This window comes from Hemibagrus wyckioides, linkage group LG16 (genome assembly GCF_019097595.1).
Source record: "Hemibagrus wyckioides isolate EC202008001 linkage group LG16, SWU_Hwy_1.0, whole genome shotgun sequence".
Lineage (NCBI taxonomy): Eukaryota > Metazoa > Chordata > Actinopteri > Siluriformes > Bagridae > Hemibagrus > Hemibagrus wyckioides.
In genome coordinates, this window is record NC_080725.1 from 13,116,918 (window position 1) to 13,246,719 (window position 129,802).

At 39.4% G+C, this 129,802-nt stretch overlaps 3 protein-coding genes across 5 annotated transcripts; 1 reads left to right on the top strand and 2 right to left on the bottom strand.

Annotated features, from left to right (window-relative positions):
* The first annotated feature begins 463 nt into the window (after positions 1-463).
* On the top strand, positions 464-69,982 carry dscama (Down syndrome cell adhesion molecule a). The gene is made up of 33 exons (XM_058411389.1): positions 464-1,152; positions 11,810-12,127; positions 12,290-12,436; positions 36,398-36,544; positions 37,007-37,285; positions 37,860-38,135; positions 38,705-39,001; positions 39,769-40,044; positions 42,553-42,831; positions 42,977-43,096; positions 43,800-43,979; positions 53,523-53,737; positions 53,901-53,997; positions 54,187-54,315; positions 54,422-54,589; positions 55,380-55,450; positions 55,528-55,768; positions 57,456-57,602; positions 59,064-59,219; positions 59,583-59,716; positions 59,932-60,085; positions 60,297-60,414; positions 60,537-60,697; positions 60,774-60,872; positions 61,242-61,430; positions 61,514-61,804; positions 65,534-65,710; positions 65,802-65,832; positions 65,993-66,108; positions 66,190-66,357; positions 66,447-66,644; positions 67,288-67,590; positions 68,187-69,982. Exons 1-33 carry the CDS (start codon positions 1,110-1,112, stop codon positions 68,501-68,503), a joined length of 6,042 nt encoding a protein of 2,013 aa, XP_058267372.1. The 5' UTR covers positions 464-1,109; the 3' UTR covers positions 68,504-69,982.
* A 16,113-nt stretch (positions 69,983-86,095) lies between these two features.
* pcp4a (Purkinje cell protein 4a) lies at positions 86,096-104,026 on the bottom strand. Its single transcript, XM_058411417.1, has 3 exons — positions 103,892-104,026; positions 87,342-87,393; positions 86,096-86,790 (listed from the first exon to the last, which is right to left on the bottom strand). The coding sequence occupies exons 1-3, from the start codon at positions 104,009-104,011 to the stop codon at positions 86,657-86,659; spliced, it is 306 nt and encodes a 101-aa protein (XP_058267400.1). The 5' UTR covers positions 104,012-104,026; the 3' UTR covers positions 86,096-86,656.
* A 12,610-nt stretch (positions 104,027-116,636) lies between these two features.
* On the bottom strand, positions 116,637-129,064 carry igsf5a (immunoglobulin superfamily, member 5a). 3 transcript variants are annotated; one of them, XM_058411399.1, is made up of 10 exons: positions 128,889-129,061; positions 128,463-128,531; positions 127,622-127,702; positions 124,145-124,456; positions 120,688-120,978; positions 118,716-118,847; positions 117,785-117,809; positions 117,493-117,584; positions 116,830-116,897; positions 116,637-116,749 (listed from the first exon to the last, which is right to left on the bottom strand). In XM_058411399.1, the coding sequence occupies exons 3-10, from the start codon at positions 127,665-127,667 to the stop codon at positions 116,651-116,653; spliced, it is 1,065 nt and encodes a 354-aa protein (XP_058267382.1). In that variant the 5' UTR covers positions 127,668-127,702; positions 128,463-128,531; positions 128,889-129,061; the 3' UTR covers positions 116,637-116,650. The 3 variants fall into 3 exon arrangements, with proteins under 3 accessions (XP_058267382.1, XP_058267381.1, XP_058267383.1); XM_058411398.1 differs by lacking the exon at positions 128,463-128,531 and having other exon boundaries at positions 128,889-129,060; XM_058411400.1 differs by lacking the exons at positions 120,688-120,978; positions 128,463-128,531 and having other exon boundaries at positions 128,889-129,064.
* Between the last annotated feature and the right edge of the window lie 738 nt (positions 129,065-129,802).

Genomic DNA, 129,802 nt, shown 5'->3' on the forward strand with positions numbered 1-129,802 from the left:
AATTAAAACGGGGTTAATATGGAGCACTTTGGCTTAATGGCTGCACCGCATGCGATGCAGGAGCTGAGATTTGTCAAGGTCAATTAATGAATGCAACTTAATGCCGGCATGTAAACGTCCCCCTCTCACTACTAACCCCACCACTCCAACCCCCACCCGTGCACAAAATGCACCCCCCCTCCTCCTCATACCCCCCCTCGGGGCTCATGAATTATAAAGCAAACACGCCAAAGGACACGGGTCCATCTCGTCCAATTAAGACGGCATGAGGGAGCTGCTGTACCTGTCCCTGTTCTCTCTCTCACGTTGTGTGTCTGTGTGTGTGTATGTGTGTGTGTGTGTGTGCGCGTGTGTGTATTGGAAATAATTGTAAATATCAGAGAAGGGGAGTGATGCTGGAGGTGATGAGGGAGTTGAGTGGTTGGAGTCAGGGTGGAGTGGCCCTGCACCTTTAAGGAGAGAGAGAGAGAGAGAGAGAGAGAGAGGGAGAGAGAGAGAGAGAGAGAGAGAGAGAGGGGGTTATTCCGCAGTGCTCGGAGCCGAGCGGACGTGTGTGAGCGCGAGGAGCAGCACGGGAAGATGTGTGTGTGTGTTTCCTCCTGGATGGAGCGACATGGTGAAGAGGGACTCACTTCTGACTACAGCTAACAGCCGATAAAGCCGACTCTCTGTCTGGATCTCATACTTTATGTTTCATTTATTATTCAACCTGTTATTTTTTTTGCACTTTTTCTTTTTTTTGAGGTCCGAGGGAAACTTTGGCCGTGATTTCAAACACATGACCAATCAGAGAGGATTAACTTTTTGTTTTTTGGACGCGTGCTGTTCCTGTTACTCGCGGATGAGGGTCCACCTGTGTGAGGGGCTTTAGGGACGACAATCAGCAGAGATAGAGTGAGAGAGAGAGAGAGAGAGAGAGAGAGAGAGGAGAGAAAGAGAGAGAGAGAGAGAGAGAGAGAGAGGTTATAGAGCTTATATTGATATATGTCACACTGACAGCCATAAATTAAAGATTTATGAAGTGAAATATTCCAGAGTGAAGGAAAACATAGCAAAAGTGAGGAGAAGAGGATAGAAAATCTGAGCTTGGGGATTGAAAGGAGCGGGGCATGAGGATATTGGCCATCATCTTTTTCCAGTGCATCTTGAATGGTGAGTTGTTGTTTTTATAATAATAATAATAATAATAATAATAATAATAACAATAATAATAACAATAATAATAATAATAATAATAATAATAATAATAAACCTGAATCTGATAACTGAACAAATTCTTTAAAATCCATTAAAATCATTCTCCTAGGTTTTACAAAACTATGAGCGCCATAAAGATTTATATTCTTATAAAACCATAAAGATTTATATTCTTAAAAAAACCCTCGATTGGTAATTCAATATGCAAATTGTGGATTCGATTTTTTTAAAACTCCACAGTGTGCAACAGAATCTGGTGCATTTGCATGCTTTTCAGATCTCTCTATGAAAACTGCAGCATTTTCCCTCCAGTTTTACAAAATAAAAAGACTCCAGCTTTTAAATGATCATAAAATTAATTATTTATTTAATTGTTTTGATTTATTTATTTATTTGGGTTTTATAATTATGATTTAAATTATGAATATTTTTTCTGCAAACTGCATCTGCAAGTGTACACAGTTTCAATGAAATAAACACATCCTACCATTCATGCTTTCATTCGATCTAAAAGTAAACATGCAACATTTAATTTCTAATGATTTTCCCGGTTAATGTTAGAAACGATGCTGAAGAAATTTTGAATATGAAAAATAAACAGCAGACATCGACTGCTGGGTTGAAATAAATTGTATGATTGTATCAGGTAATGTCCTGTATTAGACTGAAATATAAATATATTGAAAGAAACAAAATCAGCTTGTGTATTTCTGTTTTTATGGCGTCACATGCGCCATGTTGGAAACGGCATTAAAGCAGGAGAAAAAAAAATCCCAAATTCATCAGTTTATCAATGCTGTGTGCGTGTGAGTGTGTGTATATGTGTTTTTTTCTTCTTTTTGAATTCTGTTTTATTCCAAGTTGTGCAAATAAAGTGAAATGTGAATGACCTCTAAAAAAAACCTTCTTGACGCAAAGAAAAAAAAAAAACGTGGCCGCGGATCTAAAATGGAGAGGCGTAAAATGAGAGGGGCTGCCGGTTGCTGGGCTAAATCAAGAAGGGTGTGTATAGAGGGAGGTGGGGGGTGGGGTTTTGGTAGGGTGGGTGGGTTTGCTTGGTGGATGTAGGGGTGGTGGTCGTGAGAGGGGTAAGAAGGGAGTGGATTCAGGGAAAATGGGGGCATTTAGGTGGATTTTTATAGAAGATGGACGAAGGTTCGTTGGTGTGCGATGGTGGAATGTCAAGCCAAGATGAGGGGAAAAACAAGAATGAAAAGAAAAAAAACGTTGCATAGCAGAGCTTTAACACAAAGCACATAGCCTTGCGATGATGGACACTTGCAGAGAAGCGTGTGGACCTGCGTTTTTCTTTTATTGCACTCTCATGCATCCAGGAGAGAGATTGTATAACCGCCTTAAATCCTACTGATGCTCTCACATTGAGTCTTAGTTATTTATTTATTTATTTATTTATTCTAACGAGTGTTGCCGTTCGATCAATACAGCCCCATTTGCGGCAGTGTGTTTGTGCACTCAAGCCACGTTCACAGAGTATCGATCTCTATCAGGATTGCGTGGTTTTTTTTTCGGGTCAGCGTCAGACCCGGAGGCTGTGGATGGGCTGTGGTGCAAGACTGAGATATCTTACAGTATGCAGCATTCAGGCTGCTCCCTAGACGGTCACTATGGAAACCCTTGTCATGGACAACGGCGCTTGTGTCGCGCAGGTGACCCCGGAAGTCCGAGTGCACAACAACTGGCAACCTGCTGTTTATACGCCAACGCATTCAAGGTTTCAGGGAGGAGGAAGAGGAGGAGGAGGAAGAAGAGCAGAAGGAGGAGGAGGAGGAGGAAGAAGGACATGCTGCTGCAGCTCCTGCTTAAACTTGTTTAAGAAGCCTTTAGGAACTCAGAAATTTTGTTTATCCTTAAAATTATACCGTTATACACTGTTAAAATCTTCAGCAGCACATTCAATCAATGTGATATGATCTTTTAGGTCACTCACTCGTAAAAATAAGGTTCTTTTAGGTTCTGAAATCAGTTCTGAAAAGAAAAAGACATTTTCCACCAAGAATAAAGAAAAGAAAAAAGATCCCTGAGTGTTCTAGAAAGAACCTTTTCATTTTTGAAAAAAATTAAGGATTCTCCCAGAAAGAAATTTTAAGTAATTATCCTACCATGAAAATGTGGAACTCAGAAAAAACATGGTTCTTTATGGGTTTGTTGTGTTTTCCTGTAACACTTAAATTTTTCTAAAGTGCTCCAATTTGGAGAAATAAAATAGAATGCCTTGGATTCTGAATAGTACCTTCAGAAACCAAAAGCCATAAAGAACCCTGTTTTCTAAGAGTTCTTCTAAACTTCTAGCTAGAGCTTTAAAAAATTAAATATTTCTTTATTAGAAATGGTTCCAAATAGAACCCATCAAAGAGTCCTTAATTAGCTTCTTTCTCTTCAAAAAACAAAGTAAACACTTCCACACTGAGATCAATCCTTAAGCTTTCTTTACATGTATAGAAAAAACTTACAGGTCCTACAAGGAACCTCACTATTGCATATCTTGCCATTACAACAGACTCAATTTCATTGTTACTTTTATGCTGCTGTTTGCACAATTACTTAGGTATTTGAACAAATATTACCATTTGCACTGTCACTTGTAACATAAAATTGCACATCAAGGCTGCACTGCAATTAACCTCATTTCTCTTTTTCGTGTTCCCCCCTCCCTTTTTTAAATTGTGATTTATATTCTGTACTTATTTGCTGCTTATATATCTTGTAGTTTTTGTTCTTAACATGCGCTAGTAACATCTGGTCAGTTATCACATCACCCTGTGTATACTGACTATTTGTAAGATATACAGTGTGCAATTTACAACCTGTCTTTGTGTTACTGTCTCTATTGCTGCTTGATATTTGGAATTTCCTCCGTGATCAATAAAATATCTATCTATCTATCTATCTATCTATCTATCTATCTATCTATCTATCTATCTATTAGTAGAATATATTCTATTAGTAGAATATATATATATATATATATATATATATATATATATATATATATATATATATATATATATATATATATATTCTACTAACATTTATGTACAACATTTTACATTTAGATGATTACCTGATACAGCCAAAGAAAATTTTAAAATCTCTAACACCTTTTGTTTGAATCTAGAACCCAGTTTGTTCTGCAACATGTTTCTCTGTGAGACAAGCTTTCCAGCAAAACCCGTTAGAAGAGAACCATACAGCATGATTAAAAGCAAAATCATAAGAATTTCCATGAGACTTGTACTTTATAGGGTATGCATCAAAGTGGAAGAAGAAAAATCTAAAGAACCCAGGAGGAACCTAATTAGAGTGTATCTAAACTCTGCCTCCTCTTCCTTGAACCTTTAGAGCATTTCTGTAGAACTTAAAGCTTTTATTTAAATCTAGAACCTGAGATGTTGCTTGCTTGATGCGTTCCCCCAGTAGAACCAACCTAGAAGAGCTAACCAAGGAACCCTTGAAGAACGTTTTTTTTCCTCCTCAGACTGTATGCACTGTTCAGTTCTTGAGTTGATGTCAGAATGTTGAAGATTTCTTTACACTTTTATATAAAAAAGGAATATCTTGAACTCTTGTTTAGTCGTTTCTTTAGTTTGGGTTTCTGAAAGAACCTTTAAATCTTGTATATAAACCGTTAGATTCATTTTTTATGAAATAAAGACTGCAGTGTTGGCAAACATGTCCTAAATCCTTCTGAAAATATGAAATAAAATTCCAGAGACGGACATCTGAAGTATCCACAATATTAACATTCCAATAAAAAATCCTTGGTTATCAGATTTGTAAGGAAATGTGATTTTTTTCTGCATTTAACTCACGGTTCTCAGCTCTGATGCGTGTCGAAAGCATTTGCATGTAAAATAGAGCTGCTTTCGAGAGCTCTTCTGGCTCTGGAGTGCTCTCTTGCATGTCGCGTCTCCATTAAAACACAGCCATAATTGGGACAACAAACCCGTCCTCCGGAGAGACGACAACGGCTAATAAGGAAAAACAACCGAGGAGCCACAACAGGCCGAATCCCATACACACCTGACTGGACACTAATGAGCAGCGCAAATACTGGACAAGGCTCGAGAACCTGAACACAACTGTCTGATATGCAAGAGAAGGCGAGAAATATAAAATCCAATCTCAATGGCGTGAGGATTGCGGGACACCAGAAACACCATGTTGGATGATTTCATCGCTAATGACATCAAGATTTCTTCAAGAGTTTTATTAACACCTTTGTTTGAAATACATTACTTAAAATACAGTAATTTATTTTTAGCAAGAAAATGCTATTTTGAAAGCTATATCCCTCACAGAACCCACAAAGAACACTGTTTTTTTTTTTTTTGTTTGTTTATATTTATTTATTTGTTTTTTATCTTTACTTTTTTTGAACACAAAAAACAAATAAAATTTTAAAATAATTCCCGGTAACATTTAAGGTTAAAATCCAGAACCTGGATCTCTGAAATTTATGTAGAACTTATGCGTAGGTTTAGAAGTAGAACCCTTTCAGAAAGAACACTAATGTGAACACAATGAACCCTTGAGGAAGATTTTGTAAGCAATATAGAAAATAATAAAGATGGCATTGATACAACGTGAGGGCAACGAGGAACTGACAGGAAGTTTACATCAAAATTATAAAGATTTCCACAAAGTATTTTAAGCACAACAAGGCTATGGTTTTTGGTTCCAAGTTGAAGAACCTTTAAAGAAAAAGAAAAAGAAAAACATACTAATGAACCCACAATGAACCCTAATTCCAAATCCATCAGGTTCGATCTTCTGCAAGAACCTTTTAAAGTATTTATGTATAACTCAAGTAGAACTATAACTCGTATAGAAAGTTCTGACCAAAGATCCCAAAAGAAACCTGTTTTCGAAAGCAGTTTAAACCTGAAATCCATTGACAACAGGCTCAAATTCATTAGAACAGAATGAAAATAATCAATTTCAATTATGCTGTCATATAACAAAAATAACAAAATCACTTTTACCTCGTTCAGATTTTTAGACATTTTTTGTTAGATTCCAGTTTTAGGTTGTGCTCTTACCTTTGTTGCAAAATGTTTGCATCTTCTAAAATTCTACAAAATTATTATTTTTTATTTTTAGATATTTTATATTTTGGATTTTTTAAAAGATATTTTTAGATATTCTTTTATATTTTCTTTTTTGTTTTCCCCTTATTTAGTTATTTTAAATCACATTTTATTTTACTTATTAAAATGAATTGAAAATAGAAATAAAATAAAAAATATAATTTTACTTAATTTTTCTCTTCTATTACTCTTCTATTTTTATTCCTTTTCACTTCATGTGGTTCTGTGTGTAATCATGTGTGTGACAGATTGATTTGTATAAAACTTGGAAGTTGTGCTACACTGGACATAGCTCGATTTCAAGATCGAAATCCTACTTTTTTCATTTAAATTCATCAGATATGACCTTGACCTGGCAAGAAAAAAACTCCCTGAGATGACATGAGGAGGAAATCGATATATATTTATATAAACTTACACAGTTTAGTGTAGTGTGTGTGTGTGTGTGTGAGAGAGAGAGAGAGAGAGAGAGAGAGAGAGAGAGAGTGAGTGTGTGTGTGTGTGTGAGTGTGAGTGTGCACTACTGGAAAAAGTTAGTTTTTTTTTGAAAGCAACTTTTCCAACTTTTTGCCATTTTTATATGAAAATCTGACAGACTTTTCATCCATTTATAATTACATTTATTAAAAAAAAAACTAGCACAAGGATTAAGATGCATCTTATGACTAGCAATAACTGTTATTCAGCTAAGCTAAAACTTTTCATGTTCCAAATGTTTTTTTCTTTTCCTTTATAGTGAGTGATGAGGTTACAGTCACAGTCATAGGTCTGGATACAAAACCACTTTGGTTTATTGTAATCCCTGAGAAATTCTGGCCTTGTGTGGTTACAGTCACTAACAAGCTTCAGGTGCTAGTACAAATATTTGCTAACGAACGGCATGTACGCTGTCGTCTCTATTATTTTTTTTTTCAAACGACGCTCTCATCTTCTTTCCCGGCCGTCCCGCTCCGTCTGCTTGTCTACACGGCGAGCTGTCGCTTCAGCCGAGGAAATCTGAAGGACGTAAGGAGCAGCAGACAGAGCGGCGAGATAACGGCGAGAGCTTCAGGTGCACTTATTACTCTGCAGATCTGATGACTTGGCATAACGAGTGTGTGTGTGTCTGTGAGCCTGGACGGCACATGCAGTCCACTAATGAGCGTTCTTCTGTCATCCTGCAGAGAAGTGGGTTGGTGCTGATGCTTGTCTCTTATGTAAACTGTTATGTCTTTTTTTTTTTTTGCACAGCGCCTGAGGATGAATGCAGGTTTTGTTAAATTAAACACTGCTGTCAGGTTCCACTGAGTGCAAGTAGGACAGACATCCTTGTGTCTTAGCATTAGTGATATCTGCATACACTAACGGAGTGATTAGCAGGACTAGGACTGGGTCACAATACAAATTGGCATGAGACGAAAAAACAATCTGAGAGAGCTGATGTAAAGTTTATTTTAAACAAATCCTGCCTCATCCAGAAATAAGAAAGAAGTTTTAAACAACAGGAAACAATGACCATATAAGGAAGACAGACTGAGTGTGCAAAGCCAAAAGGGTCAGAATCAAGCTAAAAGGGTAGCATTGACACATGCACCACAGCTCTGCTGGATTCTCCATTTTGATTGGACTAAAGACGCCGGCTAATTTTTTTTAAAACTAATAGCAGCTCTGATGTTATTGAAGCTGCAAAACACAGGTTTATATTATACTTTGTCGTTGCTATAGCGACATCTAAATCACAGGGAATTGAACCACTTTTCCGGAAACAAATTAAAATGTTGATTTTTTATTTTTATTTTTTAAAAAAGGGCATGATTTCAGCCCCTAGAAATGTGTTAAAGAAGAACCACACATTAAAGAAAGCGCCGCTAGCCCCAGGCCTATTCTGTTCCCTTTTCTATTCTATTCTATTTTATTCTATTCTAATCTATCAGCCAGTCCCCAGAAGTGATTATGCTAATTGTTGTTTGATCAGATGATTAAATTATAATTTGATTAATCCTGAGCACTAAACGTTCAGAATACATTTACATACGCTTGGCTGCCTCGGCGCATGGAGTGAATTTTCCCTCTGTCACGAACCCAACATGAGCCATTAGCGGCATGACGAGGAGGAAAACGCCTTGGCTTAAACATAGACTATAAGGAGGATTATTTAAATTATCCTCTCTCTCTCTGTCTCTCTCTGTCTGTCTTTCTGAAAATAGCTTTTTCTTATTGGTATGCGTACGGCATCAATTTGCCAAGTGTCCATCAGGAAGATTTATGCACATGTCAGACCGAGAATCCCAGAGGTAACACATCAGAGAGATGAAAACAGGGTCCGAGCTGTCCTCATGCCTGAGCGGACATTGTGGTGGAAATTTTTATTTATTTTTTGTAATGTTTATTTTTGCGGTTGTGTGATTTTAGATGCCGGTTTTTGTGAAATCGGGGGATTTTTAAGGGGGATGGAGATCATGCAGCACTGCAGAGCTGATCTCAAGATGGAGTAGGGTGGGAAGGGGACAAGGGGGAGAGAGAGAATGGCCTTGAGCAAAGGGCGGTGGTGTCTCATCTGGTCACATGACCCAGGCTTGCACAGAGCCCCTATATTATTTGGTCATTTCCCATTTTCCACTCGAGTTACGCAAACACTGATGCGGATTCGGGGATGGGTTCATGGTTGGTGTTTATGAGCATCACATTGGGCATTTGGTTTTCTCCATGATAAAAAAAACATGACTTCCACACACAGCATTAGAAACACATGACAATCTTTCAAGGATCTGTTTGCACCAATATATAGATTTTTTTTCAATTTCTAATAAGATGAAAATAAGATATTGTGGATTGTAAAAAAAATTGCTGCGGTAATTTATTTGACAACACGAGGGTTAAAATGCAATTTGCCTCCACAGCGAGAAGCCACTTGTTATTCCTCCAAATGTTTTCATTCAGGGATTAAAAAAAAATCAGACTACGTGGTGCAATCATGTTGCAAAGCGATTTTTTCCCTGAGCCGAGTGGAGAAATCAAGCGTGTATGTGTTTACATATTCATAGCATGCATTGTGCTGATGGGACATTAGGGAGCTCAGCTGCACCGCAGCAGCAGAGGGAGCTCATTTAGTCCCCAACCCCAGCGCTTTCTCATCTCAGCCCGATTCAGACGTCAACATCTCGCGCCACTGTAATTGATTTGGACCTACCAAGGCCGTTTGATCTCGTTACCGCGAGCGGCGAGGCTGTAAATGAGCATTTGCTCCGGCGCCGTTTAGATGATACTCAGATTATCTCACTTAAGAGACGAGGAAGAGGAGGAAGAGGAAGGGGGGGAGTTGATTTTCTGGCAGTTGCTTGGCTGTGTTCTCTCTCTCCGAGTATCAAAGGGGACGTCTGTGTTTTTACATATTGGACACGAGCGGGGGGTAAATGAACTGAGCTTTGCTTAATATTCATGAGAGCAAATTGGAAAAGGGCTGGTGTGTGTTGGGGTTTGCACAAGCCTGAGGGCAGGAGCGGGAACTCCAACGCTTCCTCTGGTGGCTTGTTCTGCTGTCCTCGTCTCCTGCTCTCTCTGAACAAGCTCCGCTTTAATTACCTTCAGACGGCGACAGGGCTGCTGTGCGGGGTGGAAATGTTCTACCTTGTGACATCGTTTGCTTGTACCATGACCCATCCACAGGCAAGGTGACGACGGGTGGATGGCTGTCCTGGCTCTGTCAACTCGACTCTTTATATAGACGAAACTAGTGTGAATAATCTTTAATAGAAATGCGTTTAAGCTCAAGATCTGGTGCTGCCACAGCCATTACATCAATCATGGTGGTGCTAGCCAATTGGTGTTATATGTGAGCTCATGTATGAGGAAGAGGGCAGACTGCGGTATGCTGCTGTGTGATGCACATGTCTCTGAGGAAACACGTGTCATCCTTCGCACTCCTGTAACCTTGTGGACAATAACACAGGCTTGACTGGTGGGCGGGAATTGACAGGAAATGAACTATAATCCATATCCGATTATTCAGCATTAACAACTCTTTTATGATTAATCAGGTTTGAACCCAAGCACAGCAGGACTTGCAAGAAAAATAAGAAAACCGAATGCTAGGAAAACCTGTGAAGCAAGGCCAGGCTGATTTCTTTCTACACCAGATTGTTGATGCAGACTATTAGTTAAAGTCATGTCAGGTGATTAGAGTGACATGCCTCCAGAACCACAGGAAATATTCCACCTGACACTGGGAGAAAATTCCTGCAAGTCTCTCTGCCACGTCGACTGGTTTCTCTCCCCATCACATCACCATGGCTGTATATTTCTGCCCTTGAGACATCACCCTCATGGTTCCGGAGACATTCGAAGTGCACGTTAGAGCCAAGTTTTACGTCAAGCTTTAATAGGAATTAAAAAGCCTTGTCTGTTATACATTTCATCAGCATTCATGTTTTAAAGTAGCACAAGTGACTGATGCTTGCCGTCAGTGATGTCGACTGCATACATGGAGAAAAACATCAAGGTTCTACTAGGAACAACTTTTTCGAGTTTTCTTTGTTACAAAAATTTTCACATCCAGAGAGAGTGAAAACAAGAATGCAATGTAATGTAGCTATAAACAGATAAAAAAAAGGCATGTTTTGTTATTTAATAAATAATAATTTATAATTGTTGGTACATTTTTGTGGAGTAAGAGAAATGAAACACTTCAGGATGTGCTGTTATGGGCAAATAATCAATTCCACTTTGTCACATCACCTTATCACTGATTAATTTTCTTGTTACAGCATGACACCCAATGTGTAATTCCTGGGTTACTTACAGATTATAAATTTTTTATAAAATTATATTTTATATTTTCTTATTCTATCGATTGAACCAAAAAGCTTCATACAAGATGCTAAAAGTCGATCATTGTGTTGTTTTTTTCCAGGACTTTCTTTATGGAAGAAATTCTTAAATTCTTTCTAAATTCTTTTAGAAAAACACCCCTGTCTGTAAAGCATATGTCACCATCACTGACTAATGGAGTTATACGACACTGAAACTTCTTTTGTCTCAAAACACATTTAAAGAAACATAAAAAATTCAGACGCTTTTTCCAGGCTCGCTGTTTCCTCTGCGCTCCAACGAACACCATGGTCTGGGTAGTGGAGATTTTTTTGGTTTTATTTGTTTTTAGTGCTTTTTGAGGGATGGGATGGAGAAAGATGATGTGAAAGTAAATAACGCAGAGGTTCTGGGGAGATTTTTTCGGAATGTTTACATTTAATTGGAATTTGTTTATTTTACGTTGTGGCTGTAAACTGAACACAAGACACTGTGTAACTGTAAACGGATAAAAAGTGCTACATGTCAGACTGTATGAAGCAATCGTTGGTGTGGTATAGAAATATTATTTAGAAAGATATTAGTTATTCATGCAAGCAGCTCTGGATTTCATTTATTATTTATTACATGTGGTTTGTGGTGTTTGTGCTAAAGAGGTCTGGATTTATTTGAATCCAAACCAAACTTGACTTTTCTCCCTCATCTCACTTCTCTTGCAGTTCTCGGTGAAGATCTACATTCCAGCTTGTATTTTGTCAATGCATCTCTGCAAGAGGTAGTGTTCGCCAGCACCACAGGGACGCTGGTGCCCTGTCCCGCAGCCGCTGTGCCTCCAGCCACGCTGCGCTGGTACCTGGCCACCGGCGAAGAGAGCTACAACGTGCCAGGGATCCGCCACGTGCACCCCAACGGCACGCTCCAGATCTTCCACTTCTCTCCCTCCAGCTATAGCAAAGTGATCCACGACAACACGTACTATTGCACCGCCGAAAATCCTTCAGGGAAAATTAGAAGCCAAGATGTTCACATTAAGGCCGGTGAGTACCAGGAGTAGGTTTGTGTCCAAATTCATTAAAAAAAGCTAGTTTCTGCTAGCTTTGTCCCTCTTTTAGAAGATTAGGGCTCTAATCATATCTTGAAGTTCTTGATGTCTGAGTCAGGTTCTTGATGTCTGTGTTTGTGTTTCTCCCTGTGTGCAGTCTTACGAGAGCCTTATACGGTTCGAGTGGCGGACCAGACAGCCATGAGAGGCAGTGTAGCGGTCTTCAAGTGCATTATTCCTTCCTCAGTGGAGAAATACGTAACTGTTGTGGCATGGGAGAGAGACACCGTCCCCCTCGTCTCAGGTAAGACCCGGGTCTGCACTGGCCGAGCTGCTGTGAGGGATTCTCACACCTGAGACCTGCTTGCTGGGTTTAATCCTGGGTATGAATGAAATGCAAGAGGAGGTGATGTTGTGTACTGGAGAGTGTAAATAACTATTATGACTGATTTATTTATTTATCTTTTGTTTATTTATTAATAAATTTATTTTTATTTATTTTTTCAAAACACCTTTTTAAATCTGAACTCTCTGGTCTGAGCTACTAGGAATTAACATTTTTGGGTCAAATGCGATGTGTTACTTCCTGTTTCGAATTTTACATCAACTACAGAAAGGCATTCTGGATAAAATGCATCTGACTACCAGAATTATTCCTCTATCTGCTTCAACCTACAATAAAAGTTTTTCATGACCTCAAAAAATTCAATGTGGCACCGATATGATAATGATGATAATGATGATGATGAGGAGGAGGAGAAGGATTTGTAGAATTCCAGTAAAATCATAAAAAAACCTTTTATTTATTTATTTGTTTATTATTATTATTATTATTATTATTATTATTATTATTATTATTATTATTAATATAATACATTCAATATTATATTCAACCTCAGACAGTCCACCCAGTGTCTACTGAACGTCTCATGACTCATGAAGTTTATATGGCTACAAGTTCCAGAATCCTCCGAGATTGAATCTGATCGGCTAATTGCTCTTCCGAGTCTAAGCGCTTTCCTGCAGCAGAATAACAAACTTGTGAACACGGTAAACTTGCATAAGCCATGTGCAGGAAATAAACTAAAAATAAATCTGTTTATTAGAGTTTGTAGCAGTTAAAGGTGATTAAATGACATCTTCTGAGCCATGAGCTCACAAATCCTTGTGATTGGCTCTTGTTAGTTTGTTCAACAAGAGAGAGAGAGAGTATGCCCCGCCCACCCAGTGAGCACAGACATTTTCAGGGTTTTTTAGAAATCTGACACATCAATACAAACAACTCATTACCAGATGGGCATGGCTTGTGTAATACAGCGATCGTGAGTAATTTTGCGTGCCATGTTTACATTTTAATTAGTGGTTGGTCCCTCGATTATTGGGATTTCTCTGACCTGTTCCTGTTTTTGACCCAGTCTAGACTCCCTGTCACAATCTGATCCTCAAATGTAAGAGCTGATATGCCAGTTGTGTCACTTTGCTTTACTGTTTTGACCCACTTCTCACCTGACTTAAGGCACAAAGAGAGAGAGAGAGAGAGAGAGAGAGAGATTTGAAAATTCACCTCGGTTAAATGGTACATGACCGTGTCCTTGCCTTGGGGCGGACGGCTCTCTCTGTGGCATGTTTAGCAAACTCAACTGAGAGGCTAACAATTTTCGATTTTGAATGTACCAGCAGCTTCCAAACAGTTTGAAAACATTAATAACTAGAACATATTTATATATTTATATATTAACTGTGATATCCTACAATCATATCACCTAGAGCTGATTGTTTGGAACAAAAAAAGTTCAGAAATAGACGTCTGTTCTGTGGAAGTGTTCTTCAGCCAGCACTCAGTTGTTCTGTTTAAATATTTGATGAACAAAGGCAATATTTCACAAAACAAATAGATTTTAGATACAATTCAGTGCATGTGTCATAGCGAGGCACGGAGCAACTCTTCACTTACACTGACACAGGGCTCTTACAGGGACTTTGGAGTGCTGTGTGTGTGTGTGTGTGTGTGTGTGTGTGTGTGTTTCAGACTACATTACTTTTTGGTTTCTTTAAATGTTCATGAATAAAGCAGCTTTGTATGAGGAGGTTAATATAAAAAAATATTTTTTTAAATTTTTTTGAAGAAAGTTTTTATGGCCTCAAAAAATTCAGTGTGGCACAGAGATAAAACCTTTTAAATTTAAAATTAAAGTTTTAAATAAAACCTGACATTTAATTAATTAGAATGTAATTCTTAGATAATTAATAATTATTATTATTAATAATTAATTATATTATTAAATAATTAAAAATAAGTCGTGAATAAATAATAACATAAAGTATGTGCCAATAAAAGTAATACGCATGAATAAAGGTAGATATTACTCAAGCGTTGTCTTTTTTTAATGTTAATATTTCTGAAAATACTAATGCATGTTAATGGAACATATTATTTTGATAAACTGTGGCTCATTAATGATTAATTAGTTTATGACTAAAGAGTCTTTTAGAACGAAAAATCGCTGGAGGAAAAGAAATTCAGTGCTTCTTCCCTTTCAGCAAGTTAATGATGGTGTGTAGAGTCTGTGAAATAAGGTTCAAGAGAATTCGTTTCAGGGTTTTGAAGTCGCTAATATGCAGAACCTCATCTGTTTAGCGTGCTGCGTCCTGACATTTTGCAAACCGTTGAGCAGCTAGTTGACCGTTCTTGCCCCTGAATAACTAATAATCACTGCACCAAACAAGGAGGAGGAGCCCAGTTCATTCCCCACCCACTTAATGAGGCAGATCTAACAAGGTTTCAGTGTAATTAGCATTTTTACTGCCCTTTTCATGGGACATGCTTCCTGAAAATCATTTTTATACCATGGATAATGATGATGAAATCAACACAGCATTAATAAATATATTTAAAATGGCAGTGTGTTAGTTATACAAGCTAATCTATAAAGAAAACGCCTATTTCAGCCTAGCTAATGGAGTCAGAAGAGGTGGAGGGTTGAGGAGCACCAACAACATGGCTGTCATTTTACTAAGAAAGCCAGGAAAGAAAGGGATATTAAGGATTAGAAAGGCGGAGCTCTCTAGGCAGATATCAGAGGCTTTACTCTTCCAATTTTATCACTGCATATTTTATTGTTATAATGTTTGGTGTATTGAGCTTATCAAGATAAATCACAGAGCTAAACAGAAATAAAAGAAGAGAGTCTTTCCAGAATGGGTAAAAACCATTTTCGCTCAGAAAACCTCTGGAAATTTCCATTTAAAAAAAAAAAAAAAAAAAAAATGAGCCTTAGTGTGATGAAGAAAAGGATTCATGGAAGTGGAGAGGGGAGAGAGAAAAAAATCAATACCTGTGTGCATTAATCATGCTGTGAGTGCCGACGGGAATTATGGGTACACTGAGGGATAGAGAAATGCATTTGTACATTCACACACTAGCTAACCTGCATCAGATGCACTCAGCACACTTTTAGCAACTGCTCGAATCTCGTCCCTAAGGAGGTGGAGATGTGTGTTGCTAATAACGCTAATCCTACTCCAGAACATAGCTGGTTCTCACTGCAGCATGTCTTTAGGGCTGTTGGTGTCATAGCGAGGCTTTGGTGCAATATAGGAAGTAGAGATATACACACTTGTTGTTAAAGGAAAATAGTTTATAACTACTTTTAATTGTGTATAGTTCCTGTCATAGCAGCGATGAGCAGTCGTCCCCTCATCAGCCTCACTTTTTTCTCTTTCTTCAAGTTACTAAAAGGAAAAAATCTTTTTTGAATCTTTTCTTGAATCCGAATTTTTAAATCCTTTACCATATCCTTTAAATCCTTTAGTGTATCAACTGAATCCTTTACCATATTATTTGAATAATTTTAATCCTTTGCTCTACGATTTGAATCCTTTAAAACCTTTACAGTATCGTTTGAATCCTTTACTGCATTGTTTGTATCTTTGAAATCCTTTACCATATCATTTGAATCCTTTACTGTATCATTTGATTTCATTAACTGTATCATTTGAATCCCTTAGTGTATGCTCTGAATCCTTTGAATCCTTTACTGGATCATTTGAATAAATGATTTGAACAAAGCGGTGAATTTAAACAGACAACTTCACCATATCATTGATTCTGCATAATTCTAGTTAAATATCATGATGTTTTGTTTATCGTTAGCTTTATTTTATGTAGAGCAACTGCCATAAAAGTCCCTCTGTATGAGCTGTTACGATGGCAACGATAGCGTATTACAATGAAACATTTCAGAAGCGATCTTAGACAAACTGTCTGACCAATCAGAATCGAGAACTCAACAGTGCTGTGATATAAAGCAGTCTGATTAGCATACACTGGCCCAGATGGAACATAAAAACGATCGTAAAATGATTAGTTTGATCGTGCGTTACAAGAGGCACGTCTGCACGGCTCATAAACGGCTACATTGTTAACCATTAAGCCAGGAAACGATTAGCGAGGACATCGGGACTAATCTTCTATAAACACGGCCGGGCTCGCGCTGCCGTCTCGCTGCTCTCAGAGCTTGCAGTGCTGGATCATCGCCAGGTCACTACGCATGGCCAAGATCCAAAACGGGGCTCAGCGATAAGCGCAGTGGAGGCTAATTAAGGCAGCAGAGAGCCATTTGCGTCCACTTATGAACACTTGCATGACGCCTCATGAAGATGCCTAAAAAAACAATGTGTTTAGTCAGATTAAACGGTGTGCAAGGGGAAAGAAAATAAAGGTGCAAGAAAATGACGTCATCACGAGCATTTGATTTGATTTGGGCGAGATGTAGAATGGCTGTCTAAGCTATTTTCTGTGTCTGTGTGTGTGTGTGTGTGTGTGTGCATGCATGTGTGTGTCCAGGCCACATTAGCCAATTAGAGTTGATGGCCGTGTCTGCGAGCGCTTATCATCAGCAGGCAGCTGCTGCCATGCATTTGAGTGCATGAAGGATGGAATGTGTGTCCATGTTATTATTATTACTTTTTTTTTACGTGTGTCCTTGTTTGTGCGAAGCAGAACGGAGGCTGCTGCCGAAAAGAAGAATCATAGGACACTTTGCTGTCTGAAAGATGGCTTCGGTTATCCTTCGAATTTCATTTAAGAAGCAGTACACACGCACAACGTTTTGCATAAGCCATTATTTTGACTGTGAATCTCAGGGTGAACACCAGGCATAAGGAGACTGAGGAGGAAAAATCCACTCGTGTAAACGCTTTTAAACACCAGTGAAAATAAATCTTGTTTGCATTTCCACATATATGAATAATAAAATTCTAATCTATATTACTAATAACTATCAAGTCCTTCCTTTCCTGAAAAGCCGACGTGTTGTTGCTAGGACGTTGCAGTCACCAAACCACATGACTCAAACCTCCTCAGCCAATAAGAGCCGACTCAGTACTTGCTGAGTGTCATTTTTTCTCCTTTAATCAGCTGCCTGAAGAAAGCGAACAAAAACAAGCTCGAAGCCTGCGTATTAGCTGCGGTGAAAAGATAAGGCGCTAAACATCTGATATTCAGCAAAAGCCCTCCGTCTTTTTCACCACTTTGGGAGATTAGCGTCTAAAATCGTTCGGATGCTCGAGCTCCAAGATGGATGCTGGATCAAGTGAACACAGACGGCCATTTTCTCTACAAGATTCAGTTCAGGATGTGATTGGAAATGTTTCACTTAGACAGTTGTATAGTGGTTAAGGTTTTATTTTTAAAAACCCTCAGCTTGTTTTGCAAATAATATGTTATTTTTTATTTTACAAAATTGTGTCAAAAAATCCCCTTATTTTTAATAAAGTAAAGGCAATTTTCACAAGTTATAAAAGGTAACGGGATTTTTTAAAATTTGTATAAAAATACCTTTATAATTATAATACCTATATAATTTTTAACTTTGTGTCATTACATACTTTTTTATTATAATAGAATTCATTTATTTATTATAGAAAAAAATGATGTGCATTTTCTTTATTTTGCCCTTAGGCTTTATACATTTGTTATTAACCTACAGACAATGTTTTTTTAAAAGCTAATTACTAAAATAAATTATTTTAAAGCAATTTCTGATTCTGAGCTAGTATAGTTTTTTAATTTCACAATTTCATACTTTCTCATGTAAGAGACATTTTCTAATTTTAATTTATTTATAAAAACATAATTAATAAAGATTAATAAACAAAAAGATTAATTTTTAGATTTTTTTTAAATAAAATCTACATATTAAAACAGGAAATTGTGTATTTTACATTAAAGAAATAGAATAGATAACAGAATTATGTTTTTTTTTTCCTGCAGCGTGACTCCATTGGTATGGAAATTGATGGATAATAAATAAAAATGCCCAAAATAAATAATACCTAATTAATTTTAAAAATTGATTGATACCTACAATAATTGAATTGAATTAAAAAACAGTGAATTTTCCATTGTGTGGTTTGTGTTTTTTCCCACTCAAGCTTTTTTTGAGTCTGTTTGGGAGTGCAGGCATCACTGCAGCTGTATGCTCCATATCTCCAGTTCCTCATGTTAAACAGCTATTATCAAGTCCTCAGTTTGAAAAGCTCACACTGTGGGACTGTATAATCAGCATCTTCCGGATGCGTTTGCTTGCCTTATTCTGCATCCAGCATATGGCTCCTGGAGGATTAAACCACATGGACTAGTGCCATCGGTGGCCCAGAGACCCGACAAGATGAGCCAAGAGTTGGGATCACGTACAGCTGAGGGGGAAATCAACATAATAACAGAAACCTTTTCTGAAAGACAACCAGATTCCCCTTAAGAAATGAACTGGATTTAGAAGTAGACAGTTTGCAGCATATGCTCATGAATTCTTATCATATGCAGGGAGGAAAAGATGACTGTAGAGTTTTGGAAGTGTATTGGTGGCCCACGTGAGACAAACAGGAAGTCGGATTGAACCCTGAGTCGCCTCAACAACGAACCATCTGTAATCAAAGAGGCAGCACAAAGACAGCTTTCACTAGCATGTGCTAATCTGTGTGGCATATGGGCATGAAGTGGAATTAACATGGAGGAGGAAAATAAGGCAGAACGAATGAATCAGAGCGCTGCAAGGAGAAATGTCTTTAATTCTTTGGAACTTAAAGCAAGTGAGCTTAAAGCAACTTAGAACTGGGACTGTAAAGTCTGTTAGCACTCTTAGCTGTTTGTAAACTTTTCAAACAAAATTGAAAAAAAAATTCATACAGGAAAATCGTTCTGATATTCAGCTGAATCTTTATATAATTCTTGACTAAGTCTGACTCGTAAAACAAAATGGTCAAAGAATTGAAAATCCGTGGACAAGAGGAGCCCTGCAAACCCCCTACCAAAAACAAACAATCAAAAACGCTATGATAAAAATTAATTTTTTACATTACTTACATTATAGAAGCTATAAACAGTCCTAACCCACCACAGATCGTCATTCATAAAGTGTAAGGTCCTCTTTCTTGAAGACCTTCCAATGGTGGAAAACCTAAATTTGAACTTAAACTTGAAGTTGGATCTGGATGATATCATTTGAATCCTTTACTGTGTCATTTAAATCTTTTGAATCCAATACTATAACATTTGAATCTTTTGATTAATTTACTGCATTATTCGAATCCTTTACAATATCATATGAATCTTCTGAATACTTTACAGCATCATTTGACTCCTTTGAATCCTTTGCTGTATTGTTTGAATCCTTTGAATTCTTTACAGTATCATTTCAGTCCTTTGAATTCTTTACAGTATCATTTCAGTCCTGTGAATTCTTTACAGTATCATTTCTGTCCTGTGAATCCTTTACAGTATCATTTGAATCCCCTGAATCTTTTAGAGTAGCATTGAATCCTTTGGTGTATTGTTTGAATCATTTTAATCCTTTACAGTATCATTTGAATCCTCTGAATCATTTGTAGCACTGTTTGAATCCTTTCAATTCTTTGAATTTTTTATGGTATCAATTGAATTCTTAACTTTTTTTGTTTGTATAAATCCTTTATCTTTACAGAATTATTTGAATCTTTTGAATCGATTACTGTATTTTTGAATCCTTCAGATCCTTTACAGCGTCATTCATATCTTCAAATCCTTTACTGTATCCTGTGAATCCATTACTGTATCACTGGAATCCTCATTTGACTCTTTTGAATCCATTGCCAAATCATTTGACACATAAAAGTTTTTTTACTGTATTACTTAAATCCTTTATATTTTTAACTTTAAATGTATTCAGAAGTCCACTAAAAGTGGCAAATTAACAAATTTTCACAAGAACATCAACCAGTCTTGCTCCATTTTGAAGAAAATGTTGAATCTTGAAAAAGGCTGAATCTTTGAATAATTAATGACTCAAATCAGATTTTGAAACTTCAATCACTATCATAGCAAAAAACCCAAACAAACAGAAATGTATAATGTTCCCCTGATGTTCCTCGTGTTCATTACTGAAGGTAAGCCACATATGCTGATCATCTCTCTCTCCAGCCAGCAGTTAGTGAACCATTTAACGTTTGATTGTACTTTAATGAGTGCCCTCTGGCTCCCAGATTCAAACCGATGAACCCCTCTTCAACACTTTTCCTAGATGCTTGTTAAAATGGCTTCCATCTTATTTGATCTTTTCCCCATAAAATATTGTAAATATTTGCTGCAAACCTTGAATACTCACTCAATCACTCATTCTGAAAATCTGCATTCAAATTAAAGTACATTATTTCCAATCAAATTAAGTTAAGCCCCGCCTCCCAACATCTGACACTGAAATTCTCCAGAAAGGTGTTATGCAGATGGGACCATTTTTTCTTATTTTTATACAAAAATCTGCTGAGGTTCAGATCAATTTGGATTACAACATGACTCTGTCTGCATGTATCAGCAGATCTGGGTTTTTTTTTTTTGTTTTTTTTTTAAAAACAGCAATTCTTAACGCCGTCTCATCCACCGACATATCCACCGGGTTTTCTGAAATACTATGGTATTTTTCCCTTTTTCTTCTTGTTCCCTGTAGGGTTTATCATATTAGCACTGTTGGCACCTCAGGACTTTAGTGAGCTCTTAATGTCAATGCAGCATTTATGAAGGCATTAAACTTTGCAAACTGAATTGCAAACTGAAACAGAATATTTTGGGGGAAATTAAACAGGTCAATAAAAAGAGGAAAACTGTTCAGCTTTAATTGAGTAAAAATTGTTCCCAGTAAAAATCTACTAAAACTTAATCCAGATTATGCATTCAAATTGTCAGTTGAGTCAACTGATTAAAAATGAATGTTTGAGAACATTTGTAGCACAGGCATGGCGAAGAAAAAACGATGGTATAAAATAATTAAACTGATATTCTATATTTTCTGTAGCTGATTTCATAATTTAAACAGTCCTAACAGTGAGCCCTGACTCATTCGCCACACAAAGGTGTTTTTGCAATTTAATGGTTTTGTGTTTTTTCTCTTCCGTCTAACTGAAAACTAAAATCCTGCATTTTATGTTTTGTTTTGTTTTTATTTATATTTCTTTTTCATTGAGTCCTGATGTGTCGTCATTAGATATAAGAGTGGTACTAAATGAAAATATATGTTTTGACTTAATGACCCAATTAAATTAAATTAAATAACTAAGTTTATTTTAATATCTAATTTTAATTGCCATCTTAATTAAGAAATTGCTACAGATTTTTTTCTCTTTTTTTAGTGCTTGTAGTTGTTCTTCATTGGTTTATTCTGAAATCCAATTAATTGGCTCTTAATAGAATCCCATAAATGGAAAATGTTTTTGGAAAGTATCTGTTTAGTATTTGTGGTAATTAATCCAGACTTTAACAATAAACGAAAAAGATTCTTTTGAATGCTTTACAATTCAATAGAATACAATACATTAACAATTTTGTTGAATTTTATATCCCTGTAACTAAACTATGAATCTTTGAATCTTCTCCATGCTGTGTCTTGAAGATTCCATGTGTCGTTTGTGTTATTTTTGTGTCATGTAAACGTACCTGTCGTTGGTTTTGTCGGTGTGAGTCAGAGCCAGAGTCGGTGCAGGTGAAGCGTCTGGGGAAGTGAACAGATGGAGGTGTTTAGTGAGCATGCCGACTCGAACCTGTCACTCGTCATGCCGGCTTGGAGGAAGCACCATATGCCTGGCATGCTGAAAGCCCTCCACCGTGACATGAAAGTCAGTGCATCCTGGGACAGAATGAGTGCTTTTGTGCGTGTGTGTGTGTGTGTGTAGTCTTGTCACTAGACAAGAGATGTGAGAATAGTTGTCACTATTAGAAGCATGTTCGTTGCCATCACCGTCACTGTCACTCCAAGTCTGTTTTGCGTCACAACTTCATTAGCAGTTTGTGTGACACCATTTACATTTATGCCATTTGGCAGACGCCTTATCCACTTATATTCATCTCTTTTTTTAATACAGCTAAATAATTGAAGGGTAAGGGCCTTGCAGTGGGTTCAGGGGCGTGGCCTTAACCACTGAGCTACCACTTCCAAGCTACACCAGGGTTCATTATTTAGCAACTGTCTGATTTTTTTTCTGCTTGGTCAAAATATGAACATAAACGATATGAGATCTGGTGCAGGATTATTATTCAACTGTAATTAATTCCTGGAACAAAGTCATGAAAAGTAAAGGACCCTGTGGTGTTTTTTTTACCCTGTGTCCTTGCACAGAGGGCACCGTGTGGTGGAGTTTGTCAGGCAGACATGTTGGCGCTCTGTAAGCTCATCTGCTCGGTGGGAAGCCGTGGCATCTCTCACCACCACCCTGCTGTGAAGGTTTTGTTGGCCATCTGCTTGTCCCTGGACTCCCATGGACCCTAAAGGTTAGCCGGGTAGCTCCTGTGTGTGTGTGTGACATCACGTCATAATGCTGACGCTTCATGCTGAGGTGGAGGAATGATTTATCATCGTATTTTTCCCCAAACACAGTCCTTCAGGGAGACAGGGTTGGTGTTTTGCTTTTTTTTTTTTTCAGAACATTTTTAAAGCTGCTATAACAGCGTGTGTTTATTACCAAGGAAAAACTTTACTTTTTATCATTTTATGGTTACATCAGATATTGTGGAACATCCTATCACTTACAGCAGCTAGAAACTGCTGTTCCTTCACCAGGCTTTCTTTCAAGACAAAAATACGCATCTTGTCATGTTTTCGAGAAACTCCTCTGTCCTGAAAATGTCGGAAAACTTCAAGACACGGCTTTACCTCCGACTGACACCAGAGACTCCTTCCATTAGTGATAACTACATTACTGTCCAAGCTGCTGGTATAGAAAACGAATTGACGGCGTCTGACCAATCAGATTTGCAAAGCTGCAGTTTTAGTTTTACTTTATCAGTTATAGTTTGTTTTTTATGTTTTTAAATTGTTTTTTTTATATAATTTGAATCTGATTAGAGTGTCTTCTAGAATAATTTTTTATCGTTTTTTATTTTTATTTTACTGTATTACTCAGTGCAGATCTACGTTTCACAAATAGATTAATAATTGATATTTAACATGATAAACCCTTATGTAGATCTAGCATTTAGTATTTAAGCTTTTTTTTCTTTCATGTAAGCAGGTTTTCTCAGAAAATATCTTCTCCAGCCTCTTTTATCTGCTAACACACCTGACAGCATGGCGTGGAAAGCAGCTGTGTCTCCAGCAGGCAGGATGCTGTTTTGTTATCAGGAACCTGTCGTTCTCTCTAAGAGCCTCTTTTGTGTGAGCGTGGCCGAGAGAGAGAGAGAGAGAGAGAGAGAGCATGGCTCACACAGCACACTGACACCGCTTTAATCCCCCCTCCTACTACCACCGCCACCATCATCATCATTGCCCTTCCTCCCCACCTCTAATGTCAGAGCGGAGCCATAGAGTCACACGGCCAGTTGCCACAGTAACCAACTCACCTTCCTCCTCCCTGTCACATCATCACACCTAAATGAGAGAGAGAGAGAGATGTCTCTACAAAAGCTGTATCTTTTTCCTTTTGCTTGTTGGTTTTTTCAAGGTTTCAAGGAGGAGGAGAGATAAAGAACGATATATCTAGGAGGGGAAATAAACGCCCCAGAAGGATAGAAATATATGAAATATCTGATAGGTTTCACTTTGACAGGAAGAGAAAAAAAATCTGTAAAAAAAAAAAAAAAAAAAATGCAGCACACGGTTTGATTTGGTTTAGTGAGATGAAGATGAGAGTTCAATTTAGGTGTCACTGTGACTGTAGGAGGTCCCCAGAAGGAAACGAAGACGCGCGCGCGTCTGTGCGTGTGTGTGCGCGCGCGTGCGCGTGCGTGTGAGTCTTTCTTTCTTTTCTGGTCTGTCTTTTCTGTGTAGAGGGAAGCTTGTCCGCCCCACGAGCACACAAAGAAAACGCCGGCTTTTTGGCACCTGGGCGTTTAACCTGCATTTTGCCGCTCGTGCTGACAGGCAATTATGCTAAAGCTAAGCGCTAATTACAGCGGACAGCCGCGCGTTCTGGGACCGAGATTAAAGACAACGTTTTTACTGTCGGAAGAAGAAGAAAAAAATCAAGAGTTATTCTAATATATAAGTGGAAGAGAAAAAATAGAATTTTCCGACTCTGCACGTAAATATTAGCCTCGTGTGGTGTGCAGGAGAAGCGTCCAAAATAACTCACTGAGAAGATCTTTTTTTTTCCTTGCAAAAATAGTCAGTCTGTTCTCTTTACTAGAGAAAAAGGGCTGAACGCAGGACGGGGAAGCATCCAGGCTACAGAAAGAGAAACAAACGGCGTAATTGTCTGTCACCACGGTAACATCTGATTCACATTGTTCAGAGAGAGCAGCTGCTGGAGAGAGAGAGAGAGAGAGAGAGATATGCACAGAGAGAGAGAGAGGAAGAGAGAGAGAGAGAGAGAGAGCGAGGAAGAGAGAGAGCGAGGGAGAGATAGAGAGAGATGCACAGAGAGAGAGAGAGAGAGAGAGAGATGCACAGAGAGAGAGAGAGCGAGGAAGAGAGAGAGAGAGAGGAAGAGAGAGAGAGAGCGAGGGAGAGATAGAGAGAGATGCACAGAGAGAGAGAGAGAGAGAGAGAGCGAGGAAGAGAGAGAGAGAGAGGAAGAGAGAGAGAGAGCGAGGGAGAGATAGAGAGAGATGCACAGAGAGAGAGATAGAGATGCACAGAGAGAGAGAGAGTTCGCGTGTGTTTAGTACATTAAAGGCTGATACCATAAACTCATTAAACTCTACACAAGTGGAGATCACACACCTAATCATTTTTTCCTTCCTAAAAATCTGCATTTTTTTTCAATCTTCCAAGTGAATCACAATTAAAGTTCACAAATGAGAAAAAAAAAATACACAATATATATTAAAATAGACTTTTTTAACGGACCGCAGCTATAGTGTTTGTTCAGCTCAGAGTAAATAGCAGTCAGAGATGGAGACTGAAGAAGAAGCTAATTACAGACGTCTCTTTCCTGTGCAGGTTCGATGGTAGACACAGTGACAGCTGGCACGCTTTGTCTTTGCTGGAGGATTTACTGTGCGTTAAATGTGCTTGAGTGGCACAGCGAGCAGCTTGTTGACATGGCGAAGTGCTGTCCCGTGATCCCAAAGCAAACACCACCGTCTGCTTGCTCTCAGGCTGATGGAGATGGGAAGCACCTCAACCTCACGCCGGGGGAATAGACAGCACCGCTGGTGCAATTAAAACGTTAGCATAATTGACAGGGCGTCATTGCACTCCAGCTCTCGGAGGAGTCGTGATGAGAGGGGGGTTATTATTAGCGAACGTGGCTGGCTGTTAAAAGCTGTTTCAGAGATATGCTTCGTGCTGCTGACGCCGCAGCTGGAACTGGAGATGCTGGGATAATGCAGACGCAAGCTATACCGCTCTGTTTTCTTTTTAAAAAGAAAGAATTTTACTTATTCTTTATCTATATTATATAAATTTACTTTATCTATAGTGGACTTGTGACCGAGTTGTGTGCAAAACAAACCACAACAACAACAAAAAAACATGATAAAATTGTGTCATGTTTCAAGCTAACTGTCGTGTTTAGTTTGTTCTGATTTGCTGTTGCGTTGGACCCCGAGGCTCGGGTCATTCCTGCTTTTTACACATTGACTGCTGCATGGATCCTGCAACAATTGTTGGTTTGTATACGTCCTAAAACATTGACGTGACTCGTAGACGTGGTGTAGTACTGATGTGAGTAGATGGAGGCGATGTAGAGCAAAAACGAACAAAAATAAAATGAACAAATCCTGGCTGTGATCCAAATCACACACTTGTGCACCATTGTAGTCAAGATTTAACAAAGATTCTCCTTCCACTATGTCACTCGAATGACTTAATTTCCTGGTCAATATATCCTACTGAATTTTCCAATATAACACATGATTTTTGTTATTCACACTCTCGCGTAATCTACAAAGCTCCTGAAATATGTCACATGCCGCCTAGCCCTCAGCCTTGCCCCCTCCTCCCCTGTTTGTTGAATTTGCGCAAACTTGCAGTTGTTCCTCTGTGTCAGTTCTGTTGTTTCTTAATGTCAACCTTAATGTCTGACAATTAGCTTCATAAAAGATTCAACAGATCTAATTTAGCAGATGAGCTCACGTTACACGCCGCTGCTCGCATCACCTCTGCTTTCAGCTCGACCCGAGAGGATGAGCAACGAAAACGCTTGATCTTCAGCACTCCCTCCCTTTCCGTCTCTCTCTCTCTCTATCTGAATATTTAATAATGTTGAATTATGCAGCCCCTCGACCATAATGAAGGCAAATCAGACAATTAAAGTCGAGCGCCTCTGCCTTAAATCCTCCAGCTCTTAGCCGAGGGCCAAAACGATTTCAAGTGCTGCATTTGTTTGATTATCTAATCCTCCCGTCACTCCTCAACCCCCGTTACCAGCTGCTTCTTAAATCTGCATGAAATGAAATAATCAAGTGTCACATCTGTACTATCAGTTTGCATTCCTGGAGTTTGGCTTGAACTTGCTGAGGAGATTTTTGGCTTTTTTTCCCCTTTTGCATCAACTAAAGAGATTTCTATAGATGCTTGAGAATAAACTACTTGATTGATCAAAAATCAGGATTAAACGGTGCATAATGGACTTGGTGAGTAATTAGCTGGAAAACTTTTCCTTGTATGTATAGAGTCTTGTTCTTGTAGCACATCCCCTTCAAAATCGGGGATGTTGTGCATTCTGAGATGCTTTTCTACTCAACACGGTTGTACGGAGTTGTTGCTTGGTGTAGTTTCCTCTCCAATCAATCTGGCTGTTCTTCTCTATTCTGTCTGTCTGACTGTGTCTGTCTGTCTGATTGTCTGTCTTCCTTTCTGACTGCCTGCCTGTCTGTCACCTAAAAAGATTCAATACAGTATTTTGTACATGTGAACAGCAGCCATTATAACAGATATTCACATTCATAAGAATCGTGTGTGTGTGTGCGTGTATGTGCCTGCACGTGTATGCGCGGGCGTACATACAGTAGCTAGTTGCCGTGCCAACTGCAGCAGCTGTCAACATCTCACTCTGTAATGGTGACAAATGGTACTTATTACATCAGTGTTAATTCGGTGGCGTTGGCGTGGAGATGGAGATGCTGATCCCACCCCGATGGAGCTCAGGCAGAGTAATTACAGCACGCAGAGCTCATTTAAACCACTTATCCTGCTCGTTCTGTCACTTCCTTACAGGACGTGTGCACAGGGGAGGGGTCGGTATGTCAGAAATGTCATATCACGATACACAAAAATGTATCACAATACTCAAATTCACAAAAAAATAAATAAAACTGTAGTGCAAAAGGAACCCTTTGGTGAAAATATGAATCTTGAATAAAATCTTGTAGGTATTTATCTTAACTCATATCTCTGCCCTAACTGTTTGAAGTAATTGATTCAAAAGGAATAGAGTCCAGATAGTAATGAATAGTAATGAAGAGTTGGTCAGTCTTCGAAAAAAAAAAACAAAGCAAACACCAGAAATGTGACATTATTTATCACAATATCATATGTCATCATACTGTCATATGACATTTTGTCATATATGTCGTTTCAGGTCATTATGTCATGCCATATATCATCATGTACATTTTGGCATGCTATGTCATTAAGTTATTTATCATATCATGTTGCCATGTGATGTCATCAAGTCATTTGGCATATCATACATCGTGTTAGCTCATATGATCCCAAATGATCTCATATGTCATCAAGTCATATGCCTTTTATCATGTTGTGTCATTATGTCATGCTGTAGTCCACCACATATAGTTTGTCATGTTGTTCATCAAGTCATATATTGTGTCATGTCATGCCAAATGACATCATGTCATCAAGTTTGTGGCATATATACATCATTATGTATCATATTATACATCATATTTCATGTCATGTCATCAAGTCATATGGCATATCATATGTCATGTTAGGTCATGTGATGCTAAATGATATCATATGCCATCATGTCATATATCATATATTTTATGATGTGTCATTATGTCATATCATGCCATCGTAGATGTGCTATATATACATCATTATGCATCATCATCATTATACATCATAGTTATTTCATATTATACATCATATATCATGTCATGTCATCAGGTTTTATATTTCATATCTTATGTGATGTTGAGTTATATCTTTTATCATGTCTGTCATTATGTCATGCCTTAGATCACCAAATATATTTTGTCGTCAAGTCATATAACATATCATATCATATCATATCATATCATATCATATCATATCATATCATATCATATCATATCATATCATATCATATGTCATGCCAAGTCATATGGTATATCATATGTCATGTTAGACCATGTAATGACAAATAACATGTCATTAAGTCATATATATCAGATGGTGTCACACCATCATGTCATGCCATACATTTTTATATAATGTTGAGTCATGCTGCATATCACATGACACGAAACATGACAATGTTAGATAGATAGATAGATAGATAGATAGATAGATAGATAGATAGATAGATAGATAGATAGATAGATAGATAGATAGATAGATAAAACTATTCCACTGAAGCACAGCTGAGGGACGAGAGGGCAGAAAGCAGATTCACAACTGAGGAATCTATATTTAATGCCACTGTAATCTCTCGGGAGAGGCGCCAAACGCTCATGCTGCTTAAGGTAAGTGAGCTTGGGGGTGTGGGTGCTGTGTGATTACAGATGAGTGGAGAGAGAATATAAAGAAGAGTGAATATGTGTGTGTGTGTGAGAGAGATAGAGAGAGGGTGCTAATTTCAGCCTCTGTTCCAGTGCGTGGAGAGAAAATGTGATTTAGTGTGTGGAGAGTGTGTGTGGAGAGTGTGTGTGGGCGGACAAGACCCGCTCTAATGAGCTTGAGATAGAGGAGCTGACGTTACACACCGCTGTAGTACTGCAGCTGGTATTTACGCTGCTGCTGATGCTGCCGCTTCCACGGAGAGCTCTACAAAAAACAAATATGTTTTTTTTTTAAATGCCACGGCTCTGTGGCAAACATCTGCGTGCGCTGACTGAGCTGATAAAACTGCAGTTTGTAACTATTCAAAATGTTTCTATAGCCATGATAACAGCTATAAATAATTCGATAAATCAGATACCTTGGAAATATATCAGGTGCCATATTTCTGTATATCGGATATCAAAAATATATTCACTTCAGGCTCCTGTATGACATTTTTCTGGCCCGGAAATTAGTCTCTCATCCCCCAGCTGAAACAAATCCCAGCTTATCGCTGTCTCAGTTGATCAAAAATGAAACTCAGAGGGGATATGGTCAGTTAAGAAAGAAAAAAAAGGTGGCAGAGGAAGCTAAAATGACATACCGGCACTCTAAAGGAGCTTTTTAATCAATCCACAGCAGTTAAGAAGTTAAAACATGAATGAGGAGTTGGAATTATAATATAATATATTATAATGCAGTTTTACACTAAAATACGGACTGTTCTGGATAATGGAGTCTCACTTACAGTATCTTTAACTCTCATATATTAAGACTTTGAGATGTTATTGTATGTATTAAGCATTTTGAAGCTGTGATGCTAATGATGCACCCGGGGAGAGCTAGCATCAGGTCAGAATACCTGGTACACAGGGAGGGAATGAAGCTCGAGGGTCAGAGCAGCCATTAAATATTCACATACTGTCACTACAGGTGGCCTGGGGTCAGTGTTACAGCCAAGGTCACACCATCGTCCTGATCTTCTATTCCTAAAAATAAAGCAGACTGTGAACTGTGCTGTTTCAGTCTTCTGTTTTTATTCCTTGATGCTGGTATTATGGCTGAGCAATATGATCATGATATCGATATACATCACAATACACATTTACTGTGATATTGCAGTCTCTTAATGGCTTTTTTTTTTTAGCAACTTAGCAACTCAGATGAACTTGGATGAAATTAGCAACTCAGATGAACTTGAAAGCTAATTTGAAATTATAAACATGTACAGTATAACCATAAATAAAATAAAATTATGTACACAGGTTCTTCTTTTATGGATATAGATATTGTCGTGTATCATGATATGATATTTTGGCTTTGTAATACAGAACAGTGGAGAAGAAAGACACAATAGTGTATTTTTAAAACCCACTTCTGCCATTGATTATGATGCCTTTATTGATGCCTTTCTTCATGAGCTTGCATGCTGTGGGCGACTTGTCAGGTCTGGCAGTAGTGTAGTAAGACTGAAAAAATGTAACCAAGTAAAAATACAAATAAAGAGGGAAAGAAGATATAAAATGTTTCAAGTTGTAAGCCCTCAACAGTAATCAGCAAGCTAGTAAGCTAACTAAGTTAATTAGCGCAAAGCTAAACTAGTGCTTAGCTCAGCATTAAAGGAGCCATAAATATTAAAGATGCTTCAGTAATTATAATGCTGCCCATGATATTAAAATGAATCATAAATGTATCTATTTTGGTTTTGTAAAAAAAAATGCTAGGCTACAGCAGAAAAGTGGTAATATTAGCACGTAGCTTAGCTTTACTGAACCCTTTGAGATGTTTCCAAATACTTTCATTAAGCAGCTTTAAATAAATATTTGAGTCCATTCATATTTTGTATGTGCTAGTAAAAGCATTTCACATTAGCCATGCTGAAAAGATGTCAAATAGCTAATTGGGGAAAAGAGCATAAGCACACATGAGCAAAGGCTGTAACATGTTATCTGAAATGGGACAAATCTGAGTTGAGAAAATAAAGGAAATATCTTAGGAAGTTTCAGTATAATTTGAAAAAACAACAACATTGTGATCTTTTTAAATATTTGAAGCTAAAGTTTTTAAAGGAGCTTTTAATTTATTTTAAAGCACTTTTCCTAGCAAGAGTTGTTTACATGTAGCTGGGAGATCTTTCAAGTATATTCCTTCAAGAAAGTGATATAAAAGATGCTGGGTTATATTTTTCCTCATTCTAAAGAGAGAGAGAGAGAGATACTAGGTGTGTTTGGAGGATGGTGGAAGAATGGTGACTGGGTTTTGAAGTGAAAGTCCCAGGAGGTCAGGGAGGAACAGCACAGGGTGGGAATGCTGAATTATTTACCAGAGGACAGAAAAGGAGAGAAGAGGAAAGGAGAAGTGGGTTGTTGTGTTGCTCGGTAGGAAAACCGCAGAGCGTCAAGCAATAACCTGCCGCTTGGACACGCTCGGAGCACTTCAGAGCTTCCTGATATCAGATTAGCAAAACTGGGGCAGGTGGATCCTCCATGGCCTCGTCTGTGAATGGCAGTCATATCCCGCAGCACACTTTTCATTTCACGCTTTCTCACAGACGAGGCGCTCTAAAAGCTAGCGATTAATAGCCTGCGAAATAAATGTGAACGTGCCCTAGCCTCTAGACAAGGTGACGTACTTTGTTTTAACAGACTTCGAGCTAGTCCTGATAAAGAAATGCCGGATTAATCGGTTTACCTTGTCGTCATATACCCTTAGAGTACTGTATGTAAGGAACAAAACACTCGGAGTGTGCTTTTTAAGGAAAATAATCAAAGATGACATGAAGCATCAGGTGTGATGGCATGACGTTCATTATTTTCTTGTCTTTCGCTCCATGAAGTGTTTTATTTGTCTTGTACTACAGCAAATTGCCAACAAGTATGTCTTAAACAATAACATGTCATATTTTTATCTATTTCTGGAATGTTCTGGAACGTCTATGAAACAAATTCGTCCGATCTCTCTCTCTCGCTCTCTCTCTCTCTCTCTCTCATGTTAAACACACACACACAGAGCAGTGTGTCATGTTACAGAAAAAACACCCCAAAACCTAAACTCCTCTGTCCTGAAGATGTCAGAAAGCATAACATTACACTTTACCTCAGACTGGTACAAAGCGCTGAGACTGGAGACTCCTTCCATCAATATGGTGTATAAAATTTCACTATATAATCCATCATAATCATGGTTATAACTGCTGCTCTTATAGAAATGATGACCTAGCGCAATGTAATATAAACCTCAGGAGTCTGTATTTATAGAATCGTTGCCCAAGAAGCCCTCGTTTATTACTTAACCCTCTGGTAAATGTGTATGTGTGAGCGAGAGAGAGAGAGAGAGAGAGAGGGGACGCGGCGTCTCCGGAGTCTCTGATGTGCACTTATCCTCTCTGTCGCAGACTTTTCCTTCCCCTTTTACTCACACATGACAAGCTGTCTGCTCTAATGAAGCCACTCCTCGTTCAGACGCACCAGGAACAAAAATGTTCTTTAAACTTCGGCCGCTTAGAAGGGGTGCCTCGCAGGGATGCGGCGAACAAAAAAAAAGGATCAGGAATAATTCTTTCTGTCACTTTAATCTCTTGTATATAATAACATAGTTTAATAGAGGGAAAAAATCTATACATTTTGAAATAAGGATCTGATAATATATCAGTATTACGGCTTGAGCTGGTGATGATATCAGGTATCGCCATGGCTACAGCTATGAAACTTGACGAGCCAAAATGCAGGAAAATGTGTTAAGGGATTTAGCAACAAATATTCTCTTCACTTCATGATCAGCACAGGCTATGATATGACAGGTGGTAACTATAGCAACAACAACAATGCTAAGCTTATTTCTTGTGGTAACCATAGCAACAGCAAAGCACAGCTACTTGTCTAATGACCCATGAGGTTTGGATTTCCTCAAACCTCCCAGGATGTGGACTAGGTACTCTAAATTACCCCTAGATGTGACTGAGTGTTAATGTGAGTGTACCTTCTGATGGACAACATCCCATTTATGATGTATTTCCATCTCGCACATAGGCGTGTGTTCCCCAACTCCAAATTCACTAGAGAAAATCTACTGCGGATGAATGAATAAATAAATAGACATCTTCATCCAAATCCAAATACTCTCCCAGATCTCCCAAATATTCAGAGACAACCTCTAATTTTCAGGATCTAGGAATTCTAGTCTTGTGGTTATGTTTTTGAATAAGTTTTGATTCATTTAAACCCTTAATTTTATTGTTATTGCCTCTGAAAATGAATTAAACATCACAAGTGTCTGAAAGTACGTATTTCACATGTCCATGAAATCTGTTCTTCAGCATCTGGTTGTCAGTTATATAGATTCAAAGTGTAAAATGTATTAATTTGGTAGTTTTCTTTGTAAGTTATACAGCTCTGGAAAAAAAATAAGAGACCACTGCTCAATCTCCAGATTTGAACCCTACTGAAAACCTCTGGAAGTTCATCAAGAGGAAGATGGATGGTCACAAACCATCACAAACCTGAGCTGTTTGCTTTTTGCAAAAAGAGTGGTATAAAGTTCCCCAACAGCAATGTGTAAAAGTGGTGGAGAGCATGGAGCCAAAACGGATGCAAATCGGGGTTATTCCACCAAATACTGATTTCTTAATGTTATTAAGCCAAAGCATTAACATAATTTGTTTACAAATTATTTGCATTTTGTTTGAATTATTTGAATTATTATTATACTACATGATCTTGGGTTATTTTGATGTGTTGTCATTTCCTTTAAATATACACTCTAAATAACAATAGTTATATTTTGAATTTAGGAGAAATATTGTCAGCAGTTCACAAAAAAATGAAACAAAACTGTTCATCTCACCAATACATGAACCTGTAAGAAAAAAACATAAGAAACTGATAATTTTGCAGTGGTCTCTTATTTTTTTCCAGAGCTGTATATATATATATATATATATATATAATATCATTTTGGAGCAGGAGTATTCATCTCATATCTCATTGTTTTCACGCAAACATACAGATATTTTCTCATAAATATTCATTCATATTCTCCCTCTCTCTCTCTCTCTCTCTCTCTCTTACACACACACACACACACAGCGCATTTAGATCACAATCTAAAAATGCCTTAAAGACATTTAGTCCATGCTCGCTCTCTCTCTCTGTCTCTCTCTCTCTCTCTCTCTCTCTCTTTTCCAACTGGGTCAGAGCTCACAATAGCAGCGTCCTCACTTTCTGGCTCGCCTCGGTCTGATTTTTTTCTCATTCAGCTCTAAACTGTTTACTTATGCTGTTTGAGCACATACACAAACACATTTAGGGTGAGATTTACATCACGAGGCACAGCTCAACATGCAGCTTCATGCAGATATGCAACACTCACACAAACTCAACACAAACTTCATGTTAATGTTACATATGTGGCTTTTAGACATTATAAATATTATGTTTGGTGCATTTTTTTCATAAGTGATTTTTACACAATTCAGTAATCACGTGATTTTTTTAACACGATTCATTTATATGTATTTTTATGTGATTATTATTTATTTTCATGTGATTTGTTTTAGACAAAATAAATTTAAGTTTGCCATGTGATTTTTAACTTTTATTTACATTTTTGTAGTACAGTAGTGGCCCGTTTTACATCATTTCGACTTACGTCGCTCATCCTTAAATATTACATTGAAAAATTTAATCCAATTTATGGTGCTTTACACAACCTTACGTCGGTCCCTCCATCGCATAGTAACAATGAAAAATGGCTAATAAAACCAAACTAAACAAAATTCTTTTTATAAAATAAGAAAATACATATATTCAATATAGAAATAGTACTGATACCACACAGAAAATATTAGAAATAAAGTCATAGTGTCATAGGGAACATATACAGCACTTTATAGGGGCTTTTCCGCAGGGGCGGACTTAGGGCCCTAAGTGTTTCCAGGTATGGTAATCTCACGCACGTGCAGTACGTTAGGAACGTTCCACTATTCATGAATCATGGGGGGGCCCTGCATTTGAAAAGATGTAATAATAATGTTAAAATCTTGATGGTTATAGACAGACCATACAATATATGAAACGTAATAAGTACTATATGATTTACATAGGCTTCTTGGTATTGGTCGGGGCCCCCTAATTTCCCGGGGCCCTAAGCGGCTGCTTACCTCACTTATTGGTCAAGTCCGCCCCTTACTTTACAAGTCCGTCCGACTTATGGCAAAAATCGACTTATTTTGAGTTATATAAAACATGGTGATTTTGTGGAAAGCTCACACACTTGGCAACACACATGGCGTTGATTCACACCTGTTTGTTTGTTTCTTTCTTTCTTTCTTTCATTTTTCGGTTCAATCACAAATGTTTTTTCGTACATCGCAATAAGTATGAAAATATTAGATTAAATACTTTTTTTGAAAGTGAATTTCTCATTCTTACACGTCCTCCCTTTACAATAAACTCGTAATAAACTGCTGGTCTGAAACCCACTTTATCTGCAAAAACTGGTCTTTGTAGGGTTTCAGTCAGAGGCTCTCAAACCAGGGAGCTTAAAATGTGAAATAAATCCTCTGAGTCTTGCTTCAGTCCAGTTTATTTGCACACATTAAACTCATGATTTCAGGGTGTAAAATAATGTCTTGGGTATTTTTTGGAGTCACAGAGGACGACGCTGAGATCATCTGAGGTTTAGATGAAACTTTAAACAAATTTATTACTGTTTCATTGAAATTAATGTAATCACATCAGCCATAATGAATGAAAAGTAAACATTTCTATGATATTCATGAATTTGAAATTTCTTATTACATAGGATATCTAAATTTTCACTTGAGGTGGAATGTATGGACATGGAAAATGGAAATAATAAAATAAAATATATTTGATTGATACAAAATTAAATATATCATGCCTCTTTGCAGTTTATTGACACACCCCAGATTTTGCAGCTCCACCCTCGAGAATTAATTATGAGACAATCTCGTCTTAATTCTCAATCATCCCTGACATGGATCTCCCCTGTGGAGGTTGGCTGAAAGGTGCAACGGTTTCAAGCCATTTTAGAAATCTGTCGCTGCTGCTTAAAAAGTAATGTGTGTGTTTTAGGACCTCGATTTCTCATAACGTCTACGGGAGCCTTGTACATCCTGGATGTGCAGAAGGAGGACGAGTTGTTTAACTACCGCTGCATGACGAGGCATCGCTACACCTCCGAGACGAGGCAGAGCAACAGTGCACGTCTCTTTGTGCCAGGTGAGAGGAACTCAGGGAATCTTTGTTGCTTGCTAGTGAGAACGCAAGTTAAGGGTAGAGCAGAAATCTATTTCACACAATCTAAAGTTTCTATGAGGTATCCGTGATGTTTGAAACAAACAAGTAATAAAAGTCTGTGTTTTCAAATATTTTCTATAAATATCTACCAATTTAATGTAGCATCATTATAGGAGCAAGTTCTTTTGTGTAATTTCATTTAAAAGTTTAAAGGTGTAATGTCAATACAGTGTGTCTCTGCCATTTTATTTACAAATTATATAAATAATGAACTGACAAACCTTCTTGCTTGTCTTAATGAAAAATAGTTGAGAAAATGACAGATTTCTCAGTTAACCAAGTACATACAGGATAGACAGTCCCCTCATTCCTCCTCAAATGTCCTTATTATCTCCCACATCCTCCATTTTATTCTGAATATTTATGCCATTTTCCTCCTTCAAGACCCCACCAACTCGGCTCCTGCCATCCTCGATGGATTCGAGAAGCGAGAGGTCATGGCCTCGCACAGGGTGGAGCTCCCGTGCAAAGCTTCAGGTCATCCGGCACCAAAATACCGCTGGCTGAAGGACAACAGGCCACTGGAGCCGGACACACGCTTCAGGCAGAGTGTGACCGGTCTGCTGATCGAAAGAGCACAGCCAAGCGACTCGGGCAGCTACGTGTGCGAGGTGTGGAACAGCTACGGAAATGCTGAGGTCATTGGGCGCCTTCTGGTCAAAGGTACGCTCTGTTTGGTGAATCTGAAGCTTTTCTATTCCTGACCCCTCTATATGCTAATTGAATACAACGTTTTACTGGTGTGAAATGTGTCTGGAACAGTGAGAGATCATGTGATTGCTGGCTACAAGTACATGAGATGTTTAGTCTCAAAAAGTTACAGCAATATTTACACAGGGAAAGTTTTCCGAGTATTTATTTCCGGTTACATTCCTGCTGTCAAGTTGATCACTTTAAAATCACTTTACAGCTCAAACGTTGCCAGATTTTTTATACCAGGATCACGACCATGGGCTTTAAAACTGTGCACTTTCCTTTTCCTTAAAAAAAGGGAAAGAAAACAAGGACTAAAAGAGTGTTATTTTCTTCACGGTGAAAGGCAGTTTGATTGAACCAAAAACAGCTTGCACTATAATTATGATATAGTGTATGAATGTGATGATGGTGAGAATTGAAATAAATAACTGACATGTTGTAGCTCATTTTGTACATAAAGAGCATGATTATGATCTAGCACATCCTATTATTTTGCATTTTATACTCTATCGATGATGCTCAGTGTGACGGTTTTTTTCAGAGCCGCTGCGAGTGGTGGTCAGTCCCAGGAAGGTGAAAGGCAGCGTGGGTAGCCAGGTTTCCCTGGCCTGCAGCGTCACCGGGTCGGATGAGTACGAGCTCTCTTGGTACCGCAATGGCGACAAGATCAACGCCGGTGGCAGCGTCCACATGAACGGGATCAACAAAGAGAACCTCGTGATGGATGGCATGGCCAAGAGTGATGGAGGAGCTTACCAGTGCTTTGCCAGGAAGGGCAAGATCTCAGCTCAGGACTTTGTGCAGGTCATTTTAGAAGGTAAAGGTCAATGAAACTAGGTGCAAGTGTGTGGATTCACTATTAAAGATTACGTTATTTCCAGTTAGATATTTGAAATCTGCAAAAATTGACATCGTAGCAAACATGTAATCAGTTTATGAGATTACACTAAATCAAATCTAAGATCATTAAGCCAGTTCCTAGCAATATTTTACTATTTGTAAGTTTCACTCACCCAAAATCTTCTCTGTACGTACGCTCAAAGATCTTCTTATGCTTTCAACAAACCAACATGTAAGATTATGTAAATTCATTTTCCAATACAATTGACTTTGGGGGGAGGAGTCTAGAGAGGGAAGTGATACCAAATTGGAATAAAGTGAGATGAGATTTCTGCATCGTAACATTCCAGCATCCACCAATTAGGTGAAGTTTTGCTTGCGTTTGTAGATGACAGGAAGACTGTATGACATCACTATAGGACTGGATGTGGTTATTTAAGATTTTGGGTGATAGACACTGTTTTTGCGCTACATTATTTGGTCAAGTCAAAGCCAGTTAGACACAAGCTTTACACCAGTCCTGCATATTTCCTAATTTCTCGACAGACGGCACCCCCAAGATCCTGTCTGCCTTCAGCGAGAAAGTGGTGAGCCCAAACGAGTTCGTCTCCTTGATGTGTCATGTAAAAGGGACGCCGCAGCCGGTGGTGACGTGGACACTGGATGACGACGTGGTGGTAAAGGACAGCCGGCACCGCATGGGCCACAGCATCACGGCTGAGGGCAACGTGGTCAGCTACCTGAACATCTCTCACACACAGGTCCGGGACAGCGGCGTCTACCGGTGCACATGCAACAACTCGGCGGGCACGGTCTCCTACCAGGCTCGAATAAACGTAAGAGGTGCTTGTCAGATCAGCTCCTCCGAAAACACACACACAAGTCACATAAGATATTAAATATTAACAATACCATGCTTCTTCTTTTTTTTTTTAATTAATTTTCTGTTAGGGAACTAATTTCCATCAGACTTAATGTTTCTATCCACTGTCTTTCCTACAGGTCTGTGAAACATCAGCATCTGTAACAATTCATATCACATTTGCTGTTTATTTCTACTATTTGTTTTTTCATTTGCTTGTTACTTCGTTCTCTGCTGCCTTTAATTTAATGCCTTAGAATTCTCTCTCTCTCTCTCTCTCTCTCTCTCTCTCACGTCTCTCTCTCTTAATCCACAGCAATGTTAAAATCTCAATTCTGATTGGTCAGAAGCTGTTGTGTATCAGCACCTCACAGATTTATATGAATGCTCAAAATTTCTGTAGAAATGCAGGGGCTCATACACTAGATAGATTTATAAAAGTGTATAAAAGAGCATGTGTGAAAGGAGTCTCCAGCATCAGAGCTTTTTGGATTTTGTAAGTAGTTTGACAAGCTTCAGGTTTGAATGATTTGAATAAAACATTGAGCTGCTATAACAAAGTAACTCATTTCACAGATATTCCGTTACATGGAAGAAAAGTGGCAAATTTTGTGACATCATTTTAACTTTAATCAAACATTTTTTTCCCCCTTTTTCTAAAATCTAGTTCTTTTATTTTGCAGTTCACCCAAATCATTCTAAACAAGTTTCTCTCTCCTTCTCTTTTTTTCTTCCTCCTTCTCTCCAGGTCCTGCTGACATACGCCCCATGAAGAACCTCACTGCCATCGCCGGCCGGGACACGTACATCCACTGCCACGTCATCGGGTACCCGTACTACTCCATCAAGTGGTACAAGAACTCCAACCTGCTGCCCTTCAATGACAGACAGCGAGCATTCGAGAACAACGGCACTCTGAAGCTGCTGAACGTGCAGAAGGAGCTGGACGAGGGCGAGTACGCCTGCCACGTCCTGGTCCAGCCACAGGTCTTTAAAAACCAGAGTGTCCACGTCACTGTGAAAGGTAAACGGCTGGAGCTGGAGATCGACAGTGAAAATATACAGTGAAAAGAGTGAAAATATGATCTAACTGTCTAATTATTAAATATTCAATGAGCTCAGCACTTAAATAAGTGTTATTTAAAAATTTAGGAATTCTTTAAATGATTATCTTTTTATTGCCTTTGTTTTGCTGTAAATAAGGTACTTTTTGATCTTTGTATTGGCTTTTAATAAATAAATAAATAAATAAATAAACAAACAAACATTAAAATAAATAATTGAAATAGGTTGCTAATAATTGAATCATTTTTGTATATGTATTTAATTTTATTATTAATATTTATTTATTTATTTGTGCAGTAGTTCTTATACCTTTGGACAATAAATATATAAAATTATTTTCATTTATAATTATTTAGATATCTAATAATATTTATATATAAATATATCATAATAAATATTATTTGCATACTTATTTATTCATGTTAATTACACACACATCTGGCACCAAGATGTTAGCAGTAAGTTGCGAGGTGGGGCCTACATGGATTGGACTTGTTTGTCCAGCACATCCCACAGACGTTTGATTAGATTGAGATCTGGGGAATTTGGAGCCCAAGTCAACACCTCAAACTCGTTGTGCTCATCAAACCATTCCTTTTTGTGGCACAGCGCATTATCCTGCTAAAAGAGACCACAACCATCAGAGAATACCACTTCCATGAAACGGTGTACATGGTCTGCAACATTGCTTAGGTTGGTGGTAAAAGGAACATCCACATGGATGGCAAAACCTAAGGTTTCCCAGCAGAACATTGCCTATGCATGACACTGCCTATGCTAGCTTGCCCTCTTCCCATAGTGCATCCTGGTGCCATGTGTTCCCCTGGTAAGCAATCCACACACACCCCGCCATCCAGGTGCAAAAAAAATGATTCATCAGACCAGGCTACCTTCTTTCATTGCTCTCTGGTCCAGTTGTGATGCTCACATGCCAATTGTTGGCACTTTCGGCAGCGCACAGGGGTCAGCATGGGCACCCTGACTGATCTGCAGCTATGCAGCCCCATATGCAACAAACTGTGATGCACTGTGTATTCTGACACCTTTCTATCAGAACCAGCATTAACTTCTTCAACAATTTGAGCAACAGTAGCTCGTCTGTTGGATCGGATCACACGGGCCACCCTTCGCTCCCCACATGCATCAATGAGCCTTGGCCACCCATGAGCCTGTTGCCAGTTCACCACTGTTCCTTCCTTGGACCACTAGATACTGACCACTGCAGACCGGGAACACCCCACAAGAGCTGCAGTTTTGGAGATGCTCTGATCCAGTCGTCTAGCCATCACAATTTGGCCCTTGTCAAATTCGCTCAAATCCTTACGCTTGCCCATTTTTCCTGCTTCTAACACAACATTGAGGACAAAATGTTCACTTGCTGCCTGATATATACCACCCACTATATGTATGAAGAGTTTATTTGCAAAAACTCTGTATTTATAAATATCCGTTTTTATAAAATTTCAGAATTTTTTTTTCAGAAAAATTTTTTATTGTGCATTTCAAGTAAGATCTATCAAACTGCAGTTGGATTGTTTTGATTAATTAATAATAACTCAAAAAAATACAGGTAACGTACAAAATTAAAGTTCATTGAAAGTATGTTTTTTATTTATTAAAAGTCTGTTTTTGAGCAAAAACAGATAACTCCACATTTCATCTTTCAGAGTACCAAGTAATTGCTTTGTAATTGCATTTAAGTGCAATATTTAACATTGTTTAACTTAAAACAAATGGTCTAGGTAAAGAGCAGTAAAAATAATAATCTTTGTAATCTCCTCAGCTGACTATATAGATGCCCGACAAACTTTGTTGTTGTGATTACATGCAATACAGGGAGCTTTTCCCTCACCATGATAACGTGCTGCTTAATTTTTAGCTTTTATTGTCCTTTTACGCCATGAAGAAGATGTCACAGGTTCAACAAATCATCAAAATTATCCATACTTGATCACTTAATCCAGTTCGATGAAACTCCTCTCAGCAAGCGCGTCTTTTCTAAGTGACTAGCAACCTGGTCAGCTGACCAGAATACTGTGCGCTGATTCACTAAAATGGATATATCATTTTTTGCTCACAAACGACACGGGCGCTTGTCGGCTTTTGCAGTAAAACGTGAAATCGTGATGCCTTGAAAGTGGACAATACCGTTTTTTTTTTTGTCAAAACGTGTTTAGGGTACAGATCGTGCTATATATGGAGAATAACAAACGACAATCAGTTCATTTTTGTAAATATGGCATTTATCGGTTTTTGCAAATAAACTAGCTGTAATTTAATGTTTTATTTTGTTTTTTTGTATTTTGAATTCTACATTACTCCACATCATGCTAGCTCCTGTGTGTTTTTATTATTAATTGCATGTCTTAAACAGATATAGTGAATAATTGAGTGTGAGTGCAGCTCAATAAAGTTTTATGTACTATGTTATTCTGATCTTCCTCCTCCTCCTCCTCCTCCTCCTCAGTCCCTCCCTTCATCCAGCCCTTTGAGTTCCCACGTTACTCCATTGGTCACAGGGTCTTCGTCCCCTGCGTGGTGCGTTCAGGTGATCTGCCCATCTCTATCAACTGGGAGAAGGACGGAAAGCCCATTAATGCCAGCCTGGGTGTCACCATTGATAACATTGACTTCACCAGCTCACTGCGTATCTCCAACCTGCAACGCGTTCACAACGGCACATACACATGCATCGCCCGTAATGACGCTGCTGTCGTCAAATACCAGAGCCAGCTCATCGTCAGGGGTGAGCAGGACATGCTGTATTCATCTCAAAACTCTTTTAGTCCTCAAACTCCATCAATGTTCCATGTATTTTGGAAACCATTGGATAAGGTGTTTCGGTGATGTAGCATTTGTTTGAGGAATGTTTTTGATCTTTTTCTGTGTAGTTCCACCAAGATTCACCGTACAGCCCAAAGATCAGGATGGGATCTATGGGAAAGCTGTGATCCTCAACTGTTCTGCTGACGGAGAACCTCGTCCAACTATAGAATGGAAATACTCTAAAGGTAAAGTTTACTTACCAGAACTCATCTATGATTAAAGCAGCAGTGAGACTCTTTTCTGATTAAAGCAACAGTGAGGTTCTTCTCTGATTAAAGCATTGGTAAGGTTTTTCTCTGATTAAATCAGAGGTGAGGTTCTTCTCTGATTAAAGCAGCAGTAGGGTTCTTCTCTGATTAAAGCAGCAGTGAGGTTCTTCTCTGATTAAAGCAGCCTTGAGGTTCCTCTGTGATTAAAGCAGTGGTGAGGTTCTTCTCTGATTAAAGCAGCAATGAGGTTCTTCTCTGATTAAAGCAGCAGGGAGATTCTTCTCTGATTAAAGCAGCCTTAAGGTTCTTCTCTGAGTAAAGCAACAGTGAGGTTCTTCTCTGATTAAAGCAGCAGTAAGTTTCTTCTTTGATTAAAGCAGCGGTGAGGTTCCTCTCTGATGAAAGCAGCGGTGAGGTTCTTCTCTGATTTAAGCAGCAGTGAGGTTCTTCTTTGATTAAAGCAGTGGTAAGGTTCTTCTCTGATTAAAGCAGCAGTAAGGTTCTTTTCTGATTAAAGCACAGATGAGGTTCTTCTCTGATTAAAGCACAGATGAGGTTCTTGTCTGTTTAAAGCAGCGGTAAGGTTCTTCTCACATTAAAGCAGCAGTGAGGTTCTTCTCTGATTAAAGCAGCAGTGCAGATGACATTCTCTAATTTGAGTTCTTGATTGTTCTTGCAGGTGCTGGTGTTCCTCAGTTTCACCCGATTGCACTAAACTCGGGCTACAGGGTTCAGCTACTGAGCAATGGTTCTCTGCTCATAAAGCATGTGCTGGAGGAAGACGCTGGTTACTACCTCTGTAAGGTCAGCAATGACGTGGGAGCTGACGTCAGCAAGTCCATGTACCTCAACGTCAAGAGTAAGTCACATAGCTACATCTGTCGAATTATTGACCTCTTTCACCTACACAAGTTTAAATAATAAAGATTTTCATCTTCTTATATGCTCCATATTGATTTTCTTTCATCGGCTATAAACACAAATAAAAATATATTTACATTAATTCATATTAAGGACTTGCATATGAACTACTTGTTTATTTATGTTTCTTCCTTTCTTTTTATACTTATTGTTACACATCAAAATCATACAAAAATTTAAATTTCCTCTAAAAAAAAAAGTCATTATATACACTCACATTTCCAGTATAATAGGAACACCTGCACATGTGGCAGCAACACAATGCATAAACTTCAAAACACACATCAGGTTCCACATCTTCCAGGCAAGAAGCTCTTCACATGTCCAGCTGCATAAATGATTAGGTGTACAGGTGTCCCTATTAAAGTGGCCGTTCAGTGTATACTTACAATGGTATAATAATACTAGATCAGCAAGACTGATGATTGTGCTGATTTTAGGGCCAGAAGTTTGTGTAGAGTGTGTGTGTGTGTGTGTGAAAGAGAGATTCTGTAGTGGTATTTTTACAGCTAGAGGTTGAACAAGGTCACTGGGGCGTAAAGGAGAGAGGCAGCAGTTTGTAGCCTGGTGCTGTAAAGCTTCAGCCATACTGTACCCTTCTAGCACTGTGTGTGTGTGTGTGTGTGTGTGCGCTGTATCTCTGTGCTCAGTAGCCAAAGACTTATATTCCCTCCATTAAGCCTTGAACTGAAGCAAAGTCAGCCATGTAGAAAAGCGAGCTCTGAGAAAGCAGTGTGTGTGTGTGTGTGTGTGTGTATCCTTTCTCTCTCTCTTTCTCTCACTCCTTATCTTATTCAGTCTTTATTTCTCTCACCTCTCTCCCTCTCCTCCTCTCTGTTTTCCTCATTTTCTTTGACTTTCTTTCTCACCATCTCTTCATGCTAATGTTCCATGTTTCTCTTTTGCCCTTCCTTCCTCTGTCTGTCTATCTTGATCTCCCTCTTAATCCCTCTCTGTTAGTCTCTTCCTCTTTTTCAGTCTGTCTCTTCAATCCTCCTTTTCTCCAAGTATTCATCTGTCCCCGTTTTCTCTTCTCTCTTTTGCTTTTCCGCCTCAGTGCTCCTCTTTTCCTCACCTCGTCCTTTCTTTTTCTCCTCTCTCTCCTTCTCTCTAATCTTCCTCTTTCTTTTTCTGGTCAGTTTGATATTAAGATGATGTAAAAGCATTTCTAAGACTAATGCAGATCTATAATTTGACATATTATTTCTAGAAGTTCCATCACACACACACACACACACACACACACACAATCAGTGTGTACTTGATGTAACTTATGACACAGTGGAATAATCTATCGTGTGCATGTCCTCGTGCCATGTCGCCATGCTCACCGCAGGTCCCTGAGGTTGTTGTTTTGATTCTCAGCGTCGGTGTTACTGTAACCCAAACCTCCCTCAGAGTCCTGACCTGCTCTGCTCTGTTCTGCTGTCTGCTCCATATGAGGTCCTCATTAAGCTTGATGTTTATATCAGGACTCGCTTCTTCCCAGAGGGAGGCACAGGAAGTCCCCTTATATACAGAAAACACACAGAATCATATTTGTATTTGTAAGTTATATCTGTACTTTGGGGTCACTTAAAATGCATTTGAGTCTTTGAGATGATCTTTATTACAATCTATACTTTGTAACAGAATGAGCTACAAGGCTGCATTACTTAGATCTAACTAGCAACGTTTGACAAGCGAACCATTCCCAAGAAGTTAGCAAACAAAAGGTCACACTGTGTGTTAAAGGTAATAAAATGTTATATAATACATTATATAATACCTTCTAAATATATTCTATCCCTCCTTTAACTAGTGCTTTAGCTAGCATGAAACATGAGTTTTAGCAAGCTACTTGGACACTTTTTGAGGCCTGGATTTGTTTGAATCCGTAGTAAACACCTGCAAACACACCACAATAAGCGGTAAAGTTTTTTAAAATCTCATTTATATAATTTATCTGTATTTAGGGCTGAAGATGAGGTGTAAGATTTAGCTGTGCTCTAAACGCTATATACAGCTTAGGGTCAATTTAGAAAGGAATAACTGGATCATATTAGTGTCTGATTTATTTGCGATTATCCAGTAATCTTTGCCATAATCCTTAATCATGCCAGAATAAGCTAGTAGGTAAAAATACTACGCATGAACTAGCAATGATTAGCTCACTACTTCTAGCTAACACCTAGAAGATAAGCTACAACATGTCTCACACACATACACACACTGTGCTGTGAGATAATTTTGTTGAATTTTGAGACCTGGCAAAGCATTTGTTAGATGTGACTGATTCATGTTTTTATATTTTTCACCCTAAAAAGTATGTAGCTAATTAGACTTTCCAGATTGGGTTTTCAGATAAGATCCTCAAAGCTCCAGGGTTCCAGGTTCGATCCTGAGCTCAGTTCTGTCAGAGGTGCAGGTCATCCCGTTGTGTATGTACTAGGGATGCAACAATACAGTTAACCCACGGTTCAATACGTACCTCGATTCTTTAACCACAGTTTTCGGTTCGGTTATGATGGCTTGCCAAATTGCAGTGTTTTTTTCATTATTCTTTGCTTAGGTGACAGGAACCGTAAGAGGTTAAGAAGAAAAAAAACTGGTTTTAGTTGCAATTCTCTTTATTTTACTTAAATGCAAAAATCAACTTGTACACATTCATAGTGTATTGAAAATAGTGAGATAGAAAAAATAAAGATATATAAAAGATGAACACTGGCAGCTCACAGCACATCAGCTTCACATTGCATGCACAATATTGGCAGCATTATCTGTGGCTACTGGGAATAACATGTTTGGCCTCCTCAACTTCCACATATTCACTGCATTTGTCAACTCTTCTGCCAAATTAGCGTTTGTATGATTTTCTTACAGGGGACGGATTTGGAGTACAGCACTCTTTATTTCCTATACTGACATGTATTGAACAGTCACCGTGAGATAACTCTCTGTTGCCCGCGAGGTTCAACTATCTGTTGTTAGAGAAAGGCTTTGTGCATTAGCCAATTCGCTTTCAATTTTGTTGCGCGTCTTTTCGTAGAGGTCAGGAATTACCTGGGTGCTAAAAAAAAAGTATGTGACAGTAGTGTGTAACGCAGGTAGAGCACTTTTATAAGGTGTCGAAATCTCACATCACCAATCACTGAAAACAGCTGCAAATCTTTAGCAATGAACACCCCTTTTGCATTTGTTATTTTTTGTGTCTTTCGGAACCAGTTGGGTATGAATGCTGGAAGGAATCAGCTAGGGACTGTTGCTTTTTGGATGCCTGTGTTACCCGCTCTGCCATCCTGCTTCCAGACAGTGATATCGCTGGATGATGGCGCCGCAGATGTGCAGTCATGTTGGAAGTATTTCCATTTGCCTATGTAAATCATGTGTAACAGTGCTTGCACACAGGCACACAGTCCCACGCCCATAACTTTAGCGCTCACTGATTGGATATTTTCTCGCTGGGAGGCATTTATCAGTCTCAGTGCACATGAAGTACAGCCAAACACAAACGGGCAGTTCAGAGAGTAATAAAACACATGGAAAGTATTTAAACAAAAAACCGCGATTCACATACACATATTGAATTCGTACCGAATGGTTCAATATTATATTGAGTATTGTGGCATCCCTAGTATGTACAGTACAGTAGGTTCTCATCTGAAGGTGAAATGGAGACACTAAATTGCCCCTAGGTGTGTGTGTGTGTGTGTGTGTGTGATGATCTGGAGGCTCATACAGAGTATTCTATATGTATATACCAACCTCAGTTCCACATGAGACCGAGGATAAAGGATAAACTGGTTACTGTAGAAGAATGAACAAATTAAATATCTGTCATGTGCCATCTAGTGACCACTTGGTGAAACAACACCACTGTACATGTTCACCAGGTATGTAAAACATGGCTGCTTGAATGTTTATCTACAATGAAAACATGTCTGTCTACATGGCTTTGGTAAAAATGCCTTCATATTTGCATGCAACCCTTCCTGTCACGTTCCTGAACAGGAAATGGGTAAATAACATTAATAAGGATTTTGTATGCAGCTGGACTGGACTCTCTGGACTCAGTTACTTCACAAATCTTGATTTTATCCGTAACACTTTTATGCACAGATTGGACTCAATTAGCTCACAGCATTAGTCGGGCCTTCTAAATCACTTACTTCCCCATCTCATTATGCTAAACGCCAGACTAAATGACACTGGTAATGGCGATTCTTCAATGAACTACCTTTTAAATCTGGCGAATGATGTTCTTCTCTCCTGCTTTAAACACACTTGTCTAAAACCCACTGACAAGCAATCATTGTTTACTGGAGTCAGTTAGGACCAATTAGAGTGATTGGGGCTTTTACGGAAGCCTCATGAAGCTAAAACATTTACATAATGGAGCAGCAGATGAGTGGACTTGCCTCTTTCTTTGCACGCTTGCTCTTATTATGTATTGTGTTCATTCATTTCATGGCAGATGCTTTTATTCCAAGCAGCGTTTGAGCAGAGTATAACGAGTGGTGAAGAATAAAAACCACAGGGGTCCTGAGGTCACTTTAATTAGGAGTATATACTTTTTTTTTTAACTATGTGAAGGTCTAGATGTTCAGAATTGTTTAATTGAATTGTGTTCTGAGTGAAAAAGCTCAATTGTGCAGTAAAGTGCATAAGCAGAGGATAGCGAGCTCTTTCACGTAAGCAGTCATCTCCGTGTTTACTGACAGTGAGCAGAGAGAAAGCCCCTGTACAACTCCATCTTGTCTCCCAAAACAACCCAATGAGGCACAACAGCATGGCCCACATTCCCAGCCTGCAGAGAGCCCAGCTTCCTTAAGTTTATCATGGTCTTCCTCACCGCTACGTTGTTCTGTACCTCAAACCGAGCATAGAAGTCATTCAGCGCTAGCACCAGGCAGGTGATGTGGTCTTGTAGTTTGTGATTGCCTGAAAGTGGCCGTGGATTCTCTGGGTGTGTGCGCACTTCACTTCTTTGATGGTTCAGGACAGTTTGGCCCTTGCTGTTTTAAAGGCCGTCTTGTCCCCCGCTGTGAAGGCGGAGACTCTTGACTTCAGCAGAGCACGCACTTTTGCGGTCTTCTATGGCTTCCATGGTGATGGTCTTGGAGACGGTCAATAAAATGGCCTGCATCTAACAGTCACAAACTCCACTAGCAATGAACAGTAGCTTGAAACAAGCACAGAGTTCTTGCACCATTCCGTGTTGATGTAAACACACACACTCCGCCACCATGAGTCTTACTGCACAGAGCTGCATTTCTGTTGTCATGAAACAAGGTGAGCCCGGCTAGCTGAATGGCGGCGTCTGGAACTCTGTCGCTGAGCCATGTCTCCGTGAAAACAAAGATGCATCCATCTCTGAACTCTCGCCGTGTGATTTGCTGGAGTTGTATGTAGTCCAGTTTATTGTCCAGTTTGCAAACATTGGACAGAATAATGGATGGGAGAGACGGCCGGCTAGGGATTGTTTCCATTTTGTTGTCATCTCTTCCCTAGGTAAGAACCATGACGGAAAAGAACCACGTTCTTCCATTGATCCATGCTCCAGTTCTGGTGCTCATATGCTCGTTGTAGGTTCTGTCAGTGGTATACAGGGTTCAGCATAGGCACTCTAACTACTCTGCAGCTACACAACAAGCTGTGGTGCTCTGTGTGTTCTGACTCCTTTTTATCTAAGCCTGCATTAACCTTTTTGTGCTACAGTAGCTCTTCTGTGGGATTTTGATCTGATGTGCTTGCTTTCACTCCCAACATGCATCAGTGAGCCATGAGCACCCATGTCTCCAGTTCACCAGTTGTCCTAACCACTGCACACCAGGAACACCCCACAAGAGTTTTAATGCTCTGACCCAGTCACCTAGCCATGACAGTTTGGCTCATCAAAGTCGCTCATCAAAGATCCTTACACTTGCACATTTGCCAAGCGTAAGTTCTTCACTGCCAGTGAAGAACTGACACTTCCCTTGTAGCCTAACATATCCCACACCACTGACAGGAGATATGCAATGTTCTTCACTTCACCTATCAGTGGTTTTAATTCTGTGCTGCTTTTTGGGTCTTGGAGAATGAATGAAAACTTCATAGCCGTATTTTCTCCACTATATGAACGTGAGCAGCAGCTGCTGTGAGCATCTGAAAATCAATTCTGTATGTTTGTTCTATTCTTGGTCTCCATTGACAAGAGCAAAAAGAGAGAGAGAGAGAGAGAGAGAGAAAGAGAGGGGCTGGTTGGCATGGTAACATGTCCAGGTGAAAGGGGGATGAGGGTGGAGGAGGGGAGCCTGGCTCATGGGGAAGACGGCTGAAGAAAAACAGGCAGGATTCCCTGAGGGGCAAATGCTAAGTAGAGACCACAAACTTCATCGCACCCCTGCTAGCATAGGGTCTTTGGGGCTTCTTTCTCCATTGGAGAACGGTACCTAAGGTTCCAGTTAGATGATTTTCAGTACTTCTTTAAGAATGGAACTGACTGAGGAGGTAATGAATTATTGTTTATGATGTGCTTAGCATAAGAATGAAAGTTGAAGCGCTGCAAGATGATCTGTTTGGACATACTAGAGAAATAAAGTGCTGCTGCATTCACTCTTTATGTAAAGAGGAAGAGAGGCTGAAATTCTGCTGCACCTCTATCAGAATTAACATCATTTTAGAATTTCAGTGGAATAACTTTTAATTTTCGAATTATTATTGCCAATTTTAAAACCCTTTATTAACATTTTTTGCTGTAGTCAGAATTAACCAGATGACCAATCAGACAGAAGATTAATGTTAGCCTGAGCACTTCTTCTTCAGCCGTGAATGCCGTTAGGCAGCATTTTCTTGGTTTATTGTTTTCTAGAGATTTTGCAGTTAAGACTTTCCCCTTTTAACACTGTTTATTAATTCAGATGATGGTCCAGGAAACAAACAAACAAAAAATTCCCAGCATGCATTGCTGAGTTAATTCCTGTCCTCTTACGTTCTTAGTGATTTTGAATGAAGGGTCATTGTATTTTTGCCTAAATCAGGCTAAATGATTCCACTCAGAAGTAGAAAAAGACTTCGCCTTTTTAGCTGACAATCCCAATGTAGGAGGTGAGGTCTCTGTGCCTGTCAGTATCTGAAAAGAAGGTGTGGTCTCTGTGCCAGTCAATCCCAGTGGCCTCTGTGTATCAGTACCTAAAAGGGAGGTGTGGCCTCTGTGCCTGTCAGTCTTACTGGAGGAGTTATGGCCTCTATTTCATTTCATAAGCAATTCAACCTCGATCACCGATAACTTAAAAAAAGTCAGATGTTAGTATTAAAAGTTAGCATTGTCAAAGCAGCTGGAAAGTAGCAGTAAATTTTCCAGAATCCATGTTCACTCATCACAAAGAAATACTCGTCACATATATAATTTATACTTTTTCCACAGCTTAGTGATTATTTTTGTTGTTGTTGCTTTGGTCGTCTTTTGCCAGAGGCGAGTACAGATCGATCCGTGCTACATTGATGTCTGTGATGCCGATGATGCAGATTAACAGATAAACCACCAGGTTATATTAAGAAATCTCTTCAAGTGATGTTTATAATCAAAAAGAGGCTCACGTGACTTGCAGCTTAAATGCCTGGCAACCAAATGCCTTTACCAAAGCGAAATAAAGGCTAAATATAACTATTGAGAATGATAAATAGAGGAAAGTGATTAAGCATGCATATCCATTTGTGTCTAATGGCTTCTTTCTCTGAGCTATAGATTCTGTACCCTTCTGTTTCATTACAACTCGTCGATATTTCCATTAGACTCCCATTCCAGTGCCTCGAGAGCATTTTAAACTAGACTGTCAAAAGTCCATCTGCAGTCTGCAGTGTTTAGTCGGTATCACCTGCTATAATATGCTTGGATGTGCTGCTTCACAAAACCAACAAGCACCAGAAGATACCTCTAATGTTTTAACTGTTCTCTTTGTTGCCCAATTTGTAAAAATTCTTTGTCTGAATGTTGTCAGCACTGTGAGTTCTACAAAGAATTCCTGTAAAATTACAGTAAAACTCTTGCAGCTAAGAGTAAACTCTTGCAGCTACTCTTGCAGCCAGTATTTTATTCTATTTTTTTTACAGTGGCACTACTGTAATTTATTTCAACAGTTACTTACTGTAAATTTATTACAGTACTCTACTGTAAAAGGTTTACAGTAAAATCCTGGTGACTATAGCTGCCAGAACTTTAACAACTGTAATTAATTTCAACAGTTTACTGTAAAATGTACTAAAGTATTTTACAGGACAATATAAGGTGTAACACAATGTATACATATAGATAACATTTTCTAATTAGGGTACTACACCACCACTTCAGACGTATTGTAAACAATTTCTGTGACTGACAATTAAGAGTTTAAATGATCAGTTCTACTGTTTTAAAAATGCATAGCAACTAAAACAACAAAAGAGAATAAGGTAAGTGACATTTTTACGAAAGGGAACATTATTTAAAGGCATCACTGTACAATAAATAGCAGTCGATTAATGTTTTTAGAAAAAAAAATTAACTTAATATGTGAAAATGCCAGATGCTTAATTAATGCCAGTGCTGGGAGCTTAGTTAAACTGTTCAGTAGCTTAAAACTTGCTTTGGTAGTAATGGTATAATGTGACCAAACTTAGCTACTTTAAAAAAAACTCGATTTACTTTCCATAAAGAAATCAAACATTTAAAACCGTGACTGTCTACCTCTGCTCAAAACACATATATTCCCTCATTACCTACAACCAGATCTCTGGGTGTTGATATCCTTTTTGTGTGACATTACTTAGTAAAAAAAATAGCAAAAAGTTATTTTAATTTTTTAGTATGATGTTATTTACCTTTATGTTGCAATCAGGAATGGAGGATGGATGGTGATTGTTAAAGGCAATAGGTCACTTGTCTACACTGCAAAAAGAAAATACTGTATATTACTTTAAAAAATTTTACGGCAGCCTGCTGTTCGTGATCAATTTTGATTTTGACATGAGAAAAGCATAAGATTTTACAATATGTTACAAAGACACTTAGAAACAAAGACACTTAGGACTGTAATTAATAAATGCAGAGTCATCATTAAGTCTGTAGTTTTCATTGATTATGAATATATACACTGTGTATGGGAACTAGTTCCAGCTTTAGACTGCAGTGTAGAAATAAAAAATGGCCACTTCAGATGATTTTTCTGCATGTCTTCATCTAAAAAAGCTCGAGTTGAATAAAAGATGAGCTGTAATTGACTGCAAGCCTAGACCTGTCACACTGAATAACTTCACACATGCAGCGGTGCATTAACCGAATTCCCACCATAAAATGCCTGTTTTAGAGGCAAGGAATGGGAGTGTTTGTGTGTGTGTATGTGGTGGTGGTGGGGGGTGTTAAAGGGTTCCCTTGTGTATATAGTAGAAAGCTAGGTATAAATTCCAGTATCAGAGACAAATTTACAGTCTAACATTCAGATTTGGTACTAATCTGATTCCCTCCCACTTCTTGTGTCTCCAGTACCAGCCATGATCACATCGTACCCCAACAACACGCTGGCCACCAAAGGCGAGAAGATCGAGATGAGCTGCAAGGCTCACGGTGAGAAGCCTATCATGGTGCGCTGGGAGAAGGAGGTGGAGAAGGAGAAGCAGTCGCACATCATCAACCCGGACATGTGGAGGCACACGGTCACGGTCAAGAAGGTCGGCGAGGAAGTCATCTCCACTCTGGAGGTATCAGTTTGTTCTTGGTGGTTTGTCCTAAAACCTGGGAAATATTAGCAAGGAATGTGAGGCAAGGCTGACAACTAGTGGCTGAAAATGGAATTACAGGAATATCAAGTAAATCCTAAATAGAAAAATCAACAGTGCTCCATGCTCCTTATCTGTCCATCAGATCTACCCAACCCTGAGGGAGGACTCTGGCTTTTTTTCCTGCCATGCAATCAACTCTTACGGTGAAGACAGAGGCATCATTCAGCTTACAGTCCAAGGTAAAGACCTGAGAATTTGCTTGATTGAATATAAATGTTTTCAAATGCATGTAATCAACTAAAATTATTTTCCTTATGACGTTTGCTTTTCCACTGCTGCCTCAAGGCTATTGTGGCTAACAGAAGTCTATCTAAGCCTTGCTGATGTAGTTTTGGACACTAGTTTCTTTATCATCCCTCTGTTCTCAGAGCCACCAGAGCCTCCTAAAGTGGAGATTCGGGAGGTGAAGGAGAGGACCATTGCTCTCCGCTGGACTATGGGATTTGACGGGAACAGCCCCATCACTGGCTATGACATTGAGTGCAAGAATAAAACAGGTACAATATATAAACAGAGAGGTTTTGCATACACAGCAAAAATAAGCAGACATGTTGGATATCACCAATACATTCTATACAAGATCATTTTAATATTTTATATTAGCTACTTGGGAAAGAGCTCGGAGAACCAGAGACGTCTCCCCAACACTGAATCTGGCCACCATCATCGAGCTCCACCCTTCATCCACCTACAATATCCGCATGTTTGCCAAGAACCACATCGGGGACAGCGAGCCCAGCAACGAGCTGATGGTCACCACAGACGAAGCAGGTAAATCCACTGTCAGGGAATCTCTTCCTGAAGTGTAGTATGCAATGACTAGTGACTAGTCCAGATGAACTAGAGGTATGTGTGGAAATGTTTTAAATCCCTCTTCCACCTGCTCCTAAAAAATTCTGACAAATCCCACTTGTTCCTGAGGGACTTTTGACAGATCCTGCTTGTTTCCTAAAGGAAATTCTGACCAATTCCACTTGCTCTTTATGGGATTTTGACTAATCCTGTTTGCTTCCCAAAGTCTGACCAATTCTGCCGATCCCAGTGGGAATTCTGTCCAATCTTGCTCATTCCATAAGAAATGCAGAGCAATCCTTGAGGAATTTTGACCAATCCCTTCTGCTCCAAAAAGAATTCTGTCTAATCTTGCCCATTCCATAAGGAATACTAAAGCAAACACACCCTTAATTGACTTCTAATCAATTCCTGCTCACTCCAAAAGGAATTGCGCCCAATCGAACTACTCTAAGAAGGAATTTTGACAAATTGCATTCCTTCCAGCAGAAGTTAAAACCAATTTTACCCACTAGCACAACAACCCCATCTGTTCCTCGAGGAATTCTGATTAATCCCACTTTTCCAGCTTTTCTTTCATAAAACTTTTTAGCCAGGTACCTGATTTTAATTCTTGTTTTCTGTGAATTAAGCATGTTCCTTATTCATTTTTACCTAAACTGGAGAATAGTAGTGGCACCTCGTTTTACTATTACAGGATGATTGGTGTACATTATTTGAATCAAAATGTTTATTACTCTGAAACTCACAAGATGTTTACCTGTTTTAGATCCTGAAGGTCCACCTCAAGATGTGACTCTGGAAGCTATATCTTCTCAAAGCATCAAGGTCACATGGAAGGTACACAACCCTGTTACCACCCGATAGATTACAGCTTCACAGAAACAGAATATTTATGCTTCATGGTTTCCCCCCAGGCTCCTCAGAAACACCTCCAGAACGGCATGATCAGAGGCTATCAGGTGTGCCACAGGGAGCACTCGGTGAATGGGAGCCACCAGTTCATCTGCCTGAGCGTGGAGAGCACAGGCGAGACGGAGACGCTCACCCTGAACAACCTGAAGAAATTCACGCAGTATGAGGTGGTGGTGCAGGCAAGCAACAGCGCGGGACCAGGACCTGCCTCCAGTGAAGTGCGAGTCACCACCATGGAGGACGGTAGGGCATGAGCTGGGTGATTTCCAAGTTTCCTCAGGTATCACTGAAGCTCCTGCACTGCTGTTGGTGGTGTAGACACAGTGGGGATGTGCTGCCATCTTGTGGATGTGTCTTGTAATTTCTCTGCTTCAAACGTAGACTTGAAATGTCAATATGTTCATCCTTTAATCAGCAAGTAAACACGGGAAACATGGATTTGTCTATATTGTTTATACTTTCTGTGATTCCAGGTCTGAGGTTACATTAAACAAACTCCTTTATTTGTTTCCACTCCTGTTGAGATTATTGTGTCTATCTACACTATATTGCCAAAAGTATTCACTCACCCATCCAAATAATCAGAATCAGGTGTTCCAATCACTTCCATGGCCACAGGTGTATAAAATCAAGCACCTAGGCATGCAGACTGTTTTTACAAACATTTGTGAAAGAATGGGTCGCTCTCAGGAGCTCAGTGAATTCCAGCGTGGAACTGTGATAGGATGCCACCTGTGCAACAAATTATATTCCACAGTCAACTGTCAGCTGTATTATAAGAACGTGGAAGTGTTTGGGAACGACAGCAACTCAGCCACGAAGTGGTAGGCCACGTAAACTGACGGAGCGGGGTCAGCGGATGCTGAGGCGCATAGTGCGAAGAGGTCGCCAACTTTCTGCAGAGTCAATCGCTACAGACCTCCAAACTTCATGTGGCCTTCAGATTAGCTCAAGAACAGTGCGCAGAGAGCTTCATGGAATGGGTTTCCATGGCCGAGCAGCTGCATCCAAGCCATACATCACCAAGTGCAATGCAAAGCGTCGGATGCAGTGGTGTAAAGCACGCCGCCACTGGACTCTAGAGCAGTGGAGACGCGTTCTCTGGAGTGACGAATCGCGCTTCTCCATCTGGCAATCTGATGGACGAGTCTGGGTTTGGCAGTTGCCAGGAGAACGGTACTTGTCTGACTGCATTGTGCCAAGTGTAAAGTTTGGTGGAGGGGGGATTATGGTGTGGGGTTGTTTTTCAGGAGCTGGGCTTGGCCCCTTAGTTCCAGTGAAAGGAACTCTGAATGCTTCAGCATACCAAGACATTTTGGACAATTCCATGCTCCCAACTTTGTGGGAACAGTTTGGAGCTGGCCCCTTCCTCTTCCAACATGACTGTGCACCAGTGCACAAAGCAAGGTCCATAAAGACATGGATGACAGAGTCTGGTGTGGATGAACTTGACTGGCCTGCACAGAGTCCTGACCTCAACCCGATAGAACACCTTTGGGATGAATTAGAGCAGAGACTGAGAGCCAGGCCTTCTCGTCCAACATCAGTGTATGACCTCACAAATGCGCTTCTGGAAGAATGGTCAAAAATTCCCATAAACACACTCCTAAACCTTGTGGACAGCCTTCCCAGAAGAGTTGAAGCTGTTATAACTGCAGAGGGTGGACCGACGTCATATTGAACCCTATGGATTAGGAATGGGATGTCACTTAAGTTCATATGCGAGTCAAGGCAGGTGAGCGAATACTTTTGGCAATATAGTGTATCTATCTATCTATCTATCTATCTATCTATCTATCTGTCTGTCTGTCTGTCTGTCTGTCTGTCTATCCATCCATCTCCCCATCTTCTTCTGTATATTTATGATTCTGTAACAAATATGATGCATATGTCCTGATTCTGTTTTTGTTCCCCCCCTCACTCCACTCAGTTCCCAGCAGAGCTCCAGAGAAGGTCACAGCCACAGCTACGTCTCCCGAGACCATTTCTCTGTCGTGGTCGACCCCTGCTCGTGAAGCTTTGAACGGTGTTCTGCAGGGCTTTCGCATTATCTATTGGGCCAATCTACCTGATGGAGGTAGGGAACAGGGGCTGATGTGCTTGCAGCAAGCTGTTCTTTCACAGGGTTGTACTTTAGAAATGTTTAGAAATGAGGTAATATTAATACTTGAGTTAGTGCTAACAAAGCAAAAACCTCAGCTAACCTCAGTAAGGTATTGCTTATTTATTGATGCTTGATTAAGTGTTAAAAATTAAGTATGTACATATGAATTACAGCATGTTACTATTGTTAGTAATTGACTGAACGCTGCTCTCCGCAGACCTGCAAGTATTAAAACTCATCTTTCGGTGCAGTTCTTAGGTCATTAATGTCTTAATTTGGGTAGAGGGGGCATACACTGTCTCCTCTGTCAATCACAGTGATCATTAGCCTATTCTATTAGTCTATTAGTCTAAAGAATTCTTCAGTTTTTCTCTCTGGGTTCTGACAAAACGGTTACTGCTAGAAACATTTTCATCTAAAGATGAAAGCATACAAAGAAGCTCTTCTTCTGCAGAGGAGGCAATGACCTGATTAACAAGCCTTCAGTGTAGATTAAATTTGCACCAGAACTGAAATTGAGTAACACAGGACACATATAATATTAATGCAAATGATTCACCACAAGGTGGCAGCACTTCCTCTTCTCTCATACATAATAATCAGTAGCAGTGTATGTTAATTAACATACACTACATTATAGCACGTTAATATAGTCACTTTGTCAGTCCTGATTATGTCTGTATGGATAAATGGATTGAACATTAATCACTGACTTCTTCAGCACTGTGCAACTTTTCTTATGTCACACTGACTCCGCTTATTCTCCACCTCTTAAAATACTGAACCACAGCCCCAGATAGATTTGCAAACACATAGCAGAAATATCCCTTAATCTGCTGCCCTAGACTAAGCAATTTGTTTTTAGATTGCCTCATTATAAGACCCAAGGCTGTAACACGAGCAGAGAGTGAATGATAGGAAAGGAAAGACTTTGGATTGCTCCAGGAAGAGGAAAAAAGTGGAGCAGGGAAAAGGAATCTGATAGATAGATGTCAATTATTTAAAGGCTTCATGCCTCACGTCCAGAATAAGATGGAAGGAAAGGGCATGCTGGATTTGAACTGGATTCCAACCATTCAGACTCTAATGGGTTTTTTTTTAATAAAACAATGTACAATCTACTACCATTTGTAAATCCACATCCTTTCCTAATCTGTAAATTGTATTTTCCACCGAGCAAATTTTATCCATGTTTTTTTGGACTGCTGATTTAACTAAGAAAACAAAAAGTGTTCTCATATAAGCTACAGCTAAACAGTAAATGTTGGTACCAAGTACTGTGCCAAAAATGTACACCCATGTATGCAGCCTTCTCCTGAACAGGAAGTGAAATGATATTTAAGTGCCAATGATATCCAGAATCGTACATGCAGACCGCATGGTTTATTTGTGATTTGTACGTGTTGTGCTTAGTATAATTGTTAAATCCTTCAGAACTGGGTGAGATCAGAAACATCACCACCCTCCTGCCTCCTCTCGAGCTGGATGGTTTGGAGAAATTCACCAACTACAGCATTCAGGTGTTGGCATTCACCCGGGCCGGAGACGGTGTACGATCTGAGCAGATCTACATCCGTACCAAAGAGGACGGTAAATCCACAATTTCTTTCTGATTAAGACTGACACCAGTACTTTTTTTACTGTTTCCAGTATAACAGTAAGAATAAGAATAATAAGGTATTTGAAAATCTGGAGGATTGAGGCAACTTCTATCTACTATCATTCTCTCCATCTCTTATTTGTTCTTATAAATGCACAGAATAAGTATAAGAAACGTGCTATGATAAACTAGAAGCAACAATCGGTGCTTGGACCCCTAAATCTTGCTGCAAGCTGCAAGAACATAGGGGTCCAAGAACCACTTGCAATATCTGCTGATTTTAGATATGTTAGTGAACATTTTTTCACTAAAAATTTCTTTTGCTTCATCATGGTTTCTCTTCTCTCTTCCAGTTCCAGGTCCACCAGGTGGCGTGAAGGCAGCAGCAGCATCCAACTCGGTGGTGTATGTTTCCTGGCTCCCGCCACTCAAACTTAATGGTGTGATCAGGAAATACACAGTGTTCTGCTCCAGCTCATACCCCACGGTAAGTTGCCACTCCCCATACACACACACACATATATACACACACGCACAATATATAGCATTATAAGCAAACACATTGTCAAGCCATTTCTTAATTTAATTTCTGAATGTACAGAACATATTTCTACATCTTAACCACACCTTTCCAGTCTCACTACTTTCTGGTTGGAGGTGTGTTAAAGTAATAAACCTCACCTGCGTTTTTTACTTCTGAAGGTGGTGAGTGAGTTTGATGCTGCTCCTGACGAATTCCTCCACAAGGTGCAGAATCTGAGTCGGAACAGAAAGTACAGCATCTGGGTGATGGCAGTGACTGCAGCGGGCCGCGGGAACAGCAGCGAGGTCATCACAGTCGAACCACTTGCTAAAGGTGTGTGAGGGTGGTCCAGGGAGATATTAAGGATTATCTTTGCTAGATTTTATGCAAACACTTCTCAACCTGAGAACATCCTCCTTACAGAGAAGCATGGTGGTGGTAGCGTTGTGTTGATTATTCACCAATTAACCCTTTATAATTGATTTAATCTTAAACACTTTTGAATTATATTGAAATGGTTTTATATTGAAATGGTGTTGTGCAGCTCCTGCCAGGATCCTCACCTTTAGTGGTACAGTGACAACGCCATGGATGCGAGACATTGTCCTGCCCTGCAGAGCTGTGGGAGATCCACCACCCACAGTCAAATGGATGAAAGAGAGGTAAACAGATAAACCCTCGATTCGAACTGCATTCCTTCTGTTAAAAAATGTCCATGTCTTCTCATTGTCTGAGTTTGTATATACTGTAACTTAGGAAATGTCATACCTGTGTGTCTTGTCAGTGGGAGCCCGGGCCCGGCCATCATCGACGGAAGGCGAGGCATCCACGGAAATGGCAGCTTTGTCATCAAGACCGTGAAAGCTGAGGATTCTGGCTACTACACATGTGTCGCCAGCAATAACTGGGGCACTGATGAAATAACGCTGAACCTGCAGGTGCAAGGTAAGATGGGGGAAAACAGGGAGGAGAGAATTATCCAGAGCTGTATTATGGGTTTCTCACCATGCCACACGTTCAGTCCCTCCAGATCAGCCTCGTCTCACAGTGACCAAAACAACAACCACGTCCATCACGCTGTCCTGGATACCAGGCGACAATGGCGGGAGTTCCATCAGAGGTGCGTGGGAATAAAACCTTTGAGAATAGCTGATTTTAAAAGTTGTGCAGTTTATCAGAACAAATTTCTTGTCCCAAATAACAATTTAAAAGTATATTCAAGTGTAATCTGATCTAATTTGTTCTGATTTTCAGAATAATAATGTAATTAAATTGTTTTGTGCAAAGACATTGTGGTCAGACCTAGCATGACATGATAAATGTTAGCTAGTTTCTACCATAAAAATTCATCTGCTCCAAATAAAAGAATACATTTAAAATAATGTATTTGTAAAATGATGCCATCAGTGAGTAAAATGTCAATACCTTTTAATACCTTGGACCAGCACTGTCTTTATATAGCCTTTTTTCTTTCTGTCTCTGTGTTCAGGTTACATTCTGCAGTATTCAGAGGACAACAGTGAACAGTGGGGCAACTTTCCCATCAGCCCCAGTGAGCGTTCGTACCGTCTGGAGACTCTGAAGTGTGGCACCTGGTATAAGTTCACTCTTACAGCCCAGAATGCCGTGGGGCCAGGCCGGATCAGTGAGATCATAGAAGCAAAGACTCATGGGAAAGGTGCTTCATGTATACACACACATACACACACAATTTGGATAAAGCTAATATATTAAACACATTTCGTTTACTTTTTCCTCCAGAACCTCAGTTCTCAAAAGAGCATGAGCTGTTCACAAGCATTAATGCGACCTGCGTGCGACTCAACCTGATTGGTTGGAATGATGGTGGCTGTCCGATCACATCCTTCACCCTGGAGTATAGACCTCTGGACAGTCCAGTGTGGACCAAAGCCCAGCGCACATCACTGACCAAAAGCTACACACTGATGGACCTGCAGGAGGCCACGTGGTATGAGCTGCAGATGAAGGTGTACAACAGCGCAGGGCTGGCTGAGAAACGGGTCAAGTTCGCCACGCTCAACTATGACGGCAGTAAGTAGAGTTTACAACCAGCAGGAGAGCATTGTTACAAACAAAAAATTCACAAAAACTAAAAACATTAATTAAAAAATAAACTATAAAATCTAAACACTGCAAAGTACACTTAGAATGCTTTGTGAAGTGAACTGCATTAAAATTTTGTTCAAAAAAGTAAATAAACCCTGTTAAAAAAAAATTAGACATTACATGGTTTGAGTTGGATAAATTTGGTAGATTAAACCTATGTTATTATGTGTTATTATTGTATATATGTAACAATTGGGATGCAGGATCCATGTGTGAATTAAACAAGCCATTCAATAAAATCAAATGGTATAATTTGACAGAACTAGGGCTGGTAAAACAGGCAAAACCAGAAGATACAGTCTGTGTGGTAAAGAAATGCAAAAGTGCAAGGCAAGAAGCAAAAACCAATGAAACAGGCAAAACAGATATAGATGGGAAAACACTATAGCAAAATAACATGTATGTAGTTACATCTTATGTTACTTTGCAGAGAATGTTTGGCGTGAGCGTGATATAAATGTCGGCTAAACAGGAAGTGTATCAACACAACCTGGAAGTGTTGTGGTGAGGGTTCCATCTGCCAAGGGTTCCCTAGTTGGCAGTAGGGGGATTTGCGGGTGTGGTTGTAACAGAATCTCCCCCTAAGAACACGTCTAAGTGTTATGCTTGGTCATCATGTGCTGCGAGGAGCTCTGTGGTAAGGGAAACAAAGGTGATTGGTAACCCAGAACGCACTGGAACATCGTGTGGCCAGATGCTGTCCATGTTGGTGAGTTTTGGGCATACTCACAGGGTGTACTTATGCCCACAGGATAAACTTACTTCTAGCATTAGGGTTAGTTTTCTGTTGCTCTTGGCTACAGTAGTTGTCAGGGTATCAGCCTAGTTCCTGGTTGTAGCATTCTACCTGGCCATTCGTTTGGGGGTGGTTGCTGGACATGTGGCTCAAGTTTATCCCCAGGCTTTTGCAGAAGGCTCCCCAGACCTGGGAAGTGAACTGTATGCCTCTGTATGTCTTCAGGGATACTGGAGTTTCAGAAAACATGTTCAAATAATGCAGTAGCGGTTTCCATATCCGTGGATAATGGAATTGGTGATGAAATCGACTGATATATGTGACCACGGGGTTGTGGCACTGGGAGCGGCTCCAGACGGGGTGGGAGAACTTGGGCACAAACAGTGCAGCCATTCACATAGGTTTTGACCTTAGTTCCTAAGGAGTTGTACAGCTCTTCTGATGCCCTGGTGTCCCGATGGAGGTAAGCCCCCAGTAATCTATGCATGGTCCTAGTCCACTGTTTTTTTCAAGAAGAAGAACCCTGATGCTGCTGGTGATGTAGACGGTCAAATAAAGCCAGTAAGTAAGGGCCTCCACGATATATTCTTCTATAGCTTGTGTCTCCGGGTATTGTGGGTATATGCTACTCTTGGGGGTGGGGGGTGTTATTGGGTAATAGGTCAATGTGGAATTCCCAGGGGCATGGGGGGGTAACTAAGTGGCATGTTCTTTACTGAAGACCTCCTTTAGATAATGATATTCCCTGGGAATAATCATGCTCCTGGTGGTGTTTGGAATTTCCACTGTAGTAGTGTAGCAGGGCATGTGCAGCACCCGTTTGAAACAATTAATTTGGCAGTGGGAGGACCAGTGACTGATTCTTTCTTGGACCAGGAAATTATGGTCTCTTAGCCAGGGAAAGCCTAGGATGATTTGGTTAGCTGGGGAGGTGATAATAAGGGTGATTTTCTCAGAGTTCCTTGGCAAGCTCCGTTTCAAGAGAGGGGTGAATCCATCTCAAAAAATGGCCTTACGGGTGGCATTGTAGACACTTTGGGCCTTCAAGGATACATCATATTCGTCCACGGAGCTGGAATAATTGATCAGGAACATCGAAGACCCAGCAAGGTATTCAAAAACCTTGCGAGCTAATTGGGCGAAATGAGCATAAGATTTTTTCACCTGTGTGTCGCTAGTAACTTCCACAAGAATGCACATTTGCTGGGCTTGCAGCAAATGGGTGTTGGTAGCTTGGAGGTTAACTAGTTGCTCCTGGTAAGCCACAATGACGTGGCCTTGTTGAGCTACCATGGGCTGTAGCTCTTGTATATCCGCTGGATACAACAGAGGCAAAGTGTCCTGTAACAATTGGGTAGCAGGATCCATGTGCAGATTAAACAAGCCCTTTAAACAGTATAAACACAAACAGTATAAATCCAATATTGTGACAGAACGAAGTTCGGTAAAACATGCACAAACTTCAGGAAACTAGAAGATAGTCCTACGAGGCAAACAAATCCAAAAGGGCAAGGCAAGAAGCAAAAACCAATGAAACACATCATACAAGGGAAAAGTCTATAGCAAAAAGAAAACGCCTTGGTATGCAGACAAACTGATGATACTTTGCAGAAAATGTTTGGAGTGAGCTTGGTATAGATGTCTGCTAAACAGGAAATGTATCATCACAACCCAGAAGTGTCAGTACTCGGGCAAGGGTTCCATCTGGTGGGCAATAGGGGGATTTGCGGGTGTGGTTTTAACAGTATAAAAATTCAATAGTGTGTGATGTAACCTGACATTATGAAAAACTCTAGACAGCTTTCAGGTTCAGGATTTTCTGTTTTTGCTGGTATCACTCACATACATGTAGAGAAAAGCACATGCAAGGCAACATATACACCCCTCCGGCAACGTTACAAATATAAAACAAAATTACATGAAATGAAGAGTAAATGAAAAAGAACTCAGAGGCAGAGCGACCATCTCTCTATACCCACACTCTCTTCACAGACAGCTCTCCAATGCACATGCGCGCTCACTCCACACAAACATACACACACACACATACACACACACACACACTCCTGTCAGGAGTGGTCGTCTTAAAAGCACAACCACATTAAAAGAAGCAAAATTTTAGGTGGCCATTACATGACACAAGGTTGTGTAAAGCGCCGTAAACTGGATATAATTTTTCAATTTAATATTTAAGGATGAGCGACGTAAAGTCGGAATCGAAACGACATAAAACGGGGCACTACTTAACAATAATAATTCTTAATAGCATTTTGTTATATAATTCCATAACATACAAACCAGCCTATTTTCTATAGTATAGAATAAATAAATGAAATATAAAGTTAAAAATTTGTTATAAACTATGTTGTTGTTGTTGTTGTTGTTATTATTATTATTGCTTAGTGGCTGAAGGGGAAAAGACTCAATAGCTGTGTAGTATGTCCTCCTGCACTTTACGGTGCGGTTTTATGAGTTCCACTCAGACCTTAACCCTGAGCTCTGCAGCCAGAATTAATTTCTCAGCAGTGTGAATGATCCCCTCACTGGGGGTCGGCGTGTAATCACCAAGCCGGGCTATCTCTCAGAGGTCAAGCCCTCGGCCGTACTCCGTCTTTAACCCTGGAAAAATGGTTCAACGTGAGTTCATGTACTCACACAAGAGCGATGAGTTAATCTGTTTTCGGTGCCACCTCGGTCCGCTGGGTCTTAATGCCCATGTCTGCAGAAGGTCATATACCTTAGTGATGTAAACGAGTTGTTAAATTATTTATTTAATATTTATATCCTTTTTTCAAAGCACACAAACATTAAACTGTGGTCCTAATTTTCCACCAAAGCCAGAATTTTCACCTTTACCTTCAGCTTTCTTTTAATAAAGTTCATTAACCTCACCTGTCTTTTCTTACCTAACCTTCTAGGCACCATCCCACCCCTGGTGAAGACTGCAGTAAAGAACCCAGTGAAGAAGAGCAACAACGAGGGCGTGAAGATGATGGTGACCATCTCGTGTATCCTGGTGGGCATGGTCCTACTTTTCATCCTGCTGATGGTGCTGAGGAGGAGGAGAAGGGAGCAGAGGCTGAAGAGGCTCAGGGGTAAGAACTAATGCACTAATGTTTTGTTGTGAGAATGTGGTGTTTAATAAAATGGAAGATGATAAAACATTGCTTTTTGTTTATTTTCTAGATGCCAAAAGCTTGGCAGAGATGCTCATGAGGTAAGGAAGTGTGTGTGTGTGTGAGAGAGAGAGAAAGAGAGAGATTGAGAGAGAGAGAGACTGGCAAAGAATAATGATTTAGCACAGGCCTTAACAGAAGTGAGAACCGGAACTTATCTCTTATCTATAAACTGACGTGTATGTGCTCCATTCCTCTCAGCAAAAACACACGTCCATCAGACACGCTGAACAAGCAGCAGCAGACGCTCCGCATGCACATCGACATCCCCAGAGCTCAGCTCCTCATTGAGGAGAGAGACACGATGGAGACCGTGGGTGAGTCTTCTGCTCCTCAGCATCTCTGCCACTGTAATCTTACTAACAGTGAAATCTCTAACACTGAGGATTTTTTGATAGACGACAGATCGACCGTGCTGCTCACGGAGAATGATTTTGGGGAAACCGCCAAGCAGAAAACAACCACAGCCACACACACTGTCCATTACCAGTCGCTGACTCAGGCCACAGGGCCGCTGGTGGATGTCTCAGACGTCCGGCCTGGGACCAGCAAAAGCAGCCTCTCGAGTAAGAATAAAAAAATTCTCACCAATCTTTCTACACTGCACATGTGTGAGCTGTACTGTGACTGAACTAAACTATTGTTACACCATCAGATCCCACAGCACGGCGAGCAGCTAAACCGGGGCCTGCTGCACGAAGCCGCTATGCTAGCCAGTGGACGCTGAACCGTCCTCACCCGCAGGTCTCCACACACACGCTCAGCACCGACTGGAGGCTGGGAACGCCCAGAGTGCCTGGCTCCGTGGACAAAGAGAGTGACAGCTACAGCGTCAGTCCATCTCAGGACACAGGTAAAACACACTGACAGATGCTCCATACTCAGTATCCTCGCTAACCGTTAGCTAAATTAACTGTACCTAAAAATTCATTGATCAGAGCTAAGAATTCACTGTTAATAAGAAACCATGTTGAAAGTCAATACGAGTAAAAAAGTCAGTAATTTACTCGCAGGATTTACAAATGTATGACTTCATCAATACTATACCAGTCACTACTCACTGACTGAAAAAAAAAAACAATCCTATGCTGAACATGAGGTGATGTGACTTCAGCCAAAGCTAACACTAGCTGTTTAGCTACGATGAGCTAACCTGACAGGATTTCTAAAAGAATATTGAATCATATTTTAAACATCAGTAATTAATTGCTAGTTAATGTTACAACATCTAAGAGGATTTTAAGTGATGCTAAAAATGTTTGCAGTCTTCTGTGCTAAAAATTCATGCTAACACGAGCTAGCTGTCTAGAACGATGTAAACTGACAGGATATCTGAGAGGATTTTTTTAAAATGTTAAAGCTAGCTAGCTAACTCAAGTTAACAAATTTTAAGTCAGGAAATAACCAGGAATAATTCACAGACTTTGGTGCTAACCCAGAACTACTGAAACATCTAGCCATGAAAGGAAGCTTAGAGTGTTGTGTGTTGTGTCTAGACCGTGCAAGGAGCAGCATGGTGTCCACAGAGAGTGCCTCGTCCACCTACGAGGAGCTGGCGCGAGCTTACGAGCATGCCAAGATGGAGGAGCAGCTCCGGCACGCCAAGTTCACCATCACCGAGTGCTTCATCTCAGACACGTCCTCGGAGCAGATGACGGCGGGAACTAATGACTATACAGACAGTTTGACGTCCAGCACACCGTCCGAGTCGGGCATATGCAGGTTCACGGCCTCGCCTCCCAAACCTCAGGACGCATGCAGGGTCGCGAACATGGCCGTGCCAAAAGCCCACAGGCCAGGTGAGCAGAACTACTCTCTCTCTCTCTCTCTCTCTCTATGTCTGTTACTCTCTTTCTCTCTCTCTCTCTCTCTCTACATCTTTCTCTCTACTGAAGACCTTTAAAATGAAGAAATCACAAAACGCTAGAAATTCAACTGTACTGTGCTTTACTGCTCTTTCACTGCCACAATCATGAAATATCATCACTCAGCTAAAAATGGAGCCAAACAGCTTAATAAATTATTGTTATTATTATGCATCAATTTATTTCCTCAATCTACATCCACACAGTAAATTGCACATGGTGGTGTATACACTTACTGTCCACTTTATTAGGAACAATAAATTCCTTCAGCCAATCACGCAGCAGCAGTGTGATACAGAAAAACTCATGCATACTCAGGTCAGAGCTTCAAGTGATCTCTGTGACTTTAATCTGTGGTGTGGTCATTTGTGTCAGATGGGCTGGTATGAGTATTTATAAGTATCTTCACACACAATAGAATGGTGTTGAGAGAGGTAAAGAATCAGACCATCATGAGCTTTCCATGAAGTGATCTTTACCTATAGCTCCATAGCACTCAGCCTCACCTATGTTTTTGTGTCATCCTGCAGGGGGCGAGCTGGTGCACCTGCCGCCGTACTTGCGCATGGACTTCCTGCTGAACCGGGCTGCATCGGGCCTGGAGCCACAGAAGAGCCGGTCCCTTAAGCGGCCAAGCTTGGTGCCAGTGCCAGTAGAGGTTCCTGCGGCCCGGGAGGCACAGCAGTGGCAGCCCGGCTCTGGCGCCTCCACACTGCCGCAGAGAGAAGCCAGCTCGGACTTGGCTCAGGCCGCCAAGCTCAGCACGTCGCAGGAGTCCCTCTTAGACTCTCGGGGACACTTAAAACAGAGCAGCAATCCCTACGCCAAGTCCTACACACTGGTATAACCCAGAAGACATGAACTGGACACACAAACACACACACAAACACACACACACAGCAAAAAAAAAAACTCATCACACAGTTGTACATAGAGGCCTTTCCTCATGGGAGGGCCACTGCCGATTCTTTACTTTCTTTTACGCTTTTTTAAACACACGGATTCACTTTTTCAAAAAACAAGAAGAAAAAGAAACACCCTCCAGCTGGGAGATTGCCAACTTATTAATTTGAATTATTATTCTTATTATTCTTCTTCTTCTTATTATTATTATTATTATATGTTAGCATTTAGTGTGCACTATGATGACTGGGAGCCCATTTTTTTCTACCGAACTTTATTTGTGTAATTAAATTAATATCAATACATGGAATGAGGGAGAGCGTGAGAGAGCGAGCGTGTGATCACCATCGGTTCCAAAGTTGTCACTGTTTTCAGATTTTTAACGTTTAAAAGTTTCACATTTTCTTATGGGTGCATGGGGAGTGACCGGTAAAAACGATGACGATGAAGATAAAGAGAAATCTGAAATAGAGAACCGCCGGGAGTTGGTCCGGCTTTTTTCCTTGTTTTTTTTCCACTATAAAATGATCAAATGTAAAGATTTAGTATTCTTATGATTATAAATTAATATATGAATAATATATATTAAATGAGAAAAAAATCACCTTTATTTGTGGGTATTACAGGGAAAAGTTTGAATTTTGATCGATTATTGAAAGTCCTTTAGTCACGTTTGCACATATATCGTTTTAGGAAAACGTTTGAACTCTCAGTTGCTGAATATTTGTGTCCCACTTTCTGATGGTGCAATATGGGTAATAGAGAAGAAATAACGGAAATGCTTTTTGCTTTCTGCTGTACTGTAATCGAAACCCTATGTTGTGTACGAGTTGAAGGGGCAGGTCGAGCTGATCCTGTTTATTCAGGTGTAAATTTCCACCGGGTGTTTACAAGGTAACTGTTCACCACATGTCCTGGGGGGGTGGGGTTACACCCCGCCTCCTGCTGCACTAGGCAAAGTCTGCTTATTAACCCCACCTCTCTTTCCTTTCCCCACCCCTGTACAGAGCACTAGGTTGTGTCTGCAGGGCACTGCACTCTCTCGTCTTCGCTAGATTTATTTTTGCTGCATTGCAGTGAGGCTCCTCTACAGGGAAAAGAAACACTGAGACAATCCGAAGAGATTCCCCTTAAAGATGCGCGAAGGCGAGGCTGTGAGAAGGCGTGGCTCTGTGCGATGCGCTGTGGCTCTGCATCAGACTCGCAGCTTGGTCTCGCAGAGCACCAGGGATGACTGAAGATGCCGGTATATTTGCTGAGATGAATCTATTCCCCCTCCTCTCCCTCGTCTTGGTTTTGCTTGTTATACGGATGGTTTTGTTGGACTGTTTTGTTTTGGACAGGGTGTGTTCACAGCTGTGTCACTCCAGTAAAGATTTCCCATGCACTTCCAATTGATTAATAAAAGGCTGTTCCCCAATGAGCGCTCTCCGTCTGCTGTGGATAATGAGTTTTGCAAATAATGGAAGAAAAAAACAAAACACGTGCCATACATTCACAATCGAGGATTGTGGTGATGAAGGAAAAGGGTGGATTTTAATCCTCATTAACTTGGGCACACATTTATCTAATCTAGCATGGGGTTACATCATTACTACATTACTGCAGGAGGTGTAATAATGAGTTAAATATGATTTCAGGTGAAAAAAAGAGGGGGAAAACACATTTCTAGACTGTTCTGATAAGGTTAGCCTCATGACACTTTTTCCTGAGCAGACAGTCAGATTTCCTCCCTAATTAACATTAATTAACATTATTATGCAATAATTTCCTTTAAATATTATTTTGTCCAGAAATAGCAGGGTTCTTTTTAAATAAATAATGACGTAAGACAACACTAAAGGTATCACACTAAATGTACAGTAACTCATTGCTAGGTTCCTTTTTATAGGAAATAATTTCCACAAACGTAGAACATAGAGATCTCCCATTTTACATGCTGCTTAAGTAATGTGTAATTAACTGATTGCTTAAGAAATGAAGTTTGACTAAATGTGTGTCCGAAAACGCTGCACTGAGCTACACGAAACATTGCACTGAAAAACTGGATGAGTTCGGACAAGGATATTTACCAAACAAATGAGATGGTAAGAGCTTTTTCTGATTTTTTTGCTTCATGCTACGTTGATTTCTTCCTATCAAGACCCTTGGTTGCCATGGTAATCACTAGTCACACTTGACTGGTATGACACAACCACAAAAACTACACAGCTAGTACAAAAAAAATATACAAATTTTATTACTATGTATAAACTGCATCTATGCTGTGTTTTGGTGATAGACAATGTTTTTTACTTTGCAAATTTTTGTGGTATTTGTAGCATAAACTTCGATTCTGTCTTCAAGCTTCCAGTGATAGATCCAGCATTGCGAATTAGCTTGTTGATCCAGCTGGCATCCCTGGCGCTAATGCTGCCCCCCAGCAGACCACAACCCAGTAAATGGCACTGGATCCAGACTTCCGGAGAGGAAGATAAATAATAGTTTAGAAAAATAATAGATTATTTTATGCAAATGAGTTGAAGCAGGAATAAGAGTGAGCGAGTAAGTGTGTGAGTGAGTGAGCCTGTGAGTAAGTGGGTTAGTGTGTGAGTAAGTGAGTGAGTGAATATCTGGTGTATAAAAATTTTAAATGTTTCACAATAGGGTTAAATACATTCACTCACTCATTCACTCCCTCATTCTCTCACTTGCTCACTCATGCATTCATTCACTCTCTCATTCACTCACTGACTCACACACTCACTTACATGTTCACCCACTCACTCAAACACTCACTTACTCACTCTTATTCTGGCTAAAACTCATTTGCATTAAAAGAATCTATTATTTTTCCAAAGTTTAATTTATTATCCTCCTTTCTGGAAGACCGTCAGCAGAGATATGTTTCCAGGTTCACTCTGTGAATTCGTTTATTCTCTCCTAAATTGATCCTCACCGATGTGCTGAATCTGCAGCTCAATCAGACTGGAGCGTGTCGGTGTGATGGGGTCAGCAAAGGTAGACACTAACAAACCAAGAGCGGGAAAATGGAAAGGTCAGTGGCGTGGTAATTTAGAGAAAGGTGCAGCTTGTGTCCCTGGAGAATGAAGCTTTCTTTCTCTCTGCCTTTCTGCCTATTGGCTTATTGACTGGGAAGCTTTCAGCAGCACCGCCGGTCACCTTTCGCCATCAAACATGGTTTTGTGCTTCTAAATCACACACGTCAACATAATGAGGAAACATATAACTCTGTGTGACAAGTGCATCTCCATCGCCCTCCTCGGAAGAGCGCGGCAAATTAAGCAGGTCGGCAGCGATTTACACACTGTCACTCCTCTCCGCTATTAACTGCCGCTGTAAATAACGGCTGATGTGCCACATCAGGGACTTCGGATGTTCCGAGAAGTGCCAAGCTGTCAGGACCGGAACAGTGATTGCATCAGGGGAATTTTACGCCTGCTTTATTTCTTTTAATCGCACCATGTTCCAAAGTTACACAGAAGAGTCTGTTGATAAACGGGGGAAATGTTACTTTAGCCTACAATTGTAAAGGTCCAAAAATGTAGCTCACTAACCTGACTAAACAGCTATGGCTATCACTTTTTTAAAATTTTTAACTAGGCTTGTATTTCATTATGATATTTTTTATACAATTTACCATAAACACAAGCATTTCCAATATAACAAGTTTAATAGTCAGGAACTGCTTGCTGGCAGAGGCAGTCACAAAAACTCAGCTGGATAATGGATTTTATGCTGATTTCACATTAAACAGAAATAAATCCGATAAAAATATAGCAGTACATTTAAAAATCATTATCCTTAAAATGATAATTTGCTGCTCAAATGTGTTGAAAAGTGTGATATTTCAACAAAGCTACTGAATCTTTTGAGGTCATGTTTTTTTTGTAAGCTAATTAATAAATTCTCTCCCAAAAACAAAACCACTCCACGTTTCAAGGCATACGTAATAAACATATTAAACTTAGGTTAACAATAGAATTTTCTAATGTTAGTGTGGCGTAAGCAAGGGGTAAGAAAAAAAGAGGTTGGAAAAACTATACTGGCATATTACACACAGATTTATCAGAGAAACAACTTCACACTATTCGACTATGCTACCTTAGGAATTTCACTCAAGGAATTAACAGTGCACAGGTTCAAATCACCGATATTGGTCAGAGTCATTAGCCACAATTCAACAATAGGTTGTTTATTGACAATTCTTTAATAAAACAGCATTAAATAAATACAATTGCATTTATTTGTTCATCAGTAGACCACAAAGGGTCAACAACAGAGGCAGAGGGTTAGGCTAACCTCTCCACAAACGCACACACACACACACTCGTGAAGATGATCACAACACACAATTAGGAAAACACCACCACCAAGGAAGGACCAGTCCTCTACCCCAAGTGCCCAGGTCCTTCTAAGACAAAGAAGATACACGTCAACGGATAGAACAATGAAATAACCTTTAGCTGGGTCTATCAGACTCAGCTAACCAGATTTACAACAAATACAAAGAAAAAAACAATAATGATAAATATAAAAGTACAAACTAATAAGCCCACTCGAATAATCCACAAAAACCCAAACATAAAACAAAAATGCAAAAGAAAATAAAAAAAACCCAAAAGGTTTCCAACCTTGAAAACAATTCAATAAATCAAAATATGTTCAACCAAACCGAAACAGAATCCACACAAAAATACAGGAAAAAAATATAAAAAGTAAAGGTTAGCTGAAGCCCCATATTAGAAACAGTACAGCACGGCTGACCAGAGCGGACTAGAGTAAAATTACAGGCCTTCCTGGGAAACCAATCGTCGAATATGTTAAAAGGAAGCTTTTCGTAGGGAATTAAAGCAGGAAAATCCCAACCCAGTGGCTGCATCAGGCTCTCATGATTGCTCTGATGTCCAAATCCAGTTCGTACAATAATGACAATGACCCTGTAAGCAAAGGATAAGGCCGGCAATAGCAATCGAAAGCGAATCACACTCGGAAATCGCAGTCTCGACACCGGTATCCACATTCGGTTCCTACGACAACAGCGTGTTAATGACGCAACAGTCTAGTACAAATGACATATCACAGGTGGCATGCATGCTTCTGTTTTTTTTTATATGCTACTGAGTGCCTCTGATTGGCTAAAGTACCAAACAATTAACCATAGAGGCAATTTCCCCTCCTGCCACATTCTACCCCTTCCATTTGCATCGACGCCCCGACTATGGACTAAAATCGGTTATACCAAAAACACTCTTCCCACATGTTAATTCCAAGGCCTAAATAAAGCAGAAATAGAATTAGATGTCAACTCAGAATCACTAGTTGGTCTACCCCTCATCTCCCCTACAGCTCGAGGAAGATGATGTAAATTCGAATGCTGACCTGCTGTAGCTCAACTTGATCACAGACGAGTGGCCACCATCTCTTCTTGAGAACTAGGAGCTAGTGTAGTTTTCCTTGCTGCGTTCTGTTCCTCTGATTCCACCAAAAAGGCACCCTCAGAAGATAGAACTGCAGATGGCAACTCTTCTCGGACCTCAGCTGCCTAGCTGCTCAGCACCTTGAGGTCCCATTCCTTGAGCAATTTTAGAAGTGTCTTGCATCAACACCATCAAGTTAACATCATCTACTTCCTCGTACACCTGGGGGTCCTCCTGACCTACGACACCAGTGGGTGAATCACATGAACAACCCTCCTTCCCAACACAAGCATTCAGCAAAGAACAATGCACTCGCCGCACCTTGCCCAAGTCTGTAACTGGCGCAATAGCATACACCACACCTCCCTCCTCAGGGGACTGAACAACCTGGTAGATCACTGGACTCCACAAGTCCAGAATCTTATGACGACCCTGCACTACATGGTCCCTCAAGTAGACCAACTGACCTTTTGCCAAATGAACATCCCGAAACCACTGGTCATGCTGCCCCTTTCGTCGATCCACTGCAGCTTGCAGGCATTCATGTGCTCCCTCGAAGGCAACTTGCAATCGCCTATGATGTTCCCAACTATGAACATTCCCTGCCACTGGCTCCAACACCCTATCAAACAAGAACTCTACTGGCAACCAAGGTTCTTGACAAAACATTAAATAGTGTGGAGACTCTCCTGTCACCTGATGAGGGCTGGTGTTATAACAGAATAGTACCTGTGGCAAGCAAGATGCCCAGTCCGCAACAAGTTATACAAAGTGCGATTAAATCACTCACAGTGCCCAGCCGGATGGTATGGAGTGGTCTGGGACTTTCCTTACCTGATAGAGTTCATAAAGCTGCCGGAGAAAAGAGCGGATTCAAAGTTGCGACCCTGGTCCGAATGAATATGGCCTGAAACCCCAAACTTATAAAACCACTCATCAAGCAAAACTTGAACTACAGTCTCGGCTCTTTGATGCTGTGTAGGCACTGCCATAGCAAACTTACTAAACATATCAGTCATTACCAATATATTTTTCTGTCCAGAGAATTTGGCCTTGAGGCTAAAAGATGGCCCATAAAGCCCTGTACTGTTGGACCATTATGTTTGGCAAGTTGATAACGTTCACAACGTTCACATTCTTGACACCATCGGGTAATATCTGCCATCATATTTGGCCAATAGCAACGCTGCTGGACTCACTAGCAACTCACTGGTGCGCTCAACCCCTTGATGGCCATGCTGTTGATGCAGCTGCGTTAAAACCTCATCCCTTAAAACATCAGGCAGTACTAATTGATAGCAAGGCTCACCTCCATCGGGACAAAATATCCTCTGATACATTACCCCTTCTTTCACTACTAGTCAACTCCACTGCTGGAGGACTGTCAAAACTGGTTGGGCCAACTGGCACCGCTCCTCAGGGCCTGGATGTTATCTCATTCCCTAAACTTTAGCACTGGCCCAATAATGGGATCCCTCTCCTCCATAGAATGCAATTAAGAAGCAGAATAACATGGCAAAGCACTCACTGCCATGACATCTATCTGGCCAATGGATTTAGTTCTAATGGCCTGTTGCAATACCTCTGGAACCACAACACCAGCAGCTGAACTCTTCATCTCACCTCTATCAACTGGGTTTTGGCAGGAAAAAGCATCTGCATTACCATTACTTTTTCCTGACCTGTACTTTACCCTGGAATGTCAAAAGCAGCCAACTCGGCAGCCAAATGCTGTTCAATAGCTCCCAGCTTCATTGTGGTAAAGTGACTTAAGGGATTGTTATCAGTGTACACGATACATTTATGCCCCAAAAGATATTCCCGGAATTTTTCAATCATGGCCCAGTTCAGCTCTAAAAACTCCAACTTTAGAGCTATAGTTGGTCATATTACGCTCTGTGGGCCTTAGACTACGGCTGGCATATGCTACGAGTCGAATCTTCCCTGCAAATTCCTGAGAGAGAACGGCAGCCAAGTCAAAAACTAGCGGGCCCAGTTAAAATATAAATAAAGTAAGGTTTTTGTATTGTGTATTGTGTGCCACAGTCCTGTAATGTGCAAATGTATGGTGTGGTTGGTTTTGGTGTTTTCCAACACGTGTGTAGGAAGCATAGCAAGTCCATTCAGTTGAGTCCTATGTGAAGTTCTGGTTGAGAGACCGTATAGCCTGCGGGAAGAAGATTCTCCTCAGTCTCTCTGTGTTGGTGTTCAGAGAGCGGAAGTGCTTCCCTGACCTCAACAGAGAGAAAAGTCCATTGTTGGGGTGGCTGAGGTCCTTCACGATCTTCCTGGCCTTGGTCCAGCACCGCTTGTTGTAGATTGAGTGCAGGTCAGGGAGCTTGGTATGGATGATGTGCTCAGCTGATCGCACCACACTCTGAAGTGCTCATCTGCCCTGCATGGTGCTGTTCCCAAACCAGGTTGTGATATTTCCCATCAGGATGCTCTCTATGGTGCAGGAGTAAAAGTTCCTTAGCACCTTAGCGGGCAGTCTAAAGTCTCTCAAGAGTCTGAGGTGGAAGAGACGCTGCTGAGCCTTTTCACCATGGTGGTTATGTGACAGGACCATGACAGGTCCTGCGTGATGTGAACACTGAGGTATCTGAAGCTGTCCACTCTCTCCACTGGGCTCTTGTTGATCACAGGAGTCTGGTAGTTCCTCTCTTGCTTTTTGCTGAAGTCCACTATCAGCTCCTTAGTCTTGCTGACATTAAGGTGGAAGGAAGTTCTCCAGAGTCTTAATCTCCTCCAGGTAGGCCATCTCATTGCTGTTGGAGATCAATCCAACCACAACGGTGTTGTCAGCAAACTTGATGATGTTGGTGGAGTTGGTAGTGGCCATGCAGTCATACGTGTACAAAGAGTACAGCAGAGGGCTCAGAACACAACCCTGGGGGGCTCCAGTGCTGAGGGTGAGTGAGGCTGAGACATGTCTGCCCATCCTTACTACCTGTGGTCTGCCAGTTAGGAAATTGGAGAGCCACTGACAAAGAGATAGACTGAGTCCAGGTGCTCCAGCTCGGTGGTGAGTTTGGAGGGGATTATAGTGTTAAATGCTGATTTGTAGTTGATAAACAGCATTCTAACATAATTCCCCTTTCTAGGGTCCAGGTGAGTGAGTGATGTGTGAAGGAGGTGAGAAATGGCATAATCAGTTGAGCAGTTCAGGTGGTAGGCGAACTGTAGTGGATCCAGTGTGTCTGGTAGTGAAGTGATGATGAAGTCTCTGACCAGCTGCTCAAAGCACTTCATCACTACTGAGGTCAGGGCTACAGGGCGGTAGTCGTTGAAGGGAAGCAGGATGAGGTTTCTTCGGGACAGGAACAATTATGGACTCTTTGAAGCATATGGGGATTGCCAACTGGGTTAAGGTGAGGTTGAATATGTCTGTGAACTAGCTGGTCAGCACAGGCTTTGAAGACTTGGCCTGAGATTCCGTCTGGTCCTGCTGCTTTCCTGGTGTTCACTCTCCTGAAGGCTCTCCTCACATCATGCTCGGAGATGATGAATGCATTTCTGGTGTTGGCAGTCTCTTCCTGTCTGCAGCCATTAGCATTAGCTGTAGAATTAACTTTAGCATTAGCATTGTTAGCTGCAGCCTCAAAGCGAGCGTAGATGGTGTTCAGCTCGTCTGCCAGAAACGCTTCCGTATTCGTCATACTGGATGTTGGTGCTTTATAGTCCGTTATTGTCCATAGTCCCTGCCACAGGCTCCTAGAGTAACTCTGTAGAGCTGTGACTCTAGTTTCCTCCCGTAGCGCTGCTTCACCTCCTTCACCGCTTTCTGCACGTATGACGCAGCCTTGTATGAGTTCATGTCACCCGTGTTGTAGCAGCGCGAGATCTCAGAGCATAGCGGATGGTCTTATCCACCCATGGCTTCTGATTGGGAAATGTTCTGATGGTGCTTTTCTGCACAGTATCATCTGCTAGTTTCCCGATGAATCCCACAACTGCTTCCATAAACACATTGATGTCATCAGAGCTGCGCCGGAATATGTTCCAGTCTGCGTCATCCAGAGCATCCTGTAGAGCAGCCACCGATTGGTCCGTCCAGTGTGCGACCTCCCTCTTAGCCGGAACTTCCTGCTTGAGCCTTTGTTTATATTTTGGCATGAGGAAGATGGCAGCGTGGTCGGATTTCCCAAGCAGGGGGCGAGATTGTGCCTTGTAGCCATCTTTAACTGTTGTGTAGCAGTGGTCCAGTGTCCTTTCACCCCTGGTGGGGCAGGTGATTTGCTGATAAAAGTTTGGCACTGCGCGTTTGAGGTTGGCGCTGTTAAAGTCCCCCGCCACAATAAGCACAGTGTCCTGGTGTTGAATCTGATGCTGTGTGAGTGCCTCATGCTGCAGTGTCCGTGTCCGTCTGTGGTGGAATATAAATGGCGCTGATTATGACCGATGTAAACTCCTGAAGTAGGTAAAAAGGATGACATTTGATGGTCAGTAGTTCCAGGTTGGGTAAGCAGAGCGTGTGAGAGGAACAATGTTCGCACTGTTGCACCAGCTACTGTTCACCATTAAACACACCCCGCCTCCCCGTGACTTCCCCGATTCCAGTGTTCTGTCCATGCGGTGAACCCATAAGAACTCAGCCGGCTGGATGGCGTGGTCCAGCACCGCTGGGTTCAGCCATGTCTCAGTGACGCAGAGGAGATTGCAGTCCCAAATGTCTCTCTGGAACTTTACCCTGTTTACCCTGGCCCTGAGGTCATCAAGCTTGTTCTCCAGCGACTGGACGTTGGCGAGCAGGATGCTAGGCAGAGGTGTGTGGTGTGCATGGGCTCTCAGCCTGTTCCTGACACCGGCTCGTTTCCCCCGGGTCTGCCACTTCAGGTCACGTCCTCTGTTCTCTGTCAGGATCTCAATCGGCCAGCTTGGATCCGGGGTTAAAAAGATTGAATTGTGAGTACATTGTATGCCAATAGAAATAAGAGTATCACTATTGTACCTAATGCACTCCATTGTGAAGAATTTGCCAGTTTTACTGTACTGAAAGTTAACATAAAAAACAAAAACAAAGAAAAAGGGGTCAGAGCAGTCGTAACGGCAGCCAAACTCACCGGCGCCATCTTGGAATCCAAAGACTCTTCGATACGAGGTTGGGGAAATGCATCCTTCCTAGTCTTGGCATTCAGGTGCCGATAGTCAACGCACATGCACAGACTACTGTCCTTCTTCTTAACAAGCACAATTGGTGACGCGTAAGGGCTACTACTTTCACGAACTATGCCAGCTTCCAACTGATTGATATGAGTTTTTACCACCTCATATTCAGAAGGAGGGATCCGTCAATATCGCTGATGCACTGTGACATGATCTTACAAGGGGATATTATGAGAAATAAGGCGCATGCAACCTAGATCATTCTCATGATCTGAAAACACTGCCTGATTTTTCTGCAGTAGGGCTCTAACCTGACCCTGCTCTGAACTCGACAAAATGGACAGATTGAGAGACTTTATCTGCTGGGACAAAGATGAAAGGCCCCCCACACTATGGGATTGAACGGTGGCCACTACTGGCTTTTCTTCAATGATGCCTGCTGGTAAACTAACAACATAAACCTCCCTCAAATTACTCACTACAGTGGTAGGGCAAAGCATCACATCCACAGTGCTGACATTCACACATAAACTGTTCCTCAAACTACCCTCACCAAAGTAGGTGATGCTAAATGCCCAGCTGGGAGATCCAACACAGGAGGCTCAAACAAAACAGTACATCCAATGTACTGGGCAGAACAGGTTGCGGCCACCAACTTAATCGTGCCACCTGGGATGCAACACACTCTTTGTCCCCACACCTGCACACATCCCACTTGATCGGAATGTTTAACACTTACTTGCTGACAATATTGCATCACTCTCGACACACCTGGTATTTGTGTAACTACAGGTAGGTGAAAGAGGGCAGTGCCTTGCTGGCCATAGAGCTCCTGCTAGCACTGGCTAAGGATGTTCATCCCCAACACCCCAGGAACACTTGATCTCAAGCCAGCAGGAGGATCTCGAACACCAGGACACCACACCCAGTGACCAACCAGCCACGAAGTTCTACATCCAGCACCAAATACCCAGTATAAGGAATTGTAAGCCCATTAGCTGCCCAAGGCTGTAGCCATTGACAATTCTGGAGACAATCTTGACCTCAGGGCTCAAAGTGTTGTCGAAAATTACTTTCAGTAATTGTGGACACCATAGAGCCTGTATCCACTAAACAGGGCACTGGAACACCCCCTATCAGCACAACCACATGTGGAAAAGCAGAGATCAAATGGGAAACTAAGCTGTATACACCTATCCTGCTTGAGTCATTTACTTCCCCACCCAGGCTGTGACTCTGCAGCCTGGTGGGAACTAGTTTCCTGAAGGTTGGGGAGAACCTAACTGTCCTCTCTCTGCTGTAGAGGGACCTGCAGCAGGCTGGGAAGTGTGTGGGAAACTGCATTCCCTGTCACATTCTCTGGCAAAATGACCTGGTCATTGACACCATCCACATATAACTGGAACAGAGCGAGGGGACAGACTACAGGTTCTGAAAACAGGCAAAGGTTTGAGTTAGCTGATTCAACTGCTGTTGTTGCTGCTTCAACATCTCTCTCAATTCAGCTAACTCTGACTGCTATGATGACCTAGCAGTCTCAACCACTGTCCCCCTGTGTACCTCATTCTGAATACCAAATGCTAAGGGAACAGACTGACTACACCCCCTTGCCCCCCCCCCTTGCCCCCCCAGGAATCCTCTTTTGTTCCCACCTTAGAGCTTCACTACGGACTTCTAATAACGCAGCAGTAGGCTGGCGACTAACCAACTGCTTCAGTTCCCGTCTCAGAGAACTATCAGCAATGTGCTCAACAAATGGGTCCCTCAATAAAATATCCGCATTACAAATAGCATTTGGCACCCGATTCTTAACCCTTTCCAAAAGACCCATCAGTGCAAGAGAAAATTCTAACAGAGACTCACCTTCTTGTTGTTTTCTAGAAAAGAAGGCCTCTTGCAATGCTGCATAAGACTGAGAGCATCCATAAAGATCACACAATGCTTTAGTAATCTTATCAGGGTCTCGACATTCTACCACAGGACGATACCTAATCTCATCCCCGGCCTCACCCCCCAAGTGGTCAAACAAGAAGAAAGCCTGGTCTACAACTGACATATAATGTAACCTCATGCATGCCTGGGCCTCCTCAACCCATTCATCAATACTTAAACCTGATTTATCAATAAACTTTGGACACCGTTGGTCTCAAGGCACAAAAACAAACCATTCAGGTGCAACAGCACCAGAAGGTTGGGGTGTTACAGGTGTAGCACTAGAGGAATTAGGCAAAGCTGCCTCAGGAACAGGCAAACCACCCAAAACCTGTGCCTGCTGCCACCTTGCATTGTCAGCTCTTAACTGGGCAACCAAATCTCTCAATTCTTGCAATTCAGCATGCATTTTTAGTATTTATTTTTTAAAGAAGGGAGAAAATTACCACTGCAGAGAAAGGGCTACCAATAATACAAACCTGGAACAACACACTACTGTTCTGGTTCCAAAAACACCAAATCCGAAATACAGACCATTGAATAAAGCAACAATTTCTTTGATACCAATTTATAGTGATCCTGCCGACTACACCACTATGTGGCGTGAGCAAGGGGTAAGGAAAGGAGATTGGAAAAGCTATACTAGCACATTACACTCACAGATTTATCAAAGAAACAACTTTCCGATTATGCCACCTTAGGAATTTCACCCAAGGAATTAATAATGCACAGGTTCAACGATATTCAACGATATATTCAGCGATATTGGTCAGACATTGGCAACAATTCAACAATAGGTTGTTTATTGACAATTCTTTAATAAAACAGGATTAAATAAATACAGTTGCATTCATTTCTTCATCAATAGACCACAATGGGTCAACAAAAGTCAAAGCAGTGAACTGGAGCCAACAACAGAGTCAGAGGGTTAGGCTAACCTCTCCACAAACATACCTTCCTTGCACACATGCACACACACACAATCAGCAAGATGATCACAACACATGGTGAGGAAAACATCACCACCAAGGAAGGACCAGTTCTCTACCAAAAGTACCCAGGCCCTGCTAAGAAAAAGAAGATACACCTTAATGAATAGAACAATGAAATGACCTTTAGCTGGGTCTATCAGACTCAGCTAACCAGATTTACAACAAATACAGTACAAAGAAAAAAACAATAATGATACAAAAGTACAAACTAATAAATCCACTCGAATCATCCACAAAAGAAAAAGAAAATAATAAAGAAACCAAAAGGTTGCCAACCTTTAAAACAATTCAATAAATCAAAATATGTTCAACCAAACCGAAACAGAATCCACACAAAAATACAGAAAAAAAAATACAAAAGTAAACTAAAAGGTTAGCTGAAGCCCCATTTTGGAAACCAAACAGCACAGCCAACCAGAGCGGACTAGAGTAAAATTACAGGCCTTCCTGGGAAACCAATTGTCGAATATGTTAAAAGGAAGATTTCTGTAGGGAATTAAAGCAGGAAAATCCCAATCCATCAGCTGCATCAGGCTCTCATGACTGCTCTGATGTTCACATCCAGTTTGCACAATAATGACAATGACCCCATAGGATAAGGCGGGCAATAGCAATTGAAAGTGAAAGCACACTTGGAAATCGCAAAAAATGCTGGAATTTATTTTGTGTTAATCAACTTGAGAGATCAGTTCATATAATTGAGTAATGTAAAAGAATTTAATATAAAGAGTAAATATTAATAAATATTGTGTGACATGTTCACACGTGGCACATGTGGCATTTTCTGATATTTAACAACGAATTTATGTACAATGTAGTGTGCAAGTCATGTTGCGCAAGTCAAATGAGATGGTGTTTATTCTTTGCATTACAAATAAATTATATATTATATAATATATATAATAATAAATTACTGCATTTAATCACAACCTGGTAAAGGATTTCAAAGTTAAACCTTTATTTTGGAAAAAAGCGCATATTTTACACTAGTACATATGCATTTGTGAGTAAACAATATAACAGAAATGAAAAAGCTTTTCAGTGCTGTAAAGACTCATATAAAACAGCCACTGCTCCACTCTGAAGCTGAATCAGGTAAGGGGGTGTGGCCTAAGGTTTGAAGTTTGAATATGGTAAAAATGTTAAGGATAATTATATAGTTTACATTTTGTGTAGATAAAACACACATATGCTAATGATCTTTTTATGAAAATAAATTCAAACCATATGTTCGAGTCGACTCTCAAAGTTCAACCTAATCAAAGAGCCGACTCATTGGAAATTCTCGATTATTGTCATCCTTGCTTAATTGTTCCTTTTATTCCCTAATGTGTTTCACTGAGCTATTAAAATACTATTTGCATTTATGTCAGTTGTTTTTTGACAGTAATCCTTACATATAACTTCAATATGAGACAACTGTCTTGAAAAAAGATTCATTTCTCAAGGCTTCATGTGTCCAATAGAGACCCCTAGCGGTCAACAAAAGATTGTCTGGTATTCAGTATAAAGTCAATGTCAAATAATGTAATTCTTTCCATTTTAAGTAAAGTGCTTTACATTTGTACTGTATCCTAGCTAAATATACCACAGAGCTAATGAATTGTGATTGGTCAGAAGGTTTTGATTAAGTGAGGAATAAAACACTCACGTGCATTTTTTCCATTCATAGTTACATAAAATGTTGTGAAATCTTCACAAAAACCAGAAATTAGTTCTGATTTAAGTGCAGCTAGAAATGGTCTTCCTCTCATTAGCTGCTCATTCTTTTTCTCTCTCTTAAAGTAAATATCATAAAAACATGCAGCATGCTATGCTAGCAAGAACCCAGAAAGCATCAACTCCTCTGTCCTAAAGACTTTCCATGTGTTTGGAAACCTTACTGACTGCTCTGAAGTGCTGATGCTCCAGACCTCTTTCCATAAACTGTTCTTTATGGTATTTATAGTCTTCATGTCAAAATTGTAATCCATTTCTTATTAACTTAAACAATGTATATCATCCTCCATGCAAGTCCTAGTGAAAGAGGTGTTACTATAGAAACAAGATTAATGGAATGTGGTCTTTTGAGCCAGAAGTGTTTAATGTGAGCTTTTTCAGATATCTGGAGTATTGAGAGAGCAGTAGTCTTCTGTTTTACTCTGATGAATCATTAATATCGATCATAACCTGACCTGTTTTTTGTGTGGGTGTCATTCTTTTTTTTGTTGTTTTTTTCTATCCTCTGGAGATTTGTTGCTTAGTTTGACAATCAGACATTGAGCTAGCTTGCGTTTTAAATGGTCAACTTTGTCCACCAGAGGGATATATAATCAGTCTGCCAGCTAATTACTCTCAATCAGTCTCACCCGTCCCTGTCATTAGATAAGGGAACTTTCCTTCCGTCTCCTTGCTTAGTCTTCACTCTGTGAGGCAGAGACTAAGCTAGTATATGTAATTTTGTAGCTAGAGCTATATTCTAGCCTTTCCTCTGCGGCTGGTTGGCCTCATCTTGTCAACCTAGCCATCTCTCAGATGTCTGAGTTCCTTTTTTTGAGAAGAAAAAAACCATTCTTCTTCAAAATTCCTTCTTTTTATTCAGCCTCTCAGAGGAGAGAAGGGGTTTTCAGATTTCCCATGTATTCCCAGACATGTTAGGTTCTGATTGCTGAGGTTCTACATTTGTTTCCTGCTTTAGACACAAACAGGAAGCCAGTAAGAATTTTTTACTGGGTGATTTAAAATATTACCAAGTTTCCTCTTGAATTTTTCTTATCTCTGTCTCTCATATTCCACTTAAACCCACCTCAGACAGATTCTCTCTCATGGAGGAACTTCACCTCCTACACGATGATCGTCTTGTGCAGCTATTAACGAATATGTTAATCACATGCATTATTTAAATGAAGCCTTTTTTTGTTCTGTTTGTTTCTCATATCACTCAGCAGATCAATACTGACTGAAAAACTTCCTTAGTTTATTAAAGTCATGATTAGGTGATGAAGGTTTTCTGTGGTCATCATCCAAAAGATGAAGCAGAATCACGTTTTTGGATAGAATTTGTATGAATTGTTTCAATGAGCAATTTCTTCAAAAGCTTCTACAAAAAGCATGTCTATTTGATCCATTTTTTTTATAATAGTTTCTGTTCAATCGATTATATTAAATGTTCTATTAATTTAGAAATATTTTCTAGAGCGTAGATGGAAATTTCTTTGCGGTTTCTATGGAAGCATTCTCTGAATACCTATTATAAAAGGTATTTATTTTAAAAAAAAAGATAAACTTCAAATATTAATGCAAACAATGCAGTTTCTGTAAAAAAAAAAAACAACAACTTTCTATTAAAAATTTGTTTTCTACAAAAAGTATAAATTGTTTCAAAAGATTTCTCTTAATAGTTTGTATAAAGAAAAAAAACTAGAAAATTTAATTCTTAATTCGAACATCTGAATGTTGACAATTTTTACAAGTATTTTAAAAGCAAAATCTTTAAAAACGGAACACCCAAGTGGACATAAGGTGTTATTAGACTCCCTTTCTAAATTTGTTCAAGACTTCAAGAAGGTTCCTCATGCAATCTTTGTTACATCCTGAACCTAAAAATAAACCCATGTTTCACATAACTGCTTTCTATCTGTCCAGCCTCCCTTTCACCTAAAACTAATGACTTTCCTATTGCAGAGCTGACTCACTGACCCTTGAAATAAAAGTTCCACTTCAGGTATTTGAGAGCTTCCACTAGTTCTGATCTAATCCCACTGTCATAAAACGTCATACACCACACTGTATATTATTAATCATCATTTATGTGTAAGATCTCAGCAGGAAAGGACTGGGATTTGTCTTTTACAAGTGATGACAGAAATTCTATTATGATGATCACTTTACGGTAGAAGCTGATCACCAAACTGTCTCTGCCTTGATGGCTCTCCATTACTTACACTGGCTTTAAAAATGATTAGGTTAAACCTAATCGATACAGAGGCAGAAGTTTGCCACAAGCTCAGTAGAAAACACTCTGAAGATGATGAAGGATCAACATGGCACTAAAGGGAGAAAAAAAAAGAAAAGACAACAAAAATGCACATCATGGCAACCGTCTGCTCTGTTCTTAAATATTTATTTGCAGTATATCATTTCAAAGTGTTGGGTGGAAAGTATAGTGTAGCACATGGCACATGATGAAAATCTTCCTAGTTTTACGATGAAGGTTAAAGCACAAGACACAGTGATGAAGCATGTCAAAAAAAATAATATAAATAGAGTAACCAGTGGCTCAGTCAGTCAAATAAAAAGGAACATGATTGATTTGATTTGCTCAGAATCTGGATATTTCTCCCTCCAATTAACACTGTAGTCATAGGGAGTAGATTTACAGTGATAACATACTACAGAGTGAAATATTCTTTTAGCACTGACGAGCATTAAAAAGAAAGAATTGAAAACAAAATACAGAGCATAAACAGACAGATGGACAGACAGACAAGGGAATCGTATCTGAAACGATCAGGCTTATCATTCCAGATGGATGGATGAATGAAACGATGAATCTTTTCAACTTCCTTTTCCCTCCATCACCACCACCATAATCCCCACCCTCGAGTCCATGACGGTGCGCTTGATTAAACATGCAAACAGCTCTGAGCCGCTTTCATCCAGCTCGGCCTACGGCTTCGTGTCTTGCTTCTTCTTCTGATACTTTCTGAAGTGTGATTGGATGGCGACGGCGGCTTTCTCCGTCTCGGGGGCGTCCATGTCGATGTCAAAGTCCTCAGGAGGGACGTCCTTCTTGGATGCATCTGTGGAGAGGGTGTGTGTTTAAGTTAGTTCTATGCAGTGGTTGTATTCGTTTATTTATTAAACAACAAGTGATCGATCTGTTCATCAAGCTGCCCTGACCGTGTTCCTTACATAACATACTGGAGTGTGTCTAACACATGCTGTTAGGTTGATACTGTAAATAAATGCTTTTTAATACATCTGGGAGGTGGTAATGATCGCTCAAGGACACTAGACTCTGAGTGGAACGTTTTAAACGCTTTTAAACTCCCATCCAATAAACTCTAGTCATCTGAGCAGTTCAGGTAGAATTACGCCTGAGCTCCGCTGCCAAGATCTTATCAGCAAACACTGAGAGCACATCAGAGCTGCTCAAGCTCCGCAACACGCCTCGTGGGACTCGTCTGATGCGATCGGTCCAACGCGTTCCACTGCAAAAAATAAGATGCTGGACCGCCCCATCGATCACGCCATGTTTAGAGTCTCAGCTCTTCAGCTCTTCAGCTCCCAAATCCATCACAGAGACTTCTAAATGAATGAGCTGCTGAATGAAGTATCAAAAGTGTCATACCTTCAACCCCTGAGGGCTTACTGAGTCCAGTTGGTGCTCCGGATCCTGGTCTCTGTAACCCAAAAGAAGGAGAAACGTCTGAACTCAGGAATGTGCACAAAGTTATGGATCAAGTGCAGCTGAGTGACTCTGAAAAGTTTTGTCTTGTGACAGAAATTTACACGCCAAGACTTGAACTGTATTTGAACTGAATTAACAAATGAGTTCAAGATGAAACAAATAAGTGAAGTGAAAATGTTGTACTGGGGAAACAGAATCTAGTTGTAACTCTAAAAGGCTGATCTGGATCATGCTATCACATCACACTAGCTTAACAGCCAAAACACTAATATCTCCAAAGCAAATTTTGGCTTTCATTAACATATGCTGGCCTCGTGGTATCTTTTAAATGGTGATTTTTTTTTTAACTGGAATAAAAGCATGGATGCCTCCACAAGCGTCTCCACATGTCTTTTGCTTGCTCTGTCGGCACAAGTAAAGCTCATAAACCTACTTTAATCACACATTTTCAGTACATTTTACACACGTACTCAGTTCCTGAGTGTCTTCTGGTTCTGTTCTACAAACATGCATGCAACTGAAAATGCATTTCACGCTGATGATTTACATTCTCAAAAACTAATACAGTGGTACCTCAGTGTTTAACCTTAATTCGTTCCAAAAGCCTGGTTGAATATCGATTTGGTTCTGAATTAAAACTGATAAAACTGAATTATTTTCCCCCATAGGAAATAATGTAAAACTAATTAATCTGTTTCAACTAGATGGTTGACCTCACAACACTGATGCCTGATTTACCCTATTTCAGAGACATGGCTACTGAAATTATACCACAAATAATAGTGTGGGGTTATAACACAAGCACTGACAGATGATGCTTTCAGAACAGATGATGTGTAAACTGCCTTATATCTATTGTCTACACCAGGGTATGCATGGACAGCGTGTGTGGCATGGGAATCGCTAGGCCATTTTTAGGGGGGCTTTAGCCCCCCTAACATTTCTACTCAGCCCCCCTAAAAATTCTGCGATTCTCCATAAACTGTACACAAATTCATGATCACCTCAGTCCCCTTCAAATTTCAAATGAAAACGGCGGTAGACTTCGGCTCCTCCTCGTCTTTCAATGCGTTCTTCAATCCGTAGACCGTCGTCATAGAGTGAGGATCAGAGGACAAGTGTGTGTGTGTGTGTGTGTGTGTGCATGTGATCAGGAAGACTCGTATTTGGCTGGTTCAGTACTCAAATGTTATACACATCTATGCAATACAGTGGAATGCTGCAATAAGTTTATCATCCTACCATCCTTAGTCCTTTATTTTATATAATTATTTATTTATTTTTTATTTTTTACTATTATACCCTCATTGGGGGCTGGGCTCAGCCCCTCTTAAATGAAAATCCTAGAATCACCCCTTATGTGCAGTCACAATAGTTCTTTTCAGGTCGGGTCGAACACAGAAAAATATTTTTGAAAACTAAAAATTTGTGTTGAAAATACAGTTCACATTAACATTCGTTCGAATTTTGTTCGAAATGTTGATATTCGTTGCAGTCCTGTATGAAACAAGAACCGGTGTTCCTGACGGTCGAGTCGTACACCGAAAATATTTTCGTACACCGAGGTCAAATTGACTCGAAAATTCGAATTGAATACCGAAAATTCTAACACAGGAGTGGTCGAGGACCAAGGTACCACTGTACTATTATAAACTCCTTTAAAAGAGACTCTGAACTTTACACCTTTCACATAAGTTCATTTGATGTCAATCAGTATACTGGGAAGGAACTGATGAGGGTTTTTTCCTGCGGTTCCCAGTTGTTGTTTTTTTTAGTTACTGGTTGAGACAAAAATATGAAAAAGCTTCAAACATTGGATTCATTTTATCCTATATCATTCAACCTCTCATTAAACGTTTATAGAGATCATGAAGAGAAACAAGAAAGCTTATAAGGAATTAGCAAAGGTTGTGGGTTTAACTAAAAGAGTTGGTTTGCTCTGGTAAATTAAATTGTGTATAAAATGTATAGTGGGCTTTAGGTTGGATATTTTGGCTATGTTTGAGAAGAAAAGCCTACAAAACTAGAGCTAACTTCCTTTTTGTCTGAAAGTAAACAAACCCTTAAACACTAAAATTTCCCAAATAAACTGTAAAATAATGAGATCTTGAATAATATCAAAATTTCCTTTTGAGTAGTTATGAAATAAAACTCTACTGTATATCAATATCAACTTGTGTGTAATCAAGTAGAAGGAAATTCACCCTCAGTTCCACTCTTACAGAGAGAAAAAATCATCGAATGTTTATGAGCTTCCAAAATTGGAAATCTTCTGTGCTGAGCTTTATTTTACTGAGTCTGGTCCAAAATACACCATGTATACACAACTAAATGATGCTAAAATTGTGAGACTCCAAGTTTTTTTAATTTGTTGATTTTTCAGATTCTTGGCTCCATCATGTAATGATTAAAAACCTTCTCCAATACAAACAAACAGATATTTTCCTGACTGACAGCTAATGTTGCCTCAGTGATCATCTATTATTATGATCAAATCTGGTGCAGTTTTGCTGAAGAAATCAAAAATGTTTCGCTTTTTTTCAGCGCCTCTTGAAACCTACTTTATTATTTCTGTTTCATTCACTAAGCAATGAAAACATCAAGAACACAGTGCTGTCGCATCGGTTCAGCTCGCCGTGCCCTGAATAATTAATCCGACACTTTCAATGAATTTTAAACACTTCGGTGCAGCTTTGATGCTCTGCAGCTGGAGAAAGGAAAAGAAGGTAAAGTCTCTCTCTCTCTCAATTGTCCTGTAGCTAATTAATGACTAGAATATGTAATAACACTTAATATAACTCCACAATCTCAGCTAAAAAAATAGCCCTTAGCCATCATTATGTCTACTGAATAATCTACGTATAAATAATCAAACACTAACCAGATATCTAAAGCTCCCACACATGCAACAATCAAACTGGTTTATCTAGCTCCAAAAAAAGTTAGTTAGCAAACATGTTTTGTAAGATAAATGAAGGAATAAATGATTACACAAGAGGAATGAGGGAATACTATGGTTTTTTTCCTATGAATGTTCTTTAGTCATCAGTTTTCCTGTGAATAATGTTAACTAGCTAACACTCGCTTAGCCTTATCCAATCTCATGCAGCTAACTTGCTAGCTGTTCAGGCCAGACATTCAGCTTCATGTTTCTTAGTTTGATCCCCGAAACTAACAGGAAAGCAAGTTATTTTGTTCAGCTCCGGTATATAAAAAATGGGCCACTAGTTCAGGGTCAAAGCTAAAGTAAGTTGATAAACTGGCAAAAAAATATGTCACAGGAGCAGCATGCAAAATGCTATGGTGTATGATGACAGACAGGAACAGCTGCTTTCAAACAAGCATCAAGGACAAAAAAATGTTTTGAGGTGAGTGAAGATATATTTATAACTTTTCTGTCTTTCTTTTACTGACAGTAAAGAATCTTATCCAGTCAGCAATCTAGGATAATTAGCTAGCAGAAACTACCTAGAACCTTGTGAATGTAGGCTGCTTTTTAGGCTGCTAGTGACAAAAACAGCACTTTATGAAAGCAACATAAGGACATGAGGTAAAAAAAACGTGTGGGAAAGTTAGAGTGTAGTAAAATGTATAATATACGCTGTAATGGATTATACGACTGTAGCGTTGGATATAGACCTACGTTGCCGCCTTCAGCTGATGCGCTCAAGCTGGTTAATACCAGTTCAAAGGGAACTGCCTTACCTCTGATTTTTAGACTGTATTAGAGCCATGAAATGAACTCGCACACAAACATATGGCCCTGCCCCAAGCCTGAATGCAGATGTGAGCAACAGCAGAAAAACCAAATGAGTTTCAGTGTTACTTTTCGTGTTGCCGTGTTTAATTGAGCCTTTAATTGGCTTCATTTGCTCACATTTTTCACACGGTATTTAATACCAGTGCTGCTGATTAATATACGCTAGCTTAAACACGTAGCCAAACGAGGCTAACTTCTTTATAAACTTGGGGGTGAACCTGATAAAGATTTTAAGAAAATCCCCAGAAACAGAGGCAAAATACAAAATTATTCATTAACCCACTGGAGAAATGTTTTATCCCAGAAACTTACATTGACTAGCATAAAAACTGGTAGCTAACATAATATAATAACCCACAGAGAGCTAGCTAGCTAATTTTAAGCAGTAATTATATGAATATTCATGGAATTGATTCGCTTCCAACTAAGCTGAAGCTCTGATGATGGACATGAGCTTTCATGCTGCAAAAAAATCGATTCAGTATTTGGTTTAAATCATAAATAAGTACTCATGTTTATTTCTACTGGAGCAAGGCTGCTTCAGGACCTCATGAATCCTCTCTGTTCTCATCCCTATGCATAATGAAAAAAAAGTACACGAGAGGATTAGATGGAAACGGGCTCATGGGGAAATCTCAGCATCATTGTTCTTTCTCTTGAGCCTCGAACAGGCCTGGCTTCAATCCTATCTTTGTCTTCCAGCTTCCAGATTTTTTTAAGTACTGCATTTGCATGAGAATGTAGCAAAGAATGAATCTGTGAGTGGTCACAGAGACTTCGCTGTTCACACTCCCCAGAGCTAGCAATATTGCACCGCATTAGGAAGCCTTTATCATCTGAGGGAAACGTGTCGCTCTTCTGAATGCTGTAATATGGCACTGGGGATCAGGGCGACTTTCTCCTACCATAACCCCCCCCACCATCACATGCAGGACAGCCGATTGGGATTCTCTCTCTTCACTGCAGGAGAAAACCATTCTTCTTCCTCTTCTTCAATGCAGAAAGTGCTTAAAACATGTTGAGTGAATGCTAAAGGGACCAGGAAACAGACAAACGCGTGTTCTGGAGGGAAAAGCAGCTGAAAGGAAACCTGAACATGAACATTAATCATCTATAATATGTACAGGAGCTGTTTTCAGGATAAAATGCTATACATTAATGCAATGTTTTTGCACCTAGGAACCATATATTTAAAAGTAATAACTAATAAACAAGTCTGACTTTTTTAAAGTTATTGACACCTTCTTTATTAATTTTATGCATTATTATTTATTAATCATTAGAATTTATTTCCTTAACAAAGAACATTGCAGCTACAGTGGATGAAGATTTATTAATATAGATTTTTATGAAATTTCTAAAATCCAAAGATTTTAGAAAATTTTAGAATTTTAAGATTTTCTGGAAGGAATCTTCATTGTCGGTGTTTTAGAACCATCAGTATGTCTGTTAGTGTGGAAAAGTCTTCAGGATGGATGAGTGTAGTTGATTATTTCCTGTAACTCTCACAAACTGTCGTGTAACATTGTGTATCTGTATGTGCTGGAGTAACACAAACACACCCATTTCCACAAGCCTGTGCAGTTCCACAGCAATCCCCTTCTTTCCTTCTCTCTCTCTCTCTCTCTCTCTCTCTCACACACACACACACAGACACACACACACACACAGACACACACACACACACAAACAAACACACACATAGCTTTATGTTAGGATAAGGGGAAACTCCCAGCTCTCTGCAGAGGAGGGAGATCTCTTCACTGCAGAAGATACTCGCCTCCATGCAATCCTGCTTATTGAAGCCATTAACCATTGAGGACACACACACACACACACAAGCTTTTTTTGGCAATGTAGGTATTCAACGGCACTGTAACCGTAATGATCCTGGACATAAATGTGATTATACAGCACTTGACGTAACAGAAGCAGCTGCACCATTAATGTAATAGGAACGAAGAAAGAGCTGACTGCAGCAGCACATTAAGAAGAACTGTGCGTGGGTGTGTGTGGGGGGTAGGGGTGTGTGTGAGTGAGTGTGTGGTGTATATCCCACTGGCAGGATAAGGCACGAATCAGAACGAGGCAAGTGCCCACGCCGCAGCACGAGAACGTGAGTAGGAAACAACCAGTGGAGACTCAAGAGATGGCTCAGAGCTCTGCACCATGAGACAAATAGAGCTGCTATTGTGTGAAAATAAAGGAAGAAATGAAATTGTGTGTGTTTGTGTGTGTTGGGGGGATCATTAGAAGTGAATAGATCATAACGCACATTAGGTTGCTCTACTCAGTTCATTAACATCCATCACAGAATAGAAAAATCCCGAGCTAAATTAATGTTGCGATGTTAACAGTCCCTGGAAGTTTCTGGAAGACGTCACATCAAGGGCTAATTTGCATACTAGGTGATTAATCACATACTGTACATCCTTGTGATTTCAAAGCATGTTACAGGTGTACAAAGTGTGTGGGTGGGATGAACAATAGAGGTCAGTGATTGGCTGTTGAGAAGAATGGTAATCAGTTATTGGCTGTTAAAAACAACACTGATTAGTTATTGGCTGTTAAAAACAATGGTGATCAGTGATTGGCTGTTGAAAAATGGTGATCAGAGATTGGCTGTTAAAGAATGGTGATCAGTGATTGGCTGTTAATAAGAATTGTGATCAGTGATTGGCTGTTAAAAAATGGTGATCTGTGAACGGCTGATGAACAGTGATCAGTGATTGGCTGTTAAAAACAAGAGTGATCAGTGATTGGCTGTTGAAGAATGGTGGTCAGTGATTGGCTGTTTAAAACAATGGGGATCAGTGATTGGCTGTTGAACTGGGCTCATTGATTGGCTGTTAAAGATCAGTGACTGGCTGTTGAGAACACTTAGGCAGTGATGTGATCCACTGTAACAACTCTGTAGAAAAAAGTTTGCAGTTAAAAGAGCATTAATTTGCTATATCTGTGAGTGGGAAAGACCAGCAGGACATGTTCGACTAAAGTTAACAAGGAGTGCAGAGGGAAGCCTTCATCAGCACAAATCAGCGGTGGATGGAGGAGAAAAGCCCCATCATCAGATTCACATCAAGCTCCAGCAATCACCCAGCATTTTATTGCTAATTCAGAAATGGAGCCAGAGCAAAAACAGGACAGCAGCCAAAACAAGCCATTATACATCTTTTATATGGCCTGACACTTTCAGTGCTGCATAAGAAGCCAAGCTTTTTAGCTCCAAAACAAAAAAACGTCCATTCAGCTGCTAATGGCTCAAATCTGCTAATGTTCAATCATATTAAATAAAAGCTACAAGCAGAATTAGCATTACACAAATTGTTAGCAGTAATTCACTGAGGTTTGGAGGCAATTTGCATGTGCACTGTGAATGTTTGAGATACAGAGCCACTGCTCACACTGCACATGCTCAATAATTAGTGCCCATCTGTAAACTAGCACGGATTTTCACTAGCAATATGTAACTTATCTTGAGCTTCCTCAGTGTACAACGTTTTCCTTTGATTTTTTCTCTGATTATAGCAACACTCTAACATGATAACATTTTTCCTCCTTGTTTATTAAAACACCATAAAATACGGTATACCTGAATTTGGTCTCATAATTGACGATCCTTTCTGCTTGTGTTTATAGCTGTGAGGAGAGTACGTGAGATTGTAAAGAGCTCAGATGAGGTAATATATCACCTCATGGATATAAACAGCTGTTTATGTAGCATAATATACAGTAGGTCATAAATTCAACCCTTCAGCATGTGACATTAAGCAAACAACTTAATCTAGTGCAAACTAGCTGGAAGAAAAATGACTCGTCCGTCTCACAGTTGCCCTGGCCACAGTTTCCATGCCAAACTTTTAGAAAGCAAGAACATCAGGTGCTGTTTGTTTGGGGTTTTTGGTTTTTTGGCTAGCTTAATCGTACCTAGTTTTGCAGATAATCATGATTTAAAGTAACAGGCTATAGCATCATGATAATGTACATATAAGGTAATAAAATAATAAAAAAGGTAATATTGAGTGGGTACTGTCCCAAATTGCATAATTCTGCACTATTCTACACTTAAGTAGAGAAAGTGGGCATGGCAAGCAGGCACTGACTGGATGAGAAAAATATTTGTACTTCGAATTCTAGGCCCTTCTAACATTCATACACTAGAGTGCGTAGTGTAAGTGTGCAGGACGTGATTTGGGACACAGTCCTTGTTCTTTGTGGGTTTTTTTTAATGATTATCAGGCTGGACATTTTACAGAGAGATCAGTTGCTCTCCAAATTTTTGTGTATAATCTATAGTTAGGACATGGCCTGGTTTTACAAACACATATTTCCCATGTTTCTTGGGCTAAAAAAACAAATGGCAGGAAAATCAAAGCAGAGAAAATATTTAAAAAAATACAGAGAGAGAAACAGAGAGAAAGATAGAGAGCGTGAGTGAGTGAGAGAGAGAGAGAGAGAGAGAGAGAGAGAGAGAAAGAGAGAGAAACACAGAGAGAGAAACACAGAGACAGAAGTTACAAATCGTGTTGATGTGAGTCAGTAATTGTGGAAAAAATAATGAGCTCTTCCCGGAGTTGGAGTCCAATTCGTGACAGCAGAAAGAAACCTCCCAAGAACCCAAGTGCATTCACAATCCATCTCCACCATATGTCCCTCTAACACCACCACTGATTCTGATGGAGACTATACAGTTTTACGATTATTATACAAGCTGAAGTACAAATGTTTAAAGCACAACAGGGACATAAGATTAAAAAAATAATTAATTAATTAAATATCCCGGATGCTATTTTTCCTGTATGGAAATCCTGAAACTCTGTTGGTGCAGATAAGCAGCCAGAAAAAAAACACTGGAAAAAACGTCCAGCTTTTGTAATTATGTTCTACATGCTGTTCATAGATAACAGAGAACTTCGGCTGATTGATGATAAACCCGAGCGTCTGCCATCGTTCCAGGCCTCCAGCTACTCCATCACACACACACACACACACACACACACACACACACACACCATCCCCTGCTGTCTAACTCTCTCTAAATGCTAACCTTAAGCATCATAAATCTATTAACAGCACTTCTGAGTGTCCCAGACCGGATAAATCTTTTACTCTCCACCACCAGTAAATGATTAGCGTTTCTTAATATGGAGTATTAAATTAAATTAAAGTAAATTAAGTGCAGATTTAAAAAACTTGCATTTTTTACATTTTCTAGTCAAAAGTGAAGATTTTGTGTTCATTGATCAGCTGTACCCGTTTACTAAGTAAAATTTCCCCGCATGCAGCCAATTTCAATTTTTTAGTTTGATTTTTATAAAGCAAATGTAAGATTATGAAGGCAGTTTTTAGATGATCTTTGGAGAAATAAATGTGCTCAAGAAGCTTTTTTTTTGCCAGTTTAACACATTTAAATATTAAAACATATGAAAACTACCCAAAAAAAAAATTATTTTTATTAATAATAGTAGTCATTGTAGTACATCTATAAATATTTGTATTATTTATTATATCCATTTCATTTATTTATTTTTTTATAATATTCCAATAATGTTAGATCAAGTTGCAAATCTTCAAAAATAATGTCTCTATTTTTGGGGGAAAAAAATTTGTTCCAACATTTTCATCTGAAACAGTAATAATTTGTGGTTCTTGCAGCACCACATTTCTGCCACTATTTCGGGTTTTCAGGCAGCTTGTGCGCTCCAGAGGGGATCCCTGCTGCACACAACGTCTATTAACAATTTAAACCAGAGATGCTCAACTAGGCCACGGATGACTACAGCGAGAAAAAACACGGACCTCCTGTTCGTGTAAAGACGAAGTGACGATGTGGTTTAGAAGCCTAACAGATGGCGCGAATTAATGGAAGGAAGCAGGCTGAAGATGGAAAAAGAAATCAAATCCCTGATAGCATGTGACTGATGGCTTTTATCTGGAACACATACTGATAGAGAGAGAGAGAGCATCTGACTCTGGGGCCATGTCTCAATCCGTTTACTAGGGTGCTGATCAGCAAGTCGGCCATTTTAAGGGCTTTCTCTGTCACACTCTCTCTCTAGGGCGTTCACTCCCTTAAAAAATAACCCACAATGTACCTCAAAAACTAGGGAGTATTGATGCTCACTCATGATGTCCCTTTAAAATCTGGGCTTCACATTTTCAGAAGGTAGACGAACTCTCCAAACTCTCACCCATTTTTGTCAAGTAGCTTATTACGGTTGTTGTGGCTGCTAAACGATTACTTAGTGACTTTTATATTCGTTCAATTTCTTGTCCTTGTTTTGTTTTGTTTTTGAAAAGCATAATAAAAGTGTGTATTTATGAGAGAGGAAAATCAGCCTCGACCCTCCTGGAGGTTCAAGGAGTTAAGTAATACATCCTAATGACATGTTATAAGATTCACTATTAATGATTTTACATGAACAGATAAAAAAGTGCAGAGTTTAAGTAATGGACCAGTTCATCGAACTGACGCTCAGGAACCAAGTCTCTGCCTCTCTCTCTCTCTGTCTCTTCCTCAATACCGCTTCAGAAAGACCGTACTGAATGAATTGCTCAGACGTCCGTGCACACCGTTACTCTTCCTGGAGGATTCATGGCTTCAGCAATTCTGAATTCTGATTCTTCCCAGAAGACTCAGATCAAGACAGATCATCACAGCAGTTCAGCCCTAACTCTTCCTAACTCAGCCCAAACTCTTCCCTAAATCAAAGAAACAAATAAACCCAGTTTGGGAAAATGATAGGGCTGAATTATGAGTAAAATATTAGCTGCAACAAATACTTTTTCTTTATTAGTTTATTTTTGCTAGGTCATCTTCTCCATCCTTTAAAAAATGCTAAGCTAAAAGCTATGCTTTTAAAGGTTTATCAGTTCTCAGAGCGAGTCAGCAGAGCGAAGCTGGCTAAATGCTGGACTGTCAGTTTTGGAGGCGCTGAGTGCAGAGTGTTGAGGGCAGTGCTGCAGTGTCCTGTTCGTCCTCTTCACCTCTGAGCGTTCAGGTGGAAATTCACACAAAGTCAATTAAAAAAAAGTGCAACACAAGAGACACAGAAACAACAACTACAAAAAAAAACAACAACTCTGAAACAACCCTGATGAAGCTGAACGGATTCTGTGGGCTTTTTAGCTGAGAGCTGAAAGCTAATCTCTGTTTCAGAGAAACACCGGCTCTCCTCTTCTTCTTTTTTCCTTCACCTGAGTCTCTACACTCTACATAAAAGGTGCTGAATGAATAAACCAAGCTTTAAGTAGCATCGGAAAATTTTTATCTCAAGCGACAGAACTCACACGCTTTTACGGAAAGTTGGGAAGCTATTGCGGGCGTGTTTAAGCCATATGTAAATATTTCCACGTGTTTTCACGTCAGCAAGGATAAACACTGGTGATAAGGAGGTTACGAAGGATTCAGCTGCTTAAATTTACAGAAGTGAAATAAATCTGAATGTCTTCTGCAGAAGTCAGGATCATAAATAGTGGTACGATATTAAAGGGATACTCTGACACTTAAAGGGATTTTAAGAGGTACTGAACATTTAAAGGGATACTCTGATATTTAAAGGAATTTAAAGAAGTACTGAAACACTTAAAGGGATACTCAGACATTTAAAGGAATTTAAAGAAGTACTCAGACACTTAAAGGGATTCTTGGACACTTAAAGTGTTTTAAAGGGGTACTCAGACACTTAAAGGGATTCTTGGACACTTAAAGGGTTTTAAAGGGGTACTCTGAGATTTAAAGGGATCATCTGATATTTAAAAGGATTTAAAGAAATACTCTGACACTTAAATGGATACTCTGACACTTAAAGGGATACTTGGACACTTAAAGGGATACTCTGACAAAGAGAAACTACAAATTCTTTCCTGAGTGTCTACTTTCATGTGAGCTTCATATTAAGCACCACTGAAGATTGGGACATGACAAAGACATTCAATACTGAACATGGACACAACCATTTTTGAGGATCTGGAAAAAAGAGTTAAAGTCGGTTACTTTGATGGTTTTGGTGTGTATTAACATTATATTTCACATAGATAATGAGTTCAGAGCAATCTGATTACAGTAACAATCACAGGAACTCAAGAAAATTGTGCTGTAGTTTTGGGCAGGAATTTCCACAAATTTAGGAATTCTTGTGCTGGAATCTGCGGCTGCCGTTTATTTCAACAAGATTATTAGTATTATTGAGTTCAACACCTGCCCTCAGACTTCCATTCGAACTCACTGTAGTGCAGATCTATTGCTTTTTTTAATGAAAATTTTCCACTTTATTTATTTTATTTCTGACTGTGGTAATAACACATGCTACAGCTGTTTAAAAATGCTGGTGTATATCCTTTACTGCGGTGAAGATTCTGGACACAGGTTAAAAATGATGCTGGAGTGCAATCAATTCCCTCTGGAAAAAAACCCCAAAACCGAGCAAATGACTGACAAGTTGCTTGTTTCTGGGATATTTCATTACACCGCTTATTCTCACATCTCTCAAAAGAAGATGACATGCTCCTGCTTACATGGTTTCTGCAGATTCTTTTCACTCAGCCTTCATTTCAGTTTCAATTTGATGAGAAGCAGAAAGCGCTGCTCCATTTTTATCTTAATCCAAGCATAGCTAATGATACAATATCTGCCAATGTTTTAAGGCTCCTCCGGATACCATCATCTGAAGGATGACCAGAACCACAAGACAACGTTCTTTTATCTTCTTCCACTGTCTCCTGCATCTCTCTGGCTTCCCCCATCATCACACACACATACACACACCTCACATCTCGTCTTTACTGGTATCCGTCACATTCTCTTGTTGTACTGTACCTCTTCTTCTCAGCAGGGTTTCAGGGAGCTGCTTTAATAGTAAAGACTGTTTGAAAGAAATCTCCACTCGTTGCTGGTGGATTTTAGATTTTACAGGAGAGAGAAGTATGACTCACTAAAAACTAATTCCTTCTGCCATGTGAGGTGATACACCCCAGACGAGATGAGTCCAAAGAATTTACTCTGCTTTTTCTCTAAACCTGAACGGATTTTACACACACATCCACATTTTAAACACACATCCAGCCTTTGTATCATTTTTGTTCCTTCCAACCCAAACCATAATATCACTGCTTTCAGTTTGAGACGATAAAGAAACAGGAAAAAAGAAAGACTCTTCTAACTGGTGATAAATTACTGCAATTTTTATATATAAATATGTTTAGATTGTTGAACACTGTGTGAACAGTTTCTTCCAGTGATGCGTAACACTACGATTATGACAAAAGTATTGGCATCCTTTAAGCAGAGAAAGAGTTGTGTCTGTGGTAGCTGCAGTGGACAAGCTTCTTTATTGGAAGATCTTAAAAGGTGCTCTTTCAGCATTTTGTCATTTAGTGTTTGTCACTAAATGTCACTAACATACTTTCTAGACATTTCAAAATCTGGCAGGATTATTTCAGTTAGTTTTGTTAGGAAAACACGAACAAAACAACTTTAATCTGGATCGATAAAACCTCAAGGCTTATTGATATTACGGCTCTTTTAGATTTTCCATCATATCGATATCTTGTCCTATTTCGACTGAGTAAATTAAAAGCTCTTTCAGCCCACGCTGTTTAGCACTAATTGACTTCTTTTACTCTCCGCAAGCCAGCCCCGTTTCTCTGCTTTCAGCTCCATCCGTGCTGTCAGACGCTGCCTCTCTAAGCCACGATTGAATTCCTCTCGGTTTTAATCTGCTGATTAGGATTCGCAACATCCAGAGACTCAGAGTCGGTCGTGACGTGATGGTCTTTCATCCTGATGGAGCGTGCTCTCTGCTAATTGGTACGGTCTCTCCAGTAGAGAAGGAAGCAGATTTCTGCTGATTAGGGATATAAGAAGTGACGAGCAGCTCGATAGAGTCTGTGAGGGTAGATGAGGAACTGAATTATCGCTCAAACTGACACAAATTCTCCGGCGTTCATCGAAACAGACAGCAGCTCTGTGAGTCACGGTGCTGTTAGGTTCCTATACTGCTCCTATACTCATGGAGCTCCTCTTCATTCATGCAGAAGCAACAGGACTGCGGGACCATAATGCACCATAGCTACATGTCAGCTTGGATTACGTCCAGTGTTTGCACAGGGTGCAGTGTCCTGCATGTCTCCTGTCCGGTACAGTAGCGGTGAGGCAAAAATGAGCCATAATATTATATGATTTTAAACCTAATCTCAGGTTCAGCTCCATCAATTGTCTGGTTGATCATCTTCTGGAATTTTTTAGTTTGTAAGCAAGGTTGCTTTTTCAAAATGAGCAAGCACACTGCAGGAAAGAAAGCAAAGTAAACCCTGTGAACTTCACGAGGCTTCCACAAGGCAGATGCTTTTATCCAAAGTGACAGAGCAGAACAGCAAAACTCCCTCCTCAGGGGCCCAACACTGGCACTCTGGCAATCTAGAGTTTGCTAGCAAAGCATTTTAAGCACTGCATTGCTGCGTCCATAAGCAGCGTATACAGCACACTCACTCGCTGCACATTTTCAGTCAAAAGGAACCAGACGGGTTGCCAGGGTCAAGATTTGTAAAAATTGTTAAAATTGTTAAAAAATACTCAGCCACCGCTAGCGAATTGTTTCACAAAAATCGCTAGAATTAAGTCTAACACATGACTGTGGACAAATTGTAAATGCAGTGTGTTGATGTATTTCTATTACATTATAAGACTTAACACACAATACCAACAATCAGGAGACGGGATATGGAGTGGATAATGTGTGTACATTGGGTGTGCACCACAGAGATTATGAGAAAGGTGAGAAAACATTCGGCTTCCTTTCTCTAGTGCTTGACTTGGTTTTTTTTAAGATATAGTTGGAAGTTTTTTTAGATGCTTGCTGAAATCTGGCAATCCTGGATAATGATATTAGTTAGATATTAGATATTAATGATATCAAGACACACACCTGCTCTATAAAGCACTCAACATGAGCTGATGGTCTGAAACAGGGTTAAAGTTCACTAGATAGAAGCCGACAGCAGGTGTCAACTGTAATATCCTCTTATTACAACTAATTATGGAGCAACTGGAAGGTTGAAGGTTTGTCTCAAGAGCTCACCAGTGGCTCACTGGTAGTTCTGGGATTTGAAGTAAACCACTGAACCACCACTAAAAACATCTTCTGAGGTAAAATGCCTCAGCAACCTCACCATACGCAAACAGAATGTAGTAGACTGGAAGAAAATAAACCATCTTTCTTCCTAAATACCTGTTTTGGTGACTTTTTTTTTTTTTTAGAAATGAATTATAATTTATAGAGTTGTGTTGAGCATCACAAAGTCTTCAGATCAGCATGAATCACCAACCATCATTATTTTACCTCTAAAAACAAAGCAATCCAAGGAATCCATTTGTGTATTTTATATTGTGTCTTACCACTATATTGTGTGATTTTTTAAATAAATTATATTTGTGTCCTTGTGCTTCAGCTCTGGAGAAATGGCACAGCTGTAGTGAGTTGGTGCATCTCCATGAATCCTGGATTGCTACATGTGCTGTTTTTCTGCATAGTGGAGTCATTATTGCTTGTTCTCCTCTCTCTACAGTTTGCACCACTGAGCAGCTCAACATACCCCCACATCTCTCTCTCCCTCCCTATCATATCATTTGACTAATGATGCTGCTTGTCATTCACACCTGGACGACCGGCATCTATATGCTGCTTCATTTCAGATGCATCACTGCAGGCTTAAATCTCATTTCAACTGTTTATTCTTATTTTTAAACAAAGTGATGTGGCACGATGAATATTTCATCAGCAATGTGCTTTGCAATATATTAAACCCCTCTGGTGAATTCTTCCTTCATAATTAAAGTGTCCTTCCTTTAAACTAACGATTCATCTCCGTCAGCCGAGATTCACAGAAATGTGAAGCCATCGTGTCGAGTTTCTCCAACTTCCACTCAAATAATTATAAATGCAGCTAATTAATGGTACGATGCTCCTAAATCTAACGCTGAACTTCACCTCAGGAGGTAAAAGAAAACCGTTCAGCTCTATTCGGTTTCAAAAAAAAGACGGAAAGGACAATATCCATACAAGGACAAACTGATAGATAAACCTAACCTTTTCGGAACATTTGGTCCTCAGTGAGATATAAAAATGCACGCGCGCGCGCACACACGACAGTCGAAACGCAATGAAATTTCATTCTCGTGTTTCTTGAATTATTGTAAATGTTTGTTTTTTTTAATCACAAATAATTTTATCAATGCCACTGTTATCACGTGACCCCCCTGTAGCGCAAATTTGCTTACACTTTTCCTTCTCCAAGTTTTCCAACGACCCGATGTCATCTCTCACGAATTCACAATTTGCGGGATTGATTCCCCTCGAAATGCACGTGCAACATCTTTTCAAACCCCCCTACAAACTCCACCTCTGAAACTGCCAAAAAAAAAAAACTTAGTGCATAAACAACGACGTGAAAATGAAAGGTGGGTGATTAATTCGGTCGAATTCCGCCTATTTTGAGCTCGGTTTTAAAATGATGAATTGTGCATTCGAAATGATCACAGTGCACGCGCTACGCTTGTAAACACCTGCAAAAGGGTTACCTGCTGCACCAACACCCTCTCTTTTGTTTGATTTATTTTTTATTTGACTTCACTAAGAATTTTTTGTAACTCAAAAATCGTTGCATGGTCACGCGCTACATCACGGCATTAATATGACTAAAGTAAATGCTCCTTGAGATGTGGAAATCTCACCTCACTCATGCTGAAAGGATGATGAACAGATGGGGGGATACGACGATTCCGCGAGCGCGCTTCCTTGGTACCAGTGACGCAGCTGTAGAGTCCGCGCGACGCCGCGCGCCAACGCCGCATTTATAGTGGAAGCCCCCCGCGCGTGGAGGGGCATCACGGTTTGCTTTCAACCAATCATATTCAGCGTGTGGAGTCAGGTTTTTTTAATGTGATTGAAAAAAAATAATAATAATAAGTAGACGAATAATCTTACAGAAGCAGAATTATCCACAAGCAGAGCTAGTTATACGTGTAATAACAAATCAGTGCTAAAAATAGCAAGGATTTACATTCAAGAATTAGACGCCTATCCAGGGAACAGTGTGTGTGAGATGGGAATACACGCACACCAACTGGCATGATTTTGGAAGAAAACTGAAGAACCCACTCATGAACAGAACGTGTGAAGCTTCACACAGATGACCGCAAGCTCAGGATCAAACCCAGGACACTGGAGCTGTCTCTCGGCAACACTTTGCTGCCATGGCACCCATTAAAGGAACAAGTCGACTAAAGCTGAAATAAACACAGCGTACTGCTTCTCCCTCCAAAATCCATCAACTAAAATATGCACTGTTAACTTTTCGGTTTGTACTTCAGGCCACACCTCCTACCTAGTGAAATTACTATGGTGTAAAAATGGCAGTACAACTGTTTTTGGAAACATGGTTTGTTTGAAATGGATTTCCACTGGAAGATGAGATCGGAGATGGGATGAATTAGCATCAAAATCCAGAAATTTCCATAGGAATACAAGCACTCCTGAGACGCTCATCTAAAACGAACCAATAAGAGGATGACGCCAAACTTGGTGATGACATAATGTGAACAAAACTTGCTTATGAACAAATATCCTCATTGCCTCAGGATCACTTTGCAGAATGTTTGTGCTTCTGTGTGTGTTTATTCTGTCTGATTTTCTGCACATCTTGATGGTTGATGAAGTAAACTGTTCAGATTTGTTTTCTCTAATCACAGATCTACCGTCCGAGGCTTTTTATGACATAATCAGATTATCATATAATCATCATATAATCAGATAAGGAGATGGCTGTAGTGATGACTGATGTCTGTTGTAGAATTCAGTCACAATTTTATAGAGATCTTGTGACAATCTAAGTATTTTGATATGCAGTTCAAACGACACCAAAATTCCAGCTGGAAAGATCTTTCTTTACTGTTAGCTGAAAAAGCTTTAGGGCAGAACTGAAGCCATCAGGGAGAGATGTCTTGTCTGATCAATTACATAGGCGGTTTTCTTCACCAAACTATCTAACAGCTGAATTTAATTAAAAGCAATACTCGCTTCTCCAAACTCTGGAGTGACTCAGCATTCTCATTCTCGAATGCTCATTTATTCCTTGCATTTTGAGAATACGTTGTTTACTAAAGGCAAGAAATAGAAATTTAAAAAAGAACAAACTTGGAGGTCCTCCACTAAAAACCCAGGGATATGGAAATAAGTATATTAAAAACCAAAAACTATTCCACCTTTGACTTGAGCCTTGCACATACTCGATTTTATGCTTTTTAAGGACTAGCGCAATCCACGATGCCTCTGGAGTTCACGTTTATCCCGTGCACCCACGCCTCTGCTCGATTCTGGACTGCAAACGCTGTATTTATATCGTGCCTGTTTCTGCTGCAGGAGGTCTGCTCTTGACATTTGCTGACATGTTGCCCAGAAGATCCTACTAACAGCTCAGAGATTCAGTTCTCTCCTGTTATTCAGTTAGTTTTCAGTCCAAACAACGTCTCTTAAAAAAATGCGTGGGCTCACTTAAAAAAAAAAACAAATTCTGCTTGGGCATGGATGGAGTTAACTCCTTTTAGAGGCTGGACTCTAAAAACAGGTCGATCCTACACAAAATTTGTGGGAAGCTGCATTAGCAGCTATTAGATTCTGTATTTCAGATAAGAACCATAAGCTGAATAAGAAGCATTAGCTAAAACAGGAAGCATAAATAATAGCACCCAGTTTCTGAATCATAGTTAGAAAAAAAAGCAGGAATCGTAATTTCAGATAAAAGATCAAATGCTGGATCTTAATTACAAAAAAAAAAAAACAAATTCAGAATCCTGAAGCTCAGATGAAATCCAGCAGCTTCACATGACAACATAATGCAGCAAATGAATCTTGTATATTGGACCAAGGTAAGCAGCTGAATCCTGGCGTTTAATTAAAAACAAAAACAAACCTCTTTTATATAAAAAATGTAGAAAGCTGCATCAGCAAATCTGAATTGAGATGCGACTCCTTGATATCAGGAAAAATGACAAGTCTGTTCTGTAATCTTTGATAAAAACAGGAAGCTGAATACTTGATTTCAGGTAGAAATGAGCAGTTTGAACCTGGACCTTGGATCTAAAGAAGAAAATAGACAACTGGATCTCAGATTTTAAACCAGATTTTAAATCCCTGATCATAAAAATATATAAACTGGAAATGTGATCCTTGTTTTCAGGTCTAAACCATCATCTAGATCCCGGGATCTTGAATGGAGACCAGCAGCTGGATTCTGGAAATAAAACAGCAAGATCCTGGATCACAGAACCAAAACCATAGAACTTGGATCAAAGCAAGACAGATAGCAAGATGATGTTTGGGGAAAAAAATGAAGCTGGAATCTGGATCTTCTGGAAGAAACAGGATCATGGATCACAAGTAAAAACAAACAAACCAAAAAACCAACAACAAAAAGAAAACCGAGCTGGATTTCTGGATCTTAGGTAAAAGAAATCAACATAAAGATCTTGGATCACAATAAATAAATTAAATTAAATTAATTTAAACAAACAGACCCTAAATCATGGATTTCACTTCAAAAAACAACAGCAAGATTCTGGATCACAGGTTAAAAGAAACCTGAAGCTGCATCCTGGATCTCAAAAGAAAGGCAGTAAAAGCAGAAAAAATCACATTCTGTATATAAACCCAGAAGGTAGAATGCTGGATATAAAACAGAAGCTTCTCTGAAGGCAGATCTCAGTGTTATCAGCGCTTAAAGGAAGCACCTTTGCTGGCTAAGGTCCAGTGACATTTATTTGTTAAAACCAAAGATCGGCTGCTTCGTAGTTGGTCTATAACGACAGGAGCAGCATTACATCTTACTGACATTCTGAAAAAACTCCTCACATGTTACACACTGCTGCACTTGTGAAACCTCATCATGTGCTTGAACACATGCACACGTGCAGTTTAATACAACAATCAGCAGTCATTTTGATTAGCTCTAGAGAAGCAGCATCTCATTCCAGTACACAATTAAAAGACAATCAGTACATGCATTCTGGGATCTGAACTTATGCTTCATTTCAAGAGCTGAATCATCGTTTTAAAGTGTTAATTGAAGAATCATTCTCTGAGAAACTAATCGGCTCGTTTAGCATCGTGGTAGGTGACAGATGGTCCATGCAGAGTCAAAGCGATGTGCATTTTGTTCTGTGTCGCGTAGAAACAAAGACACACGCGAACATGATTCCAGCAGTTTATGAGACTGATTTGTATTTGAAGAGATGCTAATCAAGGATGTCTGAGCTATCGTCTGCGGTCGTGCGTTGCTTTTTAAGAAATGATTATATAACATGCTTCGTCAAGGCACGCTGGTTTGTGGTCAGTGAAATCCCTTTAATGGAAATGACGTGCTGTTGTATTAGTGGCGAGCGCTGCCTCTAATATATTTTTGAGCAGGGTTATTAAATCCTAAAGTCTCATAAACAGCTTCCCTAAATTACCTTTCAGTGAAAAAAGATGGACCAATTAAGTCTCTGATCCAGTGTACTGGATGTGCTGCAGAATTCATATTACATTCAACATCACGTACAGACAACATCCTCATGTTTCAGGGATCTATCAGGTGTGTGTGTGTGTGTGTGTGTGTATGTGTGTTGGCTTCTTTCCACTAATACATTCAGAAGTGGATTTATGAAAAGCTCCATCAGTGTGTGAACAAATGTTTCCTGTCCAAAGATACTCCTCCTACTCTAGTCCAGATTCTTGTCTGTATCTGGAATAAAATATCCCACACATGAAATAACACTATTACCACTGAAAAAGGTCCTTTAACACAAAATAATATGTAAATAATAAAATAAGGCAGACAGGATCTCACTGGATGGAGCACTGTAACATCAACAAATCCTTGCTGAAAACGCAACTCAGATTGTGGAGGTGCCAAAACTTTGATTCAGCATTTTTTTTTTTAAGGAAAAATGCATAAGAAAACATTTTAAGGTTGGAAAAAAAAGTCACAACCCTAACAGTGTTTTCTGTAGGATCCATTTCATAGGGGGTGCCAATACTTCCGGAATCAAATGCATACAGTTGTCCTGAAATGAAATTATGTAGTAATGGAGGAGCCGGTGGTCTGAGTGATGTGTGGCCATTTAGTGGGGGGACTGAAAGTGTGTGTGTGAGTGTGTGTGTGAGTGCTTTTACTGAGTCACCAAATCTTACACTGAAACCACAACTCAGATTGAGGGGGTGCCAAAACTTTTTTGCCAAAACAGCATTTTGCAGAGAAAAAATACACAAGAAAACATTTTAAGGTTGACAAAAATGGTGTAGAATAAATTCCAACAGTGTTTCGTCGTGACTTCATGTATTTATGTTGGGTGTCTTTCACAATACTTTTGGAATTGATTGTATACAGTAGTTCTAGAGTAAAATTATGTAGTAATGAAGAAGCTGGTGGACTGAGAGATGTATGGGTATTTGGTGGGTGGACTGAAATAGTGTGTGTGTGTCTATTCAGTCTTTTGACTGAATATAACAGAAAACACCAATTACATCATAAAACGCGACAGTCCACCACCATGTCCATTGAACGTGAAGAGACGAGCGCCGACTGTTCTGCACATCACTGAGAAATATTTAAAGTGACTAACACTAAAGCTCTTAGTCCTCATTCTGTAGAAGTAAGCAACCCTGACGTGAAGACCTAAAGACGGCTCTGGTTAATGTGGCAAGCTGGAGACTTAATTTAATTCTGGACGTTTCTCTTGCCCTGTAGTGCGCACACACACACACACGGCTGCATAATGAATGCTTACTCAGGGACCTTTCAGCTCGACTCGCTCGCCTTTCCATCTTCCCTGCCCTTTCATCCTCTGCATCCTTTAGCATCGAATAACAATCCTACTTCTAATGGTGCCAAAGTTCTTTTTTTTTTTGCTGTCCGAGTATCATTTTTTTTAGATGTCAACACTGGCATTTGTGGCTTGATTTAAAAGAAAAAATGAAATGTACACAGTTTTCTATGTACTCGATGCGCCAGGGTGAGTGGTGTTTGCTTCCTTAATAAACACACATTTATTTTCATATTTTTTAACTACACAGTTCAGCTACGTAATAGCACTTTTAAAATTAGTTCTTTTAAACACTAACAAAAAGGATCCACATTTACACATTTCATTATGAACTGGCATTAAACTGGGAAAAGAAAGTTGTTTTTTTTGTGTTGTTTTTTTACAGAATGGCTGCCCCTTAACATTCCAGTGTTTAGCTAAAAAATTTTTCTACAAATTTTATTTATGTTAATAGATGACAAGAAGTCATACTGTGTCCAAAACCACATCAGTAAGTCTTTGGGGCACCACAGAAGATATAGATGTGTTTCTGAGGTAAATATTTAAAGATTTGAAGCCAGACAGGCTACATGTTAGCTACATAAGCAAGAAGCAAACATCCATCAGATCTCGGCTTTTCTTTTGCACAAGCCTGGAAAAGTATGAATTTTAAAGATGGGAAGTTAAAGTGAAACTGTGTGTGTGTATGTGTGAAAAACTGTGTTTTTACATCTTTGACGGTAAGAGAGAGAAAAAATATGAGCAAACAACTGGTCTTGAGGATGTTACGCAACATTAAATATAAGTATGTACTGATTAAAAAGCTAGATGTGTTTAATAAATCAGACATTGGAATCATTCACAAATTGCCGTAGAAGACAAAACTTTGGATGATTTCTTTTTTTAATGATCGATTTTAATGAATATCTGACGGTTAAAATAAAAAATTTTAATTATTTCTTCAATACAGATGACCAGGAATCCGTTCTTTCAAGTCTAACGGTCACATTGAGCAAATGCAACGGTGGTCACTGAGCTCTGATTGAATTCCAGCCAACAGAATTATTCCAGCACCTCTGGGGGGGACGATCCATCACGAAGATCCTAAGCAATTATTTCTCATTCAGGACTGGTGAAGGAAATGCAAACACTGAAGCAGGAAGAAGAAGGGAAAACAAACTCTGTTTATCCTGGAATCAATGAGCTTCGTGTTATATTTAGCAGAGCCGGCGCTAATTCTGCCCGGTGACAAAGCTCTGAGGGTGATGGTGTATGCAGAGGAGTTTTGGCTCCATGGAGCGAGCGAGCGCTGCTTTTATGAATTTGCTCTTTACCTCTGCGCTTGTGGACACACTTCTGTGTGTTTATTAATAGTGCAGTGCAGCAGGAAGGATTAAAAAAAAATAGGAAAAAAATCAGGTGCATCTGTCTATCTGGGAGGGCAATATAAAACCTCTAATGGCGTATTGCGTGATAAAAAAAACGCCCTGGAGAGTTTTACATAATAGACAGACAGCGTAAGGTGATGTATTTTCCACTCTGTTAAACTCAACAGCTCTTATATTTCACACTCTTAAGATGCCTCTGAGTCTTGATGCAACCTGATGGCTCCTTGAAGAACATCCTCTCACTGTTTTCATCCTCACACTGTACGTTCTGTCGTTTCCCCTGGAATGTGTGTCGTAAATCTCCTGCACCGGCGTGTTTTTAACTCGAGGTGAGATCTGGATTTCCTCTGCACCTAGAGGTGTCGTATTTCATTCATACACGTGCTAAATTAGTCTGCATTTATGCTCCACGTTTAGAATACAGATTGCCGAACGTCGTTACCATGAGCCATTTTCCTTTTAGAAGCTCAGTAAATAAATCTGAAATGCTGATCAAAAATTTATGAACGGCTTTAAAGAGAACTGGCTCAGAACGAAGCCCTGCGGTGCCTCAAGTTCAGATTAGTTCAGGATAAGTAATTTCACTTGTTCCATTGTACATATTTTTCCACATCTTGTCATTTATTTATTGCACTAGCTTCCAAATAACCAACTCATGTGCAGGTCTGTGTTAAGCTAACGTGGGTGTTTTAGCGTAGGGAAAACACTACACTGTCATAGCTTTTAGTCAGTTTGTGGATTCAAATTGATTCAGATTTAAATTAAATCATAGTCAAATTGATTCATTAATAGTTGCCTCTTTTTGTTTCACAATACTAAAAATTAAATGAACAACAAAAAAACGCAGGTATTGACAATACATCTGGCAAACTCAATTACATTTTTCACACCCATTCATCAACTCGCACTCGTCCATTCGGTGCTAGGGGAATCCCTTAAAGCTTTCATTAGATCTGTCTTACTCTCATAAGACAGTAGTCAAAATACTGTATATTTGGTGAGCAAATCAGCTTGTTGGCTCCTCCCACTTGTTTAGCAACTGGCCAAATCAAAGTAGCCAAATAAGCGTTACATGTTTCCTGGCAATACCAAGATGGCGGCACTTACTGCAGTGCTGTTTTATTTTCATCTGCTTATCGACTGTTTCAGTTTCATCATCAGCTAAAACATGATAAACATGAGCTTTCCCTGTTGACTGTAGTTCAGGTATCTTTTGACTTTGCCTGGCTTTTCAGATAAGGAAGTGCTTCATTACCTCTGAGGATTATTTAGACAAATAAACACCATCATTTGTCTAACCTTCCAAATTGAATAAAAAAAAAGCTAATCAACAAAAGAAGCTTTCATTTACTTGATTAGATTTTGTGGACTTCAGGGAAATACCATGGTGAGAAAAAGCGGGGATCAGAAAATGGAAATGCTGCTTGGTGCTAATAAATCAGCCTAATTTACAGAGTCTCCTTTTCTTTGTCAAAAACATAGCTATTTTACTCAGCTGAAACTTATTACAGATTTTAAACTGAGATAAATTTGATCATTTTGGATTCCACACGTTGTTATCAGGTCTCCATTTCCTCCCTCTTGTTTATTTTCCTCTTTTTCCTTTGTTTTTCAGTATATAAACTACAAATACAATACTACTGCATGTGAGCATGGCACTATAAAAAATTAAATTTAAAAAGAATATGTATACATATATGTATTTATTGTTATTCTTTATTATACTCATATGGATTTATTCTTTCCTACTAAAATTTTAGGCATCTTACTAATAGCGTAATGGCTGGAAACCGATCACATATGGACGCTGCTGAAGAAACTGACTGTAAGTTGCATAAGCTGCTCTTTCTTCAGTGTGTAAGGTACATAAAAGTGGGAGCGCATCAGCTGCTCGGCTGTGTGAGACGTGAACGAGGGGAAACCGCGGCTCATAACAAGCCACAGGGGAATCGCCGGCAGACTCCAAACGACCATTAACTCCCAAACTCTGCTTTCTTTCTTTTGTTCTTTCTTTTTTTCTTTCTTTATTTGTGAGCCTTCATTATTTAGTGAGATGAAGATATGTTTATACTCTTCTACACACTGTGCTTAGCGCTATGCTAAAGGAGCTTTTGGAGGAATATTAAAAACGATACAGTTGTAAAAAAAAAAAAATTCATCAGTTTTAATATATGGCATTAAAAATCTCATACCATTCCAGCTGTGCGAATAATAAAACTCAATTAAACGCTGTTGCATCTCTATTTCTACTGATAGAATATGCGCTACTAAAACCACTGATGCAGATTTTTTTTTAAAGTATCTACTTGTTTAGGTTTCAATAAACCTGAAACAAAGATTTGTTTAAGTGTACATCAAACAATTCCTGAAGCATTTTTGCTTTGTGGCACGGCACATTATCTGTGAGAGAGGCCACAGCCATCAGGGAATACCGTTTCCATGAAAGGGTGTACATGGTCTACAACAACGCTTAGGTAGGTGGTACGTGTCAAAGTAACATCCACATGGATGGCAGGACCCAAGGATTCCCAGCAGAACATGGGCTAAAGCATGACACTGCCTCCTCCAGCTTACCCTCTTTCTGTAGTGCATCCTGGTGCCATGTGTTCCCCAGTGATGCATACACACATGGCCATCCACGTGATGTAAAAGAAAACATGATTCATCAGACCTTCTTCCATTGCTCCTTGGTCCAGTTCTGATGCTCACCTGCCAATTGTTGGTGCTTTCGGCGGTGCACAGGGGTTAGCATGGACACCCTGACTGGTCTTTGGCAATGCAGCTGTGTACACAACAAACTGTGATGCACTGTGTATTCTGACACGTTTCTATCAGAACCAGCATTAACCTCTTCAGCAATTTGAGCAACAGTAGCTCGTCTGTTGGATCAGATCACACGGGCCAGCCTTCACTCCGCATGTGTATCAATGAGCCTTGGCCGCCTATGACTCTGTCGCCGGTTCACCACTGTCCCTTCCTTGGATCACTTCTGATAGATACTGACCACTGCAGACCGGGAAAACCCCGGGAACTGCAGTTTTGGAGATGCTCTGATCCAGTGGTCTAGCCGTCACAATTTGGTCCTTGTCAAACTCACTCAAATCCTTACGCTTGCCCATTTTTCCTGCTTCTAACACATCAACTTTGAGGACAAAATGTTCACTTGCTGCCTAATATATCCCACCCACTAACAGGTGCCATGATGAGGAGATCATCAGTGTTATTCACTACACCTGTCAGTGATCATAATGTTATTGATTGGTGACTGATCGGTGTAGACTAGCTACAATAGCAACAAGCTAACAGAGCTAACTAATGCGGCCATGCTAGCTCTTGTAAAGTTATTCTTTGCATTCATGAAGAACGAATACTTCTCTACATCTTACCATTCCCAAATAATGTGTCATGGTGTGCTGTTGTCCTATTGTTAGCAAACTGTTATATTTTGGAAGTGTTGTGTGTTTATTAGTTCTTAAAATCAGTCACTACCTCAAAATATTAACAAATACCAATTTTATATCTTACCTTAAGTCTAGAACAATCTATATCCTTATAAACTAAATTTGTACTCTGTCTTGTATAACTGAGTCACTTTGATGAGCTGTGTAGCAAGCTAAGAAAGCTAGTTAATTTTTCTAGAGAAAAGACATGTGCATGCTAACTCATAGCGAAAAAAATAAAACAATATGGCGGCCATTAGCTCTCATTTTGTAGATACAATCATTATTTTTGATATTTCTGATATGCACATCTAAACATCAAACCCCAGAATGTGACTGCTAGGTGCTTAAGGAAAACTAAGTACTATTTCTGTATACAATATGTAAGCTAGGATTAGCTCATATGTCACTTTTTATGGCTGTTTGTGGTAAAAGCATATGTCAAATGGCCTACAGCTCATTAGGAACAGAATCAGGCTCGAGGTAATTAATGCAGAAAGTCTCACGAGAGAGACAGAAAACTAACAGCAGGGCAGCTGTAGCTGTTATCGTTAGCATAAGCTCATTAAGCCTCTTGTGTCAGACCACCATGATTTGTAGCCTGATCAGCCTCCACAGTGAGAGTATATCACTTAAAAATCAGAGATATAAGGAGTTAATTCAACCCGTAAGGTAATTGGATTTCACCTCGGTTTAGATAAAAATTATCTGATAAATGATGAAACATTAATCTTAGATGACGGTTCGAAACTTGGACCTCATTAGTTATTAGTTTCTTACAAAGTGTTAACTCATGTTTCCATGGATTTGTGTTTTCCGGAAGCAAAATTGATCAGTGTAGAAAAAAAAAGTCTTAAGTTTAAGTATTTACTCTCACTGTGACTCTAAATACTAGATGAGGCTAATGACTGTCAAGCATGTAGCATCAAGCTAAGCATTTAAATTGGTGCAGAAATGTAATAAATAAATGTTAAAAAACAGAGGCTATTTTATCCAAATATCTGCTGGAGTCTGATAGTATACTGAGAAATAGTATAGAATCTTCTGATGGCTTCAGTACTTAAAACCAGGAAGTGAGCAGGTTGTTGCACTAAATTCGCCATTCTGAGTGATCTAATTGGTTAAACATTTTTATTCTGATGGGCATGGTTTCTTCCAGGATGACCCTGCCCCTAAAACCAAAACACAAGGCCTGACTGAATGGTTGATAGAAATCTTATTTTATGATAGGACCGAAAAATTATATGGTAGAAAATTATATAAATCTTATGCCACGGCTTTCATACTCATGTCATCTCAACTATTCAAGCACTTATTATTTGTAAACATTAACACACTTAATATTTATTAAAGACAGAGAGAGAGAGAGAGAATATATATATACTGTATGCTAATGCTTGATTAATGAGCTGGAAGTTTCTTGGCCACACCGAATTCCAGCCACATTTATCATTTTTACTTAAACAGTCATATTATAGACGGGCCTCATTGCCTTTAAGTAATGTGTTTGGCCCACAGGGAGTAAAAGCACAGAGTACGATTAATTGAGCATGTCTCTCGATACTTAATGCGCCACATCAAACGGTCATCAGTAAAATTATGCCGTTGACTAATTCACACCAGGATGTTAAGCTGAAAGTTTCACCACCGATGATTGTGTCATCAAAGGGAGATTAATACAACAGCACAACGTCCAGTGAGATGGATTCCTTTTATTGAATGTAAATATACACAGAAATAAATATACACAGAAATTCATAAAGAAATCTTTTTAAAAATATATATTCATATTTAATTTATAAAGAAATACCGATTGACTTTCCAGCATAATATTTGGATAGAACTTAGAGATTGGTGATCATTTTAGTCCTAAAAAGTAGCAGGTGATAAGAGAACTGAGAGAACATCCTTCTTGTAGGTTATTCAGGTAAGTGATTAGTCAGCTGGCATACAGTTTGTATAAACATACTCAAGAAATGGGACTAGGATACAATGCGACACTTTTACTGTATAACAAAGATGCTGGGTTGTGTTCAGAGTCGGCCGCTTGTTCATGGATTAAACTACATCCGTTAGGACGGTGTTGAAGAGTCCGTAATAAAAAAAAGAATGTTTTGCTTTTCTTTAGTAACAAAGAAAACCAAAATGTTCATTCATTTTACAAATCAATCTAATCAGTGTGCTGCAGTCGTGTCACACTGAAATGCAGTCGCTGGAAAAGGATGTAATTTTCCCGGAGTTTAAGAAATATTACTGAATAAAAAACATAAAACTGTTCCTCTGAATAAAAATGATTCCTTAATTTTCTACCATTATTAATTCCAACTGCCCAGAGTACATCCCTATATTATATATAAATAAAAAACATAACTTCATTACCCGATCACATAATTGTTCATTATGTAAACCGACGTACTACTTCCTTGCTCTGTCCTGTGACACTGTATGTATTCTCCACACATTCTAACAAGCTGCGTTCCACTTTCAGACTTCCGAAACCTGATAAAAACACTGATCACACCTTTGGCTTACGCTAAGCAAATGTTAAATTCAAATTCTAGACAGGATAAATTATTATAAAAAATGACTTTGAATGGTCAGTGTATGAGATCTATACATGTAAACAGGTCACTCGAGCTCTACTGTACATTTACAGACCTTTACAAAGTCACTACTTTACATTTACAGACCTTTAAAATACACCTGTACCATGTTGCATATGCATTGCAGCAAGTTCACCAATGAGAACACACATCTCTTTTGCAATAAGTTAAGACTTCTACACATTTCAGATTATTTGGAAAAAATAACGCTCTTCTGTCAATTTACACAATAGTCAAGTGTCTATGTTTTTGGAGCCCGTCGAAGGAATAACCATCGTAAGAACGATCGTCGGCATATCGGCTCAAGTTCACTTCAGGAAGCTGGAAAATAAGAACTTCACATTAGCACATGCATTCAATTAAGTCATGTGATATCAAAGTACGTTATTTTGAAGCATTACCTGCATATTGTTATTGTAATTGTCTTGCCGGAAGCCACTGATGGTGTAAACCCCATCACGGTTATCGACTGTAACAAATAGTCTAACATGAATATGTAATAAAATACATTTCGCCATATAATGTACTATACGTATACAGGCTTGTTCAGATCTGTGGGAAAAATTGATTTATTGGGAAATAGAAACCAGTGCATCCAGAACCTGACAGAGTGAACAGCACATCTGAACTCTAGATCTAATTCCAGTGGATTATGGGAATCAATTGGCGTTAAAAAAAAAAAAAAGAAAAAAGTTGGAGATCCTGATTTTAGCCTTTTAGCCTGGTTAAATATTTAAAAAAAAAAGCAAGTCTATGTTATACCATTTTAGATTTATAATAATAATAATAATAATAATAATAATAATAATAATAATAATAATAATTACATGCACACTACGAAGAATTCCTGATCCAGTTTTCGCAGTATCTTCCTCAACCTAGTTCTAAATGTTTGATTTCAAGTAAAAGTTTGTGTAAACCTACTTTCAAATATTTTTACTAAATTATTAGAACATATTGAGAGCCAATTGTATAAAACTGTATTTTTATGCTAGTTATTTGAATCTCTGCTATAATAAGGGACTCTCTGTGGCTCTGTGTGTGTGTGTATATGTGTCTCTCACCACTGGGAGTGTCTTCAATATATCCGAAGTTCTCTCGTACCCGTCCTCTCCTGGCATAAGTAGCTTGCTGTCTGTGAGATAGAGATCGTGCTCTACAGGGGAAATAAAGCTTATATCAGGTCACTGACACACAAGTGAGAAAATAATACCAGTTATATCCTTCAAGTCCTGTCAGTATCCTTTAAGTCCTGTAAGTTGTGTTTGTAAGTTTTAAGTTTCTATAACTTCCTACAGACTGATGCCCAACTTTCAATCGCATGTTTTGCACTCTTCAGGTGATTGGTGTACATACCTCACTTCATCCTGATACCTTGTTCCTGAAAAGCACAAATGTAAAAGTCAGCATTTTTAAAAAATTATGTTTCTATCCTCTGTTTTGTTAAGAAAAATGCGATTCTTCTTGTACATGATGGCTGATAACATTCCAGGATTCTGCTTCAGAGAATGCATCTGCATTCTCAATATAGCAAAACACACTACATTCAAGTGGAAAATGGAAATATTCACTGAAGTGGAAAGAAAAATTTCCCAAAACAGATAAAAAAAAAAAATCCAGCTCTAGTTTAATGGGTTGTATGACCAAAATACCATATTGTATAATACTTGAAAACATTTTTAAAAAACATTACAAAATAAAATCATAAAATAATTGAAAAAATAAAATAAAATAAATAAAAGGTAGTATTAATCTCTGAAATTTATGTTGTGAAATATTTTATTGCAATATCAATATAATCATATCATCCAGCCCTACTTGCTGTCAGTGATGATATTAGATAGAGGTCTCAGGTGTTTCCAGAAAGCTTCAATAAAGTATCTATCCATCCATCCATCTATCTAACAGGCTAAGAAATTCTGCACTGGGTATTTAATCACCTGACAAGACTGTCGTGATATGCTGCATGAATCTATAGTGTGGACCAGAAAAAAATCAGCCCCAGCCTCACGCCACACTCCTCAATTCTTCGCACAGCTGTGCATTTGTAATGGTGTTGTACTCCACAGAATTCCAGGACAGTTGTTAAGAGCAGGTAATCTGACATGAACGCCAAATATGAAATAATATTGATGTTATAATATTCCTGAAAGGCTGTTAGATACATTATAAAGACAGCTATAGAATGCTGATCTAACTATAGCCCTCTAATACCGAAGGCAACAACTTCATTAAACTTTTATTATCCGTTGTACATTACATTATGAACGATAGGCAGAGGACTTACTCTTTTTCCTCCGTCTCTTACAGCAGAAGACGATAAGGATGATGAGGAGGGCTAAAAGTGCAGCCAGGCTGAAGGCCACGGTGATTGCTATTAATACGGTCTGGTCTCTGGCAGGCCGCGGCACGGCCTTCTCTGCAACACGGAAAGAGAAACGTTCAAATTTATTTAACAAAAGCAGTTTAGCTCATTAGTTCTGCATTTCATGAGCATTCATTTTAATTCGCAAAAACTGCCTTTTGAGACGAACAGCATCCTCATTGTAACATGCGCTATTATTATCGGCTTTAATTTACAATATAAGGAGATTAATTTAAATCTCAATTGACTGCCTCCAAATTGTCTAATTGGTGAGGAGTTAATTTAATGAGTTCAATTAAATATATTAAACTTTCAAATGAAAAAGAAAATTCATCATTTAACATGAATAAGACTACACATTTCACTAAAACAATGCCACCCTTTACATAACGAAGATATGCATTACGTGCGGGCGCGAACCCGGACCTCCGTGGTGCGCCTGCATGCCATGGAGACAGACCCATTTGCAGGATTCAGACAAGCGCTGCTTTATTAACAAAAACACAAGACATGGGGAAGACAACCCTACTAACTAGGACATGGTAACAGACACCTGACTAGAACGTAGAACAATGACAGGTACAACAGGATCCCTATTTATAGGGCACAACATTAGGACTAATGGGGAACAGGTGACATGGCAGGAACGAGAACAATAGGAAAGGCGTGACACAAAATACACACAATAAAGCAGGCTTCATAGAATCACTTGCCAGCACCCTCTCCAGGCCTGGCAGGGAACTGTCCACCAGTTCCTGACAATATGGTAGCTGAAGCGCTGCAAAGTTTTCCATGTTTTGCCTTTTATGGAGTTTTGTGGGCGTGGTTAAATATAAATAAGCTGTGCCGTTAGCACATTTGGTAGTTTACAACTGATTGACGTTCATCAACATACACACAAAGAAAATCTCTGTAAATATATTTGTAAATCTTGTCTGATTTTTTTTGCTTCGTTTTGTTAATGAAAACTTTTACACACAACTTGATTGAAAAAAAGAAAGACTAATAAATGAAACTATATTTCTATTGTACTTTATCTAAAATAAATAGCTTTTCCCTCTTACTTGACAATTCTGTTGTTTCCCCTTCCCCTTCTACTCAGGTTAAGAGTCATTTCAATCACATATTAATAACATTACCCGGTCTGCGTATTTTCATCTGCATAATATCAACCGTCTTCGTCCTTCCCTCACACAGAATGCTACTGCTATTCTTATTCACGATCTTCTTACCTCCCATATCGATTATTGTAACTCCCTTCTTTTTTTCTCTCTCTCACAATTCCCTTCTTAAACTTCAACTGGTTCAAAACTCGGCAGTTCGTATCACATCACTAAAACTCCTTCATTTCACCACATCACTCTGGTTTTGCAGCAGCTTCACTGGCTTCCGGTCAAGCTTCGCATTGACTTTAAGATTCTTCTTCTCACTTTTAAAGCTATTCACAATCTTGCCCCTTCTCACTTGTCTGATCTTCTCCATATTCATGTTCCCTCTTGTTCTCTTAGGTCTGCCTCTTCTCTTCATCTTTCTGTTTCTTCTGCTCGTCTCACCACCATGGGGCAGAGGGCTTTCTGTTGCTCTGCTACCCGGCTCTGGAACTCTTTACCTCCAGACATTCGTAACATTGACTCACTGTCTATCTTTAAATCTAGACTCAAGTCTCACCTGTTTAAGCTTGCTTACTCTTCCTAAATCTTACTTGCCCTCTCACAGTCACAGTCTCTTCTTCATTAAGTTTTTGTAATTGTTGCTTGTTTTTTGTCGTATTGTTTCTATGTGCTTTGTTTTGTAACTTATTGTTCGTTGTCCTTGAGTGTTGAGAAAGGCGCCTATAGATAAAATGTTTTATTATTGTACATCAAATAAGCCTGTGTATTGGGATGTCTCTTACGGACGGTGAGGAAGACGGTGCTGATTGCAGGAGAAGGGAGAGTAGATATCGACGCCAGACAGTCCACAGAAACATTTGCCTTGGCGGTGATTGTGAAATTGCTGTTGGAGTTCATGAGAGTCCCGTTTGCCTCTGAGATCACGGTATAAAGCCCGTTATCCACCTTTGTGCCATTTACAGCCCAGGAAATCTGAGGTTCAGGTAACCAGCTTCTTGTGATACACAGGAACGTGACCTGATCTCCTTCAGTGGCTGTACGGTTTGACCCTGTAATTGCCACTGTGCCATTCTCTGAAGACAGAAACATAAATTAGCATTATTGTGGATTTGTTCTTCATTTACATTTAGTCTTTCGCAGGAATGGAATCAGAAATGAAACCAGGCACAAAGCTGATAAAGAAGCTAAGAACATCAACTAATTAGAAAGACACAAATGTCACAAATTCACAGTAATAACTACAACTGTCACTTTGGTGACAGTTCATCAATTAGGACAACTTATAAGGATTCTTCGATGTAACTACTGTATCTCGTTTATATTTCAATCTAAAAAAATATTTGAAAAAGAAAATTTTGTGGTAGAGCAAAGCAGAGTAAATACACACAAACTAATAACTGAGCTAAAACAAAACAGGTGAACACAACCGAGTAACAACCAAATGCCAGAAGGACGATACCTGGACAAACAATGGAATATAGGATTGTAAACAAAAACAAACACACATGATGTTAACCCTAAACAACACTAAACCCCACACATGCTGACAGAGGGAACTTGTCACACCCAAATATTACTTTCCTGCATGTCTCAAAGTTTTTTTTCCTCCTTTTATACTCCAGTGAACAGTTTCTTGAAAAAAATTCATCGTTTTTCTCCAGCATATCTCTCAGAATTATTAAAAAACTTCTGGCCAATCCAAATCAAGAAACAGCACCGTGGTATGAGATGTATAAATAAAGCTCATTATAAAGCTGTCAGTCAAACTATGACAGAATAACTTGATAAAATATTAACTTACAATAAGAACATACCAGTTATGCACCATGGCATGATGTTTAATGTTCAATCTTATGATTGTTGTTTCTATATTTGTCATACTATACGTATCTGAAACTAACCGAAACCTGCTTAGCATGGGCGTTGCTAGGCCATTTTTAGGGGGGCTTTAGAAAATTCTTTAGAAAAGGATTTACAAATTCGTGATTACCTCAGTCCCCTTTAAATATCATATGGAAACGGCGGCAGACTTCAGCTCCTCCCCGCCTTTCAGCATGTTCTTCAATCCGCAGACCGCGGTGTTGCAGAGCGAGGATCAAGTGTGTGTGTGTGTGTATGTGTGTATGAGATCAGGAGACTCGTATTTGGCTTGTTCAGTACTCAAATGTTATACACATCTATGCAATACAGTGGAATGCTGCAATAAATTTACCATCCTACCCTGTTAGTCAAACTTTTATTTTATTTTATTTATTTATTTTTATTTTTTACTATTATACCCTCATTGGGGGCTGAGCCCCCCTTAAATGAAAACCCTAGAATTTTTTCTATGCTTATCAGTGCTCGAAGAAATTAAATGTTCTCACATGCTCTTGTGTACACATATGATATAATGACGACGCCCACTTATTAGGCTCATATGCTCACATGCTCAGTTGATATCAGACTTTCCCCGGTATCGCTATCGCTATTTAAGCATCTGAGATATATCACGACACAGCACACCAAGAACTACATACAAAGTGTGACCACAAACATCTCTTCTCCTGCAGTAACTGATTTCCCATGAGATTCCAAGAAAGTGCTGAGTCATTTAGGAGTAACATGTTTTTAATGCGAATGACTTCAGCGCAGTGAAAGAGAAAAAAAAAATAACACAACACACGCTATACATCAATATCCAATCAGAGCTTTCCTGTACGTGTGCAGCATTGCTTAAGAGCTACATCGGGGCTGATTAATTGTTCCGTTCATTGACACAGCCCACTGAGCCGGGCTGAACATACGCACACCACACACAGTTAGTACAGTGTGCAGCACTGAGCGTTTGATTAGTGGTGAAAGATCCACAAGCATGAAGATTTTTTTAATCAGTCTTCAAAAATCCAGTTTTCTCAAATTATACATCTATCTGTCATTATATGTTCATTTAAATGTTCTAGTTTTATCTGAGTTTTATTGTTAGCTTGACAATTTAGCTTGTTTTAAGCTTGCTAATTGTTAGCGTGGCAATTTCTAGCTTGGTTTTAGCTTGCTAATTGTTAGCTTTCACATAGATTGTTGATTTTCAGCTTGCTAACCAGTTATTAGCTCAGTCAGAACTAGCTTGTTGTGAGATTGGTGATAGATTTCAGCTTGTACTGTAACTAAAGCAGTTCATTTACAGATACGTTATTAATTTGAACTAAAATATTCCATCCAGCTCCAGTGCTCATATTTACCAGGAGAGTCACAAACTTTCTTTAAAAAGAATGCCACAGGAATGTTTGCTACAGAAATGCTACTTTAAAACTTAGGCAAATATACAAACAAGTTATCAGTAAAATATGGCACATTTAAATATTAGCTTGGTAGCTTATTTAACTGTTAAAATGCAAACATTTCAACACGTCATAACATTTTTAACATATTTCATTGTTTGCTTGGGTTTAGCAAGCTTTTTGCTAGCTAGAATTGAAATCCTCTTCATAAAAACACAAACTCCGGGTCATAAACTTTAAGAAGTAATTACAGCACATAGATGCGTGAAATAATTATTTAATCAGGGTCTGAATCTGTTTCCATAGAAAAGCCCAGCTCTGTCCTTTTTAACTATGACCTGCTAAATAAAATCGACTTGCCGCTGCACCACAGAGAAAGAAGTAATGAGTTGGAAAATAGACTTCAATGGCAGCTAAATTAAGAAGCAGCTCACTGAAGATCAATACTTTTTATTTTCTTGTAGCTAACATGCAGTAATAAAGCTGCAGTGAAGTACCTACAGAGTCTGTGTGAGCTTTGTCATTTCAGCACACACATATAATGTATGTGTTTTGAGTCAGCAGTTTTTCACAGTAGCAGGCTTTTATGCTAAATAAATGTAGTTAAATCTGTGTTCACACTAGCATGCTATGTAGCTTAATGCTAGTTTAGCTAGTTTGGATTTTTAGTACCGCAAACTGTTAGCTTGTTATCTTGCTAGTCTTCTCATTACAGCTTTGAATTACACAATAAGATAGTTAGCCATGATAAACATGTTAGCTTTCCTGCTAGTAAACTTAGACTTTACTGTAGACAATTTACTGTAGCAAACTTAGCTTTACTGTAGTCAATTTACTGTATTGTTGCTAGTTTGATCAATAATGCTGTGTTTAAGCAGCTTAGTCAATGTTAAATTATTATAAATGTGTAAAAGTGGTACTTTATGCTAAGTAATAAGGGGATTCACACACATATCACATCAGTATAAACTGTACTCACGCTGGACATTCAGTGTAGCAGAGACAAGCAGGTTGTTCTGCACCTGACATCCCACTGATCCAGCACTGGCTGCTGTGACGGCCTTCATCACAAACTCCCATTTGTATTCCCCCACTGTGGAGTAGTTTGTGGCAGAGTAACTGGCGTTAGTACCAAGTGGGCCTGTTAGCTCTGAAATAATGAGGGCTAAGCGTCCATTCACTGTCCAGCTCATGGCAGTCCAGCCGGGTGTCTTCACACTGCAGTTAAACCTGGCGTCAGTGTTTTGGAGCACTGTCTCATTAAGAGGTTCCAGCACCTGAGCACTTGCACCTGAAAAAAAAAAACAATTTCTCAGATCTTAAGACACTCGATTAACCTTAATTAAACTTTTATAAATTCATTACCAAATTTTATTTTATTTTCATTGTCTGTACCGCTTATCCAACCTATCCTTGGGTCACAGGGAGCCAGTGTCTATCTCAGGCATCAAGGCAGGATACACCCTGGACGGAGTGCCAACTCATCACAGGGCACAGACACACTCATTCACACTACAGGCAACTTAGTGACTCCAATCAGCTTAGAAGCATGTCTTTGGACTGTGGGAGGAAACCCACCAAGCACAGGAAGAACATGCAAACTCCATACACACAATGAGCGGGAGCAAGACTCAAACCCAGGACACTGGAGGTGTGAGGCAAACGTGCTAACCACTAAGCCACCATGCCACCCACCACATTTTATATCTTCATTAATTCAATGTAACACCAAATAATCTAGCTAGTGCTAGTTGCTAGTGACTAAACTGAGATAAAGTAATGAACTCCTGCTTATTACTTGTCAATCAAAGATAATACATCATACAACAACAACACAACAATATAAAACAAGATATATTAAGAATGTAACACAACACTACTGTGTGTATCTGTTTAGTGCTCCAAATATTCATATCTGTATCTGTATTGGGCTTGTGGGTGTGGCCTGGATATAAAATTAATCATTCTAGATATATAAATATAAATGAATGAGTAAGAAATATAAAAACATGTCTTTATATCTGTAGTTGTATTTGTTAGAAACAAATTATGTATTCATTATAGATCCTGGCAGACACAGAACTCCGATTAGCCAATCAGATTTCAGCTTTTCAGCTTTTCTTATTCTATATTTTATTAGAAAATGAAATTTACTCTATTAAATATTTCAAGACGACTAAACAAAAGTTCGCTTGCTGCCTTTTGCTGAAGATAACTCGCAATTAGTCAAGATTATCGATTATTTCAAATTTTGAAACCTTATAAACTTAAGTTCAATATCCAAGACTTGTCATGACAATTAGAAATAAAGAGAAGAAATAAGTTAAATCAAAATAATTTATAGTGTACTTAAATGTTTTGTATCACTTGCATACACTTTGTTTAGTCTGAATCTTTACTCAGGTACTTTGTGGGCAGAGCATCCAAGACAGACGAAACAAGGTGTAATAAGCAGAGACAAAATATTAGCAAGCAAATAGGTGTTTCAGTGACTTTGGTGTGTAAAAACTGTTCAGCATTAGACGTGATGTAATGAAGTCAGCTCTAACAAGGCTGATCTTTGGCTAATCATAAAGCTCACCCTTCAACTGCATACTATTTGTCTTCGATGACATGCAAGTATGCGCTTGTAGGTGAGTCAGACAAAGAGACATGCTGGGTGTAGTCGCTGTCGGTTTTCACTCGTTGGGAGATCCTTTGATTTAAAAAAACAGGCATGCTTGCTATGCACTGAGTATCGAGGTTTAATGGCTTGAGTGAAACCTAGAAATGTTCATGGGAAATTTATGATCTCACAAAAGTTAGTTGTTATATATGACTTTTCTGAGACGCCAAAAGCCTTGTCATTGTAGTTTCCCCCCCTTTATTGGCTATCATGCTTGTAAATCCATTTACAATAAATATTTCTGGAGAATTATATTTGCTTTCCACTTACAGAGCTGTTGTCTGGAGGTTATTGAAGAAGTTCAATGTGTCAAGCTTTGTTGAACATGAACGTTTCAGCATCACTACAGCCATATTTTCTGTGGAAACCTTGTTATTTAACCAACAGAACGATGTCTTTATATATGCTGGAAGTTTCAATCGCATCCAAAGAGCATGGATGTGAAGCATGACCAATTTTGCCTCGTGAATAAATTTTTGTTCGTTTATTTGCTGGACATTCGGATTCAAAGCCACCAGGAAGATTTGAGCAGCTGAGAGGAATCTGAGACTGTTCGACAGTCATGAGATATGAATCTTCTGCTCGGTAACTGAGAAATGTAACGTCCCTCTGGATCAGAGATGTCGCCAGACAGCAATCAAGCGGGTTTACTGCGCACTGCAGAAATGCCAGGCGTTTTTGACCTGGTGAGAGCTTTTAGGGCTCTGAACAGAGCTTAGCACACACCTCCACCTCAATATGCTTCTGAAGAGTGAGTGTAGTAATCAGTAGTGCCTCATTAAGCTTCTAATTAGAATAACGTGGAGAAATCACCAAATGCAGTCTATTTTTTTAAGACATTAAAGTCTGTAATGCTCAACTGGGTTCATGCTATGTTTCCTGAAAAGTTGTAGCTTTTATTTAAACAGAAGAACAGCACTAAGTTTACGGGTGTGTCATTGTTCCTTTTGTGTCATTTGCACTTGGACAATGTGTGTTTAGTCTATTTAAAATACTTTCTCCTCATAAGGCATTGCAGAAAATACCTGAGTTGTTCCTGTCAGATTTGAGCTATACTCAAGTATTACTGAACTGATGAATACTTCCATGTATTTTACTCATTTTGAACTTTTAATTGTTTATCAAGCTCCTTGGGTTTGTTTTTTGCATTTTCTCAGCTCTGATTGAGCAAATTTTCCACCAAATCTTAAGAAGAACTTTAGCATTACAGCTGGTCAATTTGCTAGCTAGTTTTGTTTTGTTAACTCGGCATTCATTTCTACAGGGTTGGAATATTAATGAATTAAAAAATCAAGCCTTTGTGGCTTGATCTTGATCAGTTAAAATATTTAGTTTAACTCTAGAATATTCTTGAATCTCTGAGTGTGTTTACATGTGTAGATGTTTACCTTTAAACTTCTACTTTGCTGTATGCATCTATAGTCTGGGCTTGAAAGAAATCGAAAAGACTCTCAAATATTTGAGGAGTGTGTTCAGAATTTGTGATCATGAGGGATATGTCTGCATGAAATCTAGGTAAAAGTGTGAAACATGCTAAATATTTTTGTTTAACCGGTCCAGACCCTGCTGCCACTGCATACAAATCTGTAGTAATTTTGCAGAACATCATTCCTTAACTGTTTGTACGGTAAAACAGCTTTTTTTAAAGAAATCTCAGAATACCATCTAAGATATAATGTTGAGATTTCTGTGAGCTATGGAATGTTTATGCACAGGTTACACACTTAAGTAATAAAGTAAGGAAAAGTGAGGTAAAAGAAGAAGAACAAAATTCAATTAAGAAAAACTCACCCACTGTGAAGAAAAGCAGGACAGCTGCAAGCGTGAATGTGTCCATGCTTCTTCAGAGGATCTCATGCCAATTTTCAAATCCTGAGAGTTTATAGGAACAAAATCAAGGCTGGAAAATACCTGAATAATTGTACTTCATTACGTATTATTTTGAAATATTTACACTTTACTTGAATGTTCACATAATTCTGTATATAAAAAAAATCAAGCGCCAGTATTTTTTAATTACATTTCAGTTTAATCTAATCAAAGACATTAATATAGAAAACAACTATCAAGAATTACAACAGTTCGTCATCCTCCATGACCTGTACATAGTAATGAGCGCTGGATTAGCTGCCAGTGAGCTGCTGTGTGGAAGCCCCATGGAGCTAAAATATGTCAATATACTGTTTTACCTTCCTGGAAGGCATGGATTTTATCACATTTGAAAAGGCTTGTTAAGGCAAGTTTCGCTAATTCATTAAAAGGATCTAGGCATATTTAAGGTGTGAAGTGGACAAAACTGAAGCCTGTTTTCTTTGCTAATGCTGGTGTAGACTAGCACTGTTTCCACAAAGCAGCACTGGCTAAGCAGCAAGGCAAATTCTAGCTAATAATACATTTCAGTTCAAATAGTAGATCGCTATCAAATTTCCCCTCTGGGATTAATAAAGCGTTCTTTACTTTCTTCTGCGCTACTATTTTATTTAGCATGAAATTCATTAGCACACTACGTAGCATTAGTCATGCTTATGACCATCAGTGTTACAAAGACTGAATCAATTGCTTTAATACAGTTTTAGGTAAGTAATAAAATTTACTTTTCACATTTCATCAGCTACAAATATTAACTTTATACCTTTATATATTTCTCCTTGAGTACAAGTTGGCTGGATACTTCTGCATTTAACTGATTAAATTCTTTCACCTGAGGAGATATCACGATTCATAACAGCTTTAAAAATGGCCTTAAAATGAACCCTTTTAAATCCAATTGGGTCCAGATTTACTCATACATTGCTCTTAAAAGACATTCAGTGTTAATCAATGGATTATTTATATTAGTTACTGAATAATAATAAAAACGACAGGAGATTAACGTGATCAGTTGGTTAGTGGATGAGGTCTTTTATTTAATAACATCATAGTGTAAGCCTTTAGTTAAACTTAAGCTTCATTAATTTTTTATTCAAAATATCTTCCATATAGCTTTTTATTACTTTATCCCCCGTATCAGCTATTGTCCTACATGAACCTTAAAATCTCTTTAAACTGATCCACTTACCCAAAAATCAATCCTGGGGATTATTTAAGAACAGAGAAGAAACATGAAGAATCACGTTTTTCCTTCTGATTCATATCCGAGCACACGTGAAACAAACGTCATATCACGATTCTATCACAAAGTCCAGCAATCTTCTTATCAGATGTATGAGAGAAGTGAAAGAGGAGAGAGAGAGAGAGAGAGAGAGAGAGAGAGAGAGGTGTGGTACTTGTTCAACCTCTCTGCTTTGCATGCAGGTCGGGTCATACCAGAACTGGAGGGAGGAGCGTCATAAGTACAACGATCACACAAACATCAACGTGCCCGAGTAGCTTGTCAGGCAGAAAGACAACTTTGAACTCATGAAGTATTGTGCTTGCTAGTATATTACACCATTCTCTGGCATGTAAATACTGTAAACACTGTAAAGACTCCCTGGTGGTTAAACCCAACCTTATATATCACAGTCATGTGGACAAAACATGAGCAGATCATCAGCAGGTGTGTTCTGGAGACAATTTGCCTTCGGTGTGAGTCAACATAATGCTTTTGTGTGCTTGATGAATGCATTGTGCCATAATTCTTCACACACCACCCTCTTACTCACAATGCAGAGAACCATTAGATCATTTGAATGTCATGTAAAGACCTAAAATGTGTCATGACTTAAGGAAGAAAGCAATGCTCTGGGTCAAATTGTATTCTCAAGACCCTACAAAGAACCCTAAAGAATAGAATCAGAAAGACAACACAAACTCATCATTTAGGGCAGGTTAAGTGCATATCACACTCTTAGCCTTCTCAGCTTGTCATCAACAGGAGATGTCATGCTGTGCAGAGTTTGGAAGCAGACCAGAAAGTTGTAAGTGTTACTACAGCGGTTCGGGCTCCATCTGCAGGAAGCAAGCAGGTGGGCGGATATGAGGAGGATAAAG

Coding starts and splice junctions, on each gene's coding strand:
- pcp4a (XM_058411417.1), bottom strand. CDS start 104,011: ATGCGGCGTTGGCGCGCGGCGTCGCGCGGACTCTACAGCTGCGTCACT. Junction 87,394..103,891: donor ATCCTTTCAGCATGAGTGAG/GTGAGATTTCCA, acceptor TTTGGGTTACAG/AGACCAGGATCCGGAGCACC. Junction 86,791..87,341: donor TAAGCCCTCAGGGGTTGAAG/GTATGACACTTT, acceptor CCCTCTCCACAG/ATGCATCCAAGAAGGACGTC.
- dscama (XM_058411389.1), top strand. CDS start 1,110: ATGAGGATATTGGCCATCATCTTTTTCCAGTGCATCTTGAATG. Junction 54,316..54,421: donor TGAGTGCAAGAATAAAACAG/GTACAATATATA, acceptor ATTTTATATTAG/CTACTTGGGAAAGAGCTCGG. Junction 66,645..67,287: donor CAGTCCATCTCAGGACACAG/GTAAAACACACT, acceptor TGTTGTGTCTAG/ACCGTGCAAGGAGCAGCATG.
- igsf5a (XM_058411399.1), bottom strand. CDS start 127,667: ATGGACACATTCACGCTTGCAGCTGTCCTGCTTTTCTTCACAGTGG. Junction 117,585..117,784: donor AGGTATCAGGATGAAGTGAG/GTATGTACACCA, acceptor TTTCCCCTGTAG/AGCACGATCTCTATCTCACA. Junction 116,750..116,829: donor ATTACAATAACAATATGCAG/GTAATGCTTCAA, acceptor CTTATTTTCCAG/CTTCCTGAAGTGAACTTGAG.